Source organism: Oncorhynchus kisutch, linkage group LG6, assembly GCF_002021735.2.
Source record: "Oncorhynchus kisutch isolate 150728-3 linkage group LG6, Okis_V2, whole genome shotgun sequence".
Lineage (NCBI taxonomy): Eukaryota > Metazoa > Chordata > Actinopteri > Salmoniformes > Salmonidae > Oncorhynchus > Oncorhynchus kisutch.
The window spans coordinates 52,289,349-52,408,474 of NC_034179.2; the positions used below are offsets into that span (position 1 = coordinate 52,289,349).

Here is a 119,126-nt window from a genome sequence, read left to right on the forward strand (position 1 = left end):
AACAGCTGCCTCTAATTGAGAACCAATCTAGGCAACCATAGACATACATAAACACCTTGATGGTAAACAGCCCCATTAACCTACAAAACCCTTAGACAGTACAAAAACACATACATCACCCATGTCACACCCTGACCTAACCAAAATATATAAAGAAAACAAAGAATACTCAGGTCAGGACGTGACACGTGAACACTAGGCGCGTTGCTACCCTTCATGGTCTCCCCATTTGTGAGGAAACCACTGGATTCCTCAAGACCTGAAATGCAAGTATTTCCTGCATACAGTCTTAACCTTAACATCTTAAATGTGTTCACTTGTATGGTAAAACACTTACATTTATACATTTATATATATATATTCAGGTGGAGGAAACTGAAGTGCCGGACATTACGGACACACCTGTCGCTCTCCTCATAGTCGTCAGCGACACCTCAACGGATCATGTCCAGTTCAAACCAGCGAGGACTGCTGTTAAGCTAGAAGGTGATATTGAAATTGCTGCTCTCTCCAGGTTGGTTGATGCAATTATGCTGTTATTTGGTTTGATTTACGGCTTGCATCTGATCCATACTTTTGCCAAATCCTGATGGGCTTGGATGATGGGAAAATGCTTAAACCCAAGCTTTTGTCTCTGAAAGATTGGAGCAAGAGTAAGAGTAATGCTCTATGGGTCTGTGTGGGTATTTGCCTTTAAGGGTATTCACCACTTCATTGAGGTTTTAGATTTGTCTCCAATTCATGTCCTTACATGGCTGCAAGGCATTCCTCATAGATCCGTCTTTAATATGTGGCTCCACATTGTCCGATCATTGTCTTGTTAATCGCAGTATAGCCTCACACAGACAATGTTTCCAATAGAAAACCCTACCTTCTTTAGAAGTTGTACATTTTTTCCTTTAATTGTCATTGATGTTTGACGTCAACCATGTCCTGATGGTGTTATTTTTGACCACACAAATATTTTTGCTCTTCTGCCCTTCAGTAGAAATCAATAGAAACAGAGATGGCTCTTTCTGTACGGCAAACAATGTGGAGTGCTTGATGAGATATGTGAGGTTTGAGATTTGATATCCACTCAAAATGAAGTTGTAACATACAGTATGTTCTGAAAAATGTAATGGAATTAAGCGAGAGAGTTCATATGACCTAAAATAAAGCTGCAACATATTTTCTAAAATGTATATATTACAACGTTTATAACAGGTAATGGTTTTTGATCATGGCTGCAGCTTTAATGTGTGGCTCCTTGTTTTCTCGTTATTGTCTGATTGCTGCAGCCTCATATACGGACAATGTTTACAATAGAAAATTCAGTGACACTTTACTTGGATAGTCCATCTATAGATGGTCCATATATGTTAAATTAACTATCAACAAATTTTAAATGACTACCAACTAACCCTAACATATCAGCAGAGATGCTGTTGACATTTTCTTACTTTCCTGATAGTTTGAGCAACTACAGGGGACTATCCAAGTAGTGTTACCGAAAATTCTAAATTCTTTAGAAGTTCAAAATGTTTTAGCCAGGTTTCCATCCAACCAGAGAACGTTTTTTTTTTGGACGACGTCCTAAAAATGTCTTCAGGGAACATGCTGGAGAATGTTTTAAGTCTTGGACACAGGAATTATCCTAGCCCTCAGAAAACTGGACACATGAATATTCTCGCATCATCCCATGAAACATGTCTAGAACATTAATATTTAATATTCGGTCCTGCTTTAAATGGCGTTCAGCTTTAAATGGCTTCATCAAGGCTTCATAAGCACCACATAAATATGTTACAAAGCGTCTATAACCATGAGTAATGCATTATAAAGGTTTCATAAATGTGGCATAACTTTGTGACAATCACCCATATGACATAAGCCACTATGTAAAATGATGTGAACATGTACTTTATAAAGGGTGACATGTTGTACTGAATGATTTCACATGCTCTAAAGTGAAGTCATGTTTACACCTAATCTCATTCCCAAACATTTCCGCCCAAATGCGCAGATGGTCTGGTGGACCAACGCATACAAATTGGCCTTCATTTTAAGAAGATACATTGTGGAAATTAGCATGGTTTAGACATAATTATGACTTTGTAGCTGTGTTAACTAGTGACGACCAGGGGAAATGATGTCAAATACACTGCTCAAAAAAATAAAGGGAACCTAATGGCAGTCAGGCTATGGAGGGCTGTGCGGCCCCACAAAGAAATGCCACCCCACACCATGACTGAGCCACCGCCAAACCGGTCATGCTGGAGGATGTTGCAGGCAGCAGAACGTTCTCCACGGCGTCTCCAGTCACGTCTGTCACGTGCTCAGTGTGAACCTGCTTTCATCTGTGAAGAGCACAGGGCGCCAGTGGCAAATTTGCCAATCTTGGTGTTCTCTGGCAAATGCCAAACATCCTGCATGGTGTTGGGCTGTAAGCACAACCCCCACCTGTGGTCGTCGGGCCCTCATACCACCCTCACGGAGTCTGTTTCTGACCGTTTGAGCAGACACATGCACATTTGTGGCCTGCTGGAGGTCATTTTGCAGGGCTCTGGCAGTGCTTCTCCTGCTCCTCCTTGCACAAAGGCAGAGGTAGCGGTCCGGCTGCTGGGTTGTTGCCCTCCTACGGCCTCCTCCACGTCTCCTGATGTACTGGCCTGTCTCCAGGTAGCGCCTCCATGCTCTGGACATTACGCTGACAGACACAGCAAACCTTCTTGCCACAGCTGGCATTGATGTGCCATCCTGGATGAGCTGCACTACCTGAGCCACTTGTGTGGGTTGTAGACTCCGTCTCATGCTACCACTAGAGTAAAAGTACCGCCAGCATTCAAAAGTGACCAAAACATCAGCAAGGAAGCATAGGAACTGAGAAGTGGTCTGTGGTTACCACCTGCAGAACCACTCCTTTATTGGGGGTGTCTTGCTAATTGCCTATAATTTCCACCTGTTGTCTGTTCCATTTGCACAACAGCATGTGAAATTTATTGTCAATCAGTGTTGCTTCCTAAGTGGACAGTTTGATTTCACAGAAGTGTGATTGACTTGTAGTTACATTGTGTTGTTTAAGTGTTCGGTTAATTTTTTTGAGCAGTGTACTTTACTCAGTAAGGACACTCTCATAGAATGTTATGGTCACGCCCACTAAGACCAACTTTGAGATATTGACATTTCTGGGCAAATTCATTTTTCGAATAGTGACTGTCCAAGTTACAAGTGACCAAATCAGATTTGTGTGTTCAGAGGGCAGTCATTTGCTGACATGGTTACGCTAGCTGTCATAGTAACAAAGGGTGTGTGCTTGTGCTTCCTATGAAGGTGGTTTGAAATATGGCTTGAAAGAGCTGATTCCATGTGCATCTTGGCTGTTCAGTCTGCAGGAAAAAGAACAGATTTGAATCAGATATGATAAGATATATATATATATATATATATATATATATATATATTTGAGTCACTTCAAACTGCCAAAGTGAACAAGGTTTTACTACTTCCAGGGAAAAATAAAATGTCAGCTGGGAATGATAATGCGATCATCAGATTCCTTGAAAAGCGGATGGTGGGCGGCAAGCAACAACATCCCACTGGGCATAAACTGGTTGACTCAATGCATTGTGACGTGGAATCTATGTGTAAAATATATTGGATTTGAAAAAGGTTATCTACGTAACAACTGAGGCCTATTTAGACAATAGAACAATTAAGTTGTTTGAACGAGATAAATAGTTCAAATGACTATCTCGTTTGAACAAGAAAAAAAGAGAGGAATAAATCCAACTTTATTTGAAATGCATTTAAAGTTTGATTAGACTAGATCTTAAACTTAGAATTTTGGTAATACAGTAAGTAGCGTAAAATTAAGGCTATTTTACAAACCAATGTAACAATATTTATTCAACCTTAAAATGAGTAACACATCCATAGCCACATTTTGAGGTTAGCCTATTGTAGCTATAGATGTATTCTTATGTAATCGTAGAAAGCATGCATGTTCAAGATAGCATGCAAAGGTCACAGGTCTGTGGAGATCTTCACATTTGCTCTAATAATCTGTGCAGAATCTTGGACAGCATTGATAACATGCACTAGGCACTTTTAATGTAATCTCAACTGCAATTCAGGTCATTTGGTTGTGCTATTAGATGAAGCACAGTGATAACACAAAAAGTTGTAGAAATGCAAACTATCTGTCATTGTATTCCCATTTGAACTTTGTTGTGCTTTTAAATTACCCACATTTCCACTTTGAAATTATGTGGTGTGCCCAGTGGGATGGCTCCTGCGTGACTGCTGAAAATGTCACCAGGTTTGAATCATCCATCATGATTGCAAATACGCCTCTTAATCTACACGAGAAGCTAGTTGCACACAGAGGAAGTGAATGGTATCCCGTAGTGTCATTTAACGGCTTGAGATAAAAGCACAACATCACAGCAGAACACTTGATATGATAGCTGGGTGCTTTTCCATGATAGCTGGGGGCTAACGTAGGCTAAAGGGACAGACATTTTATTCCATACCTGTCAATCAAAACTGAATTAATACAAACTGTGTGGATCTTTGCATGTCTATTAGGTGTCAAAAGTGTTCACCACCATGTTTGTTTGATTAAATGTTGGCATGCTACATCTGCTGCTTGTCATGGTGCTCATTGGAATAATCAGATCAGGGAGGGAAAGGTAAACCAATATTATGGACAACAGTGATGGCCTGGAGGAGACGATGCAAATCAAATCAAGCAATGCAACGCATTGCAGGAAATCAATTTGTGTATTACATCGGCGATTTACCTATACACTGTATTTCATCAGAGAATTTCTATGTCTGTCAACCCTCTCAAAAATGGCAAGATGGTTCCTGTTCACAATAATTGCTTAAATATGGTAACATAGTGTGTATCACAATATTGAATGATTTGCAAAGGGCAGTGTGCACTCATCAACAGAGGAATTGTTCAAACCTGTACATTAATAAAAAACTGAATCTCTCATGTTCATTATGTTGTTTCTGAGGGGGGAAAGAAACATTCAATCACCACTACAGGAAATTGTGTGTGTGCATGTGCGTGTGACTGCATGGGTGTGTTTGTGTGCCATCGTGCCTGCTCGTGTATGTTTGTGTGTCTGTGCGTGCATGTTCTTACTTGTGCCTGTGGATATCAAACTGTCTGAATGTGAAGAGATTACAGAGATTCCCTCCCACTCACTTTTGTTATAATGGATCTGTTCTCCTCTCCTGAAAATGAAAATAACCATAGATATAAGCTTCCAGGCGCAGAGAAACGTATTCACAACTCTATCATTCATTCTCTTTTGATTAAAGAATAGATTAAAGATTTGTATTTTGTTTACTCTAAATGAACATGGTCACCCAGTATCTCCCAGTAAAATAAGTCACGTGGAACCATTCCATACATGACATCAGTTTTGCTAACAAGTGCAACTGCTGCTGTGTTAAAATGGCCAGATGGCTATTCTTAGTCATTTTCACATATTTTTTAGAGCTATGGCATTTCTAATGTCCTCACTGGCCCTGGCTCTTGGCCTCTGCATAGCAGACTGGGTAGTTGGAGTCCTGCCTCTACTCGCCACTTTTCCATATTAACACATAATTATAAACTGGGTGGTTCGAGCCCTGACAGCCGTGGTATATCAGACCGTATAACTATACAACAGTTTGTGCACAGCAAGAGAGCTCAGTGGTTCCCACCTGATAAATGCTGTCCAAATGGGGCTTCACAGCATCCCTCTTCCTTCCACATGCTCCTGACAGGAAGTGGACGCCATGTCTCAGAGTGACCTCATCCTCCCCAGTCTACCATTGGAGTTTAAAGCTGGGATGAGGTCACACATGGCTGCATTTACACTGTCAACATTTTCACAGCCAGTTTGAACTCCGTAACAAGGGCATCATGATGTGAAGTTTATGACAATATCATTGCTTGTTTGGATGAATATTACAGAATGTTCTATAGAATACATGTAGACGATTTAAAAGATAGAGAGCATAACGAAACACCAAACAATACCCACAATTATCTAAGAATTTGTCAGTGGAAGATGTTTGTGTCACGACTCCTACCGAAGGTGGCTTCTCTTCCTGTTCGGGCTGGGCGCGGCGGTCATCGTCACCGGTCTACTAGCTTCCACTGATCCCTTTTCCCTTTTCTGTTGGTTTTGTCTTATTGGTATCACAAGTTTCTTGTTTAGGTTTTTAATTGGGCTATTAAAGCCGTTAGGCCTGCCTGCTCTTTGTGTGGGCTTATTTTTCCACTGTGTTTATGTGTGGCAGTGTGTTTCGTATTGGGGTTTTCTCCGGACTAGTTAGGTCCTGTTTTTGGGCAAATCGTGGTTGTGTCCCCGGCATTTGGCGTGTACGATTTTCCCTGTGCCGAAATAAAAGCACTATTCTGTACCTTCTGCCTCCTGCGCCTGACTCCGCACCCACTACGCCTGAGTGCGTCACAGAAGCCCGCACCCCATCAAGAATGGAGTCAGCAGGAGCAGCGGCCACCCCCTTCCATCGATGGAGGAGCACGTCCTCCATCATACCACCATCCTCCATCGGATTGGGTCTGCGATGGACCAGATGATGGAGGGAATGGACCGATGGGAGAAGAGTGGTCTCCCCACTGCACCTCCAGCTGAGCTGACGAGTCAACCTACTCCTCCGGCGGCGTCTGGCTCCAGCTCACTTCGTCTTGCGCACCCGAGGGAGTACGTTGGTGCGGCGGCTGGGTGCCAGGGTTTTTACTCCAGCTCGAGTTTTACCTGGTTACCTTGTGGCCGACTCCCTCGGGCGAGGAGCGTCCTCGTCTCCTGCCTGACGGGCCAAGTTCTGGAGTGGGCCAACGCTGTCTGGAATGGTCCAGACTCGGCGAGGGATCACTATCCAGAGTTCACCTGGTGAGCCGCTATTCCACCTTAGGCAGGACTTTGCGTTGGAGTTCCGGACCTTGGCCGCTGGGGCCAGGTGGAATGACAGGGCCCTGATGGACCACTATCGGTGCAACCTCCGGGGGGACGTCCGCAGGGAGCTAGACAATCTGCTAGCTGCCCGCGGGCGTTCAGAAAGGTTCCTGTCAGTTCCACCTCCTGACCCTCCCGCTCCCACTCCTATGGAGTTAGGGGGGCCGCTTCGAGGGGTACCAGAGGAGGAGGCTCCTCCTGCACCAGCTGTGGTCGGAAAGGACACACGTCCGACTGGTGCTGGCAGAGCCCGTCTGGAAGTAGAGAGGTGCAGGCAGAACACTTCTCGGTCCCCCTAGATGAGTCAACATGAAACTCACCCAGAGCCCCCTGTTGGTCATGTGTTTGTATTAATTTCTTTCTTGAATTTTCTCCCTCTCTCCAGCATAAGGCGCTAGTCGATTCAGGCGCAGCTGGGAACTTTATGGATTGCGGACTCGCCCGTAAGCTGGGAATTCCACTGGTGCCGATAGATCCCCCCCTTCCCCGTGCACTCCTTAGATAGCCGACAATTAGGGTCAGGGCTGGTCAGGGAGGCCACGGTTCCACTGGACATAGGGATCATAGGGGAGTGGATTAGTCTCTTCCTTATCGATTCACCTGTGTTTCCAGTGGTGCTTGGGGTTCCCTGGCTGGCCAGTCACAATCACAGGATTGCGTGGAGACAGGGGGTTCTCCAGGGGTGGTCAGAGGAGTGTTCAGGTAGGTGTATGGGAGTTTCCATTGGTGCCACGTCGGTGGAGAGTCCAGACCAGGTTTCCACTGTGCGCATTCCCTCTGAGTATGCCGATTTGGCTATCTCCTTCTGTAAGAAGAGGGCGACCAAATTACCACCTCGTCGACAGGGGGATTGTGCGATAAACCTACAGGTAAATGCTGCACTTCCCAGGAGTCATGTGTACCCATTGTCACAGGAGGAGACGTTGGCTATTGAGACATATGTCACTGAATCTCTGGGACAGGGGTACATTCGGCCCTCTACGTCACCCATCTCCTCGAGTTTATTTTTTGTGAAGAAAAATGAGGGAGGACTGCATCTGTGCTTTGATTAACGAGGTCACAATTCCATCACAGTGGGGTTTAGTTACCCGCTACCTCTCATCGCTACGGTGGTGGAATAATTTCACATAGCACGTTCTTTCACGAAACTGGACCTCAGGAGCGCGTATAATCTATTGCGTATTCGGGAGGGAGACGAGTGGAAAACCATGTTTAGTACCACATCTGGCCATTATGAGTACCCCGTCATGCCGTATGGGTTAAAGAATGCTCCAGCCGTCTTTCAATCCTTTGTAGACAAGATTCTCAGGGACTTGTTGTATATATCGATGATATCCTGATCTATTCCGCCGCGCATGTGTCTCTGCTGCGCAAGGTGCTTGGTCGACTGCTGGAGCATGACCTATATGTCAAGGCTGAGAAGTGTGTGTTCTCCAAACGAGCATACTCTTTCCTGGGTTATCACATTTCCACCTCGGGGGTGGTGATGGTTTGTGACTGCGTCAAGGCCGTGTGTAATTGGCAGACTCCAACCATGGTAAAGGAGGTGCAGCGGTTTTTAGTCCTGTTCGGGCGGCGCTCGGAGGTCGTCGTCACCGGTCTACTAGCTGCCACCGATCCCTTTTCCTTTTCTGTTGGTTTTGTCTTATTGGTATCACAAGTTTCTTGTTTAGGTTTTTAGTTGGGCTATTTAAGCCGGTAGGCCCGCCTGCTCTTTGTGCAGGCTTATTTTTCCACTGTGTTTATGTGTGGCAGTGTGTTTCGTATTGGGTTTTTCTCCGGACTAGTTAGGTCCTGTTTTTGGGCAAATCGTGGTTGTGCACCTGGCATTTGGCGTGTACGATTTTCCCTGTGCCGAAATAAAAGCACTATTCTGTACCTTCTGCCTCCTGCGCCTGACTCCGCACCCACTACGCCTGAGTGCGTCACAGTTTGTCTTCATATCTCATATTTATGACCTTAAAGATTAATTATCATCCACCTTGTTCTGCTTCATGGGGAGGCTCGTAAGGTTGCAGTGTAATAAGAAACACATTAAACTCAACCTTGACTCTCTACTGTATATGGTCATACCCTTTGTGTTGTGTCCTACAGTAAATTGTGTTGATTGTGCTCCCTTACAGTAATGTCAAAATTAAAGACTTGCACAAAAAAATTAAATACATATAATTCTCAAGGACAGTATGTGCTCATAGGGAAGTACTTTCCTATCACTGTCTTTACGTTGTTGTTGTAGTGGAAAAATTTGAGGGGTAACTCGCGGCTGGCGACTTGCTTGTGCCAGGGCCCAGCGTGACGGCTCAATCACAATTTCTGACATTGTTAGGATGGCTGTCCATTTGTGGCCTGTCACAGGGGTCAAACACACCTTATCTGTAAAAAAATTCCGGTGAGGGACATTCCCACAGAACCCTGGGAGCATGGACTCCGTTGGAGGTGTGAAGACAGATGACACGTGGATTCAACTAAATTAATGTTACTGTGTGAAGTAAATTGTCATGTTTGGTTTGCTTCAAGAGATCATAAAGAGCTACATATTTTTGAATGTTTTATTGTGCTATGGATTTATTATCACAGGGAAACTGTGTTATTTTGTTCGTCGCATGGCGGATAGTTCATTTAAATTTGTTGATTAGATTAGAATGTGATTGTGTTTTCCTGTCTGAAAGTACAAAGAACTGCTAATTAAGGTTGGGGGTGAGTTTCCAATTGAATTTGGTTAAAAGAATAGTCAATTTGTTCATACCTTGAGACTAGCTACCAAGCTCCTGTGTGTATCAGACACACATATTTTTGTGAACTGAAGACACATGTAGCCCCGTTTTTTTTTGTTGATAGTCATTTACTCTGTGTTATTCTGTAATCTATCACGTATTTAATGTACAGTGTAATTGTTTGAGTGTCAATTATTTTGTGACTAATACATTCTATTAGTTTAATTGAATAATTATGTGATTGACTATAAGCTTATCATTTAGTAGGTATAATGGTAGTTGTTATACTGAACACTATACACATAGCATATACTTGGGTATATACTTGGGTACTATCTGCTTGCCTCAATAAATTAATGCTAGAACATTGGTCGCCAGGATTAGCTATTTGTATCTAGTCTATTAATAATTGCATGATAATCACATGATGTGAGAAACATGTTCACTATAGTCATACTGAGAGGTGATGTAAGGCTCGCTATCTTGACTGGAGAAGAACAGGGCCTGTTGCACTTATTCACATAATTTTGGAGTCAGATTGATTAATGTAGTATATTATTATGTTCAACCACTGGAGGCTCCTCCTCCGAGGAAGGAGAGGACCATCCTCCTCAGTGAATTTCATGAAAATAAAAATAGTGAAATAGTGCTAAAACTATACGAACAATATTCATATGCCAACAAATAATTGATTAAAACACTGTCCTCCTCTGGGTACATTGACTTCAACACAAAACCTAGAGGACTCATGGTTCTCACCCCCTTACATAGACTTACACAGTAATCATGACAACTTCTGGAGGACGTCCTCCAACCTATCAGAGGTCTTGCAGCATGAACTGACATGTTGTCCACCCAATCAAAGGATCAGTGTATCTGAAAGCGTAAGCTACAGTTATCTAGCACTGCAGTGCATAAAATGTGGGGAGCAGTTGACTCAAAAAGAGAGAAAGGCAATAGTTGAACAGTTTTGAACAAATTAATTTATTCCACAATTAAGGAAAAGCAAGAGAGAGAGAGGGAGAGATAGCTATATATATATACACTCAGCAAAAAAAGAAAAGTCCTGTTACTGTCAACTGCGTTTATTAACATATGTAAATATTTGTATGAACATAACAAGATTCAACTGAGACATAAACTGAACAAGTTCCACAGACATATGACTAACAGACATTAAATAATGTGTCCCTGAAGAAAGGGGGGAGGTCAAAATCAAAAGTAACAGTCAGTATCTGGTGTGACCACCAGCTGCATTAAGTACTTCAGTGCATCTTCTGCTCATGGACTGCACCAGCTTTGCCAGTTCTTGCTGTGAGATGTTACCCTACTCTTCCACCAAGGCACCTGCAAGTTCCCAGACATTTCTTGGGGGAATGGCCCTAGACCTCACCCTCTGATTCAACAAGTCCCAGACGTGCTCAATGGGATTGAGATTCGGGCTCTTAGCTGGCCATGGCAGAACACTGACATTCCTGTCTTGCAGGAAATCACGCACAGAACGAGCAGTATGGCTGATGGCATTGTCATGCTGGAGGGTCATGTCAGGATGAGCCTGCAGGAGGGGTACCACATGAGGAAGGAGGATGTCTTCCCTGTAACGCACAGCGTTGAGATTGTCTGCAATGACTACAAGCTCAGTTCGATGATGCTGTGACACACCACCCCAGATCATGACTCGATCCTGCTCCAGAGTACAGGCCTCGATGTAACACCCATTCATTCGATGATAAACATGAATCCAACCATCACCCCTGGTGAGACAAAACTGTGACTCATCAGTGAAGTGCACATTTTGCCAGTCCTGTCTGGTCCAGCGACGGTGGGTTTGTGCACATATGCGATGTTGTTGCTGGTGATGTCTGGTGAGGACCTGCCTTACAACAGGCCTACAAGCCCTCATTCCAGCCTCTGTCAGCCTATTGCACACAGTCTGAGCATTGATGGAGGGATGGTGCGTTCCTGGTGTAACTCGGGCAGTTGTTGTTGCCGTCCTGGACATGTCCCGCGGGTGTGATGTTCGGATGTACCGATCCTGTGCAGGTGTTGTTACACGTGGTCTGCCACTGAGAGGATAATCAGCTGCCCATCCTGTCTCCCTGTAGCGCTGTCTTAGGCGTCTGACAGTACGGACATTGCAATTTATTTCTCTGGCCACATCTGCAGTCCTCATGCCTCCTTGCAGCATGCCTAAGGCACGTTCACACAAATGAGCAGGGACCCTGGGCATCTCTCTTTTGGTGTTTTTTAGAGTCAGTAGAAAGGCCTCTTTAGTGTCCTAAGTTTTCATAACTGTGACCTTAATTGCCTACCGTCTGTAAGCTGTTAGTGTCTTAACAACTGTTCCACAGAAGCATGTTCATTGATTGCTTATGACTCATTGAACAAGCATGGGAAAAAAAACCTTTACAATGAAGATCTGTGAAGTTATTTAGATTTTTATGAATTATCTTTGAAAGACAGGGTCCCGAATTTTTTGGGGGGCTGAGTTAATATACTACCGTTCAAAAGTTTGGAGTCACTTATAAATGTCCTTGTTTTTGAAAGAAAAGCACATTTTTTGTCAATTAAGATAACATTAAATTGATCAGAAATACAGTGTAGACAATGTTAATGTTGTAAATGACTGTTGTAGCTGGAAATGGCTGATATGTATTGAATACCTACATAAGCGTACAGAGGCCCTTTGTCATCAAACGTCATGTTGTGTTAGCTAATCCAAATTTATAATTTTAAAAGGCTAATGGATCATTAGAAAACCCTTTTGCAGTTATGTTAGCACAGCTGCAAACTGTTGTTCTGATTAAAGAAGCAATAAAACTGGCCTTCTTTAGACTAGTTTAGTATCTGGAACATCAGCAGTTGTGGGTTTGATTACAGGCTCAAAATGGCTAGAAACAAAGACCTTTCTTTTGAAACTCTTCAGTCTATTCTTGTTCTGAGAAATGAAGGCTATTCCATGCGAGAAATTTCCAAGGAGCTGAAGATCTGGTACAACGCTGTGTACTACTCCCTTCACAGAACAGCGCAAACTAACTCTAATCAAAATGGAAAGAGGAGTGGGAGCACAACTGAGCAAGAGGACAAGTACATTAGAGTGTCTAGTTTGAGAAACAGATGCCTCACAAGTCCTCAACTGGCAGCTTCCTTAAATAGTACCTGAAAAACACCAGTGTCAACATCAACAGTGAAGAGGGGACTCCGGGATGCTGGCCTTCTAGGCAGAGTTCCTCAGTCCAGTGTCTGTGTTCTTTTGCCCATTTTAATCTATTATTTTTATTGTTCAGTCTGAGATATGGCTTTTTCTTTGCAGCTCTGCCTAGAAGGCAAAGCATCAAGGAGTCGCCTCTTCACTATTGACGTTGAGGCCATACTCATTAAAACAAATAACCATCCTCCCTCATATTCAACAGCACCGAAAGCCACTGTGTTCCACATATTTCCTACATAATGGTTAGGTCATTTCCTCCTTCTGTTTTGTCTGATCTCATCTCTGATTCATTCTGATTCATACACAACTGAATAGTACAATTTCCAACAAATGCTTCATGTAAACTATGTACAATTGTATACCACTATCGTATGTTCTCTCTATTCTGTTGCCTTTCAAATTCAGCTTGCTGAGAACTGCTATAGAAGTAGTATTTCATAAGAGGACTGGAACTATACAATTATCCCAGTAGCTGCCAGTATCTCCACTCCTCAAGCCTCAGTGACCCGACACCTGGTGATGGGTTTTGTTGCCAAATGTTGGAGATTGGTGAGAAAAGGGTGCAGTGATCCTGTAGGAGTGATGTGAGCATGTCAGCAGATGGTGAAGGATCATGGTTTGAGAAATAATGGATTGACAGACTAGCCTCCTGAAGAAAACACACAGGGGAGAGATGTGAATGCGTCAGCCCATGTCATGCTCCCAGTCCACTCGCCCTAGTGTCCATGGAGAAATATCTCTTTTGACTTTGCACCTACTTTCTCTATTATAGCCATACTCTAGTTGCATCAACTGTGTGTGTGCAACCATCCACCATCATTACACATGTAATGTGCAGCGACATATTAGTGTTCAAATATGCATTCACATTTAACTTCAAAAGACGCATGCTGCTGACAGGAAAGAGTTCCAGGATTTGTGCACAGGAGATAGTTGCAAAGACACCATGCCTAGTCTTTCTAATCTGTAGAAATATAGGATCTTTAGCAACTATATTAACTATAGCCTTATATCCCACATATACTGTATAAGAATATTTGGCAAAGATGGTATTAGTGGATTCTAGATGCCATTTAGTATGATCCACACATTAAATGTCCTCTTGGCCTTTAGTGATGTCAAGATGTAAGTCTCAGTGACCTAGGATTCCCTATTATATATTTTAGGTTCATGAGCACATATTTCTTTATCTATACATAATGTTTCTGTGCCATACACACATAGCAGGAAAGCAGAAGACATGCAGGGTGGAGAAGATGACACAAATGGTATGTGAGCTCACATCAAAAGCATGCGGCTGCTTAGTGACAGCACGACATTCTGCGTCAGCCCGTCCCTGGAGTGGAAAGAGCTGTTGTTGGATATGTGGGGAGAATTCTTGGAAGATTATGATGAGAGGAGAACCAGCAGGGGGACTCTACCTCCCTAGGCCTCCACAAGGAACAAGCCCCAAGGCAGGGTAGGATCAGTGTACCCTCCTCAACACCTCTCCCACTCCAAGTCATGACTTCCATGGCTTTGAGGTCGATCCCATTTAACTTCAAATGTAAAGGCAAAAGGTTCTAATTCCATATCCGTTATAAAGTGTTAACTTCTTGGTGACAGGGGGCAGTATTTTCACGTCCTGATGAAATGCATGCCCAAATTCAACTGCCTGCTACTGCCTGCTCATCCCCAGATAAAATATTAGTAGATTTGGATAGAAAACACTCTGAAGTTTCTAAAACTGTTTGAATCATGTCTGTGAATATAACTTATTATAACTTATTTAGCAGGCGAAACCCCGAGGACAAACCATTCAGAATTTTTGTTTGTTTGAGGTCACTCTCTTTTCAATGGGGTTTCATTGGGAATCCAGATTTCTGAGGGACCTTCTTGGAGTTCCTATGGCATCCACTGGATGTCAACAGTCTTTAGAAATTGGTTGAGGTTATTCCTTTGTGTAATGAAGAAGTACGGCCATCTTGAACAAGGGTCATTTGAAGTGTACTGTTAGATAGAGGCGCGTGACCAGAAAGCATGCTTCAGTTTGTTTCTTCCTGTATTGAACACAGATCATTCCGTCTTCAATTTGATCGATTATTTACATAAAAAATATCTAAAGTTGTATTACAAAAGTAGTTTGAAATGTTTTGGCAAAGTTTACAGGTAACTTTTGAGATATTTTGTAGTCACGTTGAGGAAGTTGGAACTGGTGTTTTTCTGGATCAAACGCGCCAAAGAAATTGACATTTTGGATATTTATCAACGGAATTAATCGAACAAAAGGACTATTTGTGATGTTTATGGGACATATTGGAGTGCCAACAAAAGAAGCTCGTCAAAGGTAAGGCATGAATTATATTTTTATTTATGTGTTTTGTGTCGCGCCTGCAGGGTTGAAATATGGTTTCTCTCTTTGTTTACGGAGGTGCTATCCTCAGATAATAGCATTGTTTGCTTTTGCTGAAAAGCCTTTTTGAAAACTGACATGTTGGCTGGATTCACAACAAGTGTAGCTTTAATTTGCTATCTTGCATGTGTGATTTTTATAGTAATTTATTTGAATTCGGTGCTCTGCATTTTCCCTGGCTTTTGGCCAGGTGGGATGCTAGCATCCCACATATCCCAGAGAGGTCAATGACTCAAACGTATGATGAATGTAAATGTGCTGTTAATGCCTTGAAGTGTGCTATAAATGCAAATACATAGGTTGGATGACTAAACCTGTTTTTCTCTTGTGCTCATCGTGCTTCATAATCTGTACTTAATCAGTACATCTCTCCTATCCACCAGAACAAGCAGATACCTCAGGCAAAAATCATCTACAGCGGGGGTGTCAAAATACATTTGCCCCGGAGGCCGCACTCGGTCTTCATTGAGATCCGGAAGGCCGCACTGAAAATGTTTTATATTTCTTTGCTGTCAAAATGAGCAAAAAATAGTCATAGGTGTCACAGATCCCTCCGGAACTTTCATTACGCATACCTGTCCCCTATTCCCACGGATTAGTACTTGTGTAAGTGTGCCCTTTGGTTTCCATCGGGCTGTCAATTATTGTTACAATGTCCTTTGGTGTGTGTGAGTACCTGTGCTGTGTGTTTTGGGCTTTTGTGCCCTTGTGGATTGCGCAGATGATTACAGGCCTCGTCCCGTGTGATAATCATTGTGCAGGTGTTATTTATTCATAGTACTCCTTGCTCTTTTGTTTTGACTTTCTAGCCTGTGTTTTGTTACATGTTTGTTTGGTCTTCGTCCCTGTAATTTGGGCACAATTTTTTAAAAGTATTACGCATTCCTGCGCCTGTCTCCTGAGATAATGTTTACCATCGTGACAGAATAATCTACCATTAAGGGAGACTGATATGCATCTGTCTCCAGATTCTATGAAAAAAAGGTTGGGGCGTGGATCAGAAAACCAGTTAGTATCTGGTGTGACCACCATTTGCCTCATTTAGCACAACACATCTCCTTCACATATAATTGGCTGTTGATTGTGGCCTGTGGAATGTTGTCCCACTCTTCAATGGCTGTGCAAAGCTGCTGGATATTGGTAAGAACTGGAACACGTTGTCATACACGTCAATCCAGAGCATCCCAAACATGCTCAATGGGTGACGTGTCTGGTGAGTATGTAGGCCATGGAAGAACTGGGAAATGTTCAGCTCCCCGGAATTTTGTACAGATCCTTGCAACATAGGGCCATGCATTGTCATGCTGATTGGACCTACTGCCAAATTCTCTAAAACGATGTTGGTAGAGAAATTAACATTCAATTATCTGGCAACAGCTCTGGAGGACAATCCTGCAGTCAGCATGCCAATTGCATGATATATCCCAACAAAACTTGAGACTTCTGTGGCATTGTGTTGTGTGACAAAACTGCACATTGTGGGCTTTTATAGTTCCCAGCACAAGTGTATTGATCATGCTGTTTAATCAGCTTCTTACTACGATACACCTGTCAGGTGGACGGATTGTCTTGCCAAAGGAGAAATGCTCACTAACATGGATGTAAACAAATTTGTGCACAACTTTGGGAGAAATAAGCTGTTTGTGTGTATGGAAAATGTTTGGGATCTTTTATATCAGCTCATTAAAAATGGGACCAACACTTTGCGTTTCTATTTTTGTTCAGTGTATATTGAGTTTGTCGCCCCTTACTATATATTGTGTGGTTCTTTTGTTCTTTGGCCATGAGGAGTATTCCCTGGAGTTGCAGTGGGTTGAAAGGTTCCCTCAGCCTTGGAAGGAAAACAGCCGTGTAGAGAGTTCAATAGTGTAATTGCTGAGTGTGTCAGACAGATGGATGTCGCAGGGTGTTTGAGTGAACGCTCCATTTACATCCCTCAGATTGGCCTGTTAAACACCTTTCAACCGACACATTACTCAAACTGTGTATGCCTAACCTGGAAACATTGGATATAATCTTCACCTCCCAAGAGATACTGTAAGTCACTGACTAAGTCCAGTCCATCACTTGTTTCCGCACCGATATTTGACTAAACTTTAGATTGGGAATTTCCTGGAATGGAATATGTAACAGTGAGGAAAGTTTGTATTGTATTTCAACGTACTATGCAATTAAATACATAGCTTTTTTAGTTAAAAAACAAACACACGAGGGACATGTAATACTACATAAACTGTAGATATCTATTGTAGTAACCGTTGACAGCATAGAAAGTGACTTTCCTTTTCCATGCTGTGAGTTCACAAAGCTTTGTGAAGCCCTAAATCACTAGTAGAGACACAGCTAGCCAGGCAAGTGAAAATCCTATCTATTATTCAACAGACAAGAGCATGGTTTGAGAATTGTGAAGCACACATACACACACTGTGCAACATGGGCTGTGCCACAGTCAAATGCCTTGCAGAGGATGATATCAAGCCCTCCACCCCATCACTCTCTATTACACACACGTGTGAATGGACGTACGCACGCACACATACTAATATTTATTTTTCGTATCACCTTAGCATCCCTATGTCATTATTCTAACTTCTATCTTCCAGTGGCTGAACCGATACATTCTTCATCAATGGAATTTTGTCTCTGCCTTTGTATTCTGTCATCCATGCACAACATTCACAACTGTATATGACCTTGCAGCACAAGCTCATACAGTATATCAAGGCGCAATGGCCATTCAAGTTAGATTTGCTTTCACGATTGTGGAGGCAGAAATTGAACCCTTGTGCATCTCATTGTTCTAGACCTTTGGTGTGCAGATGAGAAGCCTAAGGGAGAGGAATGGCAGCCCCTGTAGACCCCTGTAGACCAACTCCATACAGCGCAGACACGTGTCACTGCATGTGGTAACGTTGGAGACTGCAGCTGCTGAATTTCCACTGAAGGTAGAAAATAGGAGAAATCCGTCAGACAAAAATGTGATGAAACAAAGGAGCAGAGAGAGCGAGAGAGAGAGAGAGAGAGAGAGAGAGAGAGAGAGAAAGAGAATGAGAGAGAGGAGGAACAAGTGAGAGAATCTGAGACAGATAGAGAAAATGAGAGAGAGAGAGAGAGAGAGAGAGAGAGAGAGAGAGAAATATTCATCACATTTCTCTCTGTCTTCAAGCCACTGTTGCTATGCTGGAGTTACAACATATGTGAGAAACCTTTGATTTTCTCACTAGTGGGAGGAAACGTGATCTGCCTGCACATTGCAGCCTGCTCTACACAATGTGACACCTCCCTCCACAGCAATGTGACTAAGGTGGTTCCACACCTCATTAGGAGGCAGTTGAGGGCTACTGTCTCCATGATGCACTGATGATCACTTATATAATATCATCTGGTTATTTGAACAATCTTCACCCGGGGTGCCACACACTCACACACACACACACACACACACACACACACACACATACCTCACGAGACGTCTTCTCTCCAAGCTGAGACCTTGCAACTGGGCGTACTGCCAAATTGCAGATACTGATAGTGAGGATTCGTTCAATATGTCACTTGCATGAACACAGAATTTTTATTTTATTTTATATTTTTACCTTTATTTAACTAGGCAATTAAGAACAAATTATTATTTTCAATGACGGCCTAGGAACAGTGGGTTAACTGCCTGTTCAGGGGCAGAATGACAGATTTGTACCTTGTCAGCTCGGGTTTTTGAACTTGCAACCCTCCGGTTACTAGTCCAACGCTCTAAACACTAGGCTACCCTGCCGCCCCAAATTGGTTATTAGACAAACACAAACTTAACATTTTCTATCACAATATACAGTCATATCTTACAATGGCACTTGTAAGTCCAGTTGATCCAGTAGAGGTCATGTTTCTGCTGTAAATGTCAGTATCTGGGTAATTACCCCAGCACCAGATAATGTTCTGGCTGAAAGTATCTGTGCTCTAATCTGAATCTTCATTATTTCGGGGAAAAAGACAGAGCTTTTTGCACTGTTACCAAAAAAAAACTTTTATTTTCCATTGATTATGACCTGCCACCTACATCAGAGATAAGTGTTGTGGGGTGACATTAGTTCTTAATTTTTTGTCTATTGCATTGCACTATAGTTGCGACCAAAATTGCACTATATTCTCTATATAATATACCACCATTCCCCATATTATAGTGTACCAATATTGTACCAATTTTAACCAGGGCCTATAGGGCTCTGGTCAAAAGTAGTGTAGTTTATAGGAAATATGGTGCCATTTGAGAAACAGTTTCTCCTGGAGGGAGTCTTTAAAAAGCACTAAAGCAGGCTTTGCCTTGGGTCAGTGGGGGCCAAGCAGACCACATATCAGACATGCTACTAAACAGGTATTACTATAGCATGCCACACACAGTCACACACACACAGTCACACGCAAGCATACAGGCACACACACACACACACACACACACACACACACACACACACACACACAAGGGTAAAGCTGCCTCCTCTTCCCAGTGTGTGTCCATCCTCCAGATGACTCCTTTCATGAAAATATTAAGTGTCCTTGTTGTGAGTGAGTCACCCTGCAACAATATCTTCTATATGTTATCTGGGCCCAGCAAACCTTGTTAGCATTGTATGTGTAATCTGAAACGCTCAGTACAGTAATCGGGAGCCATGGGCTGTGGGTGATGAGCAGCACAGGAGACCATGCTCGTCATCAGCTCTCCTGCTGTTCCTTTGTGGCCCTGCCAAACCTGCCCACAAATGGGTGTCATGACTCATGTCGTTGTTCGTTCCTTCTCAAGAAACCCATCTACATGTCTAAAGGGACATGGCAAAGTTTCAGCTGATGACGAGGGCAGATAAGGTATTCACGTCAGTCCCAGTGTAGTGTCATCATGACACTAGGACACATAACACCATGAGTCTTTGATCTGTCTGGCAGGAGAGAGACCTCTTAAGCAATGGTAGTGCTTCGTGATCTCCAGTTTTAGTGTAAGTTTCACTGGAAAAGATACACAAACATGAGCCAACAACATCCAAGCCGCCAGTAACCTTTCCTCGCATAGCCTTAGGGAGTTCCAAGCAATTTAGCTTTGTTTATGGCCTTCAGATAAATTGATGAGACATGATAATACGATCAAGCCATGATTAGATAGGATGAAACCCTAGATCTGAGAACAGAAACTCTCCAAACATACACTATGTCGGGTGCAGAAAGCCCTGCTCAGGTTCAGATGGATCCAAGGTGTTAATATTATTAAATCAGACATGAATGTATTCATGCAATCTAAGTCAACGGGAGTTCCGGAAAATGCTACATCGGAATGCTTCGGCAGAATGCTCAATTAGGAGTGCTCTACTGAACACGACTAACTAAGCTGCCTGGGCCCCAGAAGTGGATTGCACATGGGTCTCCCCTCATCCGGGAATCGCCGTCTGGACCAAAAAGCACTCTTCCAGCAGATCTCCACATCCCCTCTCCTCCTCTCCATTTCTCCCCGGTGCCATCTTGCACTGTTATTGTGCACTCATCACATATGTCTTTCACCGGGGCCAAGCTCCAAAGATAAAATAGGATTTGTTGGGGTGTGAAAACTGTTTCAGATGCAAAGTTTGGATTGGGATGTATTTCTGAATATAAAAAGGCAGTGAGAGGTTGTGAAATGATTGGCATAAGTGCAAGGGTCTCAGAAGGTTCTCACGGGTTGAACTGCTACAACACATCTGGCCTATTTTACATGTTTTACCAAAGCAAATTGACAAGGTTATGTTGAGTTACACCCCTCAGGACTCTCTGCTATGATCTCCAACTCCAGGCAGACGGAATAACTTAAGTTTTTAATACCAATATTCCTATATCCGCTTAAAAATGTATATATGTTAATTACTTCCATGGCATTAAAAGCTACAAAAAAACACTGAAAAATAGCTTCTATCTCAAGGCCATCAGACTGTTAAACAGCCGTCACTAACACTTTAATAAATGGATCACCACTTACTTTATTAATGCCACTTTAATAATAATGTTTACATATGTTGCATTACTCATCCCACATGTATATATTGTATTTTATACCATCTATTGTAGCTTGTCTATAGCACTCGGTCATTGCTCATCCATATATTTATATGTACATAGTCTTATTCCATCCCCTTACTTAGATTTGTGTGTATTAGGTAGATGCTGGGGAATTATTAGATTACTTGTTAGATACTGCTGCACTGTCGTAACTAGAAGCACAAGCATTTCGCTACACTTGTAATAGCATCTGCTAACCATGTGTATGTGACCAATAACATTTTATTTGATTTTGATTTGATGTTACATTTACGTGTGGGTGTCACCTACATTTTTTCCTAATGGTGTTCTATACCACTGGTGAGAATGTATCGTGGTGACTGTTACATCTATAGTTACTTAAAGATGCAGTTTGGGATCCTATGAACTTACAAATTCGTAACATATTGTACGAATTGGAATTCCTAACATACGAAATTGATGACGTAGTACACAATTGTGCACAATTTCCAGGGAACCGATTTGGCTCTGCTTTCAAAACTCCTGGATGAAATTATACAAAAGCTCTGGAGCATCACTATACTAACCCATTAGAAAGTAGGCTGATCTGATCCTCAAAAGGGAGGAAAAGGTTTTGAGGTTTTTCATGTCAAAGGTTACCCTCTCCAATCAGGTTTGAATGTACAGCCAGCATCGTTCCAACTTTTTTTATTGCATTCTAACAAAATACTACAAAGTCCCCTTAGGCTTCCGGACCACTACACCTTCAAGTGCATCCGGAAAAATCCATAAACTCCGTTGCTACATCATTTTTCCATTCAGACTGAAATGCTGTCTCCCTGTTGCCATTAGGGTTCTGTGGGGGATTTCTGGTTCACCAGCTGGGATAGAGCATGTTGACATAAAATACTGTACATACTTCCCATGATCAAGCTCTGGAAAAACTGTTTTCTTTTTCCATACAGAATGATTAAACCCATCATGATATTGTATACATTTCTAACTTACCTCCAAGAGAAAAACATATTTGATACAGAACCATGTTTAGCTCTAATTAACTCATGTGTCTGCTTTAATCTGCACTTGAATTCATCAAGATCGGTTTGAGATTCTAAACATGGCTCTTTATCAAATATGTTTTTCTCTTGGAGGTAAGTTGGAGATGTAAAGCAATGTCATGATGGGTTTAATCATTCTGTTAGTCTCCAGTCATTGGGTAAGGTTCAGACTTTGATTCCTTGAGTGTTTCCAGAGAAACATAAATCACGCACATCGTCAAACTGCTTCTATCACTCCAATGAATAGAAAGTAACACTTGGAGGCCTTACCTGCAAACATTTGAAACAGTTTCAATTTAAAATGTGCATCAGACAATTTAAATCGTTGCTTTACTTGCACGTGATAGAAAGCTACATCGTAGCTGCTACTAGTTCTCACAGTCTCACTTCAGAATTAGACGTTCATTCATGTTTCTAAAATGTCAAATGTTGAAGTTGTTCCAAATGTCAAATGTAAGGATACGTTTTAGGCATTATCTCCACATTTTTAAGGTTACAGTATGGTTAAGTTCAGGTATTAACCTCAAATGGTTAAGGTAAGGGTTAAGGTTTAGGATAGGCTTATAATAAAAAATATCAAAAACAACTTTCTATCACTGGATTCAAACTTGCAATCGTTGAAGTCAGAGGCAGATGCTTATGCTTTTATGCTCCTCCGCCATCTCTCTCCACTGTACTGTAGCAAAACCCAAAACTTCTTCAAGGTAACAGAATTCACTGTTGCCCCTACTGGCCGGTTTCCATGTCAACTCCCGATGTCCTCAGACATGGATGGACATCGAATACTGACTTGTATCATGGGTGACCTGGCTGTGTAGTTGGTCCCGTCAGATGACAGTGATTATTTCCTGGAACAAAATTCTGCATCATCAGCCCTATCAAAGATCTTAGACTTTATATCCGCCAACCAATGACATTTCTTACAATAGGTCAACCCTGGCCACAAGATAGATATGTTAAACCCATAAATTCAAGGTTTACTTTTGATCTGTAACAAAAATGCTGTGTGCCAATATTGCATTGATGCATCCTCGACTAGGCTACTACAGTAGCTACAAGTACTACTTTCAGGTTTTCGCATATACACGTATACATTCTCTGCGTATTGGCCCCCTTCCGTCCTTGACTTATCCTAAATAAGTCTGTTTAACACACGTATGTTGTAGGGATTTCGATGTCACAAGCATAATTTGTGCTACATGCAGTTTTAAGAGAACATGGTGAATGTTCTATCAGAAAGAGTAGATTCGGAGGTTTCCAAAACCCTTACAATTGCCAAATATCTCTCAAAATTGAAGAGATGAGCTCTATTGCAAAATATAATTTTCCGAAGCATTCCCACTGTTCTATGCGTTCCACACGTGAGAGCACGTGGCAACAGGTAGACTACAGTAACACCAACGAATGAAAATAATATTGTGTTCTTTGAAATGACTATTTTTCAATATTCCCAAGACCTTCATATCACAACCAAAGGATCATTTTCCCGATTCCCGATAATATATTTATTATATATATGTTAGAATGTTTGAGTCAAAATGAATGCTCAAGGGATCGAAGGGGGGCACTTGAGGCCCGGCTTTTCTAGTGTTAAATAATTCATCCTTAAAGAGGAAAGTTACAAAAGCTATTTAAGACCGGTTTCCCAGAAGATGCAAAACACACTACTCAAATTTCTACATGTAGGAATGTGAGGTAAAACACTACACTTTGGGTACTGATATTAAGCCTCGATTCCAAACTATTCACGTGTCTACAGTTGCATCTATAGAGGCTGAGTATGTTTAGCCTCAACATTACATTTTATGTTAAAGGGTGTGTGTGTGTGTAGTTTAGGCAGGTAAAGGGCAAAAGGTAGAAAGCTCACATACAGTAACATGATAAAGGCATGTAGACTGGTTCTATAGGGTTTCAAAGGAATCGTTTCATCAAACAATCAAGTGTGCATCTACCGTCCTTTGTCTGGATGCATATATGTGTAGCAGATGTGAAATGGCTAGCTAGTTAGCGGTGGTGCGCGCTAGTGGCGTTTCAATCGGTGACGTCACTTGCTCTGAGACCTTGAAGTAGTGGTTCCCTTTGCTCTGCAAGGGCCACGGCTTTTGTGGAGCGATGGGTATCGATGCTTCGAGGGTGACTGTTGACGTGTGCAGAGCGTCCCTGGTTTGCGCCCAGGTCGGGGTGAGGGGACGGACGTAAAGTCTATACTGTTACGTATGCATGACTCAAATGTGCAATACCATACCACAACTTCACACGGTATATCACAAAATAGGACACAGTACTGACACCGACAGAAGCTTGATTCTAGATTGATGGATGAAAAACAGGAATATGATCGGAAACCTGCAGAGAAGACAAAGAAGCATGGACACTGTCATAGATTACTCTCAACAGCAGACAATAAACATGTGGATTCAGAACTATATACAATATTTATTGACAATGTTTTTTTTCTCTCCATGTGTATTAAAAACAGATAATTCATAGGTTTCAGTACAGATCTTGTTCTGGAGATGCTCTTTGTGAGTGGCACGAAGAGGGAGGGGTTGCTGCTCTCTGGAGTGACAATAGAGGGACCGCCTAGGGCAGGGCAGGAGGCTAAAGCTTCATCTGTGAGTGCGCAAGCACACTGTCACCAAGATGGTTCATTTAGGCTCTGACATCACTTCTTCCGTATCATTCACCAAGAGGAATCTTTTTTATAGGAGTTTACAAATATAAAAATATATGAAAGCAAATGCGCTGTGAGGTACAAACACGTATTTCAAAGTGAAGCCATTTTATGAAGCCAACATTTTGCCAGTTAGAGATGTGCTTTCAAAACATCCCACTGGCTGACATACGTGCACACACTCTCAGACGGAAACACACACATACATACATTTATAATATACTACAAACAGTTGTACTGTAGCATCACTGGGCAGATTAAGACGGGTCTGTAGCACTTCAGTAGTGAACTGGTTAGTTAGAATTGTGCGGACCTGAGATGGGTGACTTAACGCTAGCTTTTCACTTGACCTGTGTGCATGTGTGTGTGAGGGGTACATGTACGTATGTGTCTTTGTGTGTGTGTGTGTGTGTGTGTGTGTGTGTGTGTGTGTGTGTGTGTGTGTGTGTGTGTGTGTGTGTGTGTGTGTGTGTGTGTGTGCGCGCGCGTGTGTGAGCATGTGAGTTTGTGTGTATGTGTGCATATGTACAGTATTTGTTATATTTCTGATCAGAGGAACTAGAAATGCTTATACTCGTGCTTACATGTCACAGCTAGCTCAGGCATGTGCTGCAAAAGAATAACAACTACATTCTTGCCTTTGATAATGCTTTAAATTTGGCAAAACTAAAGAAATTGTGATTTGAGTGATTTGGAGCATATTGAAAACAAATCATGTATGTTTTACTAAGTGATCGAATGGTACTCTTCAAAATATTTACATTATTGTTGTCACATCAGCTGAAACCATGGAATTGCTTTGCAATCATCTTACAGAAAAGTACAAATCAGGAAGTAAAAATGTATTTTAGTATTTTCTTAAGAAATCTGCAAATATTTACAGGAATATTAGGCTCCAAATGATGTTTACTAACATATTATTTTATACGTACACCTAGAAACAGGTTTTGGAACACAGTATTTTAAGCCCTACCCCAACTCTGTGAAAACTGTACAACACCAATATCAAGATATTTTTGTAGAGCAATTAACATATAAATCATATTTAAGCATCTACAAATGTATATGTAGATTCTCTGATAACATCATAAAGTGGATGAATTTTGAAAGAAAAGAAATGCATGGTCATATGAGAATATATTAGCAAAATGGTGAATGGTCATGTGCTTTACACAAACACAATATTGCGATGATAAGTAAAAAGGACAAATAACCAGCCATCATATAGATGTAGATTAGGTTAAATAGCCATAGTTAATATGCATGGTTAGGGGAGTATTCAGTCAAAACTTCACTGTGGTGGCAACCTTTGTTTGGATTGTGGAAAAGTAAGTATAAGAGCAGGGGTTAAACTTTATGGGCTCGGGACCCCTTTCATGATAGGAAATTAATCAGGGATCCCCTCATAATCCACTCAAACTTCCTGAGTGGCACAGTGGTCTAAGGCACTGCATCTCAGTGTAAGAGACATCACTACAGTCTCTGGTTCAAATCCAGGCTGTATCACATCTGGCTGTGATTGGGAGTCCCATAGGGCGGTGCACAATTGGCCCAGCATTGTCTGGGTTTGGCCAGGGTAGGCCGTCATTGCAAGTAAGAATGTGCCAAGTTAAATAAAGGTAAAAAAAAACAATCAGAAACTTGAGTGCAATAAAAATAGCATACAGATGTAGGATCTTAATTTGATCAATCTTTTGTTGCTGAGAATTTTCCTGCAAAGAAGGAAATGCAAACTTGTAGCGTACTTGTAAAAAAGGTATAGTGTACTTTTAAAAAGGCATCTAAAGTTTGTAATTTCCACTTTGAAATGTCAGACTTGATTTGCCCTAACAAAATCTACCCCTACACATGTTTTTATTAATTATAATCCACATAATAATTTGCATTTCCTGTTGCTGCAAGATTATTTTCTTGCTGTAGCAAACTGTACAAGGTGTTTTGCTATGATGTCTGCAGTGCATGGCTGGACGAACCAAGTCTCAGGCCCGGTGAAAAAACAGGCCCACCTGGCATCGAAGAGAAAATGTTGCAGTTTTTAAGCTGCCAATCTATACAATTGTACATAATTAGATAGAAAAATGCAATTAATTTATGTTCAAAACAAGTATTGAGTTGAACATTGGATAATTGGTGGAGTATTGCGCATACCATTATCCCTGTGAGCATCCCAGACCCATTTTGCCCATGGTTAAGAACATACTGTATGTTATAGATTAATAGAATGACATAGTATTGTACTATATTACAACCTCTAAATGTATTCCACGACTCTCTTGGCCAAAACATGTTTAATTTGTTGTTGTTCGCAATATTCATAAATATTCATGCGGACACTATTTTGGGAACCCCCGTGTTAGAGGACCTAATCAAAAGCAAGGAACTCGACACAAGTTGACAGCATTGAGAAAAGAGCATGTAGATGTAAAGCATGTAGATGCAATGCAATATGAAATATTTTGTGAATATCAATGATGTTGAAAACATACGCAATTGAACTTGAGGTGAAGTCACTACATCTGCATTTAAGGATAATACAAATGTTCATGGACATATTTTATTGTTACCGATCATCTAGGGTTCATCAAACACTAAAATGATCAGAAATCACTAAGATAAATCATTTATAATATTTGTGCATTTATCCCTGTTTTTGTTTCCATTACTATTCCAAGGAGCATAAGAGAGAAATGGTAATGGTCTAGTCTAATCCTTGAAACGATCTCTGTTTGGAGGGAGTGACAAGTTATTTTGGAACACCAACATTTTTTTATACAGCCACTATGGCTTTTGTATCGGTTTGTGAAAAATGTTGTTTTATAAAGACAGTGGTCAAATATGGGAATTCAAACGTGTACAGTTCTTCACGGGGTTTCACTAATAAGTTAAACAAACAGACAGGAAAGGAGTATTATTACAGTATTGTGTGTTTTGGTGTCAAAAATGTTTGAGGTTTCTTAATTTACAATGCATTTGGAAAGTATTCAGACCCCTTGACTTTTTCCACAATTTGTTACGTTACAGCCTTATTCTAAAACGAATTGACAAAAAAAAAGTATCATCAATCTACAAGCAAAACCCCATAATGACAGAGCGAAAACAGGTTTCTAGAAATGTTTGCAAATGTATTAATAATAAAAAATAGAAATGGATTATTTACCTAAGTATACAGACCCTTTGCTATGAGGCTCGAAATCGAGCTCAGGTGCATCCTGTTTCCATTGATCTTCCTTGAGATGTTTCTACAACTTGATTGGAGTCCAACTGCGGTAAATTCAATTGATTGGAAATTATTTGGAAAGGCACACACCTGTCTATATAAAAGGTCCCACAGTTGACAACGCATGTCAGAGCAAAACCCAAGCCATGAGGTCAACGGAATTGGGGTCCGTAGAGCTCAGAGACAGGATCGTGTCGAGGCACAGATCTGGGGAAGGCTATCAAAAAATGTCTCCAACATTGAAGGTCTTCAAGAACAGTGGCCTACATCATTCTTAAATGGAAGAAGTTTGCAACCACCAAGACTCTTCCTAGAGCTGGCCGACCGGCCAAACTGAGCAATCGGGGGAGAAGGGCCTTGGTCAGGGAGGTGACAAAGACCCCGATGGTCACTCTGACAGAGCTCCAGAGTTCCTCCGTGGAGATGGGAGAACCTTCCAGAAGGACAACCATCTCTGCAGCACTCCACCAATCAGGTCTTTATGTAGAGTGGCCAGAAGGAACCCACTCCTCAGTAAAAGGCACATGACAGCCCGCTTGGGGTTAGCCAAAAGGCACCTAAAGGACTTTGAACATGAGAAACAAGATTCTCTGGTCTGATGAAACCAAGATTGAACTCTTTGGCCTGAATGCCAATTGTCACATCTGGAAGAAACCTTGTACCATCCCTACGGTGAAGCATGGTTGTGGCAGCATCTTGCTGTGGGGATGTGTTTCAGCAGCAGGGAATGGGAGACTAGTCCGGATCGAGGGAATGATGAACAGAGCAAAGTACAGAGAGATCCTTCATGAAAACCTGCTCCAGAGCGCTCAGGAGGGCGAAGGTTCACCTTCCAACAGGACAACGACCCTAAGCACACAGCCAAGACAAAGCAGGAGTGGCTTCGAGACAAGTCTATGCATGTCCTTGAGTGGCCCAGCTAGAACCTGAACAAACATCTCTGGAGAGACCTGAAAATAGCTGTGCAAGGACGCTCCCCATCCAACCTGACAGAGCATGAGTAGATCTGCAGAGAAGAATGGGAGAAACTCCCTAAATACAGGTGTGCCAAGCTTGTAACGTAATACCCAAAAAGACTCAAAGCTTCAACAAAGTACCGAGTAAAGGGTAAGGAATATTTATGTAATTGTGATTTCAGTTTTTTATTTGTAATACATTTGAAACATTTTCTAAAAAAACAATTTTTGCTTTGTCATTATGGGGTATTATGTGTAGATGAGCTGGGGAAAACGATTTAATCCATTTTAGAATGATGCTGTAATGTAATAAAATGTTGAAAAAGTCAAGGTGTCTGAATACACTGTATGTTGAATGCTGATTCTACTACTGGCAATGCTATACCTAGGCGTGATTCTTTATGGAGTATCACCATTAAGGTAAAAATTGAAGGAAAAGTCGTATTGTTACAGTATACTTCTGGTAATGATTTGTCAGAAAAGTAGAGTAATGCACTGATAACCAAAAAAGAAACATATCTTTAAAATAAAAGAGGACAGTCCCTTTTCAATTGAGATTTGGAGCAGTATTGTGCTTTTATGTATTCTCGTTTGTCTTACCAGCTTGCAGGAGCAGGCTTTTCTCTCTTTCGTACATGTTCTTTTGTATGGTTAATATCGAAACCTGGATGTTAGTAATGGCAGTCATGACAATGTATGTTTAGTGGAGTTGCTCAAGACCGTCATGCAAACCCTTCCAGCTTCCCGAAGTGAATTATGTCATGGACAAATGCTGGATGGATCCTCTCTGGAACTATGATATCATTCCTTTTTAAACAATCAATAATTTACAGGAGATATTTACACATCATTGTGATAGAAAAGAATGGCTTGTGATGCATCACAAAATGCCCATGATAGACGCCTTAACTGCTGGCTCAATGTCATCAGTCATTAAGGACTAGGAATGACATGTCTGATGCTATCGGATGTTTCTTAACAAACTAGAGCCAATGTGTGTTTCTGTATATCTATATGAAGAGCAAGCATGAACAAATGCATCATTGTATCCTGTCATCTTAAGGATATGTGAACAAAGGACTAAAATGGACAAAGGACAATATTAAGATACACATTTGTGTATCTATCTTCAAGATACCTTTGATCACACACAGCATCTATCCCTGTATCACTGACTCGTGAACTGCATTGATGACTAATGCAGCATTCTCTTTCTCAGTCTCTCTCTCTTCTTCTGTCCCCCTTTTTTTGCAATATATTCAACCTCTCAGTTGACAGGGGGCTTGACATTTTATCAATCAAGTGATAAATTTGATACACTTAGTGATACATTTCTCTGTACGGTGTGCTATAGCATTCAATGTGAATCGTCTATATGCTTGAACTTCTAGTTTCTTCGGTCAAGGTTTGGAATGATGTTAGTTTCTGTTGTTTGAAATATCAAATGTTTTCTTAGAATTGAAATAATGCTTAAAAGAAAGCTTATGATTTGTCAAATATATCAACGTAGAAAAGGTTGGTTCATCATAAAACCCTCATGCTATGACTTCATATAGCAATACTATGAAAATGGAAACTTCACAATATAAAGACAAAATCAATTGTAGGATAAATAACATCACATCTGTCTCTTTGAATGAATACACCTTAGAAAAGATTGACCTGAATGTGCTTGTAGCTGTATTAAGGAATGTCTTTGTGGTCTGTGAGTCATTTTAAAATCAATATATCATTAATATTTCTAACTATGTTTTGGCAACAAATTAAATATAGATTGTACAAATAAAACAAAAATATATGCAAACAAACACTTTAAAATGATAAAATACTATATTCACTAAATAATCTAAATTATAAACAAAAACTCTGGTACAGGCACCATATATGTTCTGAATCTTTCTCTCCTCTAAGGTTTTCATGTGTTAGCCAGCAATTAAGGTGTTCCAAGCTCAAATGGAATCGGTCCTGATTTTGTTTCAGTAATTCAGTCTTGTGTTGCAAGAACAAACAGCAAAATACCAATTCAGAGAAAAACAAGCAACATTTTTGCTGTTTGTTTTGTTCTGCCCTTGCTGAAGTCCATTTAGTTAACGTAGTAGAGCCAATAGATAATGTTGAACAAGGAAAATACAGTGGGGAAGATCATTCTCGACCACTTGTCGATAGAGTTTACATCAGTTAAGTCGGGAATGTTAATCTTCAGCTGGGAAGCACGCCTCCGTAGCCGGCTCTTCTTCTGAGTTACATGCCGCTCCAGAGTGTTGCGTCCAAAGTTGTGCCTGGCCTGCAGCCCTGCTTTGCGGTACTGCAGGGTGGAGCTGTCATAAGTTAACATTGTGCTCCTGGGGTCACTGAGACCAAGGGTCAGCTCCGACGCTCCCATCTCATTCTTAATTTCTATTGTGCCCAGTAGAATGTTTTCATGTGGGTCCATCTAAAAGGTGAGAAATTATACAAAGAGTTAAGTTACAAAACGCTATATCCACCAAGTTTTGTTTTTCATCAGAAATGATTGCTTATGGGTACCTTCATGTGTGTGTAAAATATCAATGTTCTCAGATGTTTTATTCATAGATTTTAGATTTTCCAATGCTTCCCACAGTTGTGTCGTGTTGTCTGGATGTCCTTTGGGTGGTGGACCATTCTCGGTACAAACAGTAAACTGTTAAGCGTGAAAAACCAAGCAGCATTGCAGTTTTTGACACACTCAAACCAGTGCACCTGGCACCTACTACCATACCCGTTCAAAAGCACTTAATCTTTTGTCTAACCCAATTCACCTAAGCATGGCACACATATACAATCCATGTTTCAAGGATTAAAAACCCTTATTTAACCTCTCCTCATCTTCATCTATACTGATTGAAGTGGATTTAACAAGTGACATCAATAAGTGATCATAGCTTTCACCTGGTCAGTCTATGTCATCGCTCGCGTAAGGAGAGAGTGGGTCACGTTGAACAAGAAAGAGGCTGGATAGGGCACGTACACAATACTCCTCTGCCGCTAGGGCTGCACCTTAAGTTGTCTGGCCCTTCTTGCCCCCTATCGGGGGGTTCAGGCGGTGGAACCTTGCTGCGGCCGCAGCTTGTTGCCCTTTGCCCAGCTTGATGCCCTTTGCCCACTGTGGGGCGGGTTTGCAGTGACCAACGGGTTGCCACATGGCCGGGGTCTGTACAGGTCCCTTACGGAATCCTGGCCCCCAAGGGAGCCAGCCACTCGATGCCGAGTTTGGCTGTGGATCGCTAGCAAATTTCCCAAATTTCAGGTGGGGGAGATCAAGTTTCCTCCGTCCTGGGGACAGGAGGCATGGGGATTTTCGATGGTGGAAGAGCGGTAATCTACACCCTCAATCTCAGATTCAAAGTCGAGGAGATCCACAAGATTAATCCTGTCATCCTCCTCATCATCCCATAGCTCAACCTCCCTGGCACCAAGTTGTCAGACAGTGAGGGGATGGAATTGATGCTATCCATAACGTCCCCCCAACTTGGCTTGACTGTGGGGGACTCCACCTTGGCCAGTGACTTAGAGGCGAGGGAGGTGGTAGAGATAGTGGAGCGTTTGAGCCTCCTTCTCAAAACCACTCTAGCAGTAACTATTGTACAGAGCAGGGCTTGCTGATATGAAGATGCCTGTTAGGCATGAGCTAGCTAATTAGAAGCCTTGCGGCTAATGCTGGCTAAGGTGAGCACAGTGTGAAAACTAAGCCGTGAGGCCAGTAATGCGTTAGCTAGCTAGCAGTTACCTTGTAGCTAGTACAGTGCTAGCCAAGGGAACCGTGTTGGGCAGTTTGTTTTTGGGTAGATATAATCTCACAACCGTAGAGCTGGTCAAATTAACACAAATGAGTAAACAAAAGTTAAATTTAGATGAGAGAAGGGAGCTATCAATAGTACCATGTTGCAGGTAGTAATGCTGGTGTGGTTAGCCATCTTTCCAGCTAGCTAGCCAAGTTAGCTCAAGCCTTTCGGCGAGGGCTAATAAAGTCTTGATAGCTAGGAGTAGAAAATGAATTCTACTCAAAGCAAAACATTACTTTCGATTAGTAATCCACACAATCGACAGGAGCTGGAGTCCTACGCTCCTTAGTGTCAACCTCGCAATTGGCCAAAGAACAGAGAATGACTAGAGGCGGGGCAAGTGGCATCTTGTGAAGACAAGAGGGGCTCAAGTCATTCACATCTCGACATGTCTGTCTCCAACAGATGCTGTGATTGATACCTCAGAGAATAAGCGAGATATTAAAACTTTATATTTTTTTAATTGAACCTAGCAGTACTAAATTCTCTGAGAGTGAGGCAGAAATTGCGTTTTTTCAGAAAAAAACATGATTATTTGACTCTGAAATGAAACCATCAAGTGATAGGTTTCAAATGAATACATGTCTGCCATGCCATGGTACACCAATCTCTTTCATGTTCTTTAAACAATAAAAGCTCATATACCAACATTTATGAAAATGGATATATAGAGTTTTGGATTGAAACTCTTCATATGAATTATTAATTACGCTACATGTAATGAATTAAGAGCCTAAGGCCTAATGTCTTCATTAGAATCCATACCAAGAAATCACTCTTAAAAAATGTGTAACAGCCCCTGCTGTTAAAATAATGTTTGTTTGGTTGAAAGGGAGCTCTGGGTCCCTTTTACCATAGAATGTGAAAGGCATATTGTACTTACTGCTTTTTTTCATTGAGTTATACTCCCTGACAATTAAGAGTTGAAGGAACAAAATCGCAGGCACAATTACAAACATATTTTAATAGTTTGATGACAAAAACACTGATACGACAAAAGTGTAAACAGCGATAAAGATAGAAGACACTGTCTTTTGTCACCATCATTGCACACTCTTTGTGTCGTAAGTAGTTTTAGTCATCTATTACTAGATTAAAATATGTTTGTAATTGTGCCTGGTATTTTGTTCTTTCAACTCAACACCCCTTGCCTGGACATGCTAGGAATGGAGGAATCTGGGTTTATCAGTGGAGCCGACTCTGGCTGACCACCTCGACCCCACATGCCATGCAACTAGAGCCATCTCTAATTCCCTCCCTGGAAAGATGAGGTGCTTTTCCGCCTCCATTTTCCAGAAGTTGAACAATAACGTATGGTATAGGGGCGAGGACAGAGAGGGCACGGTGAATGAAACACATTATTGCACAATGAGGCTTATCAGAGGGGTTGGGTTAAATGCGTTCAGTTGGACAACTGACTAGGTATCCCCCTTTCATTTCCCTATGTATTCACCATCTACCAAAATGGGAAGCTATCAATCACAGTGTTTATTTGCTAGATGTTACTATAGAGTACTGCAGATGAGTACATCAAACTAAAATGTGTTTAGAATGTGCAAACCAGCATCTAAAAGTGGAGTTCAGGGGAGGACAATGATGGTGGTGGAAACTATAGGTCAAATGTAATAAGTGGTGTGAAGGAAATACCAAAGTGGTTCTAGTTGGGTTCTTTTTACTATATGTTGTCACTCAGTTGTTAATCCAGTACCTTATTCTTTTGATCGCCTAGTCCCATCGCTGCGTCATCCACAAAGATTGGTTCCCACATTGAGTCATGAGCGTCAATATCCCTCTGTTTCATTCTCGCATACAGAGTATCGTCTCTCTGAACTACATTTCCCACCAACCACTGAAAGCATACAAAAACCATTATGGTCACTTGGGTCAGATGCTAGGAGAAGCAACACAAAATAGTCAATTCAGGTAAAGGTAACCATGTTCAGAGAGGCAGTACCTGCAATTATCAAATTTCGCTGAAACCCCCCCCCCAAAAACGAACACTTTTACTCAAATGTAATACTACAGGAAACTACTATACATCCCTTTATTTAAATGCAGTCCACAACATGCGAATTTCTATCCAAAGCATGTTTTCTCTGTTATACAATGCCTTTTGGAAAGTATTCAGTATTTTTCCCACATTTTGTTAGCCTTATTCTAAAATGGATGGAATAAATGAATAATCCTTAGCAATCTACACGCGAAAAAGCGAAAAACAGGTTTCTAGAAAGTTTTGCAAACGTATTCAAAATAAAAAACACAAGTTATTTACATAACTATTTAGACCCTCTGCTGTGAGCCTCAAAATTGAGCTCAGGTGCATACTGTTTCCATTGATCATCCTGGAGATGTTTCTACAACTTGATTGGAGTCCACCTGTGGTAAACTCCATTGATTGGACATGATTTGGAACGGCACACACCTGTCTGTATAAGGTCCCACAGTTGACAGTGCATGTCAGAGCAAAAACCAAGCCATGCGTCGAAGGAATTGTCCATAGAGCTCCAAGACAGGATTGTGTCGAAGCACAGATCTGGGGAAGGGTACCAAAAAATGTCTGTAGCATAGAAGGTCCCCAAGAACACTGTGGCCTCCATCATTCTTAAATGGAAGAAGTTTGGAACCACCAAGACTCTTCCGTGAGCCGGTCGCCCGGCCAAACTGAGCAATCGGGGAGAAAGGTCTTGGTCAGGGAGGTGACTAAGAACTCGATGGTCACTGACAGAGCTCTAGAGTTCCTCTGTGGAGATGGGAGAACCTTCCAGACGGACAACCACTCCATCAATCAGGCCTTTATGGTAGAGTGACCAGTGACCAAGCCACTCCTCAGTAAAAGGCACATGACATTCTTTGGTCTGAATACCAAGCATCACGTCTGGAGGAAACCTGGCACCATCTTACGATGAAGCACGGTGGAGGCAGCATCATGCAGTGGGGATGTTTGTCTGTGGTAGGGACTGGAAGACTAGTCAGAATCAAGGCAAAGATTAAAGGAGCAAAGCACAGAGAGATCCTTGATGAAACCCTGCTCCAGAGCGCTCAGCACCTCAGACTGGGGCGAAGGTTCACCTTCCAACAGGACGACGACCCTAAGCACATGGCCAAGACAACGCAGGAGTGACAAGTCTCTGAATGTCATTAAGTGGCCCAGCCAGAGCCTGGACTGGAACGCAATCAAAACATCTCTGGAGATACCTGAAAATAGCTGTGCAGCAACGCTCCACATCCAACATGATAGCGTTTGAGAGGATCTGCAGAGAAGATTGGAAGAAACTCCCCAAATACAGGTGTGCCAAGCCTGTAGCGTCATACCCAAGGAGACTCGAGGCTGTAGTCGCCACTAAAGGTGCTTCAACAAGGTACTGAGTAAAGGGTCTGAATACTTGTAAATGTGATATTTTAGTAGTGTTTTTTGTACTGGGGTATTGTGTGTAGATTGATGAGAAAAAAAGTATTTAAACAATTTTAGAATAATTTTAGAATAATACCTAACGAAATTTGGAAAATGTCAAGGGGTCTGAATACTTTCCAAATGCACTAAGTGTCAACCTTCATTGAGTTATCCCACTTAACATGTAGATAAGAGCTTTAACAAAACGTAATCACATTTTCAGGACATAGAAGCCCCGTTTATACCTGGTTTTAAAATGCGTCCTTTGTCTTGATCTTGTCAACATTCTGATTTGCCCACTTTTTTTGACAGGTGTAGATGATTCAAATATGCATTGTGATTGGATTGCGATCAGATCTTCCTGACCACCTCCTGAGGTAGTCAAGGAACCATTGTATCTGGACAATAATCAAGTCTAAACAGATCTGGATGATCAAACCTTTTAAATCATTATACCGGTCTCTAAAAGAATTGACAGGTAGCACCACTGACTTATGGGATCAATAGCTTTAAAATGAATTAATTTATGTTATTTTGAAGGAATATCTATCAAATAATCAGCATACAGTGAGGCACCAGGAAATCCGGTCACATGTTATGTCGTGTTCACGTAATAGTTGGAACTAGGAAACTCTGAAAATTCCAATTTACTAATTGGTTGAAGCATCACGTGCATAACTACAGCCTATTAGCAAGTCGGACATTTCCAAGCTTCTTAGTTCCGACTAGCACATGAACGCGGCAATAGCACCAGGTATAAACAAGGCTTAAAACAGGTAAATGTAACAGGAAGAATACTCTTCACAAGCTCCACAGGCTCTCTTACGGGCTTTAAATGTTTCCTGGCCTTTCATTCCATTTCATTTAGGCAAAAGAAACGGAGAAATTCTCTGCCTGTGTGGCAAATTGCCTTATTTGGAATTCACACAAGACTGGCGTAGGCTTATTAAGGCTGGTTCTCCTTGACGGTAAAGCAGAGTAGCATTAATCCAACCCCCCTATTTGAAGTGGTGACATTCTTCATCGTGATTTCCTTACTGGTTTTCACTACATTTTAGCTTCACAGTCAGTTCTTTCAATAATTAAATTCACTTTCATGAGGTGAAGAAAGAGAAAACATCAGCTTCATATACAGTAAGCTCAAGAATCAAGTCATGCCACTGCTTTCATCTGAAACTGTCAGCTCACAGGTGTGTGTGTGTGCGTGCGTGTGCGTGCGTGTGCGTGTGCGTGTGTGTGTGTGTGTGCGTGTGTGTGTTCACAGTGAAATTATGAGAATAAGACTGGACAGGAACAGCTTGTACAGCGATTCACAATAAAGAAAAGACTAAGCACTCATTTTCATCAAGTATGCATTGTATGAAAAGTAAGAATGTATCTAAATGTGCACGAAGATGATTCACTATCTAAATCATTTGGTTCTTTTCAAGGCTGTGATTACATACAGTAACTTGTATCATCTATCCAGTGGGCTACTCTTTAAAATACTGGGTATCCTATCAAGGTGAAAACCATGTACAGTACATGGTGTGTACTGTACCTTGTTTGGATCCATTCTCATTTTCTCGTTGTTGGCGACAGCTGCTTTCTCAGCCGCCCTCTTCTGGCGCTGGGGTCCCCTGCCGAAGAAGATGTAGTTGACCAAGGCGTACTCCAGCAGGGCCAGAAAAACGAAGACGAAGCAGCCCATCAGGTACATGTCAATGGCCTTGACATAAGGGATTTTAGGAAGGGTCTCCCGCAGGTGAGTGTTGATGGTGGTCATGGTCAGCACAGTGGTGATTCCTGTGAAAAGAAACCACCCATTATCATCACAGATCATCACTGGAGACCAACAGTCCACCTCATTAGCAGAGGACTCCCACAGAGAGATCTACTCAAGCCTTGACCGCAGATCAGATTCATCAGGTTTGTTCTGCGTCTCATTTGAATGTGCTAGCAAGCAGACTGCTGTGACTGACAAGGAATCTCCTGTAGACTTTCACATCCTTTCACAACCATTTCTGTTTAATGATGACAGTCAACTGGGAGGTCAGCTCACTGTTAAAAAAGGGGTCTTGGTGTTTATCTACTTATAATGTGAAGCTAACTGATGTCATTCAATATGTTCTTGTTTCAACTCTTTTATGCCTTTTTTTTCGTATCGACTCTGCAATCTGTAATTGACTTCATTTTCCAGCTCTGATTCTGGTCAATGACAAGTTGATAGAAGAAGGGCATTGCATCCATACACAATTGCAATGCACAAAGCCATACCTCTGTTGTTAGTGCCTATAAATGACTGAAAGCAGGACAGAGTCAAACGGTTCCTGAACAGAGGTCTGATTTGGGTTGACCAACCCCCTGTCCAGCTGCCTCCATTATCAAGCCTTACATCTGGTTTTCATTAAATCCCATACATGCCTCCCCTCTCCGATAAATAAACGCAGGTCAGTCTACAATCAAGGAGAGTGCTGCTCTTATCGAGGGCGCCAGCGATGTGGACGGGTGAGGGAGAATGGAGCTTTCTATATCCTATGCAGGCAGGCAGCACCACAGACCTCATGGGCCAGACTTATGCAAGGAAGGTTGACAGCGAGAAATTATGACTTCCAAAATACAGGGAACCAAAAAATGCAGAGGCACTCAAATCAGAGTGGATAGAAATCACTTCAGTCATCCATCACTCTACTTTAGGAAGCATCTCGGTTGTGTTCTGTAAGGCTGCTCCATCATTTACTCCAAACCAAATTTACTATTTAGTGACTTTTTTCATGTTTCTCTTTACTTTTTTTGTACCAAGAATTCATACTATTATCAAATGTGACCGCCAAGCACTTTTCAAAAGTTACTAACCTCGACTTCAGCTGTTCTTTTTGTTCATACAGGACATTATTTCTTTGTTTCATGGGGTACCAAAATGCAGCAGACATTTGGATGGGCTGACATCCTGGTTAGAGAAAGTCAACCAGAAATCCCCTTCATTGTCCAAATGTCCAGTCACACGAGAAAAAGAGCTTCATTCGAGAGTCTTCGAGACTTAAAAAGCTGCAATAGTATATGCCTCAGAGAATCTATGAACATGGAACAGTGGTTTCTCCATGCAGCAGCACGATCGGACAACAGCAGCCTCGGGCAAGTCCAAAAGGGGAGGGGTCTGCCTTTTCCTAACAAGAACTGGTGGCCTGCTTCCAGTGTGGATATCTCAAGCTTTTGCTCATCTGACATAGAATACCTCATGTTACCAAGAGAGTTCTCATCCATTATTATCATGGTTGTCTACATCCCTCCACATGACAACACCACTTTGGCACTCAAACTATGACTCATGAACAAACAAGAAAGTACACACACCAAGGCAGCTTTTCACTAAAATTCATACAAGGCCCTCCCTCGCCCTCCCTTTGCCAAATCAGACCATGACTCTATCCTCCTGCTTCCTGTTTACAATCAAAAGCTCAAACAGGAAGTACCAGTGATGCACTGAATACAGAAGAGGTCTAATGAGGCAGATGCGAGGCTAGAAGACTGTTTTGCTAGTACAGACTGGGATACGTTCTGGGATTCATCTGATAGCACTGAGGAGTTTACCGCATCAATCACAGGCGTCATCAATAACTACATAGACGACGTTCCCCCACAGTGACTATACATGTGCGAATGTATCCAAATCAAAAGCCATGGATTACAGAAAATATCCATTCTGGGCTAAAAGGCTGGAGCTACTGCTTACAAGGAATGGGACACGGACATGGATGCATACAAGAAAGCATGCTACGACCTCCAGCGAGACATCAAACATGCAAAATGACAATACAGGAGGAAAGTGAAATCCTATTACACCAGCTCCAATTCTCGCCGAATGTGGCAGGGCTTGCAGACGATAACAGATTACAAAGTGAAACCCAGCCGTGAGATGCCCAGTGACCCAGAACTCCCAAACAAGCGAAATGCATTTTATGCTCGCATCGTGGAAAACATAGAGTCTTGCCCCTGTTGTTCCCGGATGGCTGTATGAACTTGCTCTCCAGGGTCGAAGTGAGTAAAACTTTTAAACAGGTTAACACTCGCAAGGCCACTGGGCCAGACAAAATACTAGGACAAATTCTAAGAGCATGCGCAGACCAGTTGGCAAGTGTCTTCACTGACATTTTCAATCCCTTTTTGTCCCGGTCTGTAACCCCTACATGTTTCAAGCTGACCACCATTGTCCTTGTTCCCAAGAACTCTGCGGTAACCTGCCTAAATTACTATTGCCCTGTAGTACTCACATCTTTAATTATGAAGTGCTTTGAAAGGCTGGTCATGACACACATCAACAGCATCATCCCAAACATGCTGGACCCACTCCAATCCGCCCCAACAGACCCACAGATGATGCAATCTCAATTGCACTTTATACTTCCCCCTGCCACCTGGACAAAAGGGTAAACAACTATGTGAGAATGCTGTTCATATACAAGTCAGAATTCAACACCATAGTCCCCTCCAAACTCATCACCAAGCTTGGAACCCTGAGACTGAAAACTTCCCTCTCCCTCGGCCCCTCAGGGGTGGGTCTTAGTCCCCTCATGTACTCCCGGTTCACCCATGACCTCGTGGCTTCGCACGACTCCAACACCATCATCAAGATTGATGACGACATGACGGTGGTAGGCCTGATCACCGACTGCAATATGAGACAGCATACAGGGAGGAGATCAGAGACTTGGCAGCGTGGCGTCAGGACAACAACCTTTCCCTCAACGTCAGTAAGACCAAGGAGCTGATTGTGAACTACAGGAGAAAGGGGGGAGGGCACGCCCTTATCCACATTGACAGGGCTGTAGTGGAGCGGGTCGAGAGATTCAAGTTTCTTGGCGTCCACATCACTAAGGACTTAAAATGGTCCAAACAGTCCCGCACACTTCTTAAGAGTGCTTGACAGCGACTCTTCATCCTTAAGAGGCTGAAGAGATTTAGCATGGGATCTTGGATCGTAAAAAAGTTATAAAACTGCACAATCGAGCGCATCTTGACTGGTTGCATCATGACAAATTCACCGCCATCAACTGCAAGGCACTACAGAGTGGGGCGGCAGGTAGCCTAGTGGTTAGAGCGTTGGATTAGTAACCGAAAGGTTGCAAGATCGAATCCCCGAGCTGACAAGGTACAAATCTGTCGTTCTGCCCCTGAACAAGGCAGTTAACCCACTGTTCCTAGGCTGGAAATTGTTCTTAACTGACTTGCCTAGTTAAATAAAGATAAAATAAAATAAAAACAGAAAGTGGTGTGGATGGCCCAGTGCATTGTGTCAAATATGTTTTGGCAATACAAGGTGTGACTATTAGAGATTCAAAACTTAGCTAAAAGAAACAGCATACCATCCTGTTAGTATGTGTACTGTATGATGTTGTGTTAAGGCTGTTTTCTATCCATAGCTTTGAAGATCCTCTATTAGCGCGATTGACAATTAAAGGCAATGTTCCCGTGGTCACGGAGACTGAATCCATGATAAATGCTGCATATGTTTGCTCAATCAGAAATTCCCGGAAACATTTTCCACGGATCTTCAGCGATACATCCACGATTACGGATTGAATCCAGCCCTTACACTATGGATTCCCACTAGCTTAACCATGCCTTAGACTTTTGCTTTGGCTAAGGTTGTTGTGAGCTTAGTCATTGGTCACATGACAAAATCCATGACACACAAGTCCTTACCTAAAGCAACTCTGGCTGCAGAGGCATCATAGTTGATCCAGAAGGAGACCCAGGAGAGGATTGTGATCAGGATAGAGGGCATGTAGGTCTGCAGGATGAAATAGCCAATGTTCCTTTTTAGCTTGAAGCTGAGGGAGAGTCGAGGGTAGGATCCTATATGGAGAGAGAAACAAATAGACATTGTCAACGTAAGATGACACAAGACTAACATACATACATACATACAGGTGGTGGGTCTCCTGGGCTTGTTTGACCCTTGTTGTGTAAGACACTGATATTTCCCTCTGTCCTCTCATCCGGATCTGCTTCTACTGACTTAACTTTGCTTTATGCTTGACTCCTGAGGCTCTCTACAGTATACAGCTAACAACCTATGCCTGACAAAGGCGGATTGAATGGTCGTCCTCTCCAATAGCTCTGTTGGGGAAATACTCAGCAGAAAACAAATCCTGGTTCTGGCTTTAACTGTGTGGCATCAGCGTTCTCCTGCATTATCAGTTATGCCTATATCTATATGCATGTAGACAGGGGTTCTTTGCCTGCCTAGGAGAGCTCTCTATTTTTGCTTATCTAAGCTTTATTTGAAATAAACCCAGTAGGCTGTTCTATGGTACTCTAGCATTACTTGAACATGCTCATATTTTTGTGTCCTTGGGGATTGGGTTGTATTTTGATTATTCTATTAAAATGGCAGGTGAGGGACCATTAGAGCTTCATATCAAGAAGGACCCACGGTATAAGGAGCTGAGGAGAAGCTACACAGCAGGCGCAGTAAGAGCAGGAGAAGAAAGATGAATGTATTACAGAGTGGGCATAAAAATGCCTCCGGCGCACATCTCCAGTGAGTAGTTCACAGTTAGCGTTCGCGAGTTTAGTGTGCAGCGCACAGCACATAGAGACGCAGGAAGGGTCTCCTCGAGGACCAATGAAATAGTGGGGTTGTTACGGTTACAGAGGGGAGGTGTTACAATCTTGTCAATAGAGCAACAAGGGCATTTTTCTGTCCTTATCACATCATTAGATAAGTGCCAATCATTTCTGCTGATGTGTACTTCTCCATGTGACCTGATGGTCAGTCCTTACTGATCTCAGCATGCTGCTGTAGAAAATGGGAATCCCCCATCCTCAATGCCTAAGCAGTTCAGTAAAGGCAGACAAAGAAACAGGTGAGCTATAACTACTGATAGTAGTTCTCTATGCATCAGAAAACATCGGGTTTACCAGCTCTATAATTGTTTGACTCACTCTGTGTCATTGTATTGCTCCAATTCAATAAAGCAGTTTCCCCGACACTCTATATACAATACCATCGTGCTCCTGCCTGCTTGCACGGCAAATTCATAAATATGAAAATGTACGATTATGAATAAATCATTCCATCAAACCGGTTCTTTTTTTAAATAACACATGAGCATGCTCCGTTTCTGAGGGCAGGAGTGGCCCCCATTCTGCCTGTGGGACTTGTGCCAGTTTGGCTGAAGCGGGAATGTCCCACATCCGTTCCGGCACCACCACGGAGTCTCTGATCCACCTCACTCACTGGACCCACCATCACTCCTCCCCCTTCATAGAAGCCTCACTCTCCTCCCACCTCCCCCTATGTGCCAAATGTCCTGGAAATAGAATGCATGTGCCAGCCTGTCAGGGAAGATCCAATGTCAAAGCTATGTGCAATCAGGGAAAATCTGAACCTCTAACTGACCTATAAAAGGGATGCACTTTACCAGCTGACCCATTGCTCTACACACTTCCCCATGTTCCTTGCACTGCACAGCGGGGGACTCTGGACCGGCCTGTGGCATTACGGGAAACCAGCTAGACTGATTTAACATGGCATTTTCTGGAAATGCTAAGAGCTCTTACTCAGAAACAGGCCAGAGATAACCTTGTGAGAGAAGTAGTTTTTGGCTGCTCTGCAGTCCTTTGTATCTGTACCTAGCTATGGTGATAAGTTAATGAGAGAAGCTTCATTTAGGGGCATTTGGGGCATAAGACATCACCTGTAGAGAAGACAACATTCTTGGAGATGAGTTTGTGGTCCACAATGGAGAACTGGGGGAGTTCTATTCTCTCCACCCCCGTCACAGCGTTGTCACCTCCTCGCCAGTAGAACTCTATGTCATCAGTGGTGTACCCATCTGAGGAAGGGCGAGAGACAGGGCATTTGATGAAGAACAAAGGAGGAAATTGCAAGTTAGTAATGTAATTAATGTGTACACGTCTCAAAGGATTATTAATTCAACATTAACACTTGTGGGCACACAATCATCGATAAGGCATACAAATAATGTGTTGACTGGCTCATTACCATTGTAAATACTGTAGTGTAAACCGAACATGTCTACCACTTGGATCGATACAAATACACTCCCCTACATATTTATTTGGACAGTGAAGGTAAAACATTTCAATTGGTTCTATACTCTAGTATTTGGGGTTTAAGATCACATTTTTATATGAGGCGACGGTACAGAATATCACCTTTAATTTGAGGGTATTTTCATACATATCTGTTTTACCGTTTAGAAATGAAAGTACTTTACTGTATGTATCTCATACCCCCATTTGAAGGTGTCATAAGTATTTGGCCAAATTCACTTATAAACTATTACATTTAGTCAAACGTTTACTATTTGGTCCCGTATTCTTAGCAAAAAATTGCTACATCAAGCGTGTGACTACAAACTTGTTGGATGCATTTGCAGTTTACTTTGGTTGTGTTTCAGATGATGTTGTACCCAATAGAAACTAATGGTAAGTCATGTAACAGTGTCATTTTGGAGTCACTTTTATTGTAAATAAGAATAGAATATATTTCTGAACACTTCTACATACATGTGGATGCTACCATGATTATGGATAATAAATATCATACCCCCCCAGAAAAATGCTAACCTCCCCTGTTATTGGTAATGTGAGAGGTTAGCTTGTCTTGGGGATGTGATCTTTGTGAATCTGTAACATTCTCACTCATCGTTAGTCATGAATAATTTATGATTATCTGTCATCATGGTAACATTCACATTAATGTAGAAGTATTCAGAAACTTACTGTGTCCACAAACACAAGTTTGATGTAGCCATTAAGTACTAGGAATATAGGGACCAAATACTACACTTTTGACTCAATTTAATACACTATAATGGAATTTGTCTCTTATGAGACATTCAAATAGGCAGACTAGATACATAAAGTACATTCCTTTCTACGAAAATATCCTCAAATAAAAAAGTTACATTCGGTACTATCGCCTCATAATTATAAAACATTTGATCTTAAATCCAAAATACTGGAGTATAGAGACAAATAAAAAAAAGTAGCTTGCAACGGGTGTTGCTGAAATATCCAAATCCACTAATTCCAAGGGGTGTCCAAATAAATATGTAGGGGAGTGTACACTATAAATACAAACGTATTTGGACGCCCCTTGGAATTAGTGGATTTGGATATTTCAGCAACACCCGTTGCTGACAGGTGTAGAAAATTGAGCACGCAGTCATAGACAAATATTGGCAGTAGAACGGCCTTACTGAAGACCTCAGTGAATTTCAACGTGGCACCGTCACAGGATGCCACCTTTCCAACAAGTCAGTTCCCTGCTAGAGCGGCCCCGGTTAGCTGTAAGTGCTGTTATTGTGAAGCGGAAACGGCTCAGCTGCGAAGTGGTAGGCCACACAAGCTCACAGAAAGGGACCACCGAGTGCTGAAGCGCATAACAAAAACATATCTGTCCTTAGTTTGTAACACTCACTTCCAAACTGCCTCCAGAAGCAATGTCGGCACAATAACTGTTTCTTTGTGAGCTTCATGAAATGGGTCTCCATGGCCAAACAGCCGCACACAAGCCAAAGATCACCCTGTGCAATGCCAAAAGCGGGCTGGAGTGGTGTAAAGCTCGCCACCATTGCACTCTGAAGCAGTGGAAATGCGTTCTCTGGAGTGATGAATCATGCTTCCGACGGATTAATCTAGGTTTGGTGGATGCCAGGAGAATGCTTCCTGCCCCAATGCATAGTGCGAATATGTAAACTTTGGTAGAGGACAAATAATTTGTTCCAGTGAAGAGACATATAAAATGACATTCTAGATAATTCTGTGCTTCCGACATTGTGGCAACAGTTTGGGGAAGGCCCTCTCCTGTTTCAGCATGACAATTCCCCCGTGCACAAAGTGAGGTCCTGTCATGTTCTGACCATATTTCTGTTATTTTATTCTTTGTTTTAGTATGGTCGGGCGTGAGTTAGGGTGGGCAGTCTATTTGTTTTTCTATGTTGGTTTTTGTGTTCGGCCGAGTATGGTTCTCAATCAGAGGCAGGTGTCGTTAGTTGTCTCTGATTGAGAATCATACTTAGGTAGCCTGGGTTTCACTTTTGGTTTGTGGGTGTTTGTTTCCGTATGAGTGTTTTGGCCACACGGTACTGTTTCGGTTTTGTAAATTCACGTTGTTATTTTCTGTTTAGTGTTCTGAGTTTGAATTAAAAATCATCATGAACACTTACCACGCTGCGCTTTGGTCCGATCCTTACTCCTCCTCAGACGAAGAGGAGGAAATCTGTTACAGAAACACCCACCACAAGACGACCAAGCAGCGTGGTAACGGGCAGCAGCGGCCGAAAACACAAGACTCTTGGGAGGAGATTTTGGACGGCAAGGGACCCTGGGCACAAGCAGGGGAATATCGCCGGCCCTAAAGCAGAGCTGGAGGCAGCGAAAGCGGAGAGGCGCCGGTATGAGGAGGCAGCACGGCAGTGCGGCTGGAAGCCCGAGAGGCAGCCCCCAAAATGTATTGGGCGGGGGGCAGACGGGGAGTGTGGCTAAGTCAGGTAGGAGACCTGAGCCAACTCCCCGTGCTTACCGGAGAGCGAGAGGGACCGGGCAGGCATTGTGTTATGCGGTGGAGCGCACGGTGTCCCCGGTGCGTGTGCATAGCCCGGTGCGGTACATTCCAGCTCCTCGTATCGCCCGGGCTAGAGTGGGCATCGAGCCAGGTGCTATGAAGCCAGCTCTACGCATCTGGTCTCCAGTGCGTCTCCTCGGGCCGGCGTACATGGCACCAGCCTTACGCATGGTGTCCCCGGTTCGCCAGCACAGCCCAGTGCGGGCTATGCCACCTTGCCGCACTGGCCTGGCTACAGGGAGCATTCAACCAGGTAAGGTTGGGCAGGCTCGGTGCTCAAGAGCTCCAGTGCGCCTGCACAGTCCAGTCTATCCTGTGCTACCTCCACGCACCAGCCCTCTGGTGGCAGCCCCCCGCACCAGGCTGTCTCTCCGTCTACTCCCTACAGGTGCTCCCGCGTGTCCAGCGCTGCCAGAGCCTTCCTCCTGCCCAGCGCTGTCAGAGTCTCCCGTCTGTCCTGAGCTGACAGAGCCTTCCTCCTGCCCAGCGCTGTCAGAATCTCCAGTCTGTTCTGAACCGCCAGAGTCTCCAGTCTGTCCTGAGCCGCCAGAGCCGCCAGTCTGTCCTGAGCCGCCAGTCTGTCCTGAGCTGCCAAAGCCGCCAGTCAGCCGGGAGCCGCCAGAGCCGCCCGGGAGCCGCCAGTGCCGCCCGGGGAGCCGCCAGAGCCGCCAGTCAACCGGGAGCCGCCAGAGCCGTCAGTCAGCCAGGAGCCGCCTGAGCTGTCAGTTAGCCAGGAGCTGCCAGAGCCGTCAGTCAGCCAGGAGCTGCCAGAGCCGTCAGTCAGCCAGGCGATGCCAGAATCGCCCTTCACTCCGGAGCTGCCGGAGTCTCCCGTCTGTCCGGCGCTGACGGAGTCTCCCGCCTGTCAGGCGCTTCCGGAATCTCCCGTCCATTCGGGACCCATGGCTAGGATCCCCAGTCGGAGGTCGGCGGCGAAGGTTGCCGCTCGTAAGAGGCCACGAGGGCGGTTGAGGAGGCGGACAAAAACTGCGATGAAGTGGGGTCCACGTGTCGCGCCAGAGCCGCCACCGCGGACAGACACCCACCCAGACCCTCCCCTATAGGTTCAGGTTTTGCGGCCGGAGTCCGCACCTTTGATGGGGGGGTACTGTCACATTCTGACCATAGTTCTCTTATTTTATTCTTTGTTTTTGTATGGTCAGGGCGTGAGTTGGGGTGGGCAGTCTGTTTGTTTTTCTATGTTGGTTTTTGTGTTCGGCCTAGTATGGTTCTCAATCAGAGGCAGGTTTCGTTAGTTGTCTCTGATTGAGAATCATACTTAGGTTGCCTGGGTTTCACTTTTGGTTTGTGGGTGTTTGTTTCCGTGTGAGTGTTTCGGTTTTGTAAATTCACGTTGTTATTTTCTGTTTAGTGTTCTGAGTTTGAATTAAAAATCATAATGAACACTTACCACGCTGCGCTTTGGTCCGATCCTTACTCCTCCTCAGACGAAGAGGAGGAAATCCATTACAGGTCCATAGAGAAATGGTTTGTCGAGAATGATGTGGAAGAACTCGATGGGAATGTACAGAGCCCTGACCGCAACAGCCTCGAACAACTTTGGGATGACTTGGAACACCGGTTGCAAGCCAGGCCTAATCACCCAACATCTAGTGGAAATCCTTCCCAGAAGCGTGGAGGCTGTTATAGCAGCAAAGGGGGACCAAATCCATATTAATGCCCATGATTTTGGAATGAGATGTCTGAGCAGGTGTCCAGTAGGGCTGTGGCGGTCATGAAATTTTGTCAGCTGGTGATTGTCAAGCATATAACTGCTGATCTCACGGTAACTGACCAAACTGGCTTCCACGCATAGCCTACAAGCCACTGACCCAGACCTTCGTAACGTTTACATTTTAAAAAGTCAAATCATTTTAACATAGCCTACACTATCACAATAAATTTATTTTTTATTTTAGACAGGTCTAAAGAAACATAATATGAAGAAAATATAGTCTATTTCAGAAGAACGGAATAGCATACTCTGAGTTGTCCTTATGTTAGGCCTTGATCTGCCTATGCAGTGGGGTATACCAGTTCATTTAGCAGACAAGATTTGCTTAGAATTCCATGCCATTATTTTATAGCATGAAGAATACAGTTGAACATGGCTGAACAAAATAGTATGTGCACATGCGTCTACTCTGTGTTGAGTGGTTAACAAAGAAACAGTTCCTCCTATATGCTTATTTTAGAGTTATTTATGCAACTTTAGTTATGATACAAACAGTGGGCTGTGTTTAGATTTTATATACATTCTAAGGCTGCATGATGCAACTGTAATGATGATTTGTAAAAAGTAGCATGAACGACATGAGCTCTGCTTTGTTTCTTGCACAGGCTGTACACACATCATCAGTCTCTCATTCACAATTTGCCAAGCACTTGACAATGCCTTGAATTTCCCTGCGGCATCCCCATAGTATGGCCGTAATGCCCCCTAAAAAAATCCTTGCATTTTGCAGCCATTGGCCGTTGTGCCCTTGGGCTGAATATAATAATTATAATTCCCTACTCCTAGCTGTGTTCTGAAGCACCTCTCACTCACATGGCTCTCTTAGATATCTCAATTCTTATCAGTCAATGCCCGTTGCATGTTTGGATTCTTTTCACAGGCATCTATCTCAGCTCCAACAACAAGTGAAGACAGACACATCGGGGAAACAACTATATGTCCTCTTATCGAACTCCGAGGCGCATATTGAAGATGTTATAAGAACCGTCATCATTTCCTTTTCATCAACCAACAAGATGAGTAGGCCTAACAAACAGCAAAAGCACTAGCCTATGTCAATTTACTATCTCCCATATTACAAAAGTTGACCTATTCTACTGGTCAACTTGTCCTTCTGTGCGAGAAAGAAATATTCCAAACATAGTCTTTGGCCACTTTAGTTGTGATACAAACCATATCAAAACGTATAGGCCTATGGGCTAGGCTACATGAGGTGTGGAACTATCATTTGAAAAAGTCTTGCCTAACTGCACAAAAGCTGGGTATCATTAACAAGTGATAGACTAATATTGTCACCCATCAGACTATTATTGATATAATCTTCTTTACATATACTAAATAATATATGTGTGAAATTAGTTTTGATTTAGAATGGCCCATTATCATGCACCTGTCTCGGAACAGCTGCCGGGGGAAAAAATACATGTGATCCAGGGGCGCAACTGTGGTTTTAGAAGTGAGGGAGGAAATATATATTTTTTAATCCAGTCTAATAAACACTCCAAACAGCCTACTAGACAGCTCGGAGGCGTCCGTATGGTCCTAAAGCACACCGTTGCCTCATGTCGTATCATATTCTAATGCTAAAACTGAGGGGAGCCTAGTTACCATGACTAAATGGTGATGTGGAAATTGGACTGCGGTCATGACTCGTGACTGCCGGCGTGGCGGTAATACGATCACCATAACAGCTCACATACTTTTGGTCACATAGTGTACTGCATATCACAATAGAGAAGCTGTTCAAATAAAACAACCAGAAGACAAAGTCAACTTACTACTACTGACCACAATTAGAAATAAAGAAATAGAAATAGAACAGAAGATAAATACTCACATAAAAGAATGTTGTTTTGTCTGCCTTAGTGCTCGCTCAACTGAAACTAGTATAGAAACGAGCATCCAGCCAGTGCACTCCCGGCTATAAATGATTGAGCAACATCTTACAGAATCCTGGTGAAAAAAGTGATTTTCCATCAGACCATGAAACTGGGCCTTGCATAATCCACTGCCTGCCAGCCAGCCTGGGCCAATGCAGTTGTCAAGTCGTCTGACTCCAGGGTACTGTCGGTGCACGCATTGTAACAGAGTGGGCAAGAGACAGGGTTAGTGATAGAGGGTTCTGCACCACTCAAAAACACAAATCAAATTCAGGGTAGTGAAATATATTGTTGTTTTTCTCTTTTCTCTATTAGAGTTACGTCAAAAGCATTTCCTCCTCATATTGTCTGGTAATCAAAATGGGCGTCTGTAGGTGTATTTGTGTGACTGTGTGTCTGTGAGCCTGAAATATCACATTTACATAAGTATTCAGACCCTTTACTCAGTACTTTGTTGAAACACCTTTGCCAATTACAGCCCCAAGTCTTCTTGGGTATGACGCTACAAGCTTGGCATTCCTCTCTGCACATCCTCTCAAGGTATCTCCAGACATGTCTGATCGGCGTCAAGTCCGGCTCTGGCTGGGCAATTCAAGGACATTCAGAGACGTGTCCCGAAGCCTCTCCAGCTTTATCTTGGTTGTGTGCTGTGTCCTGTTGAAAAGTGAACCTTCGCCCCCAGTCTGAAGTCCTGAGCGATCTGGAACAGTTTTTCATCAAGGATCTCTATGTACTGCTCCGTTCATCTTTGCCTCGATCTTGACTAGTCTCCCAGTCCCTGCCGCTGAAAAACATCACCACAGCATGATGCTGCCACCACCATGCTTCACTTTAAGGATGGTGCCAAGTTTCCTCCAGACATGGCGCTTGGCATTCAGGCCAAAGAGTTCAATCTTGGTTTCATCAGACCAGAGAATCTTGTTTCTCATGGTCTGAGAGTCTTTAGGTGCATTTTTGGCAAACTCCAAGTGGGCTGTCATATGCCTTTTACTGAGGAGTGTCTTCCATCTGAACACTCTACCATAAAGGCCCTATTGGTGGAGTGCTGCAGAGACAGTTGTCCTTCTAAAAGACTCTCCCATCTCCAGAGGAACTCTAGAGCTCTGTCAGAGTGACCATCGGGTTCTTGGTCACCTTCTCTGACCAAGGCCCTTCTCCCCCGATTGCTCAGGTTCTGCCTTTCCAAATCATGTCAAATCAATTAAATTTACCACAGGGTGACTCCAATCAACCAAAACATCTCAAGGATGATCAATGGAAACAGGATGCACCTGAGCTCGATTTTAGGTCTAAAAAAAACTGTTTAGAATTTGTCATTATGGGGTATTGTGTGTAGATAGATTTATTTAGATTTAGATTTTAGAATAAGTCTGTAATGTAACAAAATGTGGAAAAAGTCAAGGGGTCTAAATACAGTTGAAGTCGGAAGTTTACATAAACTGATTTTAAATGTATTTGGCAAAGGTGTTTCACAATTCCTGATATTTAATCCTAGTAAAAATTAGTTAAGATCACCACTGTATTTTACGATTGTGAAATGTAAGAATAGTAGTTGAGAGAATGATTTAGTTCAGCATTTTTTTCTTTCATCACATTCACAGTGGGTCAGAAGTTTACATACACTCAATTAGTATTTGGTAGCATTGCCTTTAAATGGTTTAACTTGGGTCAAACGTTTCAGGTAGCCTTCCACAAGCTTCTCACAATAAGTTGGGTGAATTTTGGTCAGGTGTTTAGGCCTCCTTGCTCACACAAGCTTTATCAGTTCTGCTCACATATGTTCAATAGGATTGAGGTCAGGGCTTTGTCCTTAAAACATTTTGCCACAACTTTGGAAGTATAATTGGGGTCATTGTCCATTTGGAAGACCCATTTGCGACCAAGCTTTAACTTCCTGACTGATGTCTTGAGATGTTGCTTCAATATCTCCACATAATGTTCCTCCATCATGATGCCATCTATTTTGTGAAGTGCACCAGTCCCTCCTGCAGCAAAGCACCCCCACAACATGATGCTGCCACCCCAGTTCTTCACGTTCCTCTAAACATAATGATGGTCATTATGGCCAAACAGTTCTATTTTTGTTTCATCACACCACATCACATTTCTCCATGTCCCCATGTGCAGTTGCAGCCCGTAGTCTGGCTTTTTTATGGTGGTTTTGGAACAGTGGCTTCTTCCTTGTTGAGCGGCCTTCAGGTTTTGTCTTGTTTTACTGTGGATATAGATACTTTTGTACCTGTTTCCTTCAGCATCTTCACAAGGTCATTTGCTGTTGTTCTGGGATTGATTTGCACTTTTCGCACAGTATGTTCATCTCTAGGAGACAGAATGCGTCTCCTTCCTGAGTGGTATGATGGCAGTGTGGTCCCATGGTGTTTATACTTGCGTACTATTGTTTGTACAGCTGAACATGGTACCTTCAGGCGTTTGGAAATTGTTCCCAAGGATGAACCAGACTTGTGGAGGTCTACAAATGTTTTTCTGAGGTCTTGGCTGATATCTTTTGATTTTCCCATGATGTCAAGCAAAGAGGCACTGAGTTTGAAGGTAGGCCTTGAAATACATCCACAGGTACACCTCCAATTGACTCAAATTATGTCAATTAGCCTTACTATCAGAAGCTTCTAAAGCCATTAAATTATTTTCTAGAATTTTCCAAGCTGTTTAAAGTCACAGTCAACTTAGTGTATGTAAACTTCTGACCCCCTGGAATTGTGATACAGTGAATTATAAATGTAATAATCTGTCTGTAAACAATTATTGGAAAAATGACTTGTCATGCAAAAAGTAGATGTCCTAACCGACTTGCCAAAACTATAGTTTGTTAACAAGAAATTTGTGGGGTGGTTGAAAACAAGTTTTAATGACTCCAACCTAAGTGTATGTAAACTTCTGACTTCAACTGTACTTACCTGAAGGCACTATACATGTATATGTAAGTGCGAGAGCGTGGTGTGAGCGAGCGGGTAGACCGCTGGGCTGATCTATGACAGGATTATTCAGGAACTCTCCCACTGCCTCATTGATTAGTACCATGCAGGCATTCCCTCTCTCTTCCTCCTCTCTCCTCTCCTCCCTCGGCTTTCTCCTCATAATTACTACTGGTGACCTATTTAGATGCTATAAATAATTAAGTCACTCAGAAACTGGTTTTACCATATTATGTTCAGAGTGTGTTCTAATTTCTGGATCATCCTGCACAAAAGAATTGGTGCTCATATCCGAAAAATGTGTGAGCTTTAAAACAGCAGATTACTACACAATGGTATGTGTTTAATTGGAAACATGTGGGATAGGCTATTTCCAAAAGGCTATTAAGAGATATTTGCTTTTAGGATATTTCATTTAGTTAATAAAGCATACAGCATATTATTACGTGAAGTTTGCAATTATGAAATCAAAGTGCTATTATCGTAGAGCCTACACGATAAATACCCTTTCATCCCTTGCTATAGAGATGTCTAGATCTGGCCGTTGCTTGGTTGGTTGAGCTTATCTGATCCACTTAACTCCATTGTTTCAATGTCATTGAGCCTGACTTTGCTAATTATTTTTAGCCTCTATTTTCTGTTACATCACTGCATTTTGCTTGGATGGATCCCAAATCAGAATCGGTGGTGCACAATAGCTGAAGGGAGGAAATGGGGGGGGGGGGAGGAGAAAACTCCCTGCCTTTCCACAGAGGCTGGGAATTCCTTGTGCAGGGGAACGCTCCAGACCCGATCCAAGAATTAAACCATGTCCTTGGTTGAAATAAATACAATTCCCTCTTGATAACATAGTTGGAGATATAATAATAATACTGAAGCTGTTTAACTAGGGCCGGTCATGTCCTAGGCCCATCTGACTGGAGGCATTTTATACAGCTTAAATAAAAGAAAGTTGTACAAGAAAGACATTTCTTATAAAAATGAAGAAAATAAAGAAATTGATTTGTTTTATTGTTCCAAGGAAGGAGGCCTTTTGTCAGAGTGTGGTGGGGAAAACTATGTATGGACTTTACTAACAATATACTGTACCTTGACTTCAAAATTAACATTTTGGTTCAAATCAAACATTCAAATGTGTCTCTGTTAGGGGATCAAACTTGAGTAGCATTGAAACAAAGTCACAACTGAATCCTGGGGGTATACTCTCAGGTAAATCCTGGGGGTATACTCTCAGGTAAAATTCTAACTTGAGAGATGCATACTCTCAGGTAAATCCTGGGGGTATACTCTCAGGTAAAATTCTAACTTGAGAGATGCATACTCTCAGGTAAATCCTGGGGGTATACTCTCAGGTAAAATTCTAACTTGAGAGATGCGCTTGACTTTGAATTTTGTGTAAATCATGTAAGTCCAAAACGAGGATGGATATCAGTTAGTATTAATGGAAAAGCTGTGGCCTGTAATGAATTAAAACTTGCTTTATGCTTGGAGTTATACTTAAGCTTATTAAAGATCAGTGATACTATCAAGAGCAGTGTGCGGTTTCCTTTTTCCTTCATGCTTGGAGTTATTAACATCCCTTGGTTCATACATGAGTACCTCATCATCAAAATTCAATCGAAAGTAGACAAAAAACAGAGCCCAAGCCTCAGTAAAGTCAGTAAAGTATGCATTGAGTCAACAAAAGTTTCAGACATACCAAACAAAGGTCTACACAGGTAGACTTAAAAGAAAATTCCACACCAAAACTATATTTTGGTGTTTATTTCATTAGTCCATTGTTGACATAGTCCCAAAATGTTTTACTTGTCATCAATGAAGTTTTCCAAATATGTTACTTTCAAAACACAAAAATCATCCCTATATGATGCATTTTCATAGACAGAGCTATTTTATAGTTGTAACCATGTTTTGAGGCTATATAGTGTTTACAATTACTTTGTTTATAAACATTGGAGTAAAACAAGCTTACATGAATACTGCATTTTGGGTTGTGATGGGGTATGAAAGTTGAACTAAGCTCATGAGGCATTTGTAAGCTTTATTCTTCAAGGATCAATGGGTATGCAGTGCTTTTAGATGGTATTCATACCCCTTGACTTTTTCCACATTTTGTTGTGTTACAAAGTGGGATTAAAATAGATTTATTTGTAATTTTTGGTCAATAATCTACACAAAATACTCAGTCAAAATGGAAGAACAATTCTAACATAAAATAAATAAATAAAAACACTAACATATCTTGATTAGAGAAGTATTCAACCCCCTGAGTCAACACATGTGAGAATCACCTTTGACAGTGAATACTTTGAGTAAATCTCTAAGAGCTTTCCACATGTGGATTATGCAACATTTTGCCATGTGTTTAAGGTTATTGTCCTGCTGAAAGGTGAATTAATCTCACAGTGTCTGGTGGAAAGCAGACAGAGTCAGGTTTCCTCAATTCCTCAATTCTTTTTTATCCTGAAAAACTCCCTAGCGTTAATGATTAAAAGCATACCCATAACATGATGCAGCCACCACTATGATTGAACATGTGAAGAGTGGTACTCAGTAATGTGTTGTATTGTATTTGCTTCAAACATAACACTTTGTATTCGGGACACATTTTCAGCAGTATTACTTTAGTGCCTAGTTGCAAACAGGATGCATGTTTTGTAATATTTGTATTCTATACAGGCTTCGTTCTTTTCACACTGTCAATTAGGTTAGTATTGTGGATTAACTAGAATGTTGTTGATCCATCCTCAGTTTTCTCCTATCACAGCCATTAAACTCTAACTGTTTTAAAGTCACCATTGACATCATGGTGAAATCCCTGTGCGGTTTCCTTCCACTATGGCAACTGAGTTAGGAAGGAAGGACCTATCTTTGTAGTGACTGGGTGTATTGATACACCATCCAAAGTGTAATTAATAACGTCACCATGCTCAAATGGATATTCAATGTGTGATTTTTTTATTTTTGTTACCCATCGACCAATAGGTGCCCTTCTTCGCCAGGTATTGGAAAACCTCCCTGATCTCTGTGGTTGAATCTGTGTTTGAAATTCACTGTTTGAGTGAGGGATGTTACAGATTATTGCATGTGTGGGGTACAGATTTAGCCAGATGGTTAAAGCACGTAGCTGTGTTAATTTACATCCACTAGATGGCAGTGTCCCGTTTAAGAGACCCATAAATAATGTGTGCAAGCGGTTATGGGATTGCGTCTGTGTAAGTGTAGTGTGTAAGAGTGAGAGCAAGCATTACACTGAAGTGCTGTTTAAAATCCATCATGGGTTCAACATTACTTTAAATAATACTTTTTATTTTGCTCTTGTAGCGGAATATACCATATTTCACATCATCTGCAGTGTGGTTAGGGTATCACGTGGAAAGTGTGTTTTTACGTGTTCATATTGCTTTATGACAACATTTATTTAGTTCCATACAACTTATGTGACTTGTTAAGGACATTTTTACTCCTGAACATATTTAGGCTTCCCATAACAAAGGTGTAGAATACTTATTTCCTCAAGACGTTTCATCTTTCAATTTTGATTAATTTGCTAAAATGTTGAAAAAACAACATAATTCCACTTTGACTCCACAATCAATTTCTAATTCAGGCTGTAACACAACATAATGTCGAAAAAGTAATGGGGTGTGAATACTTTATGAAGAGCACTGTATATAATACATTTATAAGTCAAAACATGTATCTAGTAACTGCTGATTGCCCCTTTAACTGGAGAGAGCACAGGAAAAGTCCAAATCTAAAACAGCTGATGCATATTCCCCCTGCATGTGCTTGGGAGGTTCTTTTAAACATGACTAAAATTTATGTTTGATACCGATGGTTCAAAGCTACTTTAATCTTATTCCTGGTGTCCAATTAAAAGCTTGGCTCTAAAGTCTGGCAGTGTGCAGTGAGCTATCTATCTTCAGCTCAGCAGGTTGGCAAACGTGCAGGAGCGGCAAAAGGAACATCCATGGCACGAAATATACTCCAGTGTACAAACTGTTCAGACCCCAGAGGACATTTGTGGTGTCTAAAAGAGGATATCATAGCAGTGCTGCTCTCTATATACGTTGTGCACCGCTGGTGCAGAAAATGTAACTATTACTTGGTGGAACATTGAGATGATCATTTCAGAATTTCACACTGACAATAGCATAACACCAGCCCAATAATGAGGCATCTCAACTTTTGCCAAGACATCTTAGAAAGAAAAACAGCATGTAGGTGGAGAGATAAGGCTGATATGTGGGTCTACTTGTGGCATTATCCGCTCGAACACAATATATGTTCTCCAAAATGGTACACAGGCGCAATTTAATCTCTCTTTCTCTGAAAAGATGTCATTTGAATGCCTCAATGTTGTCAGAGAATAAAGTCATGTACTCAAGGTTGTCTGGACAACGATTACATAATGATATTCATAGATATATTTTAGAAAAAGGGGTTCAAAAAGAAGCAAGATGTAATCTATTCTACTGCACCTACATTTGGCACTGGCAGCTCGATTTAAACAGTGTAGTAGTCCATACGGTATGCTTTAATAACACAGGTCTGTGTATGTACAAAACTATGCAACTACTATAACATGCCTATACGACTGCAGGAGTTTGACATTGTTCAACAGGGCTGGCTTTAGCCTTCTGGGGGCCCTAAGCAAGATTGTTTGTTTTTTTGACTCTCTTGCACTGGTTCTCTGCACACTCACTGGACTCTACCCATACACTCACACATACTACACCGACACTCCAGCACAAACACTTACACTACATACGCTCACACACACACACAAAAAACACACACACATGCATATTGATGCAACACACACACACACACACACACACTCTGCCAAACTAGACACTCTAATGTACTTGTCCTCTTGCTCAGTTGTGCACCCGGGCCTCCCACTCCTTTCAGAAGAAACATATTTGTTTCTGGCCATTTTAAGCCTGTAATCGAACCCACAAATGTTGATGCTCCAGATACTCAACTTGTCTAAAGAAGGCCAGTTTTATTGCTTCTTCAATCAGAAGAACAGTTTTCAGCTGTGCTAACATAATTGCAAAAGTGTTTTCTAATGATCAATTAGTCTTTAAAAATGACAAACTTGAACTAGCTAACAGAACATGCCATTGGAACAGATTACTGATAATGGGCCTCTGTACGCCTATGTAGATATTCCATAAAAAATCTGCCGTTTCCAGGTACAATAGTCCTTTACAACATTAACAAAGTCTACACAGTATTTCTGATCTATTTTATTTTAAAATCTACTAAAAAATGTGCTTTTCTATCAAAAACAAGGACTTTGCTAAGTGACCCCAAAATTTTGAATGGTAGTGTACATTTTGGGAGGGGGTTGGAGGCCACCTAGCGGCCTGGGGCCCTAAGTGACCGCTTAAGTTGTTTGTGCCTGGAGCCGGCCATGTTGTTGAATAATACAGCCCACGGTTATCGCTTCCCAGATATACGTTATGTGGACTACTGCACTTACTACAGCCGAGAGTTACGTACATGCATTATAGAGAAGCCGGGAAGAAACCACTGCCCACCATGAGAACACCAGTCACACTACTAGTCCCGGGAGAGAACAAGTCTCCGCCAAATACGTATTTCATTACAATCAAATTAATATGAAGACAGAGGGGCATATTAGTGGAACAATTTATAGAAGGAGAGTAACTAATTGCATCACAATAATTGTATTGTGCATGTTAAGTGCTCTCACAATAATGATTTGAGTAATTAAGTGTTGGATATTTATTATTGCTTGAGGACATATACTGTATCTTGGGCAGTGTACTGTATACAGGTGCCCTGTAATTACCCCTCTCTTTACCCAGTCAAACTATGTTTCTGATGCTACATCCTCTCTTCCCTTCCACCTTCTGAACCTGACAAAGCTTCCATCTCACAATATGTGATATCTTCAGAAGCCATCTGTACTACCTATATGCATGCATCAGCTCTGACAGGCATGAAGAGAAATGCATACAGTGCATTCTGAAAGTATTCAGACCCCTTTACCTTTCCCACATTTTGTTACATTAAAGCCTTATTCTAAAATTGATCAAATCGTTTTTTTCCCATCATAATGACAAAGCAAAAACAGGTTTTAGATATTTTTGCACACCTGTATTTGGAGAGTTTCTCCCGATCTTCTCAAGCTCTGTCAGGTTGGATGGAGAGCATTGCTGCACAGCTATTTTCAGGTCTCTCCAGAGAGGTTCAATCAGGTTCATGTCCGGGCTCTTACTGGGCCACTCAAGGACATTCAGATACTTGTCCTGAAGCCACTCCTGCGTTGTTTGGCTGTGTGCTTAGGGTCATTGTCTTGTTGGAAGGTGAACCTTTGCCCAGTCTGACATCCCGAGCGCTCTGGAGCAGGTTTTCCTCAAGGATCTCTTTAATTTTCGCTGTTCATCTTTTCCTCAAATCTGACTAGTCTCCCATTCCCTGCAGCTGAAAAACATGCCCACAGCATGATGATGCCACCACCATGCTTCACAGTAGGAATGTTGCCAGGTTTCCTCCAGACATGACACTTGGAAATCAGGCCAAAGAGTTCAATCTTGGTTTCATCAGATCAGAGAATCTTGTTTCTCATGGTCTGAGAGGTCTACACCTTTTGGCAAACTCCAAGTGGGCTGTCATGTTCCTTTTACTGAGGAGTGGCTTTCGTCTGGCCACTCTACCAAAAAGGCCTGATTAGTGGAGTGCTGCAGAGATAGTTGTCCTTCTGGAAGGTTCTCCCATTACCACGGAGGAACTCTGGAGCTCTGTCAGAGTGACCATCGGGTTCTTGGTCACCTCCCTGACCAAGGCCCTTCTCCCCCGATTGCTCAGTTTGGCCTGGAGACCAGCTCTTGGAAGATTCTTGGTGGTTCCAAACTTCTTCTATTTAAGAATGATGGAGGCCACTGTGTTTTTTGGAATCTTCAATGCTGCAGAAATTTGTGCCTCAACAGAATCCTGTCTCGGAGTTCTACAGACTTGACTTTTTGCTCTGACATGCACTGTCAACTGTGGGACCTTTATATAGACACGTGTGTGCTTTTCCATGTCCAATCAATTGAATTTACCACAGGAGGACTCAAATCAAGTTGTAGAAGCTGCATTTACTGCATTTCTATACAATTTAAAAACTCTAAAATGCTATTTGGAGAACAGGAAAAGCAAGCAAAACTTGACCAGCTATTTTCACTTTGGTTGCTATAGCTTCATTCAGCTCAGTCGATCTACAAACACATAACCTATTAGCTACACAATTAGCCGCTACACATTAACTCAGCACCGGGAAGAAAAATTATAATTTAATTCGTATAGAGAGATCTATTAGCAAAAACAAATATTTTACATGATATCTGAGTGAGTGAGTAACAAAATCAATTGGGGCTCCCTGGAGGTCAGGGCCCCTGGGCACATGCCCTGTGTGCCTGGTCGGTAATTCTACAAGTTTAGATAACTGGCTAGACTAACTACACTAATTTACTAATCACTTTCTTTTACTGACATTGGCTAATTGAGTGACTGTCAGTGAGTGACATATAAACAAGAGAAAAACTGCTGATGCACAACCAATTTTTCGAAAATTGCACCTTGTGTATTCTACTATTCTAACTTTCAAGTTGAGACCCCGACTGATAATACTGATATGTAGCTATGGCCCTGGCTGTATGTAATTACACTGCAGACAGAAGAGCTATAGTACTTAATCTGCATCTTATTTCACATTTCCACACTCACTTCCTAGTGGACTTCTAATTGTGATTTACAACATGCCATTTAAGTATGTTTTGGTTATGTTCCTTCCCCCGTATTCTGTTTCAGTCAATAGGCAGCAGACCTTTACAAGTTACAAAACAAGAACATTTCAATATTATTAATATTCTATTAACACTGCTTTGTAAGGTAATTGAATAATTATAATAAATGAATTAACTTCTGAAAAAAAAGATGAAGCCTCATGTTTTTCCACTTTTATTAGGGAGAGACGCATTACATATTCACTCCACACAGTCGCTGTTGCACTGGGAAATAAATCAGCCACCAAAATGAAGGAGTAGGCTTTGTGTTTGAGAGCTGAAGTGTTCTGTGAGGCATGTATTCTCCCATACGCTCTCTGTCCCTGCCTTTAGCTACTGAGCCATGTCTGAACAGCAGTTGAACAGGACCACACTGGACCTAACATTTGTCTCCACAAAACTACACTCTCGACAAAGGCAAAACAGGTCCCAATTAGATTTGATTAGGTCATTTTTGTTCACTGTATTCCTAATACGGAGAAACAATGGATGCACAATGTTAGTTGGTTCTGTCAAGATAAAGGTCAGCATCATTAGGATAATGCAAATGTAGTGCTGTTGCCCCATGCTCTTGCATTGCGTGACCTTTCAAATTGTCGCTATATATTTCCAAAGATGAGAAATCTAGTAAAAAAACATTGATATGCTGTTTGGGAACTGAAGTGATTCAGCAAGAACGAATTAGCCTACTCACTAATGCTCACCAGAAACAAGAATGAATAAAAGAGTGGAAGGTGATAATAGATATTCTTTGATTGAAACGTTTGTTTTCTGTTTTGATTTCTTAAAGTGATAAATGTGGGGCAATGAAAGGCCATAAAGCATTTACCAAGCAGTTGAGGAAGGAACACACTTTTCAAACAGCCGCATTTACAGTAGACCTTGGCCTCCAAATGAACTGCCCTGTTTGGCTTCCTTTCTTGCACAACGTTGTTATGCGGAAATCCCTGAATTGCTGAAGTGATGCAAAATAGTATACTGTCAAATCGGCTGACAGGAAGCACTGTTCATTTCCCCTCCTGGGGCCACATTTACTGTACAGCAACACATTCTCACAGAGATGGTTCATGTCCATGAGTGGTTTCAAGGTTTGAGATATTATTGTGTTATTGTAACTGACTAGAAATTGTATGTCTTACACTGTGGATTGCTTATCTATGCAGTGCTAGTACAGAGCATTGGTTTGGCACATGCTGTTTCCCATTTATGCCAATTCAAATCAAATTGAAATTAGTTGAATTGAAAGCGAGAAATATAGAAACTCACAGCTCTCTATCTCCAATGTGCAGTTTTGCTCGTCCAGTGGATATCGTCTCAGGTCCATCATACAAGCTGCTGTAGTGGTGATCCTGAAGAGAAGGGGAGGAAAAATACATTGTCAAGAGTCTGTACAGACCAAGGAGGTCACATTGAAGATTCAAGTGGTACTCAGCACTGCCGATGGGATCCTAACTTCACTCGGTAATTGCTTAATTGCAGCTTTAGGTCCAAGGCCGATTAGTATGAAGACAATTTCCTACAATCAAAATATCAATCAGTATCTGGGCCCTGGGTCTAGCAGATAACTACACCCTAGTAGCAAGGACACATATTGCTACTAAACGGCTTGTCTTTTTATAGCAGCGTAGGGAGGTTCTTCATAATGTACTGCTCTCATCCTGTGTCTTGTCAGTGTACAGATAAACTAAATAGTGTGATGAAGTCGACGATAAACATTAGCTGATATTGATCCCCAGTTAAATCAACGTTGGATAAATCTCTAGATTATCTCAACCTTATTTAGCAGCTATAACACTGTAGCATCACTTCCAGCAAGATTAGAATAAAGAACTCATTTTCAAAGTTTCCCAGACACATGACCAAGAAAGACAATACAAAACAACGGTTATTTACCAGCAATGGGCATTATCATCTTTTTCTGTGAACCAGCCCGTCTACAGTGGTGTGTCTATAGAGCAGGTGAGTAAGCCTACAGCTGCACGCGCGTAAATATGAACTTTTTATCTAGCCTGCTCTCCGCATACAGTATTTTGCCAGATAAATAAGCAGTCCATGACTACAGAAACACTAAACAAGCCGTACACGATTCTGTATCTGTAGGTGCAGTCCATGGGGCCACGGATTAAAAGGCCAAACCTAATAATTTTCCTGAAGGTAGCATTCTTGAAATAATCCCACTGTGCACGCTCCAGGTTCCCCTACCTGAGAGGTGAATCACACCCTAGGTAGCTGCAGGCCAGCAAGGCCAACCAGGATAGCTACTGGTAACAGTCCCACACTGCACTAAATCACTCAGCGACATACTGTATCCTCTGGATACTGCTACGCTACATTTATAGGATCTTCACATTGATTGGGGGAACTCCTGATCTGGTCCTGAGGAGCTGGGTGTGCAGGCTTTTATTCCAGCACATTACTAAACTAAGCCAATTCAAAATATCAACAATGAATGTCTTCAGTCGGGACCATGATTAGCTGAATCAGGTGGGTACGGAAGGGCTGCAATAAAGGTCTGACAACCAGTAGTTCTTCAGGACTAGATGGAGAGCTCTGACGTTGTCGGATCATAAGCGACCTTGTTGTCTAACCTATGAGGCAATATTCTCTAGTCTGATGAAACCAAGTTTGAACTCTTTGGCATGAATGCCAAGCGTCACGTCTGGAGGAAACCTGGCACCATCTCTACGGGGAAGCATGGTGGTGGCAGCATCATGCTGTGGGGATGTTTATATAGCAGCAGGGACTGGGAGACTAGTCAGGATCGAGGGAAAGATTAAATGAGCAATGTACATAGAGATCCTTGATGAAATCCTGCTGCAGCATGCTCAGGACCTCAGACTGGGGCGAAGGTTCACCTTCCAATAGGACAATGACCCTAAGCACACAGCCAAGACAACGCAGGAGTGGCTTCGGGACAAGTCTCTGAATGTCCGTGATTGGCCCAGCAAGAGCCCTGACATGAACCCGATCGAACATCTCTGGAGAAACCTGAAAATAGCTGTGCAGCAACGCTCCCAAACCAATCTGACAAAGCTTGAGAGGATCTGCAAAGAAGAAAGAGAGAAACTCCCCAAATACAGGTGTGCAAAGCTTGTAGCATCGTACCCAAGAAGACTGTAATCGCTGACAAAGGAACTTCAACAAAATACTGAGTAAAGGGTTTGAATACTTATGGAAATGCGATATATCCTATTTTTATTGTTCATACATTTGCATACATTTCTAAAAACCTGTTTTTGCTTTGGCATTATGGGGAGTTGTGTTTAGATTGATGAGGAAAACAACAATTTAATACATTTTAAAATAAGGCTGTAATGTAACAAAATGTGGAAAAAGTTAAGGGGTCTGAATACTTTCCGAATGTATTGTATATTCTTATTGACACAGAGCCCACTAACAAGATATAGATATCAGGAGAGAAAATATGAGGGTGATGGTGAGAGACTGAGTCAAATCTATTTTTATCTCGTAAAGAATCAGCTGTGTATTGCTAGGGCAAAAAAAAACGAATCGTGCACCCAGGGAGGGTCCCCAGGACCAATTTTGGTAACCTTGGAAGTCTACTGGCATAACTCAACAAGAACAAAGCAAATGGATGATGTGAATACTTGCGAAAAATCAACTCCTCGTGCCCTCTAGTCAGTGTTGTGAAGACAACATAATGACTGTGGCAATTAACTCGAAAAACAGAGCCGCATCATAGAGAATATACAAAAATGTTCTTTGCAAATGTGCAGCCTATTGCAAAAAACTGTCTACAGTGCTTTTTAAATGATGTACTACCATTATCATTCCAATATTATTAACATACCTGCCCATTTATTCTCTTGCAGTGTTCATTATCATCAGAATTAAAGCATTAAAATGACTAATGGAAATCATATAGCCCTGGATCTAGTTATAGGTTCTGGCACATCCTGATTTTACCCCAGGTGCCAAACAGCCATTAAACCTGAACACTATAATTCTTTATGCCAGATACTGGCATAAAGATCATTAAGTGTGTAGATGACAACTCCAGGGTGCTTTTATAGCAGCTTAAATTAACATTGCCAAAGGTAGAAGGATGCACAAAGCTGACCTTAAACGTTCCACTGGTTCAATCAACGTTGTTTCCATGTCATTTCAATGAAATTAGGTTGAACCAACATGGGATAGATGTTGAATTTACTTCTTTGCCTTGTGTGTTCCTTCCCCCTCATCCCAGTAGGCAGAAACAGGACAAACTGATGGAAATGACTGCTGTTTCAACCAGTTTCTTGTTGTGAAGATGTCATTTTAACACGTTTTGCCTGATGAGGTGTTTAGCACTCTAGTCTGATCACATAAACAAACTCCCATTTCCCCTGGTCTGTGTTTGTGTTTGGACCTTTTGCACACATTCCTATTTGTAAGACAAACGTCTGACTGTGACGTTCTTTTGGAAAACACAATGCATTCAAAACACATTTGATGGGCTTTTAGGGGTCTGAATATTAGGCCACCTTTGTTTACCCCGCAGAATGTGGAGATAAAGGTGTTTCAAATGGTAACTGTGGAGAGTTGAGAAACATTTATGCAAGGTGTTGTGTGACCTAAAGGGGACAGGGCACCTTTAAAACCAAATGACTCTCTGTCTGCATTTACTGGGGTTTTAAAGGGCACACACTGAACTGTAACACCTGTATCAGAAACACTGGGAGATTTATTGAGTGCCAACACAGGGGACTGTTTATGTTCGTACAAGAGGTCTGCCGTAGATGAACCCAATGCTATTTTCAACACCAACATGATTCTACATTCTGTATGTAAGACAGAATGTTTACTTTGCCTATTCGTAGGGTCCAGGAGTTTTTCTTAATCAGGTTGCGTGGTCAGGAAAAACTCTTAGCCCAAATGAAGTCAATCATCCACACAGAGGACAGAGCAGCCTTTATCCCACTGTAACTGTTTCGACACTGTAATACCAGTAATGAGTGACTAGATAAGATCAGCGTATCCATCAGGCAGGAGCAGGAACAGAAGGCGCTCATAGAGAATGAGTAATAGGGAGTAACTCTCCCTGGCTCTGGCCTTGTGCGTGAAGAGGTGGACACCCACAGTCGGTGCAGCCAGCCAGCCACGGACCTGCATGGCAACATGGGCAATCGTCTAAACCCACCTGACGACGCTGATAAATGCCGGCCAGCGGAGAGGCTCATCTTGGAGCCCAATCCTCTGGGGTATGGCACAGAGATAATCACCTGCTCCCTGCTTTCTACGCACCTGTCTCTCAATCGTCCACCACCGTCCCCACACTACAGCCGAGACGAGGTCAACACATCCTTCAGCTCTGCTCTCCACCACAGGAGTGGTCAGTGTGTACAACACTCTCCATCTCCACTTACAGTCTGGAGATCTGGGCCAATAATCCATTATAAATTGGTATATTGGTCAACCACTAGTTGACTTCAAGTAAAAGTAGATGGTCCAACTGGGTGCACTGGGTCATTGCGTCATATTTCCCATAAATCAGAATGACAGGTATTCTCTCATAGCCTATGTCAGGTAGCTACATAGTTGGCAGCAGCGATCAGGTTATTATTAGCTAATCAGGCTCAAATAAAATCAGTAAAATTACCATCTAATTATATGATGTTCTTGAGCACATTCATGGGGCACACTCATATTCAAATCCTTTATGATATCACATTTTACCACAAACACATTGTTCGTCATCACCATGCGTCTCTACCAGCGAGAGATAATAGGCAACTTATTTGAGATCGTGAAAGCAGACCAGAGAATGGTTGGTTGATGCTCTCACAGTGGTGGCAAAAAAAAAATAATTTGCATGAGCAATCGGCCGATCACAAGGGTGTCAAGTGTAGAATGAACTGTCTACATGCCACAGACCTTCCCTTTACAGTACCTGTGATGAGCAACACTTCAATGCCCTAAACACCTTCTGTACTGCACTGTATTGTACCTCAACCCACACTGTGAGAGGGATTGGGGTTCTGTGAAATAGATAATCAGGCAGTGGAATGTCCCATCAGATAATCTCACAAGAAACTGAAAACCAGGCCTGCAGATTCTCCATCTGAGCAGGCCCACAAATGATCCATCTCACGTCACTTCACACCTGTGTTTATATATAAGATACTGTAGAACTGACCTACAACACAACGGAAAAAAAGGTTCCAGAGGTCAATCCCAGTTTGATCCCTTATCCGATCTTTAATCTAATTCAGGCACCATCCTGCCAAAAATACATATGTTAAACAGAGGTTAACAGGAGGGAGCATGGCACTGATTTATGACCACATACAGATTGGGATGGTATTAATGTGTTAATCTCATGTCCCCACAAAATGCAATGCTCTGTTTCTGTAGGTGTAGTAGTACTTAACAGGCCGAACTCTCGCATGACACAGAGACAGATCTTGTCACAAAGCCAGTTAATATCAATGAAGAAATGGAAAAAAATACATTTTTTTGACGTTTCAAATGACACACTCCAGAGGTTCTGCACCCAGGAGTGGCCTAGTTCTTTGAACCTCTGAGGTCGAGATGAATGTCCTATATCCGCCTGTGGTCACCCTGTCATTGTTAGCAGTCATTTCCCTTCGATGCATCTGCTGCAGCTGATGTGGCTTCTGACTTCCAAGTGTTTAACCAAGGAGCAAATTGGCAGTTACTTGCCAGCAACTTTCTGATCTCTGTGTCAAGATGGAGTCAATGGAGTAGAATTTGAGCAAGCGCCTTTGGCACAGTCTTCAAAGGAGTGTGTACACATACAGTGGTAGGCCAGTACTGTTAATGTGAGTGTGTGTAGCAGCGTCTGTATCTGCTTGTGTGTTTGTGTGTTTGTGTGTGTTTGTGTGCGCGTGCGCTCACTTGAGCGTGGTGTGTGTCTCCGTGAATATTTACCTCAAGCATTAATTGATGTACAAAATAATTGTTCACGTTTCCAACACAACCCTCGGTTGCTTGGTTACTGACGACAAGCAGTGCCAAGCGAGCCCCATATGGCTGTCCACCTACTGTGACCTCAAGTGTCAGGCAGCGCGCCTGGACTCTGGCACGGGCTCAGTGCACATTATGGCAAGGGTTTTGGGTCACACTAGGATCCAGCACCCCTCTGGAGCTCCAGAAGTTTGAGGTCAGAACAGCGGCCTCAGGGAGGGGAGGAGGGCACCAGCGCCAGGGGGAAGGAGAGACAGACCAATCAAATCCATCCACATGTCTTAGCAACCCACTTCTACTGCTGTCTCTTCTGGTTTTCACACACAGACATCAGCACTTTTCCCCTGGACATATTTTCACACAATATTTTGTTCATTATATGTGTGGTCATCTTGGTTTTCCTACTGCTGGTCTTTCCTGATGAATGTTTGGGACATGGGTTTATATATTTTCACATGGCTAGGCAATACAATGCTGTTCAATGCTCAAGCATCATTCCCCCCTTTAACAGAGCAAGCACATCATTAGTAGTGTCTGTTTATGCATGAAAAACATATGAATTCATGAAAGTCTTCTCAATTGGCATTGTCATTTTCTAAGGAGTGAGAGGGGGATCAATTGTACCTCAAGTCACCTCCTGTGCTGGGCACATGCAGCGTAGCAGTCCTATAAATTCTCAATATTTTTCTCTAGAATTCTTCATTGTTTTCTTGGACTAGTTTTCTTTGTGCTCCTCTGCAGTGACTCAAGACAACAGCTACTTGAACAAAGAGCAATCATGTTCATAACACCGAGTGTCTGCCTGCAGAAATACAACACAAATACAAACCAAAGCCTTGTTTCATGTGCTGCTCTGTAGCGGATTGAAGCTTGTGCAAACAAAAAGGCATCTTTTTTTAACCCAGCTAATTCCATAGGTTTCTCTTTTCAATTGCTTTCCTTTGAAAGGTCAATACGAATCTTTATTGTTGGGTCGAAAGGAATGCCCTTGAATAAGTGAATTTCAATGTTTAATATCAAACCAGGCTGCAAGTTATTGCTTTATCAAAACACGGTCTCAGCATGTCAACAAAAGCACATTTGAATACACACTGGGGCATAAAAGCCTGTATTGTTTGCTTTGTAGTGGACTCTAATCATTCTGCAGGCGAATTGGCAGCTCAATGGCGAATAAATTAGTTTGGCAAATTTGAATATTCATCATGTATTTGTGCACAGTGGCTGTGTCAGCGATCAGGAAACACTACATGCACTGAATCTAATTAAGATACCAATGAAAGACATGTATGAAAAGATCTAGCAGCACTATTGTAATGCATATTGTGTTTTTATGTGGATGCTGCATGTAGAACAGTCTGACCACTCAACACAGGTAATCTGCATCTCACTGAGGAGGAATAACGAGGTCATGGAAAGAAAGGGCATGATTCCCGGTTACATGACTGGGTCAGCCAACCTACACAGTTATATTGTTACAACAATATGCAAATGTGTGAATTGCATTTTTCAAAACAGATCTGTGAGAAACAACTATTAAAATTCCATGCGGATGCACACCATTTTTGCCTGTCTGATAATAGAAAATCAAATACATTTGAGTTTGTCACATGCGCCGAATACAAGAAATGTGTAGACTTTCCCGTGAAATGCTAGCTTGAGAAACCTTCCCAACGATACAAAAAAATAGCACAACCGGAATATATATACACAAGAATGGAGCTAGTATATACAGTGAGTACCAGAACAAGATCACTGTGCAGAGGTATGAGGTCTTTTTTATTTGTATTATTTAACGAGGCAAATCAGTTAAGAACAAATTCTTATTTTCACTTTGAGGTAGATATGTACATAAAGGAAGGTTAAAGTGACTAGACATCAGGATAGATATTAATACTATTAAAATAAAGTACAGTATCAGCATATGATGAGTAAAAAGTGTGTGTATGTGTGTGTGTTATGTGTGTGTGTGTAGTGTACGTGAATATGTGTGGGTTTTGTGTGAGAGTGACAGTGTAGTGTTTGTGAGTGTGTGTGTGTGTGTGTGTGTGTGTATATAGTTTGTATAGTCTTGTGAATGTGCATAGACTCAGTCCAAAGTAGGGTCCGTGCAGATAGTCCGGGTAACTGTTTAATTAACTATTTAGCAGTCATGGCTATTTAACAGTTTTAAGGCTTGGAGGTAGAAGTTGTCTAGGAGCCTGTTGGTCCATGAGTTGATGATCCGGTACCGTTTGCCGGACGGCAGCAGAGTGAACAGTCTTTGGCTTGCATGGTTGGAGTCTTTAGCAATGTTTTGGGCCTTTGCCTGATATCTAGGTCTTGGATGGCAGGGAGCTCAGCCCCAGTGATGTACTGGGTTGTCCGCACCACCCTCTGTAGCATTTGCAATACCAAGCGGTGATGCAGCCAGTCAAGATGCTCTCAATGGTGCAGCTGTATACATTTTTGAGGATCCGAGGGCCGATGCCAAATCTTTTCAGCCTCCTGAGGGGGAAGAGGCCCTGTCGTGCCCTCTTTACGACTGCGGGGGTGTATGTGGACGTACCCTGGTATTTTGTCTGGTCTGGCGGCCTTGCGAGGGTTAACCTGTTTAAAAGATTTACTCACATCATTTTGCTTATTTGGGAGATCAACATTACTGGGCATCTCATAGCTGGGTTTCCCTTTGTAATATGTTATCATCTGCAAGCTCCTTAAAAAAGTATATCATGTTAGACACAACCATGCAGGTTGTCAAGGTTGGAGGATTTCAATCAAACCATATTTTCACTGTGACCTCCACCTCCACCTTCACATCCACCTACACCATAAATCACATTCCTACCATCACTTAAAGATGCACTCCGGGATCTTAAGCACAAGAAATGTGTAACATATTGCACAAATTGCATGTGTACCATATCAGACAAAATGGATGACATAGTAAAAAAAAATGATGATTTAGTACACAAAAAAATGGGGACCCGTTTTGGCTCATGAGCACCACTTTCAAAACTACTGGCTGAAATTATACAAAAGTTTGAGAGTACAGTGGCTTGTGAAAGTATTCACCCCCCTTGGGTTTTTTCCTATTTTGTTACCTTACAACCTGGAATTAAAATAGACTTTTGGGGGGGTTGTATCATGTGATTTACACAACATGCCTACCACTTTGAAAATGCAAAATATTTTTTTTTGTAAAACAAACAAGAAACAATACAAAAAAACTGAAAACTTGAGCGTGCATAACTATTCACCCTCCCAAAGTCAATACTTTCTAGAGCCACCATTTGCAGCAATACAGCTGCAAGTCTCTTCAGGTGTGTTTCTATAAGCTTGGCACAACTAGCACTGGGATTTTTGCCCATTCTTCAAGGCAAAACTGCTCCAGCTCCTTCAAGTTGGATAGGTTCCACTGGTGTACAGCAATCTTTAAGTCATACCAGAGATTCTCAATTGGATTGAGGTCTGAGCTTTGACTAGGACATTTCAAGACATTTAAATGTTTCCCCTTAAACCACATGAGTGTTGCTTTAGCAGCATGCTTCGGGGCATTGTCCTGCTGGAAGGTGATCCTCCGTACCAGTCTCAAATCTCTGGAAGACTGAAACAGGTTTCCCTCAAGAATTTCCCTGAATTTAGCGCCATCCATCATTCCTTCAATTCTGATCAGTTTCCCAGTCCCTGCTGATGAAAAACATCCCCACAGCATGATGCTGCCACCACCATACCACCATGATGGTATTCTTGGGGTGATGAGAGGTGTTGCGTTTGCACCAGACATAGCGTTTTCCTTGATGGCCAAAAAGCTCAATTTAGTCTCATCTGACCAGAGTACCTTCTTCCCACATGCCTTTTGGCAAACACCAAACGTGTTTGTTTCTTTTTTTCTTTCAGCAATGGCTTTTTTTCTGGCCACTCTTCTGTAAAGCCCAGCTCTGTAGAGTGTGCGGCTTAAAGTGGTCCTATGGACAGATACTCCAATCTCCACTGTGGAGCTTTGCAGCTCCTTAAGGGTTATCTTTGGTCTCTTTGTTGCCTCTCTGAGTAATGCCCTCCTTGCCTGCTCTGTGAGTTTTGGTGGGCGGCGCTCTCTTGGCAGGTTTGTTGTGGTGCCATATTCTTTCAATTTTTTTATAATGGATTTAATGGTGCTCTGTGGGATGTTCAAAGTTTCAGATATTTTTTTATAACCCAACCCTGATCTGTACTTCTCCACAACTTTGTCCCTGACCTGTTTGGAGAACTCCTTGGTCTTTGTGGTGCCCCTTGCTTAGTGGTGATGCAGACTCTGGGGCCTTTCAGAACAGGTGTATATATACACTAAGATCATGTGACAGATCATGTGACACTTAGATTGAACACAGATGGACTTCATTTAACTAATGTGACTTCTGAAGGTAATTGGTTGCACCAGATCGTATTTAGGGGATTCATAGCAAAGGGGGTGAATACATATGCTCCCACCACTTTTCCGTTTTGTAATAAAAATAATAATAATAATAAAGTATTTTTTTAAATTTCACTTGACCAACTTGGACTATTTTGTGTATGTAATAAAAATCCATTTAAATTACAGGATGTAATGCAACAAAATAGTAAAAACGCCAAGGGGGATGAATACTTTTGTAAGCCACCATATGTCTTTATTCCTTAAGTTATGAGCCAAATTTAACCCCTGCTTTCATGCTACAGCTCTCAAAATAAGTGTTTCTGGTCATGTTGGGCTTGACAGCAGCCAGCAGTCTGTCTCACACTGCTAGTCAGTGTCATCCTCCTCCCCTTCACCCTTCCCTTCGGCCTCATCTAAATTAGCATCCTGTAATCCTTTAGAAACAAGATGAAAATCAATGTAGAAAGGGGATCATTTCTGCACTCATGACTATAACAATGTACGCTGAGAGTCGGGAAGCAAGTTCAGGGAGTGAGTGTTTTAATAAATTAAACAAACACGCAACACAAACAAAGCACAGACATGACCCAGGAACAGAAACAATGACGACTTGGGGAGAAACCAAAGGGAGTGACATATTAAGGGCAGGTAATCAAGGAGGTGATGGAGTCCAGGTGAGTGTCATTATGCGCAGTTGCACACGTGACAGTAACCCCTCCCTGACGAGCGGCTCCGGCCGCAGGACACCGGCCAAGGTGACGATCCCTTGGGATCAGGAGTGGACCGGTCACCTCTGCTAAGGCACGGGAACCTGTCGATCCAGCTGAGGCACGGGAGCATGACGATCTAGAGCGCTGGAGAGAGAGCATACTTGACAGTACCCCCTCCCCAGCACGTTCGTCTCCAGCCACAGGACGTGCCTCGGTCGAGGCACGGGAACCGATTCACCCGGCTGAGGCTTGGGAGCCTATCGAGCCCGCTGAGGCATGGGAGGCTATCGTTCCCACTGAGGTATGGAAACCTGTCGGGCCAACTGAGACATGGGAATCCGACAAACCAGCCGAGACCTCTCAGGTAGCTCCGGCTCCAACACCCAGACCAGACATCACCTCCAACACAAAAACAAAACAAAAAAATCACTCCCTGATGCTTCCCTTTCAGTCGTCATTCTGTAACGATGTGAGAGTCGGGAAGCAAGCTCAGGTAGTGTTTTAATAAATAAATAAATAAAAACGTAACACAAACATGACCCAGGAACAGAAACAATGACGACTGCGGGAGAAACCAAAGGGAGTGACATGTAAAGGGCAGGTACTCAAGGAGGTGATGGAGTCCAGGTGAGTATCATTGTGCGCAGATGCGCGTAACGATGGTGACAGGTGTGCGCCAAAACGAGCAGCCTGGTGACCTAGAGGCCGGCGAGGGAGCACACGTGACAATGACTTGACTTCCAAAGCCTCTGCTTAATGTGATGTTTCCACACAGCGGTCGGGGAATAAAATAGTAATTTTCCAGGAGCTAGGTAAAAAATGCATGCTCTCTCTCCATTACACCCAGATTACGAAACTCAGGAAAAAAAGAAACGTCCTCTCACTGTCAACTGCGTTTATTTAAAAAAAAAAATTATGTGCAAATATTTGTATGAACATAACAAGATTCAACAACTGAGACAAACTGAACAAGTTCCAAATACATGTGACAAAAATAAATGTAACAATGTGTTCCTGGGGGGGTCAAAATCAAAAGTAACAGTCAGTATCTGGTGTACTGCAGTGCATCTCCTCCTCATGGACTGCACCAGATTTGCCAGTTCTTGCTGTGAGATGTTACGTCAATCTTCCACCAAGGCACCTGCAAGTTCCCGGACATTTCTGGGGGGGAATGGCCTTAGCCCTCACCCTCTGATCCAACAGGTCAAGGGGATTGAGATCTGGGCTCTTCGCTAGCCATGGCAGAACACTGACATTCCTGTCTTGCAGGAAATCATGCACAGAACGAGCAGTATCCAGTCCCAGACCATAACGGACTCTCCAACTCCAAATCGATCCCGCTCCAGAGTACATTCCCGATCCCGCTCATTCCTTCGACGATTAACGCAAATCCGACCATCACCCCTGGTGAGATAAAACTGCGACTCATCAGGGAAGAGCACTTTTTGCCAGTCCTGTCTGGTCCAGCGACGGTGGATTTGGCGACATTGTTGCCGGTGATGTCTGGTGAGGACCTGCCTTACAACAGGCCTACAAGCCCTCAGTCTAGCCTCTCTCAGCCTATTGCAGACAGTCTGAGCACTGATGGAGGGACTGTGCGTTCCTGGTGTAACTCGGGGAGTTGTTGTTGCCATCCTGTACCTGTCCCGCAGGTGTAATGTTCGGATGTACCGATCCTGTGCAGGTGTTGTTACACATGATCTGCCACTGCAAAGACGATCAAGTGTCCGTCCTGTCTCCCTGTAGCGCTGTCTTAGGCGTCTCATAGTACGGACAATGCCATTTATTGCCCTGGCCACATCTGCAGTCCTCATGCCTCCGTGCAGCATGCCTAAGGCATCTTCACACAGATGAGCAGGGACCCTGGGCATCTTCCTTTTGGTGTTTTTCAGAGTCAGTAGAAAGGCCTCTTTAGTGTCCTAAGTTTTCATAACTATGATTGCCTACCATCTGTTAGTGTCTTAACGACCGTTCCACAGGTGTATGGTCTTTAATTGTTTATGGTTCATTGAATAAGCGTGGGAAACAGTGTTTAAACCCTTTACAATGAAGATCTGGGAAGTTATTTGGATTTTAACAAATTATATTTGAATGACAGGGTCCTGAAAAGGGGCCGTTTCTTTTTTTGCTGAGTATATTTGTTTTGAAGAGATCTTTTCTCAGCGTATGTAGCATATAAAAATCCCCACTAGAACTAGTTATCTTGCCAGGAAAATACAGTGCATTATTCCAAACACTTGTGTATAATAGGACACTTTGCAATACAGTAAGAATTACTTCGCCCACATCTATAATATATGAAGTTCCTAAGGGCCCAATTTCCTATTCTTTGTTTGGCTCAGGCCTATGCAACTGGCTGCATTTAACAAGTGATTCACCTCATTGTTAGCAATATAATAACCATGTAAAATATTTCTGTTGACAACTCAAAGCCCTGGCCTTGTGTCGCAAAAGGGGGAGGATATAATGCAGCTTTAGTAGTGCTGTTTGTTATCAGGAAGTAAGATGGGAAGGGGAAATATGATGGGAGACAGGGGAGGCAAGGCTTCCAGTTCCCCTCCTCTTTCTCTCGTCTGATAGGACGGCTCAGATCAATGATAGATGGAGAGATTATTCTGGACTCTGACACTCTAATAACTTAAAGCTATCTAGCCTCAGCAATAATGTGGCTTCTATGGTTGACATATTTAATAATCAATGAATCACTCCATGAAACAATCAGCTAATTGCTCTTTGCTGCAGTGGAGGAGAGAGAAGGAATTACGTAACGTGGAGTGTCGAACACTAAGCCAACATACCAAGTGCTAACTCATAGTGGTGGGGGGGGGGGGGCAGATGGAGGCTAGGGAAAAAATACAGTGCCTTATGAAAGTATTCATATCCCTTGACTTATTCCACATTTTGGTGTGTTAAAGTCTGAACTCAAAATTGATAAATATTTTTTCACCAATCTACACACAATAGCCTATAAAGTGAAAACATGTTTCTTGATTATAATTTTTTTCAACATTTGACCATTATTATTTTCAAGATTCTTCAAGCTCTGTCTAGTTGGTTGTTGATCATCACTAAATTTTGAAGTAGATTTATGTCAAAACTTTAACTCGGCCACTCAGGAACATTCACTGTCATCTTGGTAAGCAACTTCAGTGTATATTTGGTCATGTATTTTAGGTTATTGTCCTGCTGAAAGGTGAATTTGTCTCCCAGTGTCTGTTTGAAAGCAGACTGAACTACATTTTCCTCTAGGATTAAGCCTGTGCTTAATTCCATTCTGTTAATGTTTTATCCTGAAAAACTCTGCAGTCCTTAATGATTACAAGCATTCCCATAACATGATGCAGACGCCACTATGCTTGAAAATATGGAGAGTGGTATTCAGTAATGTGTTGTATTGGATTGCCCCAAACATAACACTTTGTATTCAGGACAAATGTTTGGCCTTGTTGCAAACAGGATGCATGTTTTGGGACATTTTTATTCTGTGCAGGCTGCCTTCTTTTCACTTCGTCAATTAGGTTAGTATTTTGGAATAACTACAATGCTGTTGATCCATCCTCAGTTTTCTCCTATCACAGCCATTAAACTCTGTAAGTTTTTTAAAAGTCGCCATTGGCCTCATGGTGAAATCCCTTAGCGGTTTCCTTCCTCTTTGATAACTGAGTTAAGAAGGACGCCTGTATCTTTTTAGTGACTGGGTATATTGGTACACCATCCAAAGTGTAATGAATATCTTAACCATGCTCAAAGGGATATTTAAATGTCTGCTTTTAATTTTATGTTTTACCCATCTACCAATAGGTGCTCTTCTTTGCGAGGCATTGGAAAACCTGCCTGGTCTTTGTGGTTGAATTTGTGCTTGAAATTCACTGCTCAACTGAGGGACCTTAGCGATATTTGTATGTCTGGGGTACAGAGATGAGCTAGTCATATCCCCCTTATCCGACAAGTCCCCCTGCCCTCCCTCTTCCCATTTTCTGCAACTCAACAATAGCCCGTCAGTTTATTGGATAGGGGGATATCTGCACACAGCGGTGTTGTCATGACGTTTGGATGATGTTCAATAACCTGTGTTTACAAATGGGATGTGTAGGCATTATTCTGGCCCCTTTTCTAAGTAACAGATCCAACTTCCAAAAAGCTACGTAGGTGTATTATCATCCACAGCACTGCAGTCATTATACTCTTCAATACATATCCACCCACCTTACAAATGTGCTATGCAGTGGCTCATCTGATTAAAACCAACAAAAGTACTCCTTAAGAAATGGACTTCAACTGATTTTAAAGAGATCCCAGCCCATTTGAATATTCCATTGGAAATCCATTCACATTATATAGAGGCCATTAATCAGGAAACAGGTTATAGCATCTCAATATGAACCACCCAAAAATGTCAAACAAGCTTTTCAGTTGACATACTGTTGTCTAAAGTATCCGGTAATTTGTTAAAATGAATCTGGGGAATATTCAAGGATATGGATCGTCTGCTCTCATACTGTTGGATAGTTAGAAAGATAACGATGATGGATGACTAAGTCTACCGGCTCACTAAGTAACTTGCCAACAAACATTGTCTTTATTGGGTTGAGAAAGGCCTATTCAATGTGTGGTTTTGTACATGGCTTGGTTACTATATTTACTTATTTCTCCAAAGTAATGTCAAGTCATTGATTTTTTTTTTACAATTATGAAACATTACAAACATTACCTCAGGCTATAGAGCACAGTGCCATCTGGATGCAGTCGAATCATTCTGTTTTTCACAGTGACACCATGGACAAAAGACTTCTTGTCATTTAGGAAGTAGGTGTCCGGGACCCACAGCTGATCCGCTACCCGGTTATCCAGGGTGAGATTGAGGGGAATCTCTGAGTAGGATAACCGCTTGTCTCGCCAAGCTTGCTGGAAATACATAGTCAATGTATAGTCCTAAAAAAGAGAAAGAGAGAGAGACAGAGGGGGAAGAAAGAGAGAGACAAAGAAAGAGAGAGGCAGAGAGAGAGAGAGAGACAAAGAAAGAGAGAGAGAGAGACAAAGAAAGAGAGGCAGAGAGAGAGAGAGAGAGACAGACAGACAGACAGAGAGAGAGAAAGAAAGAGAGGCAGAGAGAGAGAGAGAGAGAGAGACAAAAAAAGAGAGAGGCAGAGAGAGAGAGAGAGAGACAAAGAAAGAGAGAGAGAAAGACAAAGAGAGGCAGAGAGAGAGAGAGAGAGAGAGAGAGACAAAGAAAGAGAGAGAGAGAGACAAAGAAAGAGAGGCAGAGAGAGAGAGAGAGAGAGAGAGAGAGAGAGAGACAGACAGACAGACAGACAGACAGAGAGAGAGAAAGAAAGAGAGGCAGAGAGAGAGAGAGAGAGAGACAAAGAAAGAGAGAGGCAGAGAGAGGCAGAGAGAGAGAGAGAGACAAAGAAAGAGAGAGAGAAAGACAAAGAGAGGCAGAGAGAGAGAGAGAGAGAGAGAGAGATATTATTGGGGCCCAGGGATCAGGACAGAAAGTCAAGAAAAAATATATTAACTCAACATGAGTAGTGTCTAACCAAACGTTATTTTAGCAAGACATTAACGTTGGTTTTAAGAATGTTGTCTGCAATGGCTTAGTGCTACTGCACACGTGAAATGCCAGCATGTCCAAATAAAAAAACATTGTTTTATTTCAGTAGCAAGCGTTTCAGACCCTCCCTTGGCATTGTGCATTCGCATCACAACAACTCGAAAAGCTACACTATATTTGCAAAAGTATGTGGACGCCCCTTCAAATGAGTGGATTTGACTATTTCAGCCACAACCGTTGCTGACAGGTGTATAAAATCGAGCACCTAAATTTAGCAATCTTCAAAGGCAAACATTGGCAGTAGAATGGCCTTACTGAAGAGCTCAGTGACTTTCCAACAAGTCAGTTCATCAAATTTCTTCCCTGCTAGAGTGGCCCAGGTCAACTGTAAGTGCTGTTATTGTAAAGTGGAAACGCCTAGGAGCAACAACGTAGGCCACACAAGCTCACAGAACAGGACAACCGAGTGCTGAAGCACATAGTGCGTAGCACGTCATCTGTCCTTGGTTGCAACACTCGCTACCGAGTTCCAATCTGCTTCCGGAAGCAAAATCAGCACAAGAACTGTTCGTAGGGAGCTTCATGAAATATGTTTCCATTGCCGAGCAGCAGCACACAAGCCTAACATCATCATCAATGCCAAGCATCGACTGGAGTGATGTAAAGCTTGCCGCCACTACTTTTGAGTAGTGAAAACGCATTCTCTGGAGTGATGAATCACGCTTCACCGTCTGCCAGTCCGACAGACAAATCTGGGTTAGGTGGATGCCAGGAGAACACTACACGCCCAAATGCATAGTGCGAAATGTAAAGTTAGGTGGAGGAGAAATAATGGTCTGGGGCTGTTTTTCATGGCCCCTTAGTTCTAGTGAAGGGAAATCTTAATGCTACAGTATACAATGACATTGTCAATTATTCTGTGCTTCCAACTTTGTGGCAACAGTTTGGGGAAGGCCCTTTCCTATTTCAGCATGACAATGCCCCTGTGAACAAAGTGAGGTCGATACAGAAATGGTTTGTTGAGATCGGTGTAGAAGAACTTGACTGGCCTGCACAGAGTCCTGACCTCAACCAATGTTCTAACATCTAGTGGAAAGCCTTCCCAGAAGAGTGGAGGCTGTTATAGCTGCAAAGGGGGACCAACTACACATTAATGCCCATGATTCTGGAATGAGATGTTCGACGAGCAGGTGCCCACACACCTTTGGTCATGTGGTGCATGTCTGCACTGCACTGTAAAACAGGTATTCTGTTTAACATGTATCTGTGTACTGTAGAGATTACATCATCAATATGTTTAATAGAAAAACAAGCAAAAAAATATCTAAGGAGAGAAAATATGACCCCAATTCATATACTGCATATTGACTACTTCAGGTTTTTTACATCCTTGGTAACTTAGCCCAGTCCTGACTTCATATCGAAATGTATTGACTGAGTCACTGCAATTGATTCCTAATATTCTCTATAAAACAACAATTGACAAAATTAGAGTTGCAGAGCACATTGCATGTCAGCTGAATATAATCATTTGTGTGGTTAGCCAGAGAGTATTGCAAAATGTTCAGAGTGAATTTGGAACAAACAGCCAAGCCAGCACACTGCTCCTGCTACGCTAACAATAAGAAGCACAGCAATCCATCCATCCATGAAAAATAAACTTGGGAAACTTGCTGTCTCAGGGCACTTTTGTCCCCACTAGCAGATCCACTTCTCATAACAGAGGCTGAACATGCATTTTGGATATGTCTGTTGGTTGCAAAGATGATGACATCCCTATATCTACTACACTGAATGGACTGACTGGAAAGAGGGGCATGAAAGCAGAAACAGAGATTGAGTCAGTGAGCTATCGTCACGTGACTCAAGCCCAACATATCCCTCCATTTCTCTCCACATGAACTTCTTGTTTGCAACAAAGTTTGTTGCTAACATTTTTGCTGACCTAACTATGCAATTCCAAGTCCCATCAAACATTGTGCATCATAACATTCAAAAACAAACGGCAGAGCCTGGTTGTAACTTTCATAATTTTGAAATGTTTCTATTTCCTTTTCCGGCTAAGGGTGTTTTTACTGCTTATCAAAAAATTTTATGTTTATGTCAAATTACGTATTTATATTGAATAAAGTGTTAATTGTTGGTCATTGTTATGTCAATTGATCAATAGTATTGCCTGTGAGGTGTATTAATTAACACTGTCTGTTGAAAATACAAATAATACCTGGTCTAGGTGCTAATGGTTTAGGGAATATATTTGTATCATTCAGAGAGGCTGCTTATGAGGTAACATGCTGTGACAAAGATCTGCCAGTACATAGGCACCTACTCAGCTGTGTGAGTTTTATATACTGAACAAAAATATAAAAGCCCCTTACGAAAAAGATTGCAGTCAGAGTGCAGGATTGCCGCAGTGTGCCGCAAATACTGTGTCCAAAGTAACCTTTTTTTTACTGCAGTAATTTTGCAGTATAACTGCAGATGGAGTGCAGTATAACTGCAGTTCAGCTGCAATACACTGCAATTACTACGTCCAAAATACCACAGTCGACTGCAGTTACTGCATTTTTACTGCAGTTTCAAAACTGAAATCTGTTTTTGTAAGGGGAAACATGCAACAATTTCAATGATTTTCCTGAGTTACAGTTCATATAAGGAAATCAGTCAATTGAAAGGAATTCATTAAGCCCTAATCTATGGAATTCACATGCCTGGGAAAACAGATATGCACGTGTTGTTCACAGATACGTTAATAAAAAGTAGGGGCGTGGATCAGAAAACGATAGTTACCGGATTTCAAACTCTAGTTCTATTTTTTATACCTTTACACACACATGCAGCCAATAGGAGTACAGGTGTCCATATATGTCCATATATAAGGGGACGCTTCCCCTCAATCGGCCTCCCTAGAGATTATCTTCAGCAAGACTGGGGGTCGGCAGGGTCTTAAGCTGTATGGGGCTCCGCTCCACTCATAGAACTGGAGTTATAACTCCGGTAACTACCGTTCTACTTCGTGGAGCTCTGCTCCTAGTGGTTTAAGGCGGAACGCAATGCTCCAAAATGTACTTTGTGCCGAACCTAACACTTCCAAAATTAATGAAAAGGTCGGGCTCAGTGCTGCAGTGCTGTAACATACTGTGTAAACACTGTGTCACAACATACTGCGTCCTCGGTCTTATCCACCCTACTCAGCCTGGAGGCATTCACCAATGACTAGTGGGCAGATAAACAGAATATGAGCCATACTAATCTGTACAAGCAGATAGATGATACTTCAATATTCTGTCAATGTTAAAGATTGGTCTAATAGTACCGTAATACCAGTTATAGAACTATACCCCTAATCCGTTATAGACAGTCATTGACTTGTGGGCAGGACATAACATGTGACTCTACTGCACCACACTTTCAGCCAGGAGTCTTGTCATGTAGTCATTCTAATGCAAAAAAAGCAGACCTGATGAAAACCCTGTCCATTGGTCCTGGGTTACTCACCTTAGTTCTACCCCTCCCATCAGCAATGCTGAGTGCAGGCTGAACCAATTCAGAAGACATACTCACTGATTTCTCAGTGTGTAATCCGCCACACACAATCCATAGGCCAAAACCAATGATTCGTGGGCAGATAACAGAATATGGGTCATACTAATCTGACTCAGCAGATGGATGGAATATTGAGGTATCATCTATGTTAGTGACTGGTCTAATAGTACAGTAATACCAGTTACAGTACTATTTCCCTCATCACTCTACCCCAACACAGTGAAACACTGGTGGGCAGTCAAGACATATACTCTACTGTACTGACAAACTCAGATATGAGTTATGTCACATGTCTCTCTCCTTGAAAAAAAGAACGGACCTAATGGGAACCACGCCCAACGGTCCTGCATCTTTTCCCGTAACTCATGTTCTCCCATCAGCCACGTCGAGTACAGAACGAGCTAGCGAGTTAGAAGACATGCATAGAAGGTAGAACCGGATAAAAGGAGATGGGGACGACCACGACGCCGCTGCACAAATATCCTCTACCCATGTTCCTCTGAAAAGGGCCGTAGACGCCGCTACTCCACGAGTGGAGTGGACTCTTACTCCCTGAGGCAGTGGTTGCCCTGCAATGCCAATGAGACAGCTGTTGTTCTGAAAGTGGTCTACCATGTGTACTAGCACCGTGACACACAACAGCTGAGGTGATGACCTAATCATCGCTGCACCGGGCACATGCGATGAAGCCTCTCCTCTCTCCGCTCCGCATGGGGAGGGGGGGAGAAGGCCCACAGCTCAACGGTCCGTGACCTATATGAGCTTTTAATAACCGTCGGCATAAATTCTGGGTTAGGACGTAACACCGCTCTGCTCAGATCGCCATTGATGGCAAGGCAGTCGGGTCTCGTCGAAAAAGCACACAAATCACTGACGCGCTTGGCCGATGTCAAAGCAAGCAACAGTGCCGTCTTCAGAGAGAGCATCTTGAGGGGGATTTGATTTAATGGCTCAAAAGGCGTCTCGCAGAGCGCCTCGAGTACCAAAGTTAAATCCCACTCGGGCAGCATGGCTCTAGGCATTGGCCTAAGCCGCCGCGTTCCCAATAGAAACCGTTTCACTAGAGGGTGGCTGAAGACGGTGTCTCTGCCAAACCCCTCATGACAAGATGAAATCGCTGCCGCGAACACCTTAATGGTGGCGGGTGAGCGCTGATGTCAAACATGAACTGTAGGAATGAGAGCACGCTCTCAACCTGCCAGCACATGGGGTCCACATTCTCTGTGGCACACCATTGTGAAAACATGTTCCATCTGTTGGCATACATCCTGGATGTGGTACTGGCACGCAAGCCCTGTATGGTTCTGATTACTGAATCAGATAACCCATGGCGCTCTAATCTGTCCCTCAGGGGCCAGACTCTCAGTGGTTGACCGATTAGAGGCAATTGTACTATTATGCCTCCCGCCTGAGACATCGCGTCCTCTCGATGTGGAATGGGCCATGATGGTGCAACCAACATTTGAGTCATCTCCGCGTACCACTGGGCCCCTGGGCAATCGGACGCTATCAATATGATTCACAAGCTGGCTAGCAGTGGGAGAAATTTTGACAGCGGTGGAAATGCGTCCAGGAAAACATCCGGCAATGGTTGGTGAGCAAAAGCGTCTATCCCTAGTGGTAGTTTGTCCTGGGCTCGTAGGGAGAACCATAGGGGGCTCCACAGCCACAATTCCTCCGCCAGCCGGTGGAGTGCCGTGACTTCCCCTTGGCGATTTGTGTAGGCTACTGTGGTTCGGTTGTCACCAGCACCACACCAGCACGTCACGACCCCATAGGGTAGAAACGAAGTAAGTCAGAACCAGTAGAACGGTCTCCAACTCCATCAGGTTGATGTGGCGTCCCGAGGGAGGCCACACACCTTCGATCGCCCGAGCTTGATATGTCCCTCCCCATCCAGTCAGACAAGCATCTGTAAACACTGGAATGTAGGAGGACACTTTTCCTATTGGGAACCCTTGCGTCAAAACGCACGGGTCTCTCCAATAGTTCAGGTCCACTATGAGTGAGAGGGGAACCACCAACAACCGATGACGGTGACTCACTGGGTTCAGTCGTAGTTTGGCAAACCATCGCTGTGTTCTGCACTTGTGCAGAAGTCCCAGCGGAACCACAGAGTGGGTAGACGACATGAGACCCAGCAACAAGGCAGCCCGTCGAGGATCTGAAATTTGAGTCTTCATAGTCACAGTGTCTAGCTGTAAACCCCGGTAGACAATCTGATGACTGGGCTCTTTCCCAATTCACAGTGAACCGCAGACGTGTGAAATGAATCACTGTCTGTGTCATGTGTGCGATCGCCAGCTCTGCTGATGAGGCGAGAACCAGTAGGTCGTCTAGGTAGGCTAATAGCCTTATCCCTTGACGACGCAACAGTACCAACGCCGCCTCCACGCATTTGGAAAAGGTGTGGGGTTCCAGGGCGTACCCGAATGGCATCCTCGCATACTCGTAAGCCACTCCTTGGAAGGCGAAATGCAGAAACTTCCTGTGACGAGGATGTACCAGCATATGAAAGTATTCATCCTTTAGGTCTATGCTTACACAAAATTCTCTGTTGTGGATACATTCCAGCAGACGTTTTGTCGTAAGCATTCGGAAGGGCCAATTGGCTAAGTTCTCATTGAGAGTGCGTAAATCCAATATTGGCCTCATTCCCACTGTCTTTTTTGGCACTAGGAAGTAGGAACTACTGTAACCGCCTCTTTCACCAAAAGGTGCGTAATTTCTATCACAAGTGTGGTTACTTTCTCTGGCGTCTCGGTCGAATTGGATGGGACAGCTCAAGGGGGGCCACCTTTGAAAGGGAGAGGAAATATTGGCGCGTTCTGTGAGAAATAGGGGCGACGACACGTTGGTTTTACACATACGGAGCACGCCTGCCTAAGTTAGTGTGCCGTCTCCCAACAGTGATTGCGTCAACATGGGGTTGTGTACAACGAGCTGTTCTTTAGACCCTGAGCCACATTACTCATAGGAGTGTGTGGCGTAGGGTTTTTATGAGGTATAAGAGACTCTCATCAAGAGCATCTCTTGGTGCACCGGATGCTGCCGTTCGACGGGCTCACCGTTTGGCCGTAGACCCAGGTGTATTAGAGACGGTGGAGTGAGGGAGGTCTTTTGAAGCTGCTCTAGACCCTCCTACTAAAGGCAGGTGTCTCGATAGGCAGCTCCAAAGAGACTGCTGTCAGAGATGGGGGCGTTTAGCAGGATGGCTTTGTCGGTCTCCTTCATAGCCATCATAGACTGCCAGAGGTGTCGCTCCGCGACCACTGAAGTGGCCATAGACCTCCCCGCCCATACAGCCAATGCTTGTGTGAGATGGAGGTTGGCACCATAAATCTTCAATGCTTCCTCTATCTCCTCTTCCGACAGCTCAGTCTTACCCGTGGTGAGACGGGACAGAGAGGCTGTTAGGAGGGCAATATTATTTGCTGCTGCTACAGCCTATTCACCTAGAATAAAGGACTCTGACGAATGGGGTGTCCACATTTTCCGGCGCTCTGACCGTTAAAGGCGACCCCCATGCACCCTCCACGTAATTTCAGAGCGAGGGTATAGCCAGTGTCAAAGGCACGGCCGCCCTTCTTGGTCTTGAGTATGGGCCGCCCACCATCATATCCACTTCCGGGTTGGAGGGAATGGGGGGCAATGTAATCTCCAGACGGCTCGCAGCCCGCTCAATGAGCCCTGTAAATTCAGAGCGCAGAGAGGCCGTTGCGTAGTAGGGGGCTGCTGAAAACTCAGAGCCCGTCTCCTCCTCGCCCAAGGATGTGAAATTCCCCTTGCTCTCCCTAGGGATGGGAGTCATTTCAGCCTCGGTCAGTAGGGTGGATTATCCGGAGAAAAACCCAAACACTTCCCAACATCCTCGTCGAGGCACCGTTGTCGTATGACGCCTCAGAATCTGAGGCAAACACAGTCATGGCGTCTTCTAGAGCGAAATCTACCCTGAAAAATGCCCACCGCTGCTTCCTCTCATTCAAAGAAAGGATGGAGTAGCTAGGGCATTCCGGGGGATCTGGGAGGCCTAAGCACAGCAATACTGGTGGAGCAGCGACACTGAGCTCTTAAAAGAGCTTTTGGGTTGAATAGAAAAGGCGTGTTCATTCAGCACGACACACCTCCTTCGCATAGAGTTGATCAGGCTGTTGATTCTGGCCTGCGGAATGTTGTCTCACTTCCCTTCAAAGGCTGTGTGAAGTTGCTGGATGTTGGCGGAAACTAGAACACGCTGTCATTCATTCATGCTCAATGGGTGACATGTCTGGTGAGTATGCAGGCCATGGAAGAACTGGGACATTTTCAGCTTCCAGGAATTATGTACAGATCCTTGTGACATGGGGCTGTGCATTATCATGCTGAAACATGAGGTGATGGGGGTGGATGAATGTCACGACAATGTCACGATGTTCATTGTTCGTAGCTTATGCCTGCCCATACCATAACACCACCGCCACCATGGGACAGGACAGTCTGTTCATAACGTTGACATCAGCAAAACGGTTGCCCACACGACGCCATACACATAGTTTGCGGTTGTGAGGCCATGGGTTATCTTCTCAAAAATTACGTTGTTGGCTTTTGGTAGAGTAATTTACATGAAATTGCCTGGAAACAGCTCTGGTGGAAATTCCTGCAGTCAGCATGCCAATTGCATGATCCCTCAAAACTTGAGAAATCTGTGGCATTGTGTCGTGTGACAAAACTGTAAATTTTCAAGTGGCCTTTTATTGTCCCCAGCACACACAGTGCACCTGTGTAATACTCATGCTCTATAATCAACTTCTTAATATGCCACACCTGTCAGGTGAATGGATTATCTTGGCAAAGGTGAAATGCTCACTAACAGGGATGTAAACAAATTTGTGCACAACATTTTTGAGAAATAAGGATTTTGTGCATATTGGAACATTTCTGGGATCTTTCATTTCAGCTCATTAAACATGGGAAGAACATTTTACATTATGCGTTTTAAAAATTATTTTCCTGCATTTGTATTTAGTAAATAACCTCTGTATCCAGTCTTCTTCATCACCTGCACTGACTTCTTAGGGCTAGGGTCTTTTTTTCAGAATGTCCGCCTTACTGACATGCCCAAAGTAAACTGCATGTTACTCCGGCCCAGAAGCCAGGATATGTATATGATTGGTATCATTGGATAGAAATGTTAAAATAATGTATGAGACTACAACACAATTTTCGTAGCCGAAAATCCAAAGAAAAGCCAACCGGAATTGTTTTTTAGATCCCATGCTCTTTCAATGGAAAGCTATGGGTTCTATGTAATTCCAGCTGCCATATTGCAATTCCTATGGCTTCCACTAGATGTTAACAGTCTTTGTTCAAGGTTTCAGGACAGTTTCTTCCAAAACGAGGAAGAATTTAGAGTTTTGGTACCAGGAGTCACAGTTGGAAATCAGACTGTGGGCGTGCGACGAAGCACTTGCTAATTTGACTTTCTATTGAAAATACTTCTTTCTATATGAAATATTACAGTTTATTTACATTTTAGGGTACCTGAGCATTGAATATAAATGTAGTTTGACTTGTTTTAACAAAGTTTAGGGGTAGCTTTTTTGGATTCCTTTGTCTGCATGTTGAACAATTGGATTGCTCAAATCGATGGCGCCAACTAAAGAGACTTTTTAGGATATAAAGAAAGATTTTATCTAACAAAACGACCATGCATGTTGTAGCTGGGACCCTTTGGATAGCAGACAGAGGAATATTTTCACAAAGTAGGTGATTATTTAATCGCTATTTGTGATTTTATGAAGCCTGTGCTGGTCGGAAAGTATTTGGATGTGCGGCGCGGTCCTCAAACAATTGCATGGTATGCTTTCGCTGTAAAGCCTATTGTAAATTGGACAATGCAGTTAGATTAACAAGAATTTAAGATTTCAACCGATATAAGATACTTGTATGTTCATAAATGTTTAATATTACGATTATTTATTTGAATTGCGCACCCTCCAATTTCACCAGATGTTGTCGACAGGTGTCCCGCTGACGGGCGCCTAGCCCTAATTATTTTCAAATAAATTGAATCTATTTTTGCACCTGATCCTCTGACGAATCAACTGCTGCTCCAAGACTAAGTAACTAGGCTGCCGAGTCCCCTATGTTAACACTCCAGACAGAAGGTAAGTGTGGGCACAGGAAATTGAGAAACCGTTTAGTCTGCTGTTGGTTAGTGGTGGTTGAGGATATGTACAGATGTGCTTTCTTAACATGATCACTCTGTTGTCGCAGATCATTTTCCTGCACAACAGGAAATGCTAACTTGTAGTATATTTAAGGTTTAAAAGGCTTCTAAATTGTGCAATGTCCACTTTAAAATGTCAGGCTTGATTTGCCCAAACACACAATTTACATTACAAAAATGTCCATTGTTATAATCGACATAATAATTCTCATTTCCTGTTGCTGCAGGATTATTTGACTTGTGTGAGAAGCTGGTCAAATTAAGATAGTATATCTGCAGGCCTACTTACAGCAATTTACTGTACTAAACAGGCCCCTTCCTGCACGTGCAGCCTCCCAACACTTGAGATACATCCCAGTTGATCTTTATGTAATCACTCTCGCTGCGCTCACTCTCGCAATCTTAACAACACATGCTGGGCTTTGTTTCCATGGAGGCTTCGCAACCTAGTTCCCTCTCCACTCATCACTACACACTACAGATCTGCTATCTTAATTTGATCACTCTGTCGTCGCAAAGCATTTTCCTGCGTAGCAGGAAATTCAACTTTGTAGTGTATTCAATGTTTAAAAAGGCTTCATAAGTTTGTCATTTCCTCTTAAACATGTCAAACTTGATTTGCCCTAACAAAACATGTATCACCCCCGACAATAAATGTCCGTTCATTATAATCCACATAATAAATCATGTCCTTTCACTGCAGGATTATTTGAATGTTGTGAGAAACTAGTCAAATTAAGGTAGTATATCTGTAGCATCTACTAGGCATGGGGTCCTTCTCTCTTTCTGATGAGCAAGTCTCAAGGCCATGGTGCATTGTAGTATGAGCTCTCCCTTTGGCTTTGGTTACATTGATCTATCATATCAATCTGTCTGTGGTCCATGTACTGTGTACACAACACTCCACAGTGAACTATTGTGAGTATTGTATGTATTGATGTTGTCACTAGAATCTGCATTTGGTAGACCACAGTACCAACATTGGCAAAATAACTTGTTAGAAGTACCACAGTATTCACTATGAAAGTCAGAGAGTAGAAGAGATAGAAGATGAGTGGAGTGTGTGCGTGAGAGAGAGAGAGTGTGTGTGTTTGTGTGTATATGTGTTTACGTGTTTGGGCGTACAACCGTGTGTGTTTCCATGCACGTTACATGTGTGTGTTTATTCAGGCAGAGAAATATGAACATTTATAGATCCATGTACGATAACAAATAGTTTGCCATGACTGCTCACTGTGCGTGTCTGGGGAATAGTCCCTTGGGGTAAGAGTTAACTGCATCTGTTCTCGCCTGGCAGAAGGATTACACCTGCAATTTAGGATTACTATTATTATTATTATTATTATTATCTATGATTGTGAATGTGTGTACTGTACAATTCAGTCTGACTGCCAATTTGCCAATAAAGCCTACTATCATCTATACCCGCAGTATTCACATCATTATGAAATCTCATGCAATTTGAAGCATGTTTTCGTTAGCGATTAGATAATCACTGTAGGCATTTGCTGTGAGGCTTTTCCTGTTTTCACATAGAGGAGTTTTCACAGCTGTCCAAAGTTTGGACAAACGCCACACTTGAATAAAGACTGCATTTTGGCTGTGGCTTGTTATGCAGAGGGATAGAGAGTCCCCCTTGTCATCCCATTGCTGCTATTGTCTTGAACCAGCTTCACCTGATAGGGAAGGCTTGCTTAGCAGGATGGCCCTTCTAATGGGCCACTGTGCCAAAGTTACTGGGACTGGAGTAAAACATGGAGCAAAACATGGAGCTCCTCAAAGGTGTGTTATAGCCTCCATCTCTCTGTAAGGAGAGGAGAGGGTGATGGGGAACTGCTGCTGAGAATCAACAGAATTGCAGTGCTAGCCAGTGTCCGTGTGGAGGAGTCTGTCATAACACCAGTGGTAATGAGCATCACTAAGTAATCTAAGTCAGAGGAGAGAAAAAGAGACGGCTAGATTTATGAGAGCTGGGCTGCCAGTGAGGACGACAATAGAGTAATTATTTTTCTCCAACCTCTCCCACAGCTGTTGGCTTCATATTAACAAATCCCCTTAACAAATGGCTGCATCCAATGCTCAGTTTGGCCACTTATCGCAGTCACAAAACCAAACCTCCACACCATCAACACCTAGATTATGACTATGCATTATTAAGGTAGATCTAAAGGTTTCATTTTCTTCTACCTTTTGAAAGTTTCCAAAATACTTTTTCTCCTTCTCAGACTCAGGGCAAGTGCCACTGCAGCCTACGAGGCTTTCACAGAATGCTAACTGAAGAGAAGTGCTGAAACATTGGTCAGGTCTGAGTACCAAAGAGTGTTGTGCAATTACTCAGCTGCTGACAGGAAAGTAAGGATTCATTAGCAATACTATATTCAACAGGGAATAATCACGTGTCCACATTTTGTATCCATTGTATAACCTTGTTCCTTATCGCGGGAAATGGTATTTCAGATATATCCTCTCTCCATGCCATTGCATGTCTTTAGTTTCCGATACACACAGAGATTGAAAACAACAATGACTAAAACAAAAAAAAACATGTTGAGTAGCCCTGGCATGACTGACCCGTGTTGGGCCAAAAACGCTGCAGGCACGATTTGTGGATAAAACACAGCCTCGGGTTAGAGATGCTGCCTCACTAGGCGGGCTCCTATCAAATGTATCCTGGCAGTGGCAATAGCAGGGCCTGGGCAGAGCATGCAACAAGGCCACCTTTTCGTTACTATTCCCCCCAGTAACCAGTCCCCCACCCTGAGTGGACCGAGGCAGTGCGGGATGGTGGTGGGGGGGGGAGCGGGTTGGTTGGGGGGGGGGGGGGGGGGGGGGGGGGGGGGGGCGACTATAGGTTATATTTCTGCTTCCTCATCACCCACTACCCTTTGAAGTGAGTTATCAATTTCAATGGCAGTGGTGTGTTTGCTGGAAGGGATGGAATATGAAAGGTAAGGAAAGCTCAGTGGAGCTGTGATGCAAATTGCTTTTTGTCAACCTTTTCAACCTGCCCTCCCTCCCTCCTTTCTTTCTTTATATCTCCTTCCCCCTTCTCCCTCTGACTTTCCATCTCAATCTCCGAGAAGGCGCCTCTTGCGTCAAATCCACGTGCCTCTGTTGAATAATAAATAAAAGAAAATGTCCTGACACTTTCACAGCAAGCGTGTGAACACATCTGATCATTACTACTGAACAAATGCCGCCGAGTAAGCTACTCTATCCATAAAACGTAGCTGGTGTTGGGCCCTATTATAAGGTGCAAGATGGCTTTAAAGAGTTTACGACAAGAGCTGAACTGGAATGCCTCGCACACGGAAAGGCAGCAAAAGTCTGCTGACGCCTGAATCCCAAAGCAACTTCACACTTTCCTCCTGTCTATTGAATAGATTGAGTGAGAAGACCTGATCCACCCAGCATTCAACCAGATGTCCACAGTACAGTCTGATGTTAACCCACTTCAGTCACTGGAAAAGCTCTCAGAAAAGACGCATCCCTTGTTCCACTCACATAGCCTACCTACAGTATACGGCACTGCTACAGAACGTTTCCTAATAATAATAGACAACAGATGTATACCTACAGCTGTATAACGTATCTATCCACCCAGTACCCTGGGATACTTGTATCTGGGTATATGTAGAATCCTTTGAACAGCTTGTCCACACTGCACAGAATATCTGAAATGGAACGCCATATTTTCCTCCAATGCCCTGTGAAATAAAAACACAATACAAATGTTGCTTTTGTATGACAGGGTGAAGTGGAGAAACCAACCACGACAAATTACAATGTCTAGAAATGGCCTAGCAGCCAGTAAACAGGCACAGCAGTCTCAATGCAGAGTGTGTCATGTTCATTTACAGGAGGTTTCACTCCTCACATACTGAGACTCAAGCAACAAAAAAGCATTTTCTGGTTGGATGATTGGATTTCCCAGAGGGCATTGTTCTTCTCTGAGGACTTACAGGGTTTGTCATCATTTTGTCTTTTGCTCATCATTTCCTAAGTATAGCCTGTTGCAGAGTTGATGAGCGTTTCAATGGGGCACTATCTCTTGGGCTGGATAGACTAAATACCTTCCACTCTCTTTCGGTCCTCTCTACTCCTTCATTATTTAGCTTGTCCCGGACATAACATTCCGGGCTTGTGAAGGGGAAATGAATTTAGGCAGCCCTTTTTGTGATCCCCGAGCACAAGCCAATAGCTCCGTGGTTGGCATCAGTGCAGTTAACTGACTGTATGCAATTTATTTGATATGATTGGTGCATCTGCAGGCCTTTTTGTGTCCCAGAATGACGTTGACTTGAGTGGCAATTTATCTGTATAGGGAGGCATCGGAAGAGGGGATAAGATTATTAGGGCTCTTTTTAGCTCGAGGGGAAGAGGGGAAGTTGACAAGAGTTTCTATCTCCGCCGTGGACGTCAGAATGTAAACCAGTCTAACATTAGAGATGAGTCTCTTTCTCTCCATGCCATTTCTCCCACTTACTTGCCTCTCATCCTCTTCCTCCATGTGCGTGTGTTGATGTGTGTGTGTGTATGTGTATGTGTGTGTGCACGGGCATTGGCGTAGTCACGAGCCTACGTTTGTGCGCGCATGCTGTGTGTGAGTAAGTGTGTGCCAGAGTTAGTATGTAGCTTAGTGCCGCTGTGTGTATGGCTGAGTGTGGGTATGTCACGCTCTGACCTTTAATATCTCTGTTATCTTTATATTTAGGTTAGGTCAGGGTGTGACGAGGGTGGGTATGCTAGTTTTTGTATTGTCTAGGGTTGTTGTATGTTTAGGCGTTTTGTAGGTCTAGGTATATATCAGTCTATGGTGGCCTGATATGGTTCCCAATCAGAGTCAGCTGTTTATCGTTGTCTCTGATTGGGGATTATACCGTATTTAGGTGGCCATTTTCCCTTTTGTGTTTGTGGGTTCTTGTTCTATGTTTAGTTGCCTGTCTGCACTACTCATATTAGCATCACGGTTAGTTATTTTGTTCAGTATTCATTCGTTAAATAAAGAAGAATGTTCGCATACCACGCTGCACCTTGGTCTCCTTCATATGACGAATGTGACAGGGTATGTGTAGTATGTTTCAGAGGGTTGTTCTGCCAAGCTTCTGCCTTTCCATAGCCTTTCAAATTCCTCTGACTCCACCACACAGAAAATAATATATTCTAAGCAAACAGAGCTAGGAGTCTCAATTCCTCATGCATTATGTAGGTCTGAGAAGCAGCCTTATTGCTATTGCAGTAGTGTAGCGAAAACATACCCAAATCTCATATTGTCAACAATGAAATCATGTAATACATTGACATTTAGAGATCGATGTCAGGCAACCACAATTCAGGAAGCGAGTTCTCATCTTGGAAAAAGCCTCCTGCTGTTCCTGACCCACAATTGTCAGTCAGTGTGGAGGTTTGCACATACATTCTTGACCAGGGACACACTTAAATAAGCAATACCTCCTCTCACATGGTGTGACTTACAGGAGAGTGTGTGTGTGTGTGGGGGGGGGGGGTATTTATTTGAATGCATTTGGGTACATCTTCGCATTATAAATCAACTGATATGGTAGCTTAATGACTTTAAATCATTTTGGGATATCCAAGGAGTCATGTTATTTCTGAGAGAGATTGAATCTTTCCTCACAAGCATATTTCAAGCCAAACTGGGAGAAGGATCGTTCTTGAATTATGGTGGCATTTGGGCATGGCATTTTGGTAAAAATGAATTACATTTTTCTAGATTTGCATTTATTTAAATGTATTTGAATAAAATCTAAATCAACTAATATGGTAGCTTAACGACTTAAAATATTTTTTACCATTATGATAACTTGTGCCACCAGTTGGAGTAGTAACACCAATGATGGTAACGCCAATGAGAAATGTTATGTAAATCAGGATCTGAAATAGAGGCCACAAATGCTTCAATGTAAGGTCATCAATTCTTTCAAAATAATTGACTAAAGTGATATGATTAATTATTTTGCTCACAATGTTATTTCCCTTCACTTAAATTGACTAACACCAAGTGACACTTTGGATTTAGACACCCCAAATGAACAATTGAACCATCAAATGTATGACATACTAGAAGGATGTAATTAGCTAATAATTTTCTTTAATATAGACCCCTACTCCGATAACAGTTTGCCACGGTAGAGTATGCTCAAGGTCCTTGTACTGTAATTGACGTGATTTTCAAGACGGTAACACCAATGACATAAAACTGAGGGACACGCAATATACAAAAAAATATATATTTATTCAAATAGCCTTCTTTGTTTTTATTGATACAGCATATACAATATTAAATACTTGTGTTCACATTTGAGTACTCAAATCTCAATCCGGGAGCGTGAGGCTGAATTTTGAAACATCTTTTTGAGCAGAATTACAGTGGGGCATTAAAGTATTTAGTCAGCCACCAATTGTGCAAGTTCTCCCACTTAAAAATATGAGAGAGGCCTGTAATTTTCATCATAGGTACACTTCAACTATGACAGACAAAATTAGAAGAAAAAAATCCAGAAAATCACATTGTAGGATTTTTTATGAATTTATTTGCAAATTATGGTGGAAAATAAGTATTTGGTCACCTACAAACAAGCAAGATTTCTGGCTCTCACAGACCTGTAACTTCTTCTTTAAGAGGCTCCTCTGTCCTCCACTCGTTACCTGTATTAAAGGCACCTGTTTGAACTTGTTATCAGTATAAAAGACACCTGTCCACAACCTCAAACAGTCACACTCCAAACTCCACTATGGCCAAGACCAAAGAGCTGTCAAAGGACACCAGAAACAAAATTGTAGACCTGCACCAGGCTGGGAAGACTGAATCTGCAATAGGTAAGCAGCTTGGTTTGAAGAAATCAACTGTGGGAGCAATTATTAGGAAATGGAAGACATACAAGACCACTGATAATCTCCCTCGATCTGGGGCTCCACGCAAGATCTCACCCCGTGGGGTCAAAATGATCACAAGAACGGTGAGCAAAAATCCCAGAACCACACAGGGGGACCTAGTGAATGACCTGCAGAGAGCTGGGACCAAAGTAACAAAGCCTACCAGTAACACACTACGCTGCCAGGGACTCAAATCCTGCAGTGCCAGACGTGTCCCCCTGCTTAAGCCAGTACATGTCCAGGCCCATCTGAAGTTTGCTAGAGAACATTTGGATGATCCAGAAGAAGATTGGGAGAATGTTATATGGTCAGATGAAACCAAAATATTACTTTTTGGTAAAAACTCAACTCGTCGTGTTTGGAGGACAAAGATTTCTGAGTTGCATCCAAAGAACACCATACCTACTGTGAAGCATGTGGGTGGAAACATCATGCTTTGGGGCTGTTTTTCTGCAAAGGGACCAGGACGACTGATCCTTCCATCAGCAAGGGCATTGAAGATGAAACGTGGCTGGGTCGTTCAGCATAATAATGATCCCAAACACACCGCCCGGGCAACGAAGGAGTGGCTTCGTAAGAAGCATTTCAAGGTCCTGGAGTGGCCTAGCCAGTCTCCAGATCTCAACCCCATAGAAAATCTTTGGAGGGAATTGAAAGTCCGTGTTGCCCAGCAACAGCCCCAAAACATCACTTCTCTAGAGGAGATCTGCATGGAGGAATGGGCCAAAATACCAGCAACAGTGTGTGAAAACCTTGTGAAGACTTACAGAAAACGTTTGACCTCTGTCATTGCCAACAAAGGGTATATAACAAAGTATTGAGATAAACTTTTGTTATTGACCAAATACTTATTTTCCACCATAATTTGCAAATAAATTCATAAAAAATCCTACAATGTGATTTTCAGAATTTTTTTCTTCTTATTTTGTCTGTCATAGTTGAAGTGTACCTATGATGAAAATTACAGGCCTCTCTCATATTTTTAAGTGGGAGAACTTGCACAATTGGTGGCTGACTAAATACTTTTTTGCCCCACTGTATATCTATATATACTGATACTTTGGAGGGGAATACACACTGTTGCATGTGATAGAGCAGAACTGGACATGTAGTTGTCAGATGGGGCTTCATTTGACTACAACACAAGTACACTGGCTGAGAATATTTCAGGGGGAATAATGCCCCCCACGCATGCTGGATTTTTGCTGGCAAACCGTAATACATAGAGGATATAAAATTGACTACCCCTTTCAACAACATCCAGTTCCCTGAATTTAATCCATTACGTGAAATAAACCCTGTTGTTCTCCTTCCATTTCTCTGTATTTCCCATCCCACTGAATTCAATCTGGGATGTTACAGTGGGTATTTCAGAGAGAGAGAGAGAGCGAAAGAGAGAGAGTGAGAGCGAGAGCGAGAGGAGGCAGAAATCCGTCCGCTCCCACATGCAACAGCCCACATCCTCCTCGGAATGAAGGGAAGGGAATAATGAAGACGGGCATTGGGCAACCCTGACATGCACCCACTAATCCTCCTCCCTTCATGCCATCCTCTGTTTCCCCTCCTTTTAGTTAGCTCCCTTAGCCACTGTTGTCGGCCTGCATAATTAAAAGCTCAGGAATTGTTTTGGGGATCAGCTTTAGCATAGCTGCTGATGCAAACCGCTTGGCCTAGAAAGCACCTTACTTGTTCTTGGGTTAATTTTCCTCTCTGCTTCCTCTCTTTCCTCTCTGCGGGAACTCTTATGTAAGGCAGCGAGACAGCACAGGGAGGAGAGACAGTGAGCCCAGTATTTTTGGTTTAAAATCGGAGTTCTTAAGCTGAATTGTCTAAGATCTTCCATGGTTACAGGGTTTCTCATTAAATGCAATCATCCCTGCTGAAGAGCAACACAGTGATTTGACAAGTCTCTTTCGATACAGTATGTTTGACCATTGACAACTCGCTATACTTTTCTCAATTATTTTCTCAGATAAAACGAACAGATATACTGTAGCTTGCAGGATAGCCAATTAGAGTCCTCGATGACATGATGCATTGGGAGAGCAGAATGATGACACTCCATCTCTAGTCAGCGTGAGCAGCGACACCTATTCTCACCTCTGTACCTCCCACTGTGGCTTGCTGAAATGACTCGCTGTCCAGTCACAGGCACACGGCGCTAACACTTCATATATGAAATAACTGTGAGCGGCTCCTTCACACTCAAGCCTGTAAGACGTAGCTTGATTAACCTTCTAATCGTACACGGTGTCAGTGGAGTGGCGTGGCTATCTCTGCTCTCCACCACGAAGGTAGCGGGACAGGCCAGTAGCTCACCGCAGAGCATTTCTTATTCCAGCTTCAGCTTTTTACTGTTAGAACCTTTTGAGACTTATCCAGAGTCAGAGTTGATTGGCTTTTGATATGTTCTAGTGGAGGTATTGATCTTACATCACTACAGTGCTATATGTGTACTGTGTAGTAAGGTGAACAGAAATACATCAGTCAGACATCCACATATAATTGCCACTCATCCATTTATCTAACAGAGACAAATCTAGGTTTGTGTGTTCATTTCCCAGTGCACAATATTCACATCAGATAGGAGAGCACAGTGTTCAGTGTCCTTTGCCCAACATCCAGCTGGGCCCATCAGTGACAGAGAGACAGCACCATGAGACAGCCACATGAGACAGCCACATGTGACCACTACAAATAAATAAATAGAGCAAGCTCCGTCGGTGCTGCATCCCGAACAGCACACCGAGAGTAGCACTGGGGGTAATTTAAACCCACTTTCATTTGTCACTCCGCCTCATCCGTTGCATCGGCCATTTTCGAACGCTGTGAAAGAACAGGTGGGGAGATTATTGCTCCACAATGAGCGGCAGAAGACAGTATGTTGTCAATTCCCAATGCTTCCCTGTGACAAGCAGACAAGATGCAGCAGCCTATGTGTATGTGCATAGGGCTGCGGCTATGGCCTGAAGGCTATACATGCCGGCTCATTGTTCACTGTCGACACCACTGAATCAGTACATAACTACTGTAGTCTAACCACAGGGAATTCATTACATGCCTGCCTTCCCCTTGACATTTGGAGCACTATCCCTAATTGCATGATAAGCAATATCTGCATCATTAATAACAGTGTAAGCAGTAAATCATTAGTGTTTGTCACTGTGTGTGTGATTGCTGTTAAATGAGCATGAGGGTATAGCTCAGCTAGAGTCCCCCCAGCCATGCTATGCTAGGCTATGGAAGGCGCCTATCCAGTATACAGTAATAGCAGCACTCTGTCAGACTGTCTGTGTTCCCTTAAGGCTCGGCACCCTCCTCTGCTCACCCACTTCCCCCAGCTAGGCCAATCTCACACTTAGTAACCATGGGTACGCCCCATAGGAATTTCTTGGGTACAAAATGCTGTAAAACCTGTTTGTTTTTTGCTGGGTTTCAAAACAACTTCCAATACTTTCAGTGGTTTTCCAAAAATGAGCCCTGAAATGAGTTCTAAGGCCAGCTGATTTTTACAGCTGTGAATCCAAGGGTTTTCAGCTGGTTCTCATCAAAGACATATCAAGAGTGGAGGGAATGAGGTGGTGAGAGAGAGAACGAGAGATAGAGAGGGGAAAGGAGAGACATAGCGTGAGCATGGGGCAAAAAACTGAGAGGTGGAGTGGGAAGGAGAGATTGCAGAGGAGGTACAGCAAGCAATGCATGATAAACAAGACAGGATATATGTGATGTGGAGGAGGGTGAGAGAGAGAGCAATTAGGATGTGCAGACTGTGGCGGATAAGTGATGCATAAGTCTTTGAGAAAGCAACAAAAAAATGAAAGAACTTGTACAGACAGTGTCGAAACTTGGCAGAGAAGCATGATTCAGCAGACGTGAGTCTTACTGGTGAAGAACAGGTTTAATTCTGGTACTATAAAGTCTCACTCAACTCCAGCCCAACTACCTCAGCACACAGGCTTAGGGAATTGACACTGAGACTGGCTGGAGCCAGGGTTTATCAAAAGTGATTCTAGAGCAGGTTGAAGTTCTATGAACAAATGTTAATTGATTGACAGACATTGTATATTTCGATCCCCCTTTCTAAATGCAAGCGAGAGAAAAATAATTCCCATGTTCACATGCCTGATAATAGTGACTGATAATGACAGCCATTATCGTCAAATGCCAAGGTAGGAGCACAGCTAAGTCACACTTTTTAACACATGCTAGTTAACTAGGCTCACGTCTTGGCAGTTGTTCAGATTCTCCATGGCAGCCTCTTCAAAGTCCCAACTACAGTGACTTGCGAAAGTATTCATCCCCCTTGGCATTTTTACTATTTTGTTACCTTAGAACCTGGAATTAAAATATATTTTGGGAGGGATTTATATCATTTGATTTGTACAAAATGCCTACCTCTTTGAAGATGCAAAATATTTTTTATTGTGAAACAAACAAGAAATAAGACAAAAAAAACGGAAAAGTTGATCGTGCATAACTATTCACCCCCCAAAGTCAATACTTTGTAGAGCCACCTTTTGCAGTAATACAGCTGCAAGTTTCTTGGGGTATGTCTCTATAAGCTTGGCACATCTAGCCACCAGGATTTTTGTCCATTTGTAAAGGCAAAATATCTCCATCTCCTTCAAGTTGGATGGGTTCCGCTGGTGTACAGCAATCTTTCAGTCAAACCACAGATTCTCAATTGGACTGAGGTCAGGGCTTTGACTAGGCCATTCCAGGACATTTAAATATTTCCCCTTAAACCACTCGAGTGTTGCTTTAGCAGTGTGCTAGAGGGTCATTGTCCAGCTGGAAGGTGAACCTCTGTCCCAGACTCAAATCTCTGGAAGACTGAAACAGGTTTCCCTCGAGAATTTCCCTGTATTTAAGCACTATCCATCATTCCTTCAATTCTGACAAGCTTCCCAGTCCCTGCCGATGAAAACCTTCCCCACAGCATAATGCTGCCACCACCATGTGTCACTGTGGGGATGTAATTCTCAGGATGATGAGAGGTGTTGGATTTGCGTCATAGCGTTTTCCTTGATGGCCAAAAAGCTCTCATCACCCTGAGTACCTTCTTCCATATGTTTGGAGAGTCTCCCACATGCCTTTTGGTGAACACCAAACGTGTTAGCTTGCTTCTTCTTTAAGCAATGGCTTTTTTTCCGACCACTCTTCTGTAAAGCCCAGCTGTGTGGAGTGTATGGCTTAAAGTGGTACTATGGACAGATACTCCAATCTCCGCTGTTGGAGCATTGCAGCTCCTTCAGGGTTATCTTTGGTCTCTTTGTTGCCTCAGATTAATACCCTCCTTGCCTGGTCCATTAGTTTTGCTGGGCAGCCCTCTCTTGGCAGGTTTGTTGTGGTGCCATACTCTTTCCATTTTTTAATAATGGATTTAAATAGTGATTTGTGGGATGTTCAAAGTATCTGATATTTCTTTATAACCCAACCCTGATCTGTACTTCTCCACAACTTTGTCCCTGGCCTGTTTGGAGAGCTCCTTGGTCTTCATGGTGCAACTTGCTTGTTGGTGCCCATTGCTTAGTGGTGTTGCAGACTCTGGGGCCTTACAGAACATACAGTTGAATTCGGAAGTTTACATACACTTAGGTTGGAGTCATTAAAACTCATTTTTACAAATATCTTGTTAACCTCTCTGGGAAATGTGGGATGGTAGCATCCCACTTGGCCAAAAGCCAGAGAAAATGCAGAGCGCCTTTTGTAATACAACTTTAGGTATTTTTTTAAGTAAATAATTGAGAAAATTGAAGACGGAATGATCCGTGTTCAATACAGGAAGAAAAAAAACTGACGCTAGCTTTCTGGTCATGCGCCTCTATCAAACAGTACACATGAAGTGACCCTCGTTCAAGATGGCCATACTTCTTCATTACACAAAGGAATAACCTCAACCAATTTCTAAAGACTGGTGACATCCAGTGGAAGTGGTAGGAACTGCAAGCAAGTTCCTTAGAAATCTGGATTCCCAAGGAAACCCCATTAAAAAGAGAGTGATCTCAAAAAAATACATATTTGAATGGTTTGTCCTCGGGGTTTCTGTTATACTCACAGACATGATTCAAACTATTTTAGAAACGTCAGAGTGTTTTCTATCCAAAACTACTAATAATATGCATATCTTATCTTCTGGGGATGAGTAGCAGGCATTTGAATTTGGGCATGCTTTTCATCCAAAATTCCAAATACTGCCTCCTTATCCTAGAGAAGTTAACAAACTATAGTATTGGCAAGTCGGTTAGGACATCTAATTTGTGCATGACAAGTAATTTTTCCAACAATTGTTTACAGTGAATTATAAGTGAAATAATCTGTCTGTATCACAATTCCAGTGGGTCAGAAGTTTACATACACTAAGTTGACTGTGCCTTTAAACAGCTTGGAAAATTCCAGAATATGATGTAATGGTAGAAGCTTCTGATAGGCTAATTGACATCATTTGAGTTAATTGGATGTGTACCTGTGGATGTATTTCAAGGCCTACCTTCAAACACAGTGCCTCTTTGCTTGACATCATGGGAATATCAAAAGAAATAAGCCAAGACCAAATGCCTGAAGGTACCACGTTCATCTGTACAAACAATAGTATGCAAGTATTAACGCCATAGGACTATGCAGCCGTCATACCGCTCAGGAAGGAGATGCGTTCTGTCTCCTAGAGATTAATGTACTTTGGTGTGAAAAGTGCAAATCAATCCCAGAACAACAGCAAAGGACTTTGTGAAGATGCTGCAGGAAACAGGTACAAAAGTATCTATATCCACAGTAAAACAAGTCCTATATCGACATAACCTGAAAGGCCGCTCAGCAAGGAAGAAGCCACTGCTCCAAAACCGCCATAAAAAAGCCAGACTATGGTTTGCAACTCCACATGGGGACAAAGATTGTACTGTTTGGAGAAATATCCTCTAGTCTGATGAAACAAAAATAGAACTGTTTGGCCATTGGTCAGGAAGTTAAAGCTTGGTCGCAAATGGGTCTTCCAAATGGATAATGACCCCAAGCATACTTCCAAAGTTGTGGCAAAATGGCTTAGGGACAACAAAGTCAAGGTATTGGAGTGGCCATCACAAAGCCCCGACCTCAATCCTATAGAACATTTGTGGGCAGAACTGAAAAGGTGTGTGCGAGCAAGGAGGCCTACAAACCTGACTCAGTTACACCAGCTCTGTCAGGAGGAATGGGCCAAAATTCCACCAACTTATTGTGGGAAGCTTGTGGAAGGCTACCTGAAATGTTTGACCCAAGTTAAACAATTTAAATGCAATGCTACCAAATACTAATTGAGTGCATGTAAGTTTCGGAACCACTGGGAATGTGATGAAAGAAATAAAAGCTGAACTAAATAATTCTCTCTACTATTATTCTGACATTTCACATTCTTAAACTAAAGTGGTGATCCTAACTGACCTAAGACAGGGAATTTTTACTAGGATTAAATGTCAGGAATTGTGAAAAACTGAGTTTAAATGTATTTGGCTAAGGTGTATGTAAACTTCCAACTTCAACTGTATACTGAGATCATGTGAAAGATCATGTGACATTTAGATTGCATATTGGTGGACTTTGTTTAACTAATTATGACTTCTGAAGGTAATTGGTTGCACCAGATCATATTTAGGGGCTTCATAGCAAAGGGGGTGAATACATATTTTTTTTCACTTCACCAATTTGGACTATTTTGTGTTTGTCCATTAGATTAAATAAAAATCCATTTAAATTGCAGGTTATAATGCAACAAAATAGGAAAAATGCCAAGGGGGATGAATATTTTGCAAGGTACTGTAGGACCAACAAGAGGTACACCAAAAGTTTTAGTGGCCCCCACTACTAACAGTGTGTGCAACACTACTCACACGTCATATGACTGTAATGGGCAAGCAGGTGGACCTCTGGTGCTGCACTGTATAATGATACTCCTGCCACACAGACTGTACTGTACAGTGGATATGACAGCCTGCACTTCTAATGAGCCATGACAGGCCTTTTTGAGCAGAGCAGACAAGTGGGAGCCTCCAACCATTAGAAGTCAAGTTGGTAAAGTCCTGTTGAGTCTGCAGTGTGAACTTACTGCCATTGGTGCTAGGGACATTAATATGTATGCTCCAGTTTAACTGTCGAATACCCTCTCTTGATCTGTCTAATTAAAAGCAGAATGCCATTTGTAACTTATGTGGCAATAACGTGGTCACTTACATACACCAAGGGTGCCCCAAAAAATTATGAATGTTTAATGATTTAGTTCATGTGTGACATCATATGTGACTGACAATTGTATTAACCCAGTGTTTCCAAATCCAGCCAATCAATAAAAGATGCAGACAAAGTGCAAAAGCAATTAGGTGTTACAGTATGGTCCTAGAAGGACAAAACACAACAACCACATGTGTCTGTGTGTCCAGAAAGACTGTCAATACCTTGTTCTATAAGATTAATACAACAACAAAAATGTTTTAGGATGAGAGTGAGGCTCGAGATCGAAACACAGGATGACCTCATTTGCTTTCAAACAGATTTCAAGAATAGTGCTTCCTGAAAGCCTGTGTGTGCTGGAATCTCCAACCAACGCAATTAATCCACTAAGGCAAATGATTAAAAACACTAACATTTCCAATCTGAACCGCAATTGCCTTTTAAATGGAACGTGCCGCCATTTGTTTCATTAACTTTAATAATGAAAGAGGGCGTGCTGCATGTACATGGAAGAGGTTTATCACTTTATTGCAAAGTTGCTGAAATTAAAAATGGGCATATCAAAGCTCAGAGGCAGCCATTAAGACAATTGCTGGCTGACTAAACATGACAAAGCTCCCCTTAGCTTGTGACTCATTTGTGTAATGGAGGAGATGGTCATGTGACATGGCCCGCCACATGTCTCTTCGCTGGTAAAAATCAACATGGCAGCGTTATGGGTTGTAACAGACAGGAACTCCCCACCCACTCACTTAAGCTGCCACATAAAGTGTACAGTGTACAAAACATTAGGAACACCTGCTCTTTCCATAACATAAGACTGACGAAGTGAATCTAGGTGAAAGCTATGATCCCTTATTGATGTCACTTGTTAAATCCATGGCAATCAGTGTAGATGGGAAGGAGACAGGTTAAAGGTTGATTTTTAAAGGTTTTTTTTTTGAGACAATCGAGACATGGATTGTGTATGTGTGCCATTGGGAGGGTGAATGTGCAAGACAAAATATTGAAATGTCTTTGATTGGGGTATGGTACAGTAGTTGGTGCCAGGAGCACCGGTTTGTGTCAAGAATTGCAACGCTGCTGGGTTTTTCACACTCTATAGTTTCCAGTGTGTACCAAGAATGGTCCACCACCCAAAGGACATCCAGCCAACTGGACACAACTGTAGAAAGCATTGGAGTCAACATGGCCAGCATCCCTATGGAACGCTTTTGACACCGTGTAGTCCCTGCCCCAACGAATCGAGGCTGCACTGATGGAAAAATGGTGTGCAGCTCAATGTTAGGAAGGTGTTCCTAATGTTTTGTACACTCAGTGTATCCAATAATAATACACTTCACTAGAATTAATTAGGTAAGGCGCAGAGGGTAATCTTCAAAATTGTCATACCAAACATGCAAGAGCCTCACCGTAAAAAAAGGTAATATACCAGTATGTGGAGGGTAATATAACCACAGAGATTATTACGTAAGAGACCCATAATTGACTCTCCCCTGAGTTTCACATACTGAGGAAGTCAGCAAATTGGTTTCAATTTCACTTTTCAATTAATGTATGAGTCCAGTGTCTTTTCGACACAATCAGCAAAATAGTTTTCTCTGAGTCAAACACAGAGTATGCGGAACAGAAGTTCCCCTGAGAACCATGTCTGGAATACACAGAGGCAGTGGGCCATTCTTGTTCTATCATCACCAAGGCTCCTGAGAATACACCCTCCAGAGAGTATTGACATCAAGACCACTGTAGTTTGTTGATCACAACATCACTAGAAAACAACAGTGCCTAGAGCAGCCACAGACCTTGGAGAGCGAGATGTAAGCGCGTGAAATGATCTAAAACGTTTGTCGTCTCCACGCCAGTCATGTTCATCAGCCACACATCCAAAAAGGCAAGGAACCAATCCTCACCATTATTATCACCACCGCCATCATCAACACTATTAGATGTCCTTCACATTTGCATTGATAGTCAACTCATTATTAGCATACATATAAACAATCTAATTGATATTCTACTTTCTTAGTAAACGTAATATTAGGCGTATGACTGGATATACAATTGATCCCAAACTCTACAGGGACGTACATAACGAATTATGTAGAATGCAGTATGCGTTGCTGTTGATCTCTGGTGTCTACCCACACTCTCTTGTGAATTCCCTCCGCATATACTTGTCCCTGAATGATGCATGAACCGAGCATATGCAATGTATACAAAGCCAGTGGGTCTGCCTGTGTCTGTACTCTGTTTTGTTGATGGGCCCAGAGCAGTTAGTTCCCATGGCTGTCAGTTGGAACAGGCAGGTTAAATAGGTCAAAGGCTTTTGAGTGAAAGGGACCCAAGAGACCATTACAGGGCAACTGAACTGAAAATGAAACAATTTGCCATGTAACAGGCCACATGGCAAAGCCTGACTAATGAAAAAAAAAAAAAAAAAACATTTTTCCAGGAAATGTAATTCATGGCAGTTTCGGTTTTTGCATGTTGCTGTATAAAGGATTACTTAGTATTATTACGACTTTCAACAGCCGTAGGTGAAAAATGTGTGTCATGTCTCAGGCAAGGTTACCTGCTAATCACGTGAATAATGTTAATCGAATAGATTAAGGGGAAAGAAGCCAAATCTATTTGGCCTTTCTGTGAAACTGCTCTTCCACTTACTTGTTCATTTCTAAAAGACACTGCTTGACAAACAATTAGCTATACACTAGCCTGTGAAGATCGGGATTTGCTCGCTTAGTCACGTCAATGAGACAGGATTTGAAAGGATGGCTTCGTGAGATTGTACACATGAGTGTCACATTTCCAGAGCACAGACTCGCCCAGCCAGGATGGATGATCCAGCATCAACATGCATGGCATCTTTTATTTCATTGTATCTCAAATCTATTAAAATGACAAGACTGGTTTCCCCGCCATACATAGCACTTTACAACAGCATCTAGTTTGAAATGTCTTCTACATCCCTTAGGGAGATAACATATATTGCATTTTGTCCAGTACTTAGCGCAGTCATTTCTCAGGGGAAAATTTCACACACATTACTGCGCTAAGCTAGATAATATATGCTAACTAACCTTAGGGGGATATTAACTCTGCATTCTTAAAGGTTAGGCATTAACTCAGAATGGTTGGAACCAGAGACAACATGCAACCTTTAGAAGGAGAGGCAGACGCTTACAGTCATCCACCATCCCCTTCCACAATGCCACAGTGCTCACTATTGTCCCTAGAGGCCCATTTCCACGTCATCTCCCGATCAAATCAAATCAAATGTATTTGTATAGCCCTTCGTACATCAGCTGATATCTCAAAGTGCAGAAACCCAGCCTAAAACCCCAAACAGCAAGCAATGCAGGTGTAGAAGCACGATGTCCCCAGACATAGATGTACGTCGAATACTGACTAGTCCTGTGCTAGTGGTTGATGGTGCTGGTCAAAGTTAAAAGGAATGTGGTATATTGTATATCTTAACTGCATGCCCACATTCAGATACAAATCTCTCTGTTCAATATCACATACCCTTCCATTTCATGACCAGTTGTCTGGGACAGGGATGTTGTCTCGATGTGCCAAATAGTAGGCAAGTTCTCTGTATTTGAGGCTACTAAGCCCATTAAACTGGCCCGCGAGATGATTGATATGTTTAGCAAGCTCAGACTCCGTGTCATCAGGTAAGACTTGTGTGTCTCTGCTACTCTGTCAGAGCCTCTCTTTCACACAGGTTCATGTTCGTTTTCTTATGTGTCAATGTACCGCTTCAGTGTCATTCAGTCCATGTCTTCATCCATTACTGCTGCTCAAATGGACTTCTTCCCTTCTCTCACTTCCTTGGCTACTCTCTCAAGAACCTGTTTTAAGTGTGTTTACACACACGGTGCACAATACTATCGGCTCTGTAACAATAAAAATGCACTTGAGTTCATATGCATGACACTGCTAAAATACTATGCGTATTAGACATAAAACTGAGAAAACGTATTCATTATTTGTATGGGGTATGGTGGACATTGGCTTAACTTACCCCATGACCATAACCTCAACTTACCCCAAGACAAACATTTAGACTACATTAGCCCACAGAGCTAGAAATATGCACTTTCATACTAGGTTTAGGACATCATAATGTAGCTTATATTGTACATAACTGATGTACAAAACAATCTTATAACGATCTACTTTGGTTTAGATACAAGCATCATGAAACCTAGGAGACACTGGGGTAAATTAAGCCATTTTCTATATTAGGCATCACCCCATCAAGGGAAATATAGTATTATTTCTAAGAAATAAATCTACATATACACTGAGTGTATAAAACATTAAGAACACCTGCTCTTTTCATGACATCGACTGACCAGGTGAATCCAGGTGAAAGCTCTGATCCCGTATGTTTATAAATTGTTAAATCCAGTTCAATCAGTGTAGATGAAGGGGAGTAGACAGGTTAAAGAAGGATTTTTAAGCCTTGAGACAATTGAGACATTGTGTATGTGTGCCATTCAGATTGTGAATGGATTTAAGTGCCTTTGAACGAGGTATGGTAGTAGGTGCCAGGCACACCAGTTTCAGTGTGTCAAGAACTGCAATGCAGCTGGGTTTTTCACACTCAACAGTTTCCCGTGTGTATCAAGAATGATACACCATCCAAAGGACCTTCAACCACCTTGACACAACTGTGGGAAGCATTCGAGTCAACATGGGCCAGCATCCCCATGTCCCGATGAATTGAGGCTGTTCTGAGAGCAAAAGGGGATGCAACTCAATATTAGGCCATCCTAATGTTTTGTACACTCAGTCTATTTCAGGATGTTGTGTATCCCTGGAAATAATCAGTTACAGTTTTGAAAACATAGCTTGTCCAAAGAAATTAACATCACAGTTTTGAATACATAGCTTGTCAAGGGACAAAGTGGTCTCTTGGCACAACTTAGCCCAACTTAGTATGGGGTAAATTGAGCCAATGGGACAGGGTAAGTTGAGGCGCCTCCAAATTTCTGTACTGAATGAAATATTACCCATATCTTTTTAAAACCATGTCTATCGTGATTTCCCAAACACAATTCAAAACAATCACAATCACTTTTTCTATTTAAATCATTTTAAACATAGTTTAACACATGCTTAACACCTAACAAATGCTTTGTAACAATTTGTAATTTTTTAAACATAGGCCAGGCCCTGGTGTTACCTCATATCCCAGCGATAAGGCCTTGCATTACACTTGGGTAGAAAACACCTCAATTTGCTCAACTTGCTATTGGCTCAACAATTGGCTCAACTTTACCTCATGGCCAATGGCTCGATTTATCCTAAGACAAACATTTTGACTATATTACTCCACACAGCTACAAGGATGCACTATCATGCTAGATTTAGGACCTTATATTGAAAATGATAAAGAACCCAAATGATGTATAGAACAATCTGTAAATTACCTACTTTGGTTTAGATACCAGAATCATGGAACCTCTAACACAATATATTCATTTGATTTGGTTTCTTCCTTTACCGACTGCATGAAATGATGACCTCTTCCTAAATACTTGGTGACATGATTCATGTTTTGTATGGTTGCTTAGAAACAATGGGTGGCTCAATTAACCCTTTGGTTCAACTTAACCCACTCTCCCCTTTCAGCTTCATGTGTCATCTCAGGAACACTCAGACTACAATATTTTAAACTTATTGCAATAAATGTGTCCAACTATGCCAACATAAACACACCTTGGGTAAATTTTGCTCCACGTTGTATCTCTCAATCACTTAATCATACAGTATAGTAATCCTTTGATACAGCACAGTCTGTTCTTCACAGTTTTCTACAGATATGTCTGTGATATCTTGATCTCTACAGCTGCCATGAATCGACTGTGTTGAGTTTCAAAATGGAGGGCTCTGCATTCTGAGCACCTTCTCCAGCAATCAATAAGCTCCTCTTGACCTTTGTCTACATCAATAATGGTATTTCTGATTTTTGGAATAGGAGAAGAAGTTTGTCTCATCCTCAACAGAGTATTTCTTTCCCTGAGGACTCTGTTGGCATAGTCTTTTACAATAAAATGGCTCATTCAACAGTAATATTACTCAACTAGGAAGAAAAGAAAGAAAGAAAGAAAGAAAGAAAGAAAGAAAGAAAGAAAGAAAGAAAGAAAGAAAGAAAGAAAGAAAGAAAGAAAGGAGAGAGAGAAAGCGAGAAATAGAGAAAGAAATTAGTTTAAATGTAGGAAAACACTGCAGTAGATTCTATCATGAAAAAAGATTAACTAGCTGCATGGAGTTGAAGTTGCTCTATTTAATTTGTATTATGTGTGTGTTTATCTCTGAATCATATGAACCCCAAGCAACATTAGGTGCATGACCTTCCCTCCAACCTAACGGACACGGCCTCTCCAAATAGCAGGTTGTTAATGTTAGGACACTTTCTCGCACTTTCTCTTCGCCCAGCCTCACATCTAACCTTTTCTCTCCTCCCAGGGCTCTGGATGGAAGAACATCCAGGAGCAGAAGACCTTTTCGGGGAATGTGCATTCAAACACAGGCCCATTATATACCTGGCACGCTGGATCAACATACGTTACGTGACTCAGTAACCACGGCGAATTCAAACCAGAGGACAGACGGCACCTGGGGCCTTTGTTCCACAGACCAAGCACATCACCACGGAGCTCCCTTCCCTGGCTCTAATGAGTTAACATTGTCCGAGGCAGGTAGAGGAGCTGCTAAAGACATGGTGCTGCTGGAGTACAGTGGAGGAGGGTGGGAGAGGATGAGTTGTCGGTAAGACTTAAAAAAACGTCACCCTCACTCAGCCTCTTGTTAAAAGGGGTCCATTAAGGAAACACTACTGTCCCATCCCCTCCTTCCAGTCCACTATGTGAGCTTCTCTGGGGAAGTAGTGAGGCTTATGCATTCAACCAACTATGTGGCCTGAATCTAAACAGAAGAAGAAACCATCTGTATCCCATCTATGATTTTAAGAGGAGCTAAAAGCTTGGGGGAGCTGAGATAAAAGAGGAGGCACCACAGAGTAGTGATGGGGGGAAAATGTATACAGTTACATATTGCGGTACTATTTCTGACAATATTATACTGATCATTTGACTCAAAGTATTGATTTTAAAATATATAATCAAAAGAAATTAACAACTTTTTGGAAGAGCACAATCCCTCTCCTATTTCTACTTCCGGCTTTGTGGATTAGCGCAACGTGATAATAGTCGCTGAGCATATTTGTTGAAAGCATTAAAGGTCAAATCATTATCTAAAACAATAACCCAGGTGGAGATTAAACATGCTGACGCATAACAAAGGCCAACGTCTTGTCATCACATAGGGGTCGTCCACATTGCCACAGGCAGCTGCTTGCCATGACGTAGCCTTCAGTTCATGGTGCGTTGGCCACTCGCTTTGTGGCGACACAGTGAAAAGCACTGTTTAATCTGGACGAAGGCATGTAGGAGTCAGAGCCAGACAAATCGAAATGTGGAGGGCACTAGACCAGTGATCTACGTGTTTACTCTCTCTGGCTTTCCTTCTGACATCATGCAAATGCATGCTAATTTGGATGACAGGGGCAACTTCCACGAGTAACATCTTGTAAATCATACATCTTGTTTTATACAATAAACCCAACTGGAATTACAGTTGGTGTGGGGGATGACTATGATGACAACAGTTTAAACTAAAGCCTATGGGTATTTGTGCCGAAAACAGTCAATTGTGTGCTCTTAACCTCGTATCACGATGAGTCCCATTACCACTGGGAAACACCATTTCAACAACCAGTAGAGTTGAAATGTACCTGAGCAAAGCTAGACCTTTGTGTGTGTCTGCTATTTCATCACAAATGCAGTCGTTGTACGCAAACTCAGCAGTAATCTAAATACATGCATTTATAATCTTATTTATATTTATTATAATAATAGCAGTTTCAGTGTCATGTAAAAAAAAAAGGCCTTTATTGGTCTACGACAATGGAGGCGTATGTTTTCTCGTAACACGTGTCAAATCTGAGAAATGACAACACAACTGAGAACACACTAATAGCAGAGATTAGCAGAGATATTGATATGACTGGAAGCATAACAACGGGATTTTTATCCAAAACATACCCAAGGGTTTGGTGGAGGGACCTTTCCTCTCAGTCAAAGCCTGGAAAACCTGTCACCCTTTACATTGATGTGCAGTTCTGACTAAGTAGCACTAGGGGATGCTCTTGCATGAAGCAAAACTTGTCTCCAGCAGTATGCACTTCGTAAATTCCTTGAAACATTAGTATTTCCAGGCTACCACTACATGTAAACACATTACAAAGACTCAAACCACATTGTTCACTCTTCTCAAACACAGGTAAGTGACATGTCAACCAACCCCTTGTGTTCATCCCATAAGGCAGGAGCTTCCATAATCAACTGACATAAATTGAAATTCAGGTTACAACCTAAAACATGTTTTTAGGAAACATTCACAGTTGTGAAACTCTGTTATGGGTGGATTAGCAACAACATTGTAGGCCTATAGGTGTGAATTTAAAAACGTCGATAGTCATAGTAAAATGGGTTGTTGCCATTGAGATGACTTCTGACGGTTTTTGGATCGTTGCTACCCTATTATGCAAGCAATCACCGTATGTGTATTGACAATATCCAGCAGATCAATGCAGCTGTGAGAAGACGAAGTATTTTTTATAGCATCGGTTAGACTGGTAGCCTATTCCGTGCAGTGCGCTGGGGGGTTTCCTTTGGGAAAGACCGTGCGTGGAATATCAGAGCAATACCCACAAATCATTAGGAGAGGGTGATAATCGAGTACTTACCATATTGACTTCAGATACCATGTCTATGCTGGCTATGTCTATATTCATCCCCACTCCCACAGGGGGACCTGCAACAAATCAACAAAACGGACCGTAATGTTAACCATTTCATTATTTTGGGGGTTTATAAAATGAATACCATAAACCACAAATGTGTGATAACACTTTGAATTATAGCAACTGCGTGCCATCAACACTCGAGAGCAATCATTCATTGACTTGCTGTCAGCCAGATAACACGAAACAATATGGGCATTTAAAAATAAAAAAAACAGGTGCGCACGGTGCCTTTGATGTCCATCGCAAAACACCGTGCATGGTATTTATTGCGTCTAAAGTGCTTCCGAGGAAATTGAAAGTGTGGACCTATGTCCACACTTTTACACCTGAATAGAGAGATGAGCGCGTTCGTAAGGTAGCCTCGGCAAGACACAAATCGCCGACATAACACTGGGTTGGGGAATTGAAAATCACGTTTCATGACACTACAGTCAACATGTGTATCGTCGATTGAGCCTACAATGTAAAATACCCTTCTGGTATTGTGTTATAAAGTGCTCCTAATCCGTGTCGTTTAGCACATGTGGAACGAGGTGGCCAAATGTATCTATAGGCTACCTGGACAACCAGTGGGTAAACTATGTGCGTTTAACTTTTATAAAATGAGAAGGGATTTGCGCGATCCACCCAATTAGAGCAACAACTGGGTGTTATAGGGCTGACAACAGAAACGTCAATTAGAGTTTGTATTAAATTATTTCAATTACCTCCGAAATCCGGCCTCAAGCGAATGTCATATCCTTTCAACAGTCTATCCACAGTTTCTTTTACGATTGACATATTGCTAGGGTCATTGACACTAAAGAAAGAGAAGGAATACATTATTATATTTACAGGCTTCTGAAGGCATTTTTTAACTGTTTTCTACAGTTTTTCTACAGTACAGTGTAAAGCACAGCCATACAAAGTGAAGAGCATCTAAACTGACCACTTACCTTTGCGCACAGACCACGGCCACTATTACAGGAAAGGTCCAAACCCCAAAGCAGCTCATTTTTCTTATTCTCAACACCGCCATAGTTTTGATATGATTTTGGATTTCAGTGAAGACAGACGAGATCCAACTTATTCTGGCCAGTGCAGTAATTCCAGTGTGGGACGCATGCGCATTTCTTACCACAACATCAAGAAGCAGTGGCTGCTGATGCTGGTGGTAGAGCAATTTCCCTGCCAGAGAAAATGTTTTAATGGGCAAGCGAAGCTGACAAGTTAGTTAGAGGCAAACGGATGGATCTCACTCGCCCTTAAAGATTTTCTAAAACGTGTGAAACAAACGTAATATAGATAACACTTTACGTTCTTATTTTCCGTTCATATCGATGTTTATTCCACTTAGAAGGGATGTTTAAAAACGACAACATTAGCAATTAGGATGAGGTGTTGCATCGGCTACTTTATCTAACATCAATGTATGCTTCAACAGATTTGTGGTTGTTGCATGCTTCGACAGAACATTGGGAGGGACAACTATTTAACAGTGTGTGTGTGTGTGAGTGTGTGTACATAGTATGCGCGCACTCTGAGCTGTAGCTATACACGTTCTCTTATCTTTCGCCTCACGTTTTCTCTCTTTCACGGGCGAGAGAGAGAGAACGTTCGTAGCTACAGCTCAGAGTGCGCGTGATCCAAGATGTTTTGAGGCGCAGAATGATGAGCAGTAATATGTAATAATCGGATTATTTGTTAGTGGTGTGTTTAGAGGGGCAGGGCAGAGACGGGACATATGATTCGTTCCTTTGGAATTGATCAATATTCAGAATATGTAGGTCTAGATTGAAATCATTCGAACACAACATGTATAGGCTACATAAACCTATAATGTCAGAGCATTCGTGAAATAGTCAATGCCAGTTTGGAATTAGAAATTAGGCTACCCATGCGCTGGGCTGGATGTGCTCGCTCGCTTGCGCTCTCTCTCTCTCTCTCTTTCAAGGTGGGATGCTCCTCAAAGTTTTTATGACATGACTCAACTTCCCAATCAATTTCACCCATTGCACCTCTCCTACTGGTTCGGGTTTTTGACGCAAACTTGCAAAGGCGTGTTTAAATTGGTTTCATTACCACTCGCTGTTGCTCTTGCGTCAATAATGCGCCTCGAGGCCGATAGAATACACGAACAATAGCAAGTATGCTATACTTTTCAAATCAAGCGCTACCCACTCCTGAAACTGACATATGCCACGAGACCCCTGGACAATAGTCACAATTAATCAACATCCCTCTCATCTGTCATTCCTTAATAACCCACAATTAAGATATGTATCATTGAGCTACTAGCTGCCACGTGTGTAGACCTACATCAACATGATATTAGTGGACATTATTGGACAATTGAATGTTGAAGTCCCCTCTTGGGGTATATTTTGTTTCATATCGGTTTACTTGTAGCCTGGTTACTTGATTTGCTATGCATGAGATTATGTTTTTGGAAAGTAGCTGAATAACCCAGCTATTCTGAGATTGTAATTAGATAGAGAGAAACTCTTCCCTCAGTTAGACAAATAACCATCAGAACATCTGTCATTAAAACCATAGGCCTCAGTGGACAAACTTGTAAATAAACAACAAGGTCAAATTCAAAAGCTTTATTGTCCATTTGCTAAAAACTGACATGTGTATTTGGCTTCCATCGTGGTTTACATCAGATACATAAAAACACACCATGCACAATACAATAAAAATGGTTTGTTAAATTTTCACTAGTTCATTCATTCACTCATCTGTCGTTTGTTATCCATCATGAATGTACATAAACCCCTGTCTCAGCCACTACCCCTTCTAATAATTGTTCATTTGCTCTACACTTCTTAATAACATCTCAAGTATTCAACACTTGATCATGTTGCTTTCAGAGAGTTTATTTTCACGTGTTTCCTCTCCAAGGTCAAACCGACTTCCTCTCAGTACTAAGACTGAAGAGTATAGGTTTACAAGTGACTGACAGGTTACTGACTCTTCATAATCAAACACTCATCATATTTTCTCCCCCATGTCCAGTCAAACTGCATCACACCATGTATTGGAATACAGCGGTTTTTGGCTGTGTTTAAGTACAGGGTTTGTTTGCTGGCATGAAGGGTATTGATGGAGAGAGAGGCCAGTCTAGCCTGTTTGTGCAGAGAGCCTGTGGACACAGATAGCACACCACAGCGTATCATCTGCCACTACTTTGGGTCGCACTGTTACCACAAGCAAGGAAAAAGAGGAAGAAAGTAAACATTAGCAGTCCTCTCACAATGGTACACACTCTGTGATGTGCTATGTTTGCCGGTTAAACTAATACACTGGAAAGGTCAAAGCTCAAATACTGAATACTGAAATGCTGTACATTAGTCGTAAAAATAATGTACAGACACATTCCCGGACTCATTTCAAAATGATAAATACTAAAGTTACATGATGTTTGAGTTATTCTTTTTACTTGAGTGTTGACAAGTATTGCAATCTCCTTACTGAAGTCAATGTTATTTTTTTTGTCTCTGGTGTCTGATTTAATATTACGTTTCAGATGAAAGGAAACATATACCGATGTAGGATCTTCATTTGAGACAGTTTTTGGCTACCGTACAGCTGTAAAATAAGCCTGCAGCAACAGGAAATTGGAATTATTATGTGGATTATAATTATTATTAAAGGACATTGTTATAGGTGTTGATGCATTTTTTGTAAGGGAAAATCACATTTAAAATGTCTAAGTGTAAATTGCAAATTTCAGAAGCCTTTTTAAATCTCTAAATACGCTACAAGTTTTCCATTTCCTGCATTGAAGGAAAGTTCTCCTGCAACAGGGTGATCAAATTATGATTCCACATCTGCATAATAGAGAAATAGCTTGGGCAGGACACTGAGTGCATCCCTCAGTGTACTCAAAGCAAAATTACACGCACGTACACACATGCACTACATACGCACGCACGCACACATATTGTGTCCACGTACACACACATAGTGTTGCCTCTATACCTAGCCTGTGTTGTCTCTATACCTAGCCTGTGTTGCCTAACTACAACAATATTATTTCTTAGGAACTGCTATATAATTACTGTTTATCAGTATAGGTTGTTACACAATGGAACATGGACTGTGTGTTTACAGATCCACTTGCTGAAGATAATTCCATGTGTTGTATATTTAATCAAATGTTATGTAAGTACATTGCTGTTGCAAAGGATACACTTGTAATTATGATGTACCTACTCAGGAGCAAGCAACTTATTGTAAATTGGAGCACAATAGGTTTAATCTTTTTAATTATTAGCTAGCTATGAAATTACAATAGCATTCTTTGCAGACTATTCATTCTAACCAGGGGTGCATTCACGCACGAACGCACGCACGCACACACACACACAGTAGCCTACATAAAGTGTAATACATGAAAACAACATCATCACATGATTATTGAAAGCAGTATCCATATGTGTGTACAGACTGGATTATTTTTGATAAACCTAATGTGGGGAGTTTGCACCTGGTCACAGATCTGTGTATAGACCCCCTGTGGACGTCTTACATGGCCAGGTACCAAAGTGAGATGGCGACGTGGCAGGATGCCGGGGTGGCACATTGAAGCTAGATGGGACTCATATCTTTTGAGGAATAGTTTCAAAAACCCATCTTTTGGATTATAATTTTGATGTTTGGTGTATATACCTGTAGTACGTACAGTGCGTCATGTATCAAAATTGCAATCACATTGTTTTCCACCACAATGAACTGTTTTTGTGTATTTAACATGCAGTGAAATGATGACTGCACTTACAGTGTTGAGTAGCCCTTTCTTACAGTCAATGACCAAAAACGCCCCCTTTGGCTACTTGGGTGTAATGTTATTAATATTTTTCTGAATTTCCAAATTAATATATATATATACATGTGTGTGTATATATATATTATATATATTTTTTTTTTGATGACAATCGGGTGTTTCTATGTCAAACACTTTTTGTTATATTTCAGTCTTCTGTGGTGTGTATATAAAGTGTAATATTGGGAGGCAATCTCAAAATGGAATACATTTCAACTCTATATCTGACATGGGACAGCGGTTTTCTTTTTTGTTGTTGTCCATAACCATGTGTGTGAGGTATATACTTTTGTTTCAAATTATATTCGTTTAAGACTACCAAGAATCACTCTGTGTGACCTTGATTTAGCCCTTTGAAGTAAAAGGTTAAATGGAGGATCACAATTAAAAGGTACATTTTAATGATGCCTCTCTTGACAAGATGTTTCGTCAAAGTAGTCTTATAGTGATGAAATCAAAGAGCTTTGCCAATTAAAACAGATAATCAAAGCATAAAAACTCAAAAAGGACATCTGGTACTCGAAGGACCGATCATAGCTGACTCATTGAACAAAGTCTGATTTCCAAAGCAAGCTGTATTTCAACATGAACTTGATGTTTCTCAGAACTGTTTCTCATGCCAAAAGATACACGGCATAGAGTAGCATATACTGTATATACATTTACATGCTGTTTCTAAAGTTGTTGTGAAACCATTTGAAGAACTTAAATTATTGACGTCAAAAGGTTTTGATATCTATAATGTACATACAATACGTCATAGCTTCTCCAAAATGGAAATTATAACGCCAATCTTGACATTTGTTTATGTTCTTCAGCAGACATGTGGTTTCCCCACACTGTGACACCAGGTTGCTTTGGCTATGACTATCAACAGTTTCCTTGCCGATGCCAGGAGTGAGCTGCGTTTTGAAACTGTAGATAACCAGTAAAAACAGAGACCATCAGCCATCCTCTATGCCTCATTAACTGCCACCAACAGGAGGAGGCGCTACCTGCTGTTTCTCAAGGTCACAGCGCCCTTTACACGACATGACAATGGACACCATCGCCAAATCCGGGGTGAGTGTCTTGGGGTGAGTGTCAGCTTTCAGCCACAGTTGGGAAGAATATCCGAGCGACCTTGCCAAACAGTGCCTCTTGGTGTCTTGGCTTCAAATATGGAGATTCCAACGGAGTAACTGGAGCTCTTCAACCAGCAGACCTCCCACGTGAGACCTTCATGTCAACATCTGCTCCTCACTCCTCCTATGTCCCCTCTTTTGCCCCCTTCTCTGCCCCCTCACAGAAGAGCCCTGCTAGGCTTACCTCAGAGCAACCACTGCCCACCCACACCACCTCTGCAGGCTCTCTGACTTTGACTTGACTCACTGAGTTTCTTTTTTTGTAACAGCGAGCCGTTACCATAGATACTGTATAATAAAGCAGAATTGCCACATCCACTGTTGGCGGTATGTTAAATATAACACAGCACTACAGAATTGCTTCAGATTTTGATAAGTATTAAACACATTTACTTTATACATTTGGAATAATATGTCATTGAATACAAACTTGGATTAAAAGTAGACATTGATCTCATCGAATTAGAGAAAGGATGTAATCTGGTGTTTACCCAGAGTTGATGTTAATAATTAAAGAGGTTATGCAGTAAACAGGGGATATAATTAGTATTGAAAGAGACTGACACTCAATGACAACAA

At 42.2% G+C, this 119,126-nt stretch overlaps 1 protein-coding gene across 1 annotated transcript; it reads right to left on the reverse strand.

Moving 5' to 3' along the window:
• Nucleotides 1-30,800: 30,800 nt before the first annotated feature.
• On the reverse strand, nt 30,801-113,737 carry gabrb2b (gamma-aminobutyric acid type A receptor subunit beta2b). Its single transcript, XM_020484606.2, has 10 exons — nt 113,552-113,737; nt 113,324-113,415; nt 112,557-112,624; nt 78,043-78,263; nt 62,589-62,671; nt 44,073-44,210; nt 42,073-42,225; nt 37,931-38,175; nt 34,708-34,848; nt 30,801-31,630 (listed from the first exon to the last, which is right to left on the reverse strand). The coding sequence occupies exons 1-10, from the start codon at nt 113,632-113,634 to the stop codon at nt 31,280-31,282; spliced, it is 1,575 nt and encodes a 524-aa protein (XP_020340195.1). The 5' UTR covers nt 113,635-113,737; the 3' UTR covers nt 30,801-31,279.
• Nucleotides 113,738-119,126: the final 5,389 nt, after the last annotated feature.

Bases quoted from the DNA above. Each gene is read 5' to 3' on its own strand.
- gabrb2b (XM_020484606.2), bottom strand. From the start codon at position 113,634: ATGGCGGTGTTGAGAATAAGAAAAATGAGCTGCTTTGGGGTTTGGACC. The intron at 78,264-112,556 runs GTAAGTACTCGA...TCTCTTTTTTAG, and splicing joins TGGTATCTGAAGTCAATATG to GACTATACATTGACTATGTA. The intron at 34,849-37,930 runs GTACAGTACACA...GTATGCTTTCAG, and splicing joins TGAGAATGGATCCAAACAAG to TGGTTGGTGGGAAATGTAGT.